Source organism: Syngnathus typhle, linkage group LG3 (genome assembly GCF_033458585.1).
Source record: "Syngnathus typhle isolate RoL2023-S1 ecotype Sweden linkage group LG3, RoL_Styp_1.0, whole genome shotgun sequence".
In the NCBI taxonomy this organism is placed as follows: Eukaryota; Metazoa; Chordata; class Actinopteri; order Syngnathiformes; family Syngnathidae; genus Syngnathus; species Syngnathus typhle.
The window spans coordinates 20,837,453-20,981,631 of record NC_083740.1 but is presented as its reverse complement, the minus strand read 5'-3'; the positions used below and the strand labels follow the sequence as shown (position 1 = coordinate 20,981,631).

The following is a 144,179-nucleotide window of genomic DNA, read 5'->3' as shown; positions in this document are numbered from 1 at the left end:
TGCATTATTTTAGTGCAATGTTTTTCCTTATTCAGATTTGTTTCGAGACAACAGTTAGACTTCCCTTTGATGGCTAATGCAGTTATTGCAATTTTGTTGTTTTATCACAGTAGATTGGTTTATTTACATTTAGAAAACCACAAGCCATTAATTTACAAATGTGATTGCACTTTAGTTTACATATTTAAATGTTCGGATATTAACCTTGGTAGCTTGTTAGCTTTCTGCTGCCATCTGTTGTGTTAGCGGTTCATTTTGGACCCGTGTATTAAATCAGCCATAAAATACCCTAAAAACGATCTTTTATCATCCAATGTTTTTCTTAACTCTTGTTTAGCTGGTTGGACTCCCTTATCCATGAAAAGATTGGTTTTAATATTTTTTGTGGCTCCCTGGGCCTTTGTTTTAACAGCATACCCCTCATTTTCAATGTCTAAAAAGTGGTCAAATGAACCTGAAGAGAAGAAGGCAACAAAATAATCAGTTGTTCTGTTACCTGAGTGTAACTGAGAGATATTAAAACATATTTCTTAAATGTTCAACAAAAAAAAGATTTTATTTTAATATTATCAAATATAGTAAGATCTATGGTGTTTCGGGTCATTTTGGATCTGTATATATTTACTTCAAGAAAAGGGCAAAAACAAGTATTTTTTTCCACACAATAGAACTTTAATACAATATTAAACAATATGAAAAACAGAACAGTCATAAATAATAAAAAAATACAATAAAACAAAGATTTGCAATGTCAAATAAACAACAACAAACGAGAAAATCACCAAAAGAAATCAAGTACTTGTTCTACAAATACTATGGGCAAAGAACATGCCTGTGTGTGTGTGTGTGTCGGTGTGTGTGTCGGTGTGTGTGTGTGTGCGCACACGTGTTTGTGTGAGTTTAGATGCATGTGTTGCAAAAAGTGACACTTTTAGTGTGTTCTTTCCAGATGTTCTTCTTGCAGGTGATGCACACTATGTAGGGTTTTCTGTCCATACTGCTAGGGCAGACCTGACACCTCTTTCTTTTTGAGCGAGGTGGTCGCACTGGCTTTGTGGCTGTGGATGTGGATGGAGTGCTTGAGGCAGGACTGGGTGCTGAGGGGGAAGGTGATGCTGATGTTCTTCTGGTTGCTGTGGATGTGGATGGCGTGCTTGGTGAACCTTGAAGCTCTCTCACCAAGTCTGCAGCAGCTCGGTCTCGGGGTACCCGTTCCTGTTGCTTGATGTGCGGCTGGATAAGGGAATTCCCGAGCTTCTCAATTTAAATTCTCTGCTTGGTGTTTTTGGTTGAATTCGCCCCAGGAAGAACTGTGCTCCAACGTATGTTGCCACGTTTGGATTGGAATGATTCAGCAGGAGCAGCTTCAGCACCAGTGACCTCCTCTTCAGACTCATCAGTTGTGTCTGTTTCTTCCAATTGGTACTCCACATCATCTTCGTCCTCAGAGGCCTGCTCATTTCCATCGCTAAGATCCTGTGTGTCCTCTCCCTCATTTGCAGCAAATCAAAGCATGGCTGAATAACATAAATAACATGGAGAATTCTTAACACAAACTGTAAATATGTTTTTAGAAAAACTTTTATTATAATTTTTTTTATAACAAGGTAGAAGTGTACATACTGTAAATATGTTCTTAGAACTCTTTTATTATTATAACAATTTTCTATAACAAGGTACAACACTGTAAATATGTTTTTAGAACTCTTATTATAATAACCTTTTTTAAAAAAAAAAAAAAAAAAAAAGGTACAAGTGTACGCACTGCAATTGTGTGGGCACTCCTTGCCTTCTGCTGCATTTTTTATTGTTCTATAATCGAAAATTTTAACCGGTAAAAAATGACCCGAATACAGCAAAACTAACTTTCTTCACCAGAGCACTTTATAATTTAGTAAAATAATAATAATAATAATAATAAAAATTTTGTTTAATGGAAGTCCCTGACAAAGTCAAAAAGTTTCAACGCAAAAAACAAATGTATGAAGTACTTTATGCGAGCTAGAACTCAAAAAAAAGAATGACTCTAACAGGCCAGTAAGGTTAAGATGTGATAGACCGTTTTTGCATGATTTGAATGAGGCAAAATAACATGCTTTTTCTCTCGAATATATTGTTATAATCATTTGTTTCAGATGTAATTATTTTCTGTACAAAAATTTGATTCGGTGTTCGAAAAGTCTTTTTTCAAACTTGAGTCTTGAAAAAGAGGGCGTCGTCTTATAATAGGGGTCATCTTATATTCGGGCCAATACGGTACATTTCTTAACGTACAGTTGACAGTTTGGACAACTAGGTTGTTCAGCTTTGAGAATATACAATCACCAACAAACAACCGAGTTACTAAATGATGCCCAGGTTTTCATAGATTACATCATCAAGAGGGTTGTCCGAGATTTTGGCAGCAGCGATGCTGCTAACTAAAGATGATGAAGAGGGGGGAGGTGGTGTTGAAGAGGGACTCGATGATGGAGGTGTTTTGTTCACTTGAGCATAGAGATGGGCAAAAGGGTCTGGTTTGGTTTCATCTTTATCAGACACTTCATCTTCCTTGCTCACGGGCACAGCATAAATTGGTTCATCCTCTGTCAAATGCTTAAAATGTTGCTCACTTGAACTGGCATTTTGTTCATTCTTGCCCACATTGACTTTATCATACACTTCTGAATAAACAGAATCTGGGTGACTGGTGATGGAGCAAGGGTGTGGTATGAATGACTTGGAGCTTAGATTTATAGTTTCTTTTGAAGTTGGAGGATGAAGGGGAAGAACACTTGCGGGGTCCACATACACATGAGACATGGTAGCTCTAGGTTTTGGTAAATTTTTGATGCAGTCAGCTGGGTTGGCATATTCCGCTTCAGGTTGACAACCATGAAGATCTCGACAGGGTTTGTCAAATATTGGAACCATTGGGAGAGGCATGAGAGTGATTGGAGGTGGCTGTAATTGATTTTCGGATAAGTGAGCAGAACAATCTTGACATACCATATTGTCTTCTGTGCCGGGAGATGTGTCTATCTGTATATTTGCGTTTTCCACAATGGAGGCCGCACTGGCCATCTCTGGTATTTCAGGCAGAGGGGAATGAACTTGTTTCTTGGCAACTAAACCTTTATCTTCTTCCTGATGAAGGTTACTTGATGTAACAGCTAAAGTCTTTTGCTTGATTGTGCTCTGAATCAGGTTGAATATTTTCTCAGAGTGTTGTGTTTCAAAGGTGAATGTTCCAGGACCACTGTCACATCTTCTTCCTGCTTCAATCGTTAAGGCCAACTAGAAAACACACACACACAAACATGTTACTCTTTAATTTCATACGTATTAAAAGCCATGATGAAAAAGTATTTTTGGAGATATAAAACTATTAATATTAGACTTTATTTATTTAGCATTTTTCAAACAATAATATAAAGATCTTTACACAAATAAAACACAGAAGACTAAAGAAACCCAATCCCACTGATACTTAAAAACACACATAGAGCAAACTATTCCTGCATGCACATTTACTCTCACAAATAGAGCACTGAACAAAAGACAAGGGGAAACGCTAGAGGATGGATAAAAAAACAATAATAATAATAAATATCAATGGTATAATAATAATAATATAATAATAAATAATAATGCTCTTCATCACTAAAAAAATAGATGACACTAAAACAGTTTTGTTAAGATAATGACTAAATTACAGGTCTCTCAGTGGAGCGACAGCAGGTGCTGGTCTTGGACTTTTGCATTTACTGTTGTATTTACTGTTTGCCATTCACCCAATAAAATGACTATTTTACTCTGACTGACTTTAAAAATAAAATTACAACTTTATTCCTATATTGTATATCTACACTTTTATTCCATGGTATTTCCGGGACCAGATGGAAATCTAGAGTCAGTACCGTCATTGAGAAGACTCTAACGACATGGTTTATTGCAGAAGCGGTTCTGAATTTGAAGGCTTTTTAATTTTTGTGAGGAGCAGTTCAACAGATGTATGAACGTAAAATGCAAAGCAGGAATATTGTTGTACATGTTCCTGTAACCAATTCAAATGTCAATTAAATGTGCAATTTGCTTTGAATGTTTTTAATTATTAATACATTTGAAAACCCTTACCTTATCTTTACCATATCGTCTTAGCAGTTCATACGGCCATTGTCTTACAATGTTGACTTTCTGGGTATCTTTCAAAAGCAGGGTCTTTTGTCCAACCTGTAGCCAGTATGATCCTTGCAGTCCACAACGTATTGCTGCATCTGTCCTTTGCACCACCACACTGAACTCTGAGGGGACAAAAGATGAGTATACGGAAATGTATTACCACGCTAGTTGTATTAATATTTGATGAATGACACTTTAAACTTCATGAGCATCATTTATCCAAAGACTGTTCTGTTTTGTCCCCCATTGAAACCAGAATAAAAACATACCGTTTTTTTCCATGTATAATGCGCCCCCATGTATAATACGCACCCTAAAAAATGGCATGTTGATGCTGGAAAAAACCCTGTACCCATGTATAATACGCACCCAAATTTTGACTCCTACTTAAGTCCGTAAACGTAAAATTATTTCAGAAAAAAGATCTTTGGGAACAACCGGATGTTATTCTGCCGGTCAGTATCACTGCGCATGCGCTAGCAAACTCGATAGCGAAGTATTGTTTCGGATTTGTGTAGGGTACATTGTGACAGCAAACGAGCAGGTGATCGAGCAAGCGTCTGATACGAGAGCATTGTGTTCGTATGGAGCGTGTTTGAAGTGAACAGCAGAGAAGAAAGCGCATCTGTAATGGCGGCCTCCGTATCATATCCGGATAAAAAAAAAAAAAAAAACTTTTTTTTTTGTACCCATGTATAATGCGCACCCCAGATTTTAGGACAATAAATTAGTTATATTTTGCGCATTATACATGGAAAAAAACGATATTTATTGAAAAGGGTAGGGGGGTCATGTGGTGGAGAAATATTAAAGCACTACAGTAGACATTACCATCATTTGTCGTTGCATATATCTGATTTTCCTCCATACGAAGCTCATTAGTGTCTGAGCCAGTGCTCCTCTGAGGAGAGAGAAACGTCACCAATTAACTTAACCGAAGACATCTTGGTTTAGAGAGACAACTGTGTGTGCAAAAGAAAAGCATTGACAGTTATCAAACACAATATAATTTGTGGTCTAACCTGAAAGGTTCCTTGACAAAGTTTCTCTACCCAGTCCACACAATCATCTTTTTGTGTAGCAAAAACCAATGTTCTGTCTTGCGACTCCACACAAAAAGCGGACATGTTTTCCTAAAAACAGACATAATTTTTAATCAACTATTGCTATTTATGTACAGTATGTAGAAATCCTACATAATAATTACAGGCACCATGGGACAGGCTTCAGCATTTGGTGGGAGTTTTTGGACACTTATAAGCTCAGAGAGTCGGACCACTTTGACCTTGCTTTCTTGCAACTGGTGGTGTCTCTTCAGCCCTCCAATATGTTCCCTTGCTCCACTGCCACCTGCAACATATGAGCAACAGAAAATTTTCACAATAGTGTCCATTATCATATAGTGGCGTCTGTATACACTATGCCTCATTTCTTAGAAGGGAGTGTTTTCTTTTAAAAAATAAACGCAGAACCCCCAGACAGATGCCTGTGCAAATAAAATAGGTGTCACTACGGTCATTACAACAAATTGCAGTAAATATTTTTAAAACATATTATGGAACATTTATAATAATTGTACAACATGATGGTCGATTGGTTGGGTTCATATTGCAGAGGTTGCGGGTTCAATTCCGGCTCCGTCGTGTGTTTTCTCTGGGTACTCATGGTAGGCCGATTGAGCACTCTAAATTAGCTGGCTACCAGTTCATGGTGTCCCCTGCCTTCTGCCCAGAGTCAGCTGGGATACGCTCCAGCAGGCTCACAATTCTCGTGAGAAGTGTTTCAGAAAATGTATGGATATAAAACTGGTAAATAAACTGTAATTTAATTGCATTACACTATGATGTAAGTAAGCACCATGATGCCTTCACATTTCCAGACATTATTCATCACTCATTATTTGAGTCCTATACTTCAATTTTGGTTGCAACACTCTTCAGCTACGCATTTGTGAGATCTGACTCACTTGATTTTGGAACTTAAAGTCTCAGTTTAGGTCCAAACGGAATAGTCCATGTGTGCCGATGTACATCCCTGGACCTGAGATATGCTCACATCAAGGGTGGTCTTCCAACCATCGATCCAATTCCTGAACTGGTCATTGTATTGGTCCAATTATAAATCCATTCGCTTGTGTCGTTCTATTTACTAGTTAGCGCAAATCTAACCAGAGCTTGTGTCCTTGGCAGGCTGCAGCAGCATCCAACAAGTTAACGTTAAAGTCCCAGTGATCATTGTCACACACACATTTGGATGTGTTGAAATTTGTCCTCTGCATTTAACCCAGTGCTTCTCAAATAGTGGGGCGGGCCCCCCTGGGGGGGCGTAGTGCGATACCAAGGGGGGCGCGGGAACATGTTTTTCTTTTGGCTGTATTAGATTAAAGGGTAATTACACATCCACTGCAGTAGGTGGGGGTGGCGGTATCACTGGAAGAGTATTTGCTCTACAGCAGCACTTTGAATCTGTTCTGTTACAGACTAAAAAACACTGTTATTAATAAAGTTATTCTTTATTGTAAGTTGATCTTTCTTTTTTATTTATTTTTCCTTTAATGTTAATAACATGGGGGGGGGCGCAAAATGTTTTCTTCTTCCTAGGGGGGGGCGTCACAGGAAATAATAGAGAAGCACTGATTTAACCCATCCCCATGTGATTTTGATCCATCCCCTGGGGAAGAGGGGAGGAGTGAGCAGCAGCGGTGCCACGCCCGGGAATCATTTGGTGATCTAACCCCCCAATTCCAACCCTTAATCCTGACTTCCAAGCAGGGAGGCAATGGGTCCCATTTTTATAGTCTTTGCAGAGGCGAGCCGGGGCTGCACCCCGGTTGAAAAAAAATCGAGCTTTTTCGATTCTTCATTTTCATGCCGTTTTTTTCTTTCAGTCTTGCGCGAATGTGCTTGCGCTATTCTATGTGCGCGATGTTATCCATTCACCGTTTGCCTCCCGGACCCGGATGTTGTTTTAGCGATCAGCGAGCGGCGTGGGTGACGCTCGATTTTTTTTCCTGTGGGCGCGCGCCCCTACTGGAAAAATTCCTGGCTACGCCACTGAGTCTTTGGTATGACCCGGCCGGGGTTTAAACCCACAACCTTCCAGTCTCAGGGCAGACACTCTACCACTAGGCCACTGAGCTGGTCAACAAGTCAATTCCCTGTGAATTATGACTCATTCGTGGACAGCACTACAAGCTAGTATATAGAGATTGAGATACTTGGAAAAAGTAATGAATAATGCAAAAATACAAATAGCCCCCTCTTGGAGAAGTAGGCTAGAAGACAAGATCAAGATGGCACATAAGCAAATCAGTCAGCTAACAATAGTGCAGAATCGAGATATGAGAGCCAGGTCAAGGATTGGAAGAAAGACAGAAATGGGTCAAAGGATATTTAACACAGTGTATTATATGTTTCTTTGAGCATGTGTACAGTTTTGACATATTTGGTTGATTCATGGATTAAAATTTCATTTTGATAATCCATTTGTACTGACAGCAAATGCCAAACTTAAATTAAGACCCAACACACATTATCCTGAAAAAAAATAATAATAAGGTTAATCTTATGGTAAAGTCAACCACCGCTATTCACTATTCATTTGTATAGTTGATTGACGGAGTAATGTAGGCTATATGTAACTTGGCTAACGCATAGGTCTGGAGATATTTAACAAAGATTTGTTTCCATTCATTTTATATTGTATTTGGTTACATTTAGTTATATTTATACCATCTTAAACACCATTACGCTGAAAAAGATTGCAGCGACACAAAAATACGTACCCATTTCTACACCCAGGCGCACTTGCATTGTATACTAAAACAGATTCAAATCGTTAAACAGTATTTATATGATAAACAATCCTTCCGAACACTTTTAACAGGTGAAATAATTTGCATCACTACTGAATATAAAACATTTCTTATCATGGCACCCATTTTGACTTTTTTGGGTCAACTCAGTGTGGAGTGTTTCAAAATGACTCGACTAATGAATATACCAGCCTCAGAGCTACTTCTATTTTTGCAGCTTGAGCATTCTTTATTCTTTTGGCAAATGTCAAAGGAGCATTTTAATTCTTATGTGGTTATTTGCAGGAATATTGGATTCATCATATGTAATGTGTAAACCATCGAGGCATGCATGCAAGTGTAAACAGATAACAAGAGAAAATGTGCATCCGGTGAGCTTACATAACTTCATCTCCACAATCCTGGGGTCTATTTAAGCTGTCAAATTTACTTTTCATCTTCTGCTGCTCACCCTGCTGTTGGATGCATGTTTTTTGTTGCTCACACACACAGGCACAGCACACACACACACACACACGCACACGCACGCACGCACACACACGCACACACACACACGCACGCACGCACGCATGCATGCGCACACAACACATACACACATATACATGCATGCACACACAACACACACACGCACACACTTAAACACGCAAACACACACACAAACCTAATCACCAGCCAGTAGCTACCTATGTCTGAGTCTGTATATGTACTGAGCCTAAAAGCATGTATACAAATCCATAAAGAATATCCATCTGTCTGGCCGGCCGTCCATCCATCCATCATCCATCATCCAATAATGCATCCATAACTGACTTGTGGTTCAGGGAAGTCTCACTTCCCAATAAAACCCAACTATTCCTGTTTATCACTACAATTATGCTGACTGACCCTGACTCGACTCAACATTTAGCCCAGTCTCATTTACAAATCTACTTGGCTCGACTCGACTACTTTTTTCTGGTACCTACTAGCTCGGTTTTAAAACGTGACAACGTGATGGAAATACTCTGGAGGCCAATGATTGGTCCAAGACAACTGTCATCAATGTGCGGCTACGCAAACCACCACCCAGGTAAAACAGACGCCGTTAACAGATGAAGAGAGGAAAAATAATTACTGAAATAAATAGTAAATAAATACTTGGATTTTTTAACATTATTAGTTTACGAAGATGGGAAGAGGCAGCTGGATAGATCCATGAGAGACCAAAAAGTGTTCATCCACACAAACCATTGTTTTTGTCAGTGTGCGCAGTGCACGTGAGTTATAGTCCCTGTAACATGACGTAACTAGCAAAATGAGTAGGGGCTGCCGGGTAGTGACAGTGGCAGTAGAAATGAACTGTTTTTTGGTGTAGAGCCAAGTAGAGTAGAGCAGCGTGGACCAATCCATGACTCGGATTAATTTCACCCTACTGACAAATAATCTGTGTTCTCTGTACTCTACTCTGTAGAGACGTGAACATTTTTAACAAAGACGAATCTACAAAAATAATGTGTCAAAACACTCGTCATCAATTTAAGAGCAATCAAAATACCTTTTAAAACACACAATTTAGAAGATTGGCAAAAACTGGGGTCGCGGGCGTGTTGGAGCCTATCCCAGATGTCATCAAGCAGGAGGCGGGGTACACCCTGAACTGGGACACACAGAGACGAACAGCCATTCACACTCGCACTCACACCTAGGGGCAATTTGGAGAGCTCAATCGGCCTACCGAGCATGTTTTTGGGATGTGGGAAGAGCCCGGAGTGCCCAGAAAAAAAACATGCAGGCAGGGGGAGAACATGCAAGCTCCCCACAGGGAGGGCCGGAGGTGGAATAAAACCCGCACCCTCCGAACTGTGAGGCAGACATGTGCCATGTATCACTTTCATACGGAATGGGAGTTCGACTTTTTTTTACCTCATTGACTGGGTTGTCATACCCTTTAGCACAGCTTCATCTAGTCACTAGATTCTAGTGGATGCATAACGCAACCCTAGTCAATCCCAGTTTGATGCAGTAGCTTCTGCGCCTTTTTATCCAGGGCACCCTATATATGAAAACATTTCTGAAATAAAAAATTCAATGAAGGTGTGCTTTATAATCCACTGCGTTTTATAGTGCAGATAATACTGGATATAATAATACAGCCATAGATGACAAATACATCTCAAATAAAAAGTATTGGTACTCATCCATTCATTTCCTGACTCATGTAACCTTACTAGGGTAGCAGGTGTGCTGGATGGTACCGATGTTCATTAATGTGTGTTCTCCCGATTTAAATAAATAAATAAATAAATACTGTCATTGAGTGAGAATTAGCCAGACAATTACAGGGTGCTTATTGGTACTCGAATGCAGATAAAAAGTAAGATGAATGTACCTGCTATAAACTGAATCTCCAATCGACCAACCCCATTGTTGCTGGGTGGAACCAGTGACAACAACACAGGCTTCCATTTCTAAAAGGAAAGAGAAAAGTACTACATAGATAATAAATACATTGTGATCACGTTTGTTTAGTTAGTACTTTATTTAGAAGTAGTATCCAATCATAGTTAAGATGAGGTTTTCCCTCACTGTGGTGTGACAGTATCTGCTGTACAGGAATCTGTATCACAAAAACTCGTTGTGTTTCAACATGCCTTGTTTGGACTCCGCTCCTGCTTGCTCACTTGCACAACAGTTGTACAGTCGTGTTTAACCATAAAGAGGAAAGAATGAAAATTCTTCTATTTAAATTCTCTAAATCAAGCAATCATTCCAATGAACAAACTGCATCATGCACTACGGTATAATTACACTGCTTATGAAATGACCTTTCATATTAACTCTAAGGTTCCGATGAAGCACAGCTGGTCCTCCTATTGTATGTGGGATATGAATAGTTTCAATAATCCAATACAAACAGAACTTTAGAGTATTTTCAGGTTAATTTTGTCAAAACGAAAACATAATTTCACTTGAAAATCACAAAACCAACCCCGTCATTTCACACAAATTTCTACTTACTTTGCCAGCTTTGCGAGGTTGTAAGTAAACCTGCCCTGTTTTCGTAGGAGAATCCATCAAGGAAGCAAAAACATTATTACGGATCTTTGAATTCAATAAAGACTTGAGCAGCTTGCTTTCGTCTTTTTTCCCTCCCTCTTAGAGAAGGGCGTGTCTATATCCAGGAATGTTTGTAACATGAGCCTCACCTGGAAGTGTGCTTTTAGGATAAGGAAATAGAACGAGTTCAAGAGTATTTGACAATATACACACATTACACAGACAATAAATGTTTCATACATTCATCACGTTTTCTTTCCTAATTTTCCTCTGCATTTTACATTTATTTTCATCAATTTTCTCTTCCTTATTTTACTTTCTTTCTGACTGGGAAATAACCAAAATTGTTTTCCTGTTTTGCTTAGTTGTTGGGATTGGCTGCTGACCCCTGCAACCCTGAAGTGTATAAACATTTTACACAATGTGAAATATTTATGTAAAACCAAACAAATGAAGAAAATACAATCCAAACCGACATTATAGAATACACATTTACAAGAGTAAAACCATTGAAAAAAATTGTCAAAATATGGGAAATGTCTCAAACCTTTCAGGGAACTGGTCCTTAAGAGCCCCTATCCCGCCTGTTGTAGGTGTGTCCCCATACTCCTACACAGCTGACTCAAAAAGCCTGGGTAAAAGCCAGGAAAGCCTGATAAGGATCACAATGATTTGTAGTATGGGCTCTTCGGACAACAAGGAAATTTCAGTGTCCTACATTACATGAACAAGACAATAACAATTACACTATCGGTCATGAGGTCATTGAACCAGAAAGACTAATTTCTCATAAATTACCCAGGCTCTTGTTGACAGATTGACTTTTTCTGTGTCATGGAATCTTAATTGACAAATTTGATTAGACAGCAGCTTTTCATATTCCAATTGAGGTCATTTTACCATATGACATCCTTGCTTCCATTTTTTTAGTGACCTATTCATCCAGCCTCTGTGTTTGGCCTCAAAGACATCCATCCATCCATCCATTTTCTGAACCGCTTAGTCCCCACGGGGGTCGCGGGAGTGCTGGAGCGCATCCCAGCCGTCATCGGGCAGTAGGCGGGGGACACCCTGAACCGGTTGCCAGCCAATCGCAGGGCACACGGAGACAAACAACCATTCGCACTCGCACTCACACCTAGGGACAATTTGGAGTCTTCAATCGGCCTACCATGCATGTTTTTGGGATGTGGGAGGAAACCGGAGTGCCCGGAGAAAACCCACGCGGGCCCGGGGAGAACATGCAAACTCCACACAGGGAGGGCCGGAGGTGGAATCGAACCCGCACCCTCCTGACTGTGAGGCGGACGTGCTACCCAGACATATCATAGTTAATTCCACAGGAAGCACATCTGTGAAACATAATACCAGGTAGAATCTTGATACTTTCCCGCAAATGATTAACTCAACCGCATGGATGAGGAAGCCCCTATACTGCATCGGAAAGCAGTGAGGGTTAAAAGACACTACATGTAGTAAACCTTTTGAAAGTTCATCACTCAATGTTTTAGTTGCCTCTGTACATGCTTTGTCAGCTCTGAAAGAACAAGACCAAATATATCCTTGGAAAAACATTCTAAGTGATAAAGCATGTCTTTACTAAATAAATTAAGCTACAAGTACAACTGTTTCTGCTGTATGATTTCGAGAAAATTCACATTGGATGCTTTCATTATGATTTCACCTTGACCAAAGGAAGTTCTTGGGAGTTCCCCTGATTTGGCAAGCAACAAATAACTAGCAATCACTTTATCTTTGACAAAGTAAAGTTTTTATTGATTGTTTTGACACAGCGGTCAAGTCAAAATTGACATTTTCAAAACAGTTAACGCGGAGGGCTAAAAGCATGCCACAGTGGTCAAAATTACACATTTAGATAGATAGATAGATAGATAGATAGATAGATAGATAGATAGATAGATAGATAGATAGATAGATAGATAGATAGATAGATAGATAGATAGATAGATAGATAGATAGATAGATAGATAGATAGATAGATAGATAGATAGATAGATAGATAGATAGATAGATAGATAGATAGATAGATAGATAGATAGATAGATAGATAGATAGATAGATAGATAGATAGATAGATAGATAGATAGATAGATAGATAGATAGATAGATAGATAGATAGATAGATAGATAGATAGATAGATAGATAGATCTTTATTTGTCATTGTAACATGTACAACGAAATTTAAAAAGTGCCAACCGATCCGCGCATGAGATAAAAAAATAAACAGAATAAATAGAATAAAAGATTTAAAAAATACAAGCTAAAACCCACAGAAGAAGAACATACACAGGCATAATCATTTACATTTAGCTGCATTCAATGCGACTACCGCTGTAGGGTAAAAACTGTTGGCAAATCTGCTAGTCCTTGACCTAATTGCTCTGTAGCGTCTGCCTGATGGCAACAGTTCGAAAAGGGAGTGGCCAGGGTGGGAAGTGTCCTTCAGAATGTTCTGTGTTTTTTTGAGAGAGCGGGTTCTGTGTAGCTCTTCCAGTGTGGGGAGAGGGCAGCCAATGATCTTCTGTGCTGTGTTTATGACCCCTTGGAGTTTTTTCCTCTGAGCAGCAGTGCAGCTGGAGTACCAAACACATATGCAGTATGTTAAAGTGCTTTCTATGGAGCAGCGATAGAAGGACACCAGCAGTCTTTGTGTAATGCTGTGTCTCCTCAGCACCCTTAAGAAGTAAAGTCTCTGCTGGGCCTTTTTAAGCAGCTCAGAGGTGTTCACGCCCCAGGTGAAGTCCTCCTCGATGTGGACACCCAGGTAGCGGAAGGAGGACACGCTCTCCACACAGACCCCGTTTAGAATAGAATAGAATAGAATAGAATAGAATAGAATAGAATAGAATAGAATAGATCTTTATTTGTCATTGTCACACATGTACAACGAAATTTAAAAAGTGCCAACCGATCAGCGCATGAGATAAAAAATAAATAGAATAAAAACATAAAAAAATACAAGCTAAAAACCCACAGAAGAACATACACAGACATAATCATTTACGTTTAGCGGCGCTGTAGGGTAAAAACTGTTGGCGAATCTGCTAGTCCTTGACCTAATTGATCTATAGCGTCTGCCTGATGGCAACAGTTCGAAAAGTGAGTGGCCAGGGTGGGAAGTGTCCTTCAGAATGTTCTGTGTTTTTGTCCTCCTCGATGTGGACTCCCAGGTAGCGGAAGAGTTTTGTTTGCAAAAGGCAATACCTGTCCCAAAACATTTAAAATACTGAAATTGAAATGTTGCCTTTAAACAACTAAATTTTGACACAAGTGTATGAGCACCAATCAATCATTATACAATGTGCAACAAAATACAAAACACAGCACTCGTGCCAATCAGTGCACCATTCCAACCTAGCTTACATGCCAGTGCCGTTTGTAATCAGATTTGCCCTCTTGCAAAAAAATGCATCAAGAATCAAATGAGCTTTGATGCAAATTATTTTTTATTCTTTTAATATTTTTATTATTATTTTTTCAGACTGTGGCTGACAAATGAAATATTCACACATAGAATACATGGAAATAAAAATAAAATCCATTACTGTGTGAGAAATGAGGAACATTTTAAAAGAGTCTTTTACTAAAGAGAACAAAAATCTACAGTAGGCCTATACCAGGGGTGGCCAACCAGTCAGAGACTAAGAGCCACATTTTTTACTGTGTACCGCAAAGAGCCACATCACTCCACCTCCAGGGGGATGGGTTTGCCCCTCCTCCTTTGCAGGATTTCACCTCATGTGCATGCGCGTTTGACAAAAATACCATATTGAACTCAAGCGAAGCGAACACGCAGCGTTTGACGAAAATACCATATTGAACTCAAGCGAAGCGAACACGCACAAAAACAAACAAACAAACAAATAAACCCACAAATGTTGATATGAACGTAAAGGAGCCGCATGAAACCCGGCAAGGAGCCGCATGCGGCTCGCGAGACGAACGTAAAGGAGCCGCATGAAACCCGGCAAAGAGCCGCATGCGGCTCGCGCGCTGCGGGTTGGCCACCCCTGGCCTATACTATAAGAGTATAAGAGAAAGCCACAAGTGATACTCCTCCATTTCTTCTTCTGAGCCCTTTCAGCTATACCTCCACTTCGCACACAGGCTCCACTTCCTATGACCCCTTTACAATAGAATAGAGTAGAATGCCCTTTATTGTCATTTTACAACTTAGTTGTACAACGAAATTCGGATAGCTGCTCCCTTCATAGTGCAAACTTTACAAAATTTAAAAAAGTATAAAAGGTAATATGAGAATAAAAGTGAAAGATCTTATTTACAGTATAACTATTAGTCTAAGAATGAAAGTTAAAAAAAATCTTATTTACAATATGTTCAATGTGGGTATATGTATTAACATGAATGAGGTTTGTACAGAAAGTAGAAAATAAATAGTTATTGCACGTAGTTTTTAAAAGAGTATCGATGTTGTATTATAGCTAGGGGTGTAAATCGCGGGTTTTGTCACGATACGATATAATATCGATATAAAGAACTACGATACAATATTTGCCGATATCTTAAAGCCTGCTGCGATTCATTCACGATATATCGCGATATAGTGCTCTACGATCGATATTTTTTTTTTTTTAGTAAAAAATATAGAACAATATCCTGATTTAAAACAACAATTCATACGCAAAATCAACAAGGTACTGCAAACTCTTTATTTAGGAAATTACAAGAGTATTGTAGTATACAAATTGCTTACTTTAACACTGAACTTTGATGTCGTGTTTTTTCTTTAAATGTGCGGCGAGATTTGTGCCCCCTGAATATTTGATCACCGCATGGCAGGATTTACAAACTGCACGTGTCTTGTCCGTTGAGCCATCTTTTCTTTGGAATCCAAAGTGCTTCCAAACGAATGACTTGAAGCCTAAAGGGGAGCAAATTTCCTCGTCTTTTTGGACACTAGCCATAGCAGCAGCCCAGGAGCCGCGTACTAGTTGTCGCCTCCCCTTTCACGTGCGTGCTCTGCTCACAACACAACAACGCCGGGCGCACTGCTCCCGGAAAGAGGAAGCAAGCAACAATGAACTGGATTTCCAAATAAAGTCGCGTTTAATGTCCGAGGTCAAACATGGCGATATAAATCGATGTTTACCTTTAGCATCGATGCCAATAAATCGTAGAGCATTATATCGATTAATCGATGTGTATCGATGTATCGTTACACCCTTAATTATAGCTCTTGTATATGTTGTACCGTTTTCTCCATGTATAATGCGCCCCCATGTATAATACGCACCCTAAAAATGGCATGTCGATGCTGGAAAAAAGCCTGTACCCATGTACATATAATACGCACCCAAATTTTGACTCCTACTTAAGTCCGTAAACGTAAAATTATTTCAGAAAAAAGATCATCTTTGGGAACAACCGGATCTTATTCTGCCGGTCAGTATCACTGCGCATGCGCTAGCAAACTCGATAGCGAAGAAATGTTTCGGATTTGTGCAGGGTACATTGTGACAGCAAACGAGCAGGTGATCGAGCAAGCATCTGATAAGAGAGCATTGTGTTCTTATGGAGCGTGTTTGAAGTGAACAGCAGAGAAGAAAGCGCATCTGTAATGGCGGCCTCCGTATCATATCCGGATTAAAAAAATAAAATAAACTTTTTTTTTTTTTGTACCCATGTATAATGCGCACCCCAGATTTTAGGACAATAAATTAGTTAAATTTTGCGCATTGTACATGGAAAAAAACGGTATTTTACCTCTTGCTCTCACTCTACCTCTCATCTGTTTTAGACCTCCTCGATCCATGCTTGCAAAGAAATGAAACATTTTGTAAAGAAGTGTCAGACAGGTGCTTTTAATGAATGCATAGTGATCAGGGAGTTTCAAAATGCTCGGAGCATATGGTCTCTGTTCGGTAACTACAGCTAAAACAATGGAGTTTGGACTTCTTGAATGACATCTGTGTTAATTGTTTTGCCAAACGGTGGGAAAACTGTGTCAATCCAAGGAGAACGTGTTAACACATTTGCATGAGGTTTTTCCTGCTCATCTGAGATGGTGATAATGAAGACGAAGAGGTTCCCAGTTTCTTCAGATAGGTCAAAGCAATCAATAAAAACTGATCGCTTTCGGTGGAAGTAAGTCACTCATGATAAAGTACATTGTGGCTACTGGCTCCTTTGGAAAAAAAAAAAACTTTAATAAATCTGCCAGACAGTTGAAGCACCCAGTTTTTTATGTGTGGCGTACTCGTATAATAAGGTAATTATTGAAAAAAAAATGCTGTTTTGTGTGTGTGTGTCTGTGTGTGTGCCTGCATGCATGTGTGTGTGTGCGCGTGTGTGTGCGTATGATTGAGTGTGTGCGTGCGTGTGTGCATGTGAATGTGTGTGTTTGTAAGTGTGTGCGTTTGTGCGTGCGAGCATGCGTGCATGCTTGTGTCTTTGCATGTCTGTAAGTACATGCGTGTGAGCAACATATATTTATATCATGTTCTGCATTTCACTGTCAGTTGCAGAATGGCTTGAATGAGGATCATCTGCCCTCAGAGGAAGGTCACCTTTAGAGATACACTTATATTAACTACACTGTGTGCATGAAGGATTTACTGTTTGGGGTAAATGTCTGTCATATCATTTGTCTCTGCTGACATTTCTTTTACAGAGATGACTTGTTATTCGATAGATTAAACAAATGCAGATGATAACATAATTCATGTCCGGTCTCATTGTATGCGTCTTTGCACTGATGCTGATTGTTGTTGATACAACCAAAGGATATTTGCTTGATGCTTCTTCTAACTTTCCAATAAATAGGCCTCATTGAGCCTTTTACTTCATTTGAAATAGCAGGGTTTTGCCATTCTTTGTAAATAGGTTAGTTCAGTGAACAGGAAGGAATAGGATTTATTTGCCACAAATGCAAAATTAAATACAAGATACCAAATAAATCAATTAATATGGTACAAAATAACTCCCACTGTTCAGTGTTGTCTTTATGCCTTGTATTCTGGTGTTTAACCGTGAGCTGTAATGAGCTAAGTTAATAATGCATTTTCCCTCTGTTTCTCTCTCCTTCGTCTTTCATGCTATTTATGTCCACGAGTTAAGCAGGCTGTCACACAAGTTGGCACGACTGTCTCTTCTCTTTATTCATGGTGCTGCATTCTACAAAATTGCATGGGGGCAAATTGAGATTCTGGAGTATGTATATCACAGTGGTGACTACCAAAAATCAGTTATGAACACATCCATATAAAAAGCCTGCCTAAATTTCATTAGTTGCATTTATGAAATTGCCCATCACAAAAACCAAAACATGCTGTCTCGCTTCAGTTTGGCTACATTTTGGCACAGTTCCATGCACAGTCAGATGAAAAAATATAATCTGACTGTTTAGTGCTTTAAAATGACTTAGTAAGAGTCAACAGTCATGCTAGAGGCTGTGTGAGACTGACTGAGCACAGCATTGCTTTGAGGTAAATGCTAATGTCAGCATGCAAATATGCAAAGAAGTTTGGTCCTCATAATATCCATATATTTTAAGAGGAAAAAAGCTCATCAGAAACTTCTCCCTTGGTGGGGTTGGCAGAGGGAGAGTGACACTAGATTGCAATGACATGGGTGATATTCTGTGTCCTTCAGGATGCGAGCTGAGGGAAAAGGAAGTTTGTTGACCAGAGGCTCTGGCCTATTTGTTAAGACAAATGTGACTTCTATCACATTTCTTTTTTTTTTTTTTTTGTATGGCGCCGTGAGTGGCTGCCTCCCAGCAGTGTTCTCGCTTTTCCTCTTTATTTCCTTCTTTTCTCCTTTTTCTTTCTGTCTTTTTGTCCATTCAGCGATGCTGGCGCCTTCTACCGCACCTCGGTATCTCTTCGGATCGGATATTTTATTATTGTTTTTTTTTCTTCCTGGGACCGGGATCATCGGTCGGCGTAACTCTACGACGGCTTCCTGCTTATCCGGCCAGTGATGACCGGGTCCCTCGCCTTGGCCTTGCAGCCGCAACCCCTGTGGGGAGTCCGCTCCCTCGTGCTCGTCGGAACCAAGGGCTTTCGCCATGCTAGCCCCGTGGTGACCATCTGCACGTGCCCCGACTGGGTGCCCGGGACGCAGCTCACACGTTTGCCTGCTTTGTGATGTTTTCACCAATTCACGACCACGGTCCATTGGGCGCCGTTGAACTGGACTGCCCTTACACCTGTCGATGGACCCCGTGGAGGCTATTTTGTGTGTTTTGGGGTGTTCTCTTGTATTGAGGGGTGCTGGTTGGCCGCTGTTACTTTTTTTCCTTTGTCTTTTAGCTTTGATTTGCTTTGATGGCTTTTATCTTGAGCACTTTCTGACTTTCTTTGTGGCGCCGTTGTGTGGCAGCCTTTTGAGAGCCTATTGAGTTGCGCTCATGCCATCTGTGTGTCTTTTGTATACCCACTCTGTGGTATGGATACTGCTGGGGCCTGAATTTCCCCACCCCTGGGGATCAATAAATATTCAATCAATCAATCAATCAATCAATCAAACAGCATTCCGAAAACTCAGATTGTCTAACAAGTTAAGTAACAGTGAGGGAGTGGGGAAAACTGTCATTTGGGTTGACATCAAAATTGTTCTTGATAAACAAATCTCGCATACATACATTGTATAAACAAGAGTAAATTAATATTCAGTCCCAAAGAGTGCCATAGTCCCATAGTAACATGATGCTGTATTACAGTGCACTTGTATACGGACCAGGAACCATTTGAAGTGTGCATATGAAAATAATGTTATTAGATTAAAAATATTTTAGTTATCTATTTTGAGGCATATGAAAAGTGTTTCCTGTCCGGAAATCGACGGTGCTGTGGTGGAGAGAGTGAGCAGCGGCAAGTTCCTGGGGGTGCACATCAGTGAGGATCTTTCCTGGTCCACCAACACCGCATCACTGGCAAAGAAAGCCCAGCGCCGCCTGTACTTCCTGCGGAAACTCAGGCGAGCGAGCGCTCCTCCGGCCGTCATGACTGCATTTTACCGCGGCACCATTGAGAGCGTCCTCTCCAGCTGTATTGCTGTTTGGGGTGGCGGCTGCACTGACTACAACTTGAAGGCCCTGCAGCGCATAGTGAACACTGCTGGTAAGATTGCTGGTGCTTCGCTCCCCTCCTTGAAGGACATTTACACCTCCCATCTCACCCGCAAGGCGACCACGATTGTGAGTGATGCGAGTCACCCCGCTCACTCTTTGTTCGAGCTTCTGCCCTCTGGGAAGAGGTACAGAAGCCTGCGCTCCCGCACCACCAGACTCTCAAACAGCTTCATACTCCAGGCTGTTAGGATCCTGAACTCGCTCCCCCGTTCTGCGTAGCGTCCTGTACTTTTACTGTCTGTACTGTCTGTATGCACACTGGCTCTTATTTGTTGTGTTATCTGTTTACTTATTATTTATTATTACTCTTATTATTTATTGTTTGTGCCTTTTTGTTTATGATGTTTTTTACTTTTGCGCTATGCTTGCTGGCTCCGTTTTGCTCCTCTTATTTATTGTGTTATCTGCTTATTTATTATTTATTCATCACTCTTTCTATTGATTGTTTGAATTTTTGCCTTCTTGTTTTTATATCGTGTCGCGTACTTGTATGTCTATCGTGTTATGTGTCTCGTCACCGTGGGATAGAGAAAAACGTAATTTCGGTCTCTTTGTGTGTTGTGACATGTGGAGAGATTGACAATAAAGCTGACTTTGACTTGAACAAGGCAAAAGCAAACACAACATTGTTTTGTATTGTTCAACCATAGAGAATATAATGCACTGGATACATTTCTTTTGATGGCATTGTGACCACACCACTCGCAGTACACACACACACACACACACACACACACACTCAACACACTTTTTGACTCGGGTATGTGACGTGTGCGTTGTGCGTGGGTGCGTGTGTGTCTATATACATATACTATACTGTATACGTACACTGTATTCACACAAAGTATAGAGAGAAATTGTGCAGGAGAGACAGAGAGTGCATGCTTTAAGAAATCTCACAGAATAGTTGATTAAAATGTCACGTCTAAAAATGTTCTAATATATAATTTATTTATTCATTTTATTGGTGTGCATGCTGCAAGTGACCTTGCAAAATTTGTGTAGCTGGATCAGAGCAGGTGCATAGAGTGGTAGGCAGCTGACAGCAAATGTTGTTTCACCATGCTTCTCTGTAATACCCAGAACCTAATGTCTAATTCATATTTTTCACATTAGGATGGTGAGGATGGCTAGATGAACAGAAAGGGTGCAAAGTACAGCCGTCTCCAATGTTCCTTGTCGTCTTTGACATGGCAATCTGTCACTCTGCCTTGCCTCAATTCCTGCAACACTTCCCTCACTTCTTTCTCTATGGCCCTTCGTGACATGATCACTATAATTGTCACTGATACTCACAATCACTGATCAGCCATTATTTTCGTAAGAATACTTTCCCCAAAAGAGTGTTTTTGCATTCAATGTTTTTAAAATTCATAATAGCCGTAAATAATAGGGGTGTAAATCGCGGGTTTTGTCACGATACGATATATCGATACAAAGAACTACGATACGATATGTGCCGATATCTTAAAGCCTGCTGCGATTCATTCACGATATATCACGATATAGTGCTCTACGATCGATATATTTTTTTTTAAATAAAAAATATAGACCCCTCCATGAGTGGTCACCTTATCGTGGTGGAGGGGTTTGCGTGCCCCTATGATCCTAGGAGCCATGTTGTCTGGGGCTTCATGCCCCTGGTAGGGTCACCCATGGCAAACGGGTCCTAGGTGAGGGGCCAGACAAAGCACGGCTCAAAAAGCCCCTTATGATGAATACTATATATGGACACAGATTTCCCTCGCCCGGACGCGGGTCACCGGGGCCCCCCTCTGGAGCCAGGCCTGGAGGCGGGGCTCGAAGGCGAGCGTCTGGTGGCCGGGCCTTCGCCCATGGGGCCCGGCCGGGCACAGCCCGAAAAGGAAACGTGGGTCCCCCTTCCCATGGGCTCACCACCTGTGGGAGGGGCCAAAGGGGTCGGGTGCAGTCCAAGCTGGGCGGCGGCCAAAGGCAGGGACCTTGGCGGTCTGATCCCCGGCTGCAGAAGCTGGCTCTTGGGACATGGAATGTCACCTCTCTGGCTGGAAAGGAACCCGAGCTGGTGTGTGAGGCGGAAAAGTTCCGACTAGATATAGTCGGACTTGCCTCCACGCACAGTTTGGGTTCCGGTACAAGCCCTCTCGAGAGGGGCTGGACTCTCTTCCACTCTGGAGTTGCCCACGGTGAGAGCCGTCGAACAGGTGTGGGTATACTTATTGCCCCCCGGCTGGGCGCCTGCACATTGGGGTTCACCCCGGTGAACGAGAGGGTAGCCTCCCTCCGCCTTCGGGTGGGGGGACGGGTCCTGACTGTTGTTTGTGTCTATGCACCAAACGGCAGTTCAGAGTACCCACCCTTTTTGGGGTCCCTGGAGGAGGTGCTGGAGAGCGCTCCTTCTGGGGACTCCATCGTTCTACTGGGTGACTTCAATGCTCACGTGGGCAATGACAGTGAGACCTGGAAGGGCGTGATTGGGAGGAACGGCCCCCCCGATCTGAACCCGAGCGGTGTTCTATTATTGGACTTCTGTGCTCGACACGGATTGTCTATAATGAACACCATGTTCAAACATAAGGGTGTCCATGTGTGCACTTGGCACCAGGACACCCTAGGCCGCAGTTCGATGATCGACTTTGTAGTCGTGTCATCGGATTTGCGGCCGCATGTTTTGGACACTCGGGCGAAGAGAGGGGCGGAGCTGTCAACTGATCACCACCTGGTGGTGGGTTGGCTCCGATGGTGGGGGAAGATGCCGGTCCGACCTGGCAGACCCAAACGTTCTGTGAGGGTCTGCTGGGAACGTCTGGCGGAATCCCCTGTCAGGAAGAGCTTCAACTCCCACCTCCGGCAAAACTTTTCCCAGGTCCCGGGGGAGGCGGGGGACATCGAGTCCGAGTGGACCTTGTTCCGCGCCTCCATTGTCGAGGCGGCCGACCGGAGCTGCGGCCGTAAGGTCATTGGTGCCTGTCGTGGCGGCAGTCCCCGAACCCGCTGGTGGACACCGGCGGTAAGGGATGCCGTCAAGCTGAAGAAGGAGTCCTATCGGGCCGTTTTGGACTGCGGGACTCCCGAGGCAGCTGACAGGTACCGGATGGCCAAGCGGAACGCGGAACGCGGCTTCGGCGGTTGCTGAGGCAAAAACTCGGGCGTGGGAGGAGTTTGGCGAGGCCATGGAGAATGACTTCCGGACGGCTTCGAGGAAATTCTGGTCCACCATCCGGCGTCTCAGGAGGGGGAAGCAGTGCAACGTCAACACTGTTTACAGTGGAGATGGCGTGCTGCTGACCTCGACTCGGGACGTCGTGTGTCGGTGCGGAGAATACTTCGAAGACCTCCTTTGTGGAGGCAGGGCCTGGGGACTCTGAGGCGGACTCTCCAATCTCTGGGGTTGAAGTCACTGAGGTAGTGAAAAAACTCCTCGGTGGCAAGGCCCCGGGGGTGGAAGAGATCCGCCCGGATTTCTTAAAGGCTCTGGATGTTGTGGGGCTGTCATGGCTGACACGTCTCTACAGCATCGCGTGGACATCGGGGACAGTGCCTCTGGATTGGCAGACTGGGGTGGTGGTTCCCCTCTTTAAGAAGGGGGACCGGAGGGTGTGTTCCAATTACAGGGGAATTACACTCCTCAGCCTCCCTGGTAAGGTCTATTCAGGGATGCTGGAGAGGAGGGTCCGTCGGGAGGTCGAACCTCGGATTCAGGAGGAACAGTGTGGCTTTCGTCCTGGCCGTGGAACAGTGGACCAGCTCTTCACCCTCAGCAGGATCCTCGAGGGTGCATGGGAGTTCGCCCAACCAGTCCACATGTGTTTTGTGGACTTGGAGAAGGCGTTCGACCGTGTCCCTCGGGAGGTCCTGTGGGGGGTGCTTCGGGAGTACGGGGTACCGAGCCAACTGATAAGGGCGGTTCGGTCCCTGTATCACCGATGCCAGAGTTTGGTCCGCATTTCTGGCAGTAAGTCGGATTCGTTTCCAGTGAGGGTTGGACTCCGCCAAGGCTGCCCTTTGTCACCAATTCTGTTTATAATTTTTATGGACCGAATTTCTAGGCGCAGCCGAGGCGTTGAGGGTGTCCGGTTTGGGGACCTCAGCATCGCGTCTCTGCTTTTTGCAGACGACGTGGTGCTGTTGGCTTCTTCAGGCCGTGATCTCCAGCTCTCACTGGAGCGGTTCGCAGCCGAGTGTGAAGCGGTTGGGATGAGGGTCAGCACCTCCAAATCCGAGTCCATGGTCCTCGATCGGAAAAGGGTGGAATGCCCTCTCCAGATCGGGGATGAGGTCCTGCCCCAAGTGGAGGAGTTTAAGTATCTTGGGGTCTTGTTCACGAGTGAGGGGAGGATGGAGCGCCAGATCGACAGGCGGATCGGTGCAGCGTCGGCAGTAATGCGGACTCTGTACCGGTCCGTCGTGGTGAAGAGAGAGCTGAGCCAAAAAGCAAAGCTCTCAATTTACCGGTCGATTTACGCTCCTACCCTCACCTATGGTCACGAGCTATGGGTCGTGACCGAAAGAACGAGATCCCGGATACAAGCGGCCGAAATGAGTTTTCTCCGCAGGATGTCCGGGCTCTCCCTTAGAGATAGGGTGAGAAGTTCGGTCATCCGGGAGAGACTCGAAGTAGAGTCGCTACTCCTCCACGTTGAGAGGAGCCAGATGAGGTGGCTCGGGCATCTCATCAGGATGCCTCCTGGACGCCTCCCTAGGGAGGTGTTCCGGGCATGTCCCACCGGTAGGAGACCCCGGGGACGACCCAGGACGTGCTGGAGAGACTATGTCTCTCAGCTGGCCTGGGAACGCCTTGGGATCTCCCGGGATGAGCTAGATGAAGTGGCTGGGGAGAGGGAAGTCTGGGAGTCCCTCCTGAAGCTGCTGCCCCCGCGACCCGACCCCGGATAAGCGGAAGAAGATGGATGGATGGATGAAAAAATATAGAACAATATCTTGATTTATAACAATTCATACGCAAAATCAACAAGGTACTGCAAACTCTTTATTTAGGAAATTACAAGAGTATTGTAGTATACAAAGTGCTTATTTTAACACTGAACGTTGATGTCGTATTTTTTCTTTTAATGTGCGGCGAGATTTGTGGTCCCTGAATATTTGATCACCGCATGGCAGGATTTACAAACTGCACGTGTCTTGTCCGTTGAGCCATCTTTTCTTTGGAATCCAAAGTGCTTCCAAACGAATGACTTGAAGCCTAAAGGTGAGCAAATTTCCTCGTCACTTTGGACACTAGCCATAGCACCAGCCCAGGAGCCGCGTACTAGTTGTCGACTCCCCTATTGCGTGCCTGCTCTGCTCACAACGCAACACGCCACGCACTGCGCCCGGAAAGAGGAAGCAAGCAACAATGAACTGGATTTCAAAATAAAGTCGCGTCTAATGTCCGAGGTCAAACACGGCGATATAAATCGATGTTTACGTTTAGCCTCGATGCCATTACCCCACCGTCTGTTGTCTTCCGGGTTAGAGCACGCTGGCGTCAGATTTGTTGACTGCCGCTTCTGTCCCGGACCGTGTCCGTTACTTGTTGTTCGTTTTCCCGTTTTCAGTCCACCCGTCTCTTCTTTTATTTTCTCGTGTTGTCTTCCGTCCACCTCGCTTCCCGGCAGCTCCGCTCTCACCTATCTGTCTCCTCTACCAACTACGTTAGCCAGCTAGCCAATAGCCAACTGGACAAAACCACCACCAGACGCTCCTGCCTCCCGACTCGGAGCCTGTGGCCGCCTGCTGCGGACTCGACGGCAGCTCTGGCCCGGTTCTCTGGCCTTCCGTCCGGCGTCCGCGGGGGGGGGGGGACGGGCTCCACTCCCTGCGGGCTCGCCAACCGTGGCTCTGCTGTGTGCCGCCGTGGTGCGTTGGGGCCTGCCGTTCGAGCGGGTGCAGTCAAGGTCGACTGGCATCACCACCTGGTCCACTGCTCCTTCCACACGAGGCTGGGATCCTTCGCCGTCGCCGCTACATCTGTCCGGCATTTCTCTGATGGCTCACCCATCTTCTCTTTTTGGACTACCAACCCCCCGTCACCCCCACCTCCCGTACTGGCAACCTCAACAACCTCCGCTCCCGCCCCTCCTGCTCCTCCATCCATCCCCTTTGCACAGCTGACCGATGTCCTGTTAACTATAACCTACTGTCTCTCTCCCCCCCCCTCCACTCTTTTTTTTTTTTTTCTTATTCCATGTAAAGCGTCTTTGGGTTATTGAAAAGCGCTATATAAATTGAATGTATTATTATTATTATTAAATCGTAGAGCATTATATCGATTAATCGATGTGTATCGATGAATCGTTACACCCCTAGTAAATAAGTATAGAGTAAATTATAATAAGTTAAATAAAATTAAAACAAATTGTAATTTAACATTAATTTTTTTGTCCCTCAGTTCACAATGTTAACAAAGCTAGGAGAACACATTTTGATAGAAGTCTTACTCAAAACCAGCAGGCTCTGCTATACGGTGCAAAAGTGAAAGCAAATTGTTATCAGAAACAACTCTGAGTATTCCCTCAAGTGACCAAGCAAGTGTACAGTATTGCATTAGTTACACATGCTGTAGACATTGCGCAACAAGGTGTGGTGAATGGTCTTTGTTGTTTCGCTGGTCTCCAAAAAACACTCGATGGACAATGGCTGTCCCGGCCAAGCACTCCAGTGACACACGGCTGATTGGGAAAAGATTTTATTCAACCGATGTCAAAGTGATGTCTCTCCAAAAGTTTGAGTGGCCCCAAAAGCAAAGATGGTTCAGCTCTCGACGGCACAGATGTTCGCCCCAAAAAAGCTCCCCCCTCTGACAGACAAGCCTATCTTATACCTGCCCGAACCGTTGATGTCATGACTTGGGGTGCAGCTGCTGTTCGTATTTTAGTCTACTCGTTGCTCCCAAATGTCCTAAGAAGGACATGTAGAAGACGCTTTCCCCTGCATAACAACAGCTGCTCCCTTCTATATTCTAAGTTGCTATACCTTGCAGAAACTGAGGCATCTCTGGCCAGCCAAAATAGCTTATGGTCTCCTCACTGCAGCTAAGTCACCATTTAAGGTGACATACGGCGACGCCTAGAATCTAAAATTTACCTCATTCCCCCCTCCGGGACGTAATAAATGTCCCGAAAACGGTCCGAAAAAGAAAGATGACATCGGTAAACATCCAAAAATCTTCACCCAACCAAAATTTACAGTCACGTCTACAATACGGCCTAGAAATTCGCAGCCTAAATCACGCTCAAGACATGCTACGCAAGGTTACATTGTCCAGGAAAGCTCAAACTCTTTAGGTATCCAACTGCTCCTTGACAGCAACCTGAGGCCTCACAGGAACCACAAATAAAGATAATTGAAGTCCACCTTCTCCAAATGACGATAACCACCCCCCTTAGGTAATACCGTAACACCATCGATAATTTGGGAAGTAATGAATTTGGCGTGGTCCGTTAGAAACCCCAAAAAGCTGTCGGCCCTCCCTCGAGAGAAAAAACCTGCCTGTCTAATGACAAGGAAAAAGAGGGAGGCCCTTTCTAACAACCCCAGTGATTCCCACCACCTGGCGTCAGCCAGGTAACAAGGAGTCCTGGCACACATCACAAAACAGTATGAGCTCACAGAACAGTAAGAAAAAGAAATGACACGTTCAACGACTGCCAAACGGTCAAGTCGCATCGTCACCTAATCAACATGCCATGATTTAACAAAATGAGGTATAAAAAACGGAATAAAACAACGAGGTATACAACAAAGAGGTATCAAAACATGCTTATTGACTCAAAACCCCGAAATGTAGCCCCCCCTTCTCATGTGTGAGTGCGTGCTGAGGCAGAGTCCAGTCCACCGAATCTTCCCATGGCGGGTCGTGTCAGGTACCCCTGCCCAGGGCCTGCTGTCCACACAAAGTCCTTATGTCCAGTTCACTGTCCATAGAGTCCCTTGCACGGCCCCGGTCCACATCCAGGGGTTCTGCAACGAATGAGAACTTCTGCCAGTATCGAGTGATGGCAATGGCACGAAACACAAAGCACACATGCAACTTAGACATAACGAAGGTGGTAAAGTCTGTCAAGGGCCGGGCAACACTGTACGGTGGACCACATCACACTGGAATCATGCAACACAGCAAAAGAAAATAGAAAATCGGAATACCAAGACATTGGTGCTGTGTTCTTGTTCCCTACACCTGGTTTTCCGCTCTCATCACCGTCCTATCCCCGGTTCTTTATTTATTTTTAGTGTTTTCTATCGCTACTCTCAGTCCTCCCTACCTTTGTACTCACGTCGCCAATCTGTTAAATTTAATCCGAGTACCTATCATTTATTAGCATCCCATCCGCGCATTTCAGATCTGCATCGCGGTCGAACGGGAGTAACGGCATCTGGGTCTGGTCCCTCGGCATTACCACACCTATCCACCGTAATATCATGGCCTTTGCGCAAGTCAATATCACAGTGCAAAAACAAAACATTACACACAGCGATATCCCGAGTGCCCCCAGCACCTGCGCCACTATCGTTCCCACAGGTCCCAGTCTATCCTGTATCCACCCCGTCGCTGACCAACCAGCGCCCTCAGACGGCCCAAAAGAATCCCGAATGACTCTAAGCGCGTCGATGATACTGGTGATGTTGTCAGTGTTATCTGGGATCAAAGTGTAGCAAGCGTCGTCCGTCAAATTTAGGGCTACGCACAACCCCCCTTGCCTTGCCAAGATATAATCCAAAGCCATGTCGTGTTTAAGCAGAGTCAGCCGATGGCTCCTTTGGGTAAGCGACAACTGTCTGAAGCCCTTGATCGTCTCATTCGCGAACCCCTGAAGGGTATACGTGATGTTATCAATGTGATCTGCCAAAAATGTGACCCCATACCAGGGAAAAATCCCAAGGCCCCATTTTTCTCCCAAGCTAATTCTCCAATGATACGCGTCTGTAGTATGAAACGCCGCCATCTCCCTCTTAGCCCTACTAGGGACCTCCCTAAACGCCTTCTCCTCAGGCTTGTGGCCCTTCCTAATCGCCAACACCTCGAACGGAAGCTTCAGGGTGGCAGAATAGCAGCAACCCAACCATCCATACGGCAAAAACAAATAAGCTCTAGTTCCACAAACCCACCAGATGTCTCTAAGATTCCCTACAGTCGTGTTCCCAGGCACCGTGCGATTCGCCACCATCACAGTAATCGCCTGATAGGAGTCTGGTAGAGCAAAGGTCACCGGATGGACGGCTCCCCTCTGCCCCCATGCTTCTCCTGGGAATTGCATGGAGTAATAGTCGCAGTCTGCCACCCCCATAGGCACCCCCGGCCCTCCATGTGTCACATTAGAGCAAAAACAGGTGGGCACCTTTACAGATGGCACATCTATGGATTCTGGCACCGCGACTTGGATGTCCTCATGCACGGCGAGCAAATCCAAGTAGGGAAGTTCGCTTATCCAGGCGCACTCCCCTGTGGGCTTGAAAATCTTCCTGACCTGCGCGTCGGTTTCAGGTGCCTTCCACGACTGTTCGTATACCAACCAAAGCAATAATCTAAGCTGGCAATTGTCGGATACCGGCACCGGTATGGTCTGGAACACGGCCTTAAGCGTACTTGGTGATTTCACTCTTACTAAACACGGCCCACTCACCGCCTTAGACGATTTAATCGAATGCACCATCAGTTGATACCACATGTTCCTTCCTGCCCATTCATCGACCCCAGGTAATGCCAAGGCATCGAACCCATAAGCCTTCCATGCAATCTCCCGTCTCGCCATGGCATGCAAATTGGCTTGCACCTCTGCCGGGGACCAGTTCGATTCCGCAAGCGCTTCGTTAACATTTTCTGGAACGTCAGGCGTCGGCTCTACAGCCTCTACCTCCGACATGAGCGTCCCTGAAGCGGCAGACTGTGTTTCAAAGCTGTCACCAATTGTTGTCAAGGGTAAGGCGACATTTTTTATGGTGACTGCTTCTTCCTTTTTGACCCCTTCCACGACGGGGCTGTATGGATGCTGTTTCGCAATTTCTTTTCTCTCCACCAACGTCACGAAATTAACCATGTCCACCGTCTTATGGCCGCCCGTGCGGTCTGCCTTTCTCGCCCCCCGTTTGAGACAAGTACACGTATAGTACCCGAAATCATCTATGCCAATTTTTGTCAGAAGTAGAGCACAATCTCCTAGCACCTCAAACCGTCTATATGTATTTAATAACAGCACATTGTCCGCATGTGTTCGCCCGGCCAGGGCAAGTATGTTACCGGTGTTGTCTTCCCATTCGGCGGTGCGTCTGCACAGGGACCCTTCTTCCTTTCTGCAATTGCATGGCAGTATTGCAGCCCCCCCCAACACTCCCTCAACATTGCTCAATGTACCGCTCCGGCCGGACTCTGTGGCGGACTGGGCGTCCGCCGCTGGGTCCTGCTGGGTGGCGTTGTTCTCTGGGGGCACTACCTCTGGCGGTAGTTGGCTCAGTGTTGTTGTGCTGAGGGTCGTCATCTGCGCCTGGGGAGGGTGCGTCGTCACGATTGATATCGTTGAACTGTTGGTTTCCTCTGTCGTCGGCTGTGCTGCCCGCGATGTCCTCAGGGACAGGTTCAGCAGACACATTATCCACCACAGCTTGATCATGCCCATCTTTGTCCCGATCCGGGCCCTCTGGCGATTCTTGTTCTGGCAGTGGTTCTGCAGTTTCGCAGTCGCGCCTCCCTCTTTGGGGATCTTCATCTTTGGGCACCTTGACGCAGTGTGTCAAATGGTACCAAGTTGGTGACCCTTGTACTTGCACTGCAGTTCCGGTACAGCGGACAACTTCGAATGGCCCCTGCCGCCTTTCGTTGAACCACTTGCGTCGGAACACTTTCACATACACCTTGTCTCCTGGCTGAACAGTGTCTTTAGTATTTGCCTCGAGTCTCTCTTGTGCCTCCTCTTGTTTCTGCCTGTCAACAACATAGGTGGAAATATTCCTATGTATCGTGGTTAAGTGTTTGACATAGGCTTTCATTTCGTCCTCCAAAATTGACAGGCTTGGGCCTTTCCCACTGGTTCGCAAACATGGTGAAGGCATGCGTCTACCGGTTGCCAATTCGTGTGGGGTCAAATGCAAATCGCGTAGTTGACTCGACCTGCAGACCATCAGTGCCAGTGGTAAGGCAGCTATCCAATTCAAGCCTGTATGTTGACAAATTTTGGAAATTCTATTTTTTAAAACGCCGTTCATTTTTTCACAAATGCCTTGGCTTTGTGGATGATATACTGCGCCAAGCCGCTGTTTAATTCCCAATTTTTGAAATATGATTTTGACCGTTTTATCCACAAACTCTCTCCCGTTATCTGAAGAAATCCTATCCGGCAGACCCCATCTGCTGATGACTTCACGGCACAGGAACTTGGCCACAGACTGAGCATCTTTTCGTTTAGTTGGACAGGCCTCCGGCCATCTTGAGAATCGGTCTACGACCACCAACATGTATCTTTTCCCTTCAACAGGTTGTATCATGTCGACGAAATCTATCACTAGTTCTCTCATGGGGCCATTAGGAGTCGGGATGTAACCCGTGGGGGTGGCTACCCCTCTCCTCACATTGTTTTTCAAACAAATTACACATCTTCCAATGACCTGGTCGATTTGTTCGAGTAGATATGGCGCCCAAAACCCATATTCTGCGGTTATTTTTCGCTTCACCTCCCCCCTTGACACATGGGCTAACCCATGTGCCTCCTGGATTAACAGTCCCAACAAATCTGGCGGCGCCACTATCAGACCCTCGTGATTTCTCCAAACGCCGGTAGAGTCCTGACTCGCCCCCCTCTGCGCCCAAAGATGTTTGTCCATCGGATTAACGGCCGTTTGCATCAACAGTACATCTCTGAGCGTGACCCTGTCCTCGAGGTCAACCTCATGCGTTACTAACAAAACTCTTCCCTTCTGGCTTCCCTTCGTGACAGCCCTGGCTGCCTCGTCTGCCATCTTGTTTCCCTGCGTAACCCTGGACGCATCGGACTTGTGGGCCGCGCACTTCGCGATGGCTATTTCACTGGGCTTCATCATAGCCATCAGCAGTCTCATTATCTGCGCATGATGCTGGATGGGGGAACCGTCAGTTTTCTTGAAGCCCCGATTCCTCCACACAGCACCAAACAGGTGGCACACACTATGCGCGTATGCGGAATCTGTATAGATCGTCACTCTTTTCCCTTCCGCGAGCAAGCACGCTTCCGTTAACCCCACTAGTTCAGCAAGCTGGGCCGAGGCTGGTTGTGGCACCACTTCGGCTTTGATTGTCACAAACTCAGGACCTTGCGCTTGTACCACTGCATAGCCAGCGCACAAATTTTCCCCGACTCGATAACAAGAACCGTCCGTCCAGAGTTCGAGATCCGCCTCGCCCAAGGGGATGGCTTGCAAATCAGACCGTAATCTCGAGTATTTTTCTGACTCATGTAAGCAATCGTGAGGGTCTCCGTCCTCTGAAGTTGGCAAAAATTCAGCTGGGTTTACAGTAGTACACCTTGCTAGAGTGACATCCTCTTGCTCCAAAAGTCTGTAATAGTCCCGGAGCCGGGGCTCTGTCAAGGTGTACTTGCCATGGTTCAACAGAGTCCGAAGACTATGGTGAGTCAGAATGGTCACAGGATAGCCCATGGTTATGGCAGAGGCTTTGTCGTACATCAAATAGACTCCCACCATAGCTCTATAGCAAGGCGGCAGTCCCATCTCCACCTCGGAATAGGATGTTGAATAATAGGCCACAGGTTGGGGTCCAGACCCGGTGCCTGTAGGCTGACAAAGAATCGCACATGCAAACTTTCCCCCTGCTGAGATTGACGTGAATAACACGAAATTTTTGGAATAGTCTGGTAAAGCCAATGCCGGGGCCTCTTGCAACCTTGCCTTGGTTGTTTCAAACGCCACAAGGCCATCCTGTGTCCAATCCAGTGTTGCGTGGAGGTCATTATTGCCTGTGTCTTTGACCATAGCCCTTAGCGGCCCTACCAATTTGGCGTATTCTTCGACCCAGGAGGCCGAATAGCCCGCTATTCCCAGAAATGTTAACATTTGCCTGACGGTTCTGGGTTTCGGAGCCGTCCGTATCGCCTCCAAATGGCCATCTGAGATACGTCTCTGTCCATATGATATTTTCTGACCCAAATAGTCAACTTGTTTTTTACAGTATTGCAATTTCTTTTGGGACACTTTATGACCATTTTCTGCCAAGATTTGCAACAGTTTGATTGAGTCTTTGTGACACGTTTCAACATCTACGGCACAGACAATAATATCGTCCACATATTGAATAACAGTGCTCTGCACCTGCCGTTCCAGCCCTTCGAGGTCATCTTTTAACACTTTGTTAAACACATGAGGGCTATGTTTATAGCCCATAGGAAGTCTCTGATATTGATAAAACTGCCCCTTGAACGTAAACCCGAACAGTCCTTGTGATTCACAGCTGAGTGGGACACTGAAAAAGGCGCCACAAAGGTCCACCACTGAGAAGCACTCAGCATCCGGCGGTATCTGTGCCAGCAGGGTGTGCGGATCCGGCACATCGGCTACATTGTCAATTACCACCTCGTTCACTGCTCGAAGATCATGTACCAGCCGATGGGTGTTGTCAGGTTTTTTCAAGGGCAATATCGGCGTATTACTAAGAGGGGTCTGCGTTATTCTTAACACATTTGCCACGAGCAGCCCTTCAATCTGTGTCTCGATCCCTTGAACTGCTTCCTCTCTCAGTGGATACTGTGTTTTCCACGGCGGCCTGCAGCCTGGCCGAAGATCCACTTTTACCGGTTGCGCTGATTTTACAAGTCCAATATCTGTACTATGGCGCGACCACAGGTAGTCAGGGACCTGCCGCAACATGTCCTCTTTGAGTTGATCAGTCGCCATACTGAGGATGGAGTCGTGCGACAGCTGCACCGTTTGTGGTTGTCCGTGTCCGTGCGCTGAGATCATGATCTTCATATACTGCTTATCAGCGCTCACCCACAGCGCAACGTTTCCTTCCAGCGGGGAAAACTTGAGCCTCTCCGCCTCCACCATCATCTCCCCCACATGTTGCTGCTCACAGTCCTCTGCTACCAACAAGGTCACATGTGGGATGCTATTTTTGACCTTGAATTCCTTGTTGATGTATATGTCTCTCTGTACCTTCATGGCCACTCCCTGTGGTCCCAGGACGATACAAGTCCCATTCAATTGCACTCCATGGGGTTGCCGACGTAACCACTCTTCTGCCTGGGCCTGCGTTAGGTCTTTGTGGTATTGTAATGTACAGTGAAACGGGTACTCGGGGTTCCTTGCCCCTGGTTTATTGGAGTGGATAAACTTTTCCCATTTCTTGTATGGTTCCAACAGGTCGTCGCTGATCTTACCCACCCAAAATACAGTGGGCGTTGACTTCCTGGACTCTGACAGCATCATCACCTGATGGCACGCTTGGTATGGGATTTCAATCTCACATCCATCGGGGGAACACTTTATGGTGCAGTTTAATCCACACAAAGCATCTCTGCCAAGGAGGGCAATAGGTGTACGGTCTGACACCAGGACTGGTATTCTTATCGTGTGGTCTTGCCAGCAGAGCTTTACTGGTCTTGTGGAAGGGATCAGCTGTTTAATACCCTCGAACCCTATTGTCCGCACGAAATGACCGGACATGGGGAGATGTGTAGCGTCTTCGGGCCGGATACAAGTGAAAGCAGCTCCGCTGTCAACCATAGCTGTTAATGGTTGATCATTTACTTTCACTGTTATTATTGGCTCCTGTTCCGGACCTGACACTACCAGCTGACATCCCCCCTTAGGGCACTCTGGGCACCCCTAAAATCCGGGCTCCGGGCCCCCAAAGGGGTGTACCGGGCCTTGGGGCATTTGGGCTCGTTGTTTGACGCCCCCTCTGAAGCCACCTCCAGGGGAGCTGTTGTTGGGTCTGTCGCAGTGGCGAGCCATGTGGCCTGGTTTCCCACAATTGTAACACACCGTAGGTCTTTGTTGTAGGCCCCCCGGGAGATTCGGGCTTCCTGCCCATCCTTTGTCTCCACGGGCTTTGGCTCCCCAGAGATGGGTCTGTCTATTTCCCCATTGAGGGGCTGGACTGAAGGGCGCTGCCATAGCTGACTGCGGCGGTTGCCCAGGCGGGGGCGTGGGCTGTAATATGATTTGTTGCGGTGGAGCTTGCACCACGACCGTCTGCTTCTTCTCCTTCTTATTGTCCGCGAGTTGCACCTGGTTCAGCCTCCTCACCACTTCTTGGTCTTGTTCCTTTTGGGCCATCTCCTTCTTGCGGAACCAATCAACTTGATGAGCTATGTGATCGGTGTAGACATTAGTCGTCATGTTTACCAGTCCCACTACTTCAGCCAGTTTACTCCTCACTTGCAGGGGCAGGCCCTTCTGGATCTTATCCCGCAAGATAGATTTTTCCATTTGGGTTGTGTCCGGGTCGTTTCCAGTAATGTGTCTCCAAGTTTGATGCGCTCTTGCCACGTATGAGCGTGCATTCTCCATCGGTCCCAGGGGTTCGATCACAATGTTATCGGGGTTTGCATTGGTCGGATAAGCTGCCTTCAGTGCTCCCCACATCTGGCCTCGGACTGCTGCAAACAGGTCGGAGTCATTCGCTGATGTTGTGGTAAATTGATGTAGCCCTGCTTTTCCCAAAAGGTCTTTCATGGTATGGACTCCTACCACATTAGCCAGGAGCCTCTTTATGTCGCCTACCGCAAACTGCGTCCCCACCATGCACTCCTCCAACTTGGATATCCAAGGGTGTGCTCCATCCTGAATGGTGGGCAGCTTCTCAAGGATGGCTGACATGTCGGAATTCTGCCATGGCTTGTATTCCAGCTGTTGTCCTCTTACCAACACTGGCAGAATTGTATGTGCTCTCCTCGATCTTTGCCCATGACCCAAAGGATTCGCCGGCAGCTTGGATGCTTCTTTCTTCAGCTCGCGTTCAGCAACTTCTAATCTTTGCAATTCTTCTTCCAGCTCCTCTTGCTCCCTGGGCTCCCCACACCAGTCCAATTCCTCCAGGCATTGCTTTTTCTTGGTCTTAATGCTTATTAAAGCCGTTCGTCTCCAATCCTCTATAGCCATGGGGGTGGAGCATGAGGTGGGCGTTGGGACCTTGCCGCCCCACTCGTCATCACTACTGTCGCTCCCACTGTCGGTACTGCTAAAATATGTTTTTGTCCTAATCTTTTTCCCTGGAGTGCGTCCTTTTTCCTCCGCTCGTTTTAAGATGCTTTTAATTATGGGGGCGTAACCCCCAGCTGCTCCTTCAGCGTCACTTTGGCTGTCATACCGCGCCTCCTTTCTGGTGTAGTCAGAGGTGCCTTGCTTCGCAAATCGTGTTTTATTTCTTTTGTGGGTAGGGCTGGGGTGCATGATGATGGTTGTCTTCGCTCTTCCTGTTTCAACAATGTCTTTATCCTCCGTCTCCAGCTGGTAACTTCCTTCTTGGTTGATTATCGGGAGTTGTGGATAGACATTACCGTTGTTTTCACTCGCATCATACGGTGGGGGATTCTTAACAGGGGACACATGTGAAAAAGGCGTGTTTGCTTTTTCCATTAATTTCCTAGCTTCCTCCACATTTTTCAGCATTTCAGCTGTCATTTTCTCTTTTTTCTGTTTGAACTCTCGGTTCAATTTGAGTCCTTCTTCGTCAAATATTTTCAACAATCCCAATTCCCATTCTCTTTTTCCCTTCCTTTTTTCTCCTATTTTTCCTTTTTTATTTCCTGCCTTGTATGCTGATACAAGTATTCGTATAGTCTCGATTACTTCCCTGTTAAAAGTCCCTTCCACCGGCCAAGGCCTTTCGATATCCGGCCATCTCTTATTCCATCTCTTAGATATTTCTTTGACCCCCTTGATAAGCGGGTTGTTTCTCAACACCACCTCTATGGGGGTAGTCATCATTGGGCTTGCAAAGCTCCTTTCTCCCATCTTTTTTTTTTTTTTTTTTTTTTTTTCTTTTTTTTTGATTCAATGTCAATTAAACAATTGAGATAAGATTTTGCCAACTTCAGATGCGACCCTTAGGACCGTATTGTCATGCGCTTTCTTGATATTTAATTCGGTGTACTCGCACGCACTATTCCTGTACCAGCACTCGACTTATGTTTGAGATGATGATTTGTCTGAAAAACAGTTATTCACAATCTTTATGATGATCAGTCTGTTGTCAGTCTGCTATGCAATCCTTTGATTGCGGGTGAGAGTGAGCTGCAAGAGTTTGTGGATAAATCACACTGGCCTTAAGAATTTTGGATGCGGCGCTCCACGAAGCTCTTCTCCAGACGACCGGTAAGTTCAGTCTGTGTCTCTTTGTCCTCCTGGAGAAAACGGATGTATCTGCCGTCTCAGGTTTTTTATGCAAACAGAAAATCAGAAGTATTGAGGAGAGTTCCAAAGAAACAGAGCAATATCACTAATTTGTTTTAAATTTGTCCTCCTTCACAATTTAAATTAACAAGTTGGGCTCTTCTTCAGTTCTACCTTGCCATTCCTTTCAGAATGCTAAAGGTGGCGCCAGCTGGCCTTAATGGGGTCCCCCATTATTTACGAGGGGGCTACCCTCTTCAGCCACAACTTGTTGTCTCAACTTGCATGCACATCTATATTAGTGTCGTATTGGGTAACACACGCATGCTCCTATTTCTCCAGTTGGTCATGCATTCTTTTGCTCCTTCAGCATTCCGTCTTCCACCATTCTATCATAGTTTCTCTCGTTGCTGGCAGGGCAGGCCCCCTTAATTGGGCATAACTTCGGCCCTGCGCCACGCCTCGGCATCACCGCGCGGGGAGGGGCCAGCCTTAAACACAGTGGGCAGATACAGGTTGGCCACTCCCTGCCCTACCCACCGCCAGATCTCCCCCCCCGCGCGGGCACCGCAGGCGTGCACGCGCCCCAGAGCAACGAGAGCGCACTCTACTATCCGTTATTTTTGGTGGTTTTCCAAACACTCAAACTCACCCCCATGCGCGCTCATGAGCACATTCACACACACACACACACACACACACCTACTTACGGACACGCGCGCACCCACACAAACACGCACGCACACACCCCTACACACACACTTACTGGGCCCAACAAGTACACACATCAAGCGTCCATTCATTCGGAAGCTCAAACAGACAACATTAAGCTGACAGAGTTCACAAAGATTACACACGGACACAAAAGACATACAACGGGATTCGAATCCATTCCACATTTTGCTTCTTTCCAACTGCTGTTGAGCAGTTTGGTCATTTTAACTGTCATCAGAGCAGATGCACTGACAAATACGCACGTCTTACTTAACTTTTTATTTCGTTTCGTTTCGTTCCTAATAGCGCTGTATATTTCCCCTTTATTCTGCAGAATTTAACTTAAGTGTGCACACAAATTACTTTTTATATCACTACTAAACCCCCCAGAGGCCTCTTTTCCACGTTTTCCTTTTTCACACAGCAGCCGCACAAAACCTTCGTCCAATAGCGGTTTTGTCGCCGGCTCAAATTTATCAAACTTTGACAGACGTGCATGCTATTACAGTGCGCCTCGACAAATCGGGATCGGACCGTTGCCGCGATAACGCACCAGCTACCTCGGTATTCGAAAATGACAGCCCACCGGGTTTACCTATTCATTTCCTTGCACCAGCGTTTAAATCGAGGAGCCTTGTAACCCCCACACACTTCTAATTCGATCAGTGTCCAAACGACGTGGCTTACGCGCGCTTTATTTTCCTTGGTACCCTTAAAATCTGACCGGATCTCGGCACCCATAACTGGGTCTGACCGGACCACTTCGGCACCCTTAAAAAAGGGTCTGACCGGGCCACTTCCACATTCATGCTCACAGTTACGGATGCCAAGGCTGCGCACTTTTCCTATTTGCCAAACGCGGTCAGCGCAAGCCTCCCTTTTTTGTCGGACTTTTGACGGAGACTAACCCGGCCACCGAAACTCTCCACAGGTGCGCACTTGGCCCGTACGGCCACTGAGTGCGACTGCAGTGTCTCGGCTTTTCCAGGAACTGCATCTGGGGCGGGTCGTTTCCTGTCGCAACAGTGTTCAATCGTATCTGTGTTTTCGCCTCATTCACACAGCTAAAATTTCTATCCTCCATCGGATCTGTCGCCAAACTAAAGTCCACGTTTTATGGGACTTTCTACCATTCTTTTATTGTGACGGTCAACAGCGATGTCCCTGACAACCTGTCCCGTCACGAGCCACACTACTTCGGGCTTTTTTCTTTTTCATCATTCATCATTCTCACCAGACATGTCACTCACTCCACTGTGCACATTCCCCATTAAGTTACTGTTCACTTTTTATTTCTTAATTTTTATTTATTTTCTATTTTTTTATTTTATTTTTCCTTTGCTGCTTCTATTTGGGGCCACTCCCCCTTCGAAAGTCGACTTATGACGACTTTTTGACTGGGAGAGACAACTTACTCCCGAGACAGCTCATGGCCACATCAGATTCGGTTGTAACTGCCCCCCTCAAGGGGCCGACCCCCCACCTGTCCAAGAACCGAGCATATCGCGGCAACTGCGGGCGAAGCATCTCACCTTAATGACAGCCGCTGGTCGACCGCTGGATTCTCGCTCAGGAAGCGGGCGCGAATTCCCCGGGGGAACACGAATCCTGTTCGTGACGCCAAAAATGTGGTGAATGGTCTTTGTTGTTTCGCTGGTCTCCAAAAAACACTCGATGGACAATGGCTGTCCCGGCCAAGCACTCCAGTGACACACGGCTGATTGGGAAAAGATTTTATTCAACCGATGTCAAAGTGATGTCTCTCCAAAAGTTTGAGTGGCCCCAAAAGCAAAGATGGTTCAGCTCTCGACGGCACAGATGTTCGCCCCAAAAAAGCTCCCCCCTCTGACAGACAAGCCTATCTTATACCTGCCCGAACCGTTGATGTCATGACTTGGGGTGCAGCTGCTGTTCGTATTTTAGTCTACTCGTTGCTCCCAAATGTCCTAAGAAGGACATGTAGAAGACGCTTTCCCCTGCATAACAACAGCTGCTCCCTTCTATATTCTAAGTTGCTATACCTTGCAGAAACTGAGGCATCTCTGGCCAGCCAAAATAGCTTATGGTCTCCTCACTGCAGCTAAGTCACCATTTAAGGCAGTGCTTCTCAAATAGTGGGGCGCGCCCCCCTTGGGGGGCGCGGTGCTATTCCTGGGGGGGCGCGTGTGACCCTGGGGAACAGGCTTTTTATTTGGCAGTACTAGAATAAAGTGTAATTGCGCGTTTACTACAGCAGGGGGCAGTGGCGCTCTCATTGTTACTTCTGTCACGTTTGCGACAGTGCAACATTTTACGACTTACAAGACAAGTTAGGATAGTCACGGTGGGGAGGGGGGGCGCGAATAGTTTTCTTCTTGCTAGGGGGGGGCGTAACAGAAAATAATTGAGAAGCACTGATTTAAGGTGACATACGGCGACGCCTAGAATCTAAAATTTACCTCAAAGGAACTACGTACATTAGCTAAGTTTGGCTCTGACAAAGAAGTGTCGCGTAAACTGCAACTGACGAACGACCTGACGCTGGCGCTGACTATTGAGACAGACAGGCGGTGTGAGGGGGTTGCGTCTCAAATCAGCATGCAGGGGGAAACTGCCGGGATGGTTTGTGAGGTCACATATGAGTTCAACTGTCGTACCAAACAACGCGCTGAGCAAAGAGAGGGGAATGGAGGACAGTGTGGTAAATGTGGGAAAGCAAAGCATATAATGATACTTGCCCTGCACCCCGTTGAAGTCAATCAACCAGCTGCCAGAGAGGACGGGCTTAGTGGTGCCCATCAACAATCCCAGCCCAGATGTAGTCGCAGAGTAATCAAAACGTCTAGTCCAAGAGCAACCTGCGTGCGATGTAACAACAGCACCTAGCCTGTACCCACCTACATCAAAGAGAGTACGAGAGCATTTGAGATGGCTGCGGACAGTGGTCCTGCTGCAGCACAGACCCACCTCCATCCTCAAACGCTCAACCCAGACGCAATCATTCCTCAGATAGTAGACAATCGACGACCATCCAAAGAGAGTGACCCAGTAGTCCAGACCCAGCAAGCAGGTGTCGAAGTTGATGAGGACCAAACCAGCCAATACGAAGAAGACCCAATTGTGGCAGACTAAGCGAACAGAGCAGAAGCAACCATGCTCTCTCTTAAAGCAAATCAAGTACAAGGACCCGATGAGCCACTGACCCAGATGAACGAAGAATAGATGAATAACAATGCAATAGTAGATGAGACCAACCAGGCCATGAGTACACACCAACCGCTGCTAAGCGGAGCAAAGTGCGCAGCGTGAACCACTCGGATCTGAAAGGGGGCCCCAGAGATTGGTATGCTGCTTTTGCAGAACCCTATATCACTTCCGATGTATGATGAGGACCCGATTTCAAGCTGAGAAGACGAAGGAGCTGAAGAAATGGCGCTGCAAACACTGTACCAAAAAGCCAAAGACAGATGATGACGGGCAACAAGCGAGGCCTGAATCAAACAACAAAAGCCGCGAGGTACGCCAACCCCAGATCCGTATCCTCCAGTGGAACGCCAATGGCATCCACAGGGAGATGCCCCTGTTACTAGAAGATTCAAGAATTTCAAGAATTTTATTGGCCATGTTTGAGCATGCCAAACAAGGAATTTGACTTCGGTACTTCTCAGCCTTCGACATTTAGGTGACTAACAACACTCAGGACGTGCAAAAATTGACAAATATTCTCAAACGTGCCCTGATAATAAACTCTCAGGAGGGCAAGGAAATACTCAAAACTCCTACTAGGGGAAATGAGAAACCTTGAGAAGAGACCACAGATGGGAGGTTTCCTCTTTTAGGATAACCAGGCTGCAATGGATGCAGAGTAGACACATAGTACACATAATACAGATAATTCAAAATAAAGCGTCGGGAGCAGGATGTTATTGCACAGCAATGTCTCTGAGACTCTAAGAGTGGTGTGAGTTCATCAGAGCGACAGCCTGGGGGAAGAAGCTGTCTCTGTGTCTGCTGGTTTTGGCGTACAGAGCTCTGTAACGCTGTCCGGAGGGGAGTAGTTCGAACAGACTGCAAACTGGGTGAGAAGGGTCTGTAGAGATGTTACTTGCACGTTTCCTGGTCCTGGACAGGTACAAGACCTCCTTGAAGCAACAGATGTGGACCTAGTGTGTATCCAAGAAACAAAACTGATGCCGAAAGACAACACCACTGAGCTCTGTAACTTCACGGCCGTTCGACGAGACCGACCAGTGCAAGGGGAGGCAAGAGGGGGTGGTCTATTGACGTATGTGCGAAATCAACTTCCATTCAACGAATGCAAAGATCAGATTGGTGAAACGAGTGCCCTGGAGAAACTGACTATTGAGATACCAACTCCCCAATTGCAGACCGTTAACATTTCAAACTGGTACCTCCCCCCAGAGTTATCCAGCTACTTGCAAAGAACTGGCTTCTTCCAGACTGCTGTGGGCTTACAGCAGTCATCACTCTCTATGGCCGCTTCAACTTCAAACAGCTGCCGTTTGGAATTACAAGTACACCAGAGATCTTCCAGAGGAAAATGATGGAGACTCTTCAGGGCCTGAAAGGGGTTGTGGTCCTCATGGATGACAGCCGTAGAAGAAGGTGTTTTAGACTTTGTGGCATACATGCGACAGAGGAGGAGCATGATGATCACGGAGAAAGTAATGCAACGCATGGAGACTGCTGGCTTGAAGTTTAACAAGGAGAAGTGGAAAATCAAACAGAGCCAGCTGTGATTCCTTGGTCACCTCATTGACTGGTCTGGCATCCGACCTGATCCTGCCAAGCTGGAGGCTATACGATAGCTATCGTCACCAGCGGATATAAAAGAGCTACAGAGCACTGGGAATGGTGAATCACCTGGGAAGGTATATTCCAAACCTTTTGACAGTGAGTCAGCCAATGCTCAAGTTCCTGAGGAATGATGCTGTGTGGACATGGAGTCGCGTTCACCAGAAAACCTTTGGGAACGTTAAACACTTGCTAACAACTGCATCGATAATTGTTTACTCCGATGTGAACAAGCCACTTGCAGTGTCGGCTAATGCAAGTAGTTATGGACTGGGTGGTGTCCTACTCCAACTCCATGGGAGTCACTGGAAGCCAGTAGCATATTGTTCTCGAAGGCTTAGTGATGCAGAATCTCGCTACGCACAGATAGAGAAGGAAGTGTTGGCCGGTATCTGGGCATGCAAGAAGTTTGACAGATACTAATTGACAGATGGACTTATGACCTTAATGGACTGGAACAGTTTAAGCTGCTAACTGATCACAAGCCACTTGCGCCTCTCATCAATAATCGTAGCCGGAACAACGTAACCTAACGTTGCCAGCGTCTTCTCATGAGGCTCATGAGATTCAACCCAATAGCTGAACATGCTCCCGGGAAAACCCTGATTGTTGCGGACACGTTGTCACACAACCCACTGTCCAACACAAGCTCAGTAGAGAAAACGCACAGCAATATGGCCTGCTATGTGTCCAGTGTGGTGGAAGGGATCCCAGCATCCACAAGCTAGTTAGATGAAATTAGGATAGCAACATCTGCTGACCCTGAACTCCTATGTGTTACGAGACTCAGAGAGAGGATGGCCAGTTGATACTCAAGCACATGCTCAAGTAAAAACAATGCTCTCTGTACGCAATGGCCTTGTTCTAAGAGGGTGCAGGATTGTCAGACCAAGATTGTCATACCAAGATCAATGAGAGGTAAAGAACTTCAGAAAATCCACAAGGGACATCAGTGCCTTACCAAATGTAGACAGAGAGCGGGTTCATCAATATGCTGGCCTAGACTTTAATCAGAAATTAGCAGGCTTGTGTCATCATGGCACGTTTTTCTACAAGATGAAAAGAACACAATAAAAGGAGCCACTCCTGTCCACACCACTTCCGGAGCAACCTTGGAAGAGAGTAGCTATGGACCTTTGCGAATTCAAATAACAAGTCTACCTTGTCATTTCAGATTACTCCTCGAGATTCATCGAGATATTGCACCTGCCATCTACAACAAGTACACAAATGATCCAAAAGCTGTAAACAGTTTTTCCAGAAGTTTGCTATCTCATCACCCACAAGGCAACGGACATGTAGAAAGAGCAGTACAGGCAGGTAAAAGAATCCTAAAACACAAGGATCCTGTCATGGCACTCATGTGTTGCGTTCCAAAACAAGCTATAGCCCAGCGGAGCTGCTGATGGGGAGGAAAATCAGAACTAGTACACTACCGACTCTGGAGGTAAATCTCAAACCAAAGTGGCCCAGCAGGACAGCTGTGGAGGAAACAGACAAGATAGAAAAGACTCAACAGGCACACTATTTCAACCGTTGTCATGAGGCCAGGACCTTGCCTACTCTGCAACCGGGTGATCGAGTGTTTTCCAAACTAGATCACGAGATGTTATGGTGTTTGCCAGCGGTGGTCACATGCAACACCTAGAACCTTTATTATCCGGACGCCACAGGGGACAGAGCTGAGGCGGAACCGCTGTCACCTACAGCCGGGACCAGCATGCCTGAGGAGTGCACGATGACAGACGACGACGCTATCAACACCGACGGGTGTGCAAAACGGTCGACAGGCTGGACCTGTAACGACGGAACGACATATGGCCTTTGGGGGGTGGGAAAAAAGAAAAACAGGGAGAAATTTGAGGATCATATGGAAGTTTAACTGCAGAAATATTATATGCGCAATGGCATTGTTTCCATATGCTGTCGGAATTTATGTTGATGTTAAGAGTCAACTCAATTTCTTTTATCTAGCACATTTGTAAGAAGAGGGTGACGCGATGGTTCTGAGTGAAACAGCCTTTGAAAATAACACAAAAGAGGGGGAGATGTCATATAATTAAACCAAATTTGCGCTTGCGCATACGTTAGAGCATTTATGGGCAAACTACGACCCGCGGGCCACTTCCGGCCCACGGGGCCGTTTAATCCAGCCCGCCAAACCTGAATAAATTGTATCATTAAACATTTTTTGGGTCATTTTCCCCGCAATTACTATGTTTCCCCAATAGACGGGGAAGCGTCCGACCACACATTTACTCCCGGAAGCCTTCCAGAAAGCTCAGTGCACACTCACAAGTGCGTGTACGTACTAAGTAGTACGGACCTGGCGCACTACGCGCTCTATTTCCATCAATGCCGAATTTCGAGCGTGGGCTGTGACGTCAGCATTCTCGTAATTCGCGCGCTAAACTTTCAGATCCAGTTTTACGCTCATGCCACCCACAAACCTTCCCCTGGAATCCTTCCAACAAAATGAGTGGCCCAAGGAAAAGAAAGGTGGACACTGAGTGCCGAGTGTTTAAAAAAAAAAAGTGGACAATTTGGCTTGACCTACGTGTGGGAGCAGACATTCAGCCACATGAACGTCAACAAATCCCATCACAGATCTAGGACCGAGGCCTCGTTTTGTCACGGATTGGAATGTAGGGGGGCGACCAAATGCATCTTGGACTAGGGTTTACTGAAGGGAAAAGGTAGTTGGAAGGGAGGATAAGGGGAACAAGCCAACAGAACCGGCAAACTCACATAATTTAGGCTAACTGAGGCAGAGTGACAGGGGTAACCGACAAGACGAGAAAAAACACGACAGACGAGACTACAGACGAGAGACGAGAAATAATCCGACAAGGGTGTGGCACGCAGACAGGATTTAAATAGACGACAGATAACGAGAAGCAGGTGACTGTGATTAGTTCATAGATTGTGAGACACAGGAAGGGAGGGGCGAGTACACAGACACGGACAGAAATAATGACAACCTAGACATAATAAAACAACCGGGGACGAGTCGTGACACGGCTCTATCCTAAGAATTACCACAACAAATTTTACTCCAGACCATGGTGCACTAGTAAAAAAGGGAGACCAACAATACTATTGATTTCTTTATTACTTTATTTAGATGTATACTTTCACTGATTCTTAAAGAGGATGTATTTGGTCAGAATGTTTGCCGTTGGATGTGATTTTGCCTCATTAGATAAACATATTTCATAAATCTGACCTGCAGGCGCTGAAATGATGGAAACTATTATTCATAACAACAGTGTCGTATTTGATGAGAATCACTGATCGTAGTTTTTTGGTGAAATATTTTTTTAATGCTGTTTGTTAGAGTGGTGCTCACTCTAACTTATTTCTGCAAGAACCACACGGGAGACAGTATGCCCTTTTTAAGCACTTGCAAGTGGAGAGTCATTCGTCGCTGTGCGTACAGCGATGATCGAATGAGGTCTGACTCAGGCCTCTTGCAAGAGCATTTTTATTGAGAGAAACAGGGTGGGGGTGAGAGTGGGGGTGAGAGTGGAGGTGAGAGTGGACAGGATGGGGTTGAAGCCCCTGGCCTCTGATCAAATCATAGCAGGGGGTATTTTACGATGTTGTGTAAACAGAACAACTTTGATTGCTTCCTCTGCAGTTGGTCAATCAGTTCAAAAGATCTTAGCACTTTGTTCTACTACTTTTGTTAAGACAGGACAAGCTAGGTTAATTATTACAGGTTACATTCTAACATAATCATAGGATCAAACTAATCTATCAACCCTAACACTGTTAATAAATGCATTTGTTTTCAAAAAGCTTTTTTTGAATATCCATACTTTACTACCTAATAAAGTAAAAACCTTATATGCAATGACCTTTACATGTCATTTCTATTACTTCACACAAACACTACATCCATCTGCTGTCACGACTCGCCCCTCCTGTGTGCTCTTGTCCGTGGTTTCTGTCTGTGTGCTCGCCCCTCCCCTCCTCTGTGCTCATGATTAGTGTGATCATTCTCACCAGCCTCTTGTTACCTGTCTTGTATTTAAGTCCTGTCTGTGTGTCACTCCCTGTTGGATCATTGCTTGTCTGTTGCGTGTCTATTGTTGTGTTTGTGTGTGTGTGTGTGTTTGTGTGTGTGTGTGCGTGCGTGTGTGTGTGTGTGTGTGTGTGTGTGTGTGTGTGTGTGTGTGTGTGTGTGTGCGTGCGTGCGTGTGCGTGTGTGTGTTAGTGTCACGATGTCTTTTTGGTTCCTGTTGCTGTCGTCATGTCCTGCTGTCTTCTTGTTTCACGTCCCGGTCAGTCACTCAAGGGATTGTTTTGTTAAGTCGTGTCAGTTTGCCTTTTGAGTTCGCCAATAAACCCTGGTCCAAGCTGGTCGCCCTGCTCCATTTCCACACTCCGAATTGTGACATCTGCTCCTGGTTCGGCCCCCGGGTCAAAATTTAGAACCCAATTTGGCCCGCCAGTCAAAAAGTTTGCCCACCCCTGCGTTAGAGCAGTACGATAATTTGATGCAGTGAAGGTCTCGCAAAGTCTCGCGGGGATCATGCGCACTAAGTAGGTGGGGGTGGGGGAGTCCACACCTTTGGAAAAAGTTGTTTCTACCCATCAAAGAGAGACGCAAAAGACAAGAGGCTCCTTTGCCACTTACAGATCGTCTCCAAATATACGCATGTTCTTCAATTACACATATGTTGTGTTTCCCGCGTTTCTTCATAGATTACATAAGCATATATAGCTTTGCTGACTTATTTTTGATATATTACATATTGTAATATGTGATAATTGTAGTCAGTTTCTTAACCTTAATCGTAGTAGGCTGAACAGAATTGTGGCTTCAAATGTCATTTCGAGCAACGTCTCCTCTCTACGTACCCCCACTTTGGCCACATATGGCAAACTTGAATAAACTTAGGTTACTTTACGACAGGGAATATCAACCACATGCGTCTCAATGTAATTCTGCCCAACAGAGCAGAATGAGTAAGTGTGTTTAAGCCAGATGGAGGAAGAACAAATGGAAAGAACAGGAGGAAGATGTCAGGGCAGCAGGATGGAAAGCTACGGGGACGCATACTGGTTCATTGGCGTGTTATATTAGTTCCACTTCGCTGGTCTTCTAATTTCAGATGCTATTCTGTTTAGGGAAACGCGACAAAATCATTGGGCCGGCGTTCTGTCAATCATCCAATGAGGTAGGCGGTTCTCTCTGCCCCGTGCTGACTGCTTACGACTCTGCACTTGCTCGAGCGCATTCAGCCCAGAGCTGAGCTTGAACAGCTGTCGCGCGCGCACCTCATTGGTCCTTGTTGATTTTGTATTTTTCCAGTCACCTGTTTTTGTTAGCGGATTCCATGCCCAACCTTTGTGTTATGTCATTAAGCGATGTGAAATAACACAACCATGTGAATTTGGGAGTCCTCGTTTTGGTCTTTAAATTACAGCGGAAGGACGAGCTGTGTTTGCTGTGCTGAAAGCTCCAAAATCGCGAGGAGACAGGACGGCTCCGTCCGAACGTCGCTGAAGCGATGAAGAGGAAGAACCACTCTATTGGAGTTTTCTTACTCTTCTGGAGACTGTCGCTGTTTCTCGGGTAAGAGGTCACTCAAATAAATCATTTTAATAAAGTCATTTTAATAAAGTTACGGTTGTTCCACCCCACCGCTCGAGACAAGCTACGAAGTGCATAATACTTTATTTTCCCCGCGTAACAGTAGACCAAATTGTTTCAAAATACGTCTCCTCAAATTTACCCAGTTCCTTGACAAGATTAGTGAGATATGTAACCATTATTTAAAGAGCAGATGAGTGATTAGACCAGTGCTTCTCAAATAGTGGGGCGCGCCCCCCTTGGGGGGCGCCGTGCTATACCTGGGGGGGGCGCGTGTGACCCTGGGGAACAGGCTTTTTTTTTTGCCGTACTAGAATAAAGTAATTGCGCATCTTCCCAGCAGGGGGCAGTGGCGCTCTCATTGTTACTTCTGTGACGTTTGCGACAGTGCAACATTTTACGACTTACAAGGCAAGTTAGGATAGTCACGGTGGGGAGAGGGGGGGGGGGGGGCGCGAATAGTTTTCTTCTTGCTAAGGGGGGGCGTAACAGAAAATAATTGAGAAGCACTGGATTAGACAAAACATTCCTTCTAAATGAGATTTAATTCAATATTAAAACTTTTCAGAATAGCAGTCATTGAACAAAACATGGCATTACTGCAAATAATGAGATCCCCGAATGCGATTCAGCCGTGTTTTCCAAAGATATTTACTATATTTTACGCATTCTGTAAAGGTATTTCAAACGGTCTTAATTTGTATTTTGTAAAATCGGGATATTTGACTCTGTCTTGAATTGTCTTGGTGAAAACCTGCACAATTCTTACTTGCGCTGGAGATATTTTTATTCAGGAAGTCCTTAAAGCCATCAAAACATTAGTTGTAAAAAGAACCTTCTGGTTGCAACTTGATAGATGCATGATTTTGCATGAAATTGGCAGCAAACAGTAGCAAAGTCTTTTACAATTCTTTTTAACCTCACTGTAGAAAAAATGGATATCCTGTCTCTATGGAAATCGACTTTTGCCCTCCCATTAATAAAAGGGGATGACCCTGCAATCTTGACAAATTATTGACCAATACAATTTTTTTTAGTGAGAAAGCAAAATCATTTTTGTCACAAAAAAATTGTGCTAATTAAAATGGCAAATGACATTACTGTTGTGGTTGACAGAAAACAACAACAATTTGCATCTCTTTTTATTGATTTGTCAAAAGTGTTTGACATAAACAACAAAAACAATTTCAAAAATAATTATTTAATAATTATTAGATAAGGAGGAGATTGGTCACTCGGGAACAGCAAACTGTGAGGCGGTTACAAAACAGCGCCATTGTCTTACAGGTTGCAGGTTGTTTCATGGTTGTTTCTTTTTTGAGATGTTGTGGCTAATGTCAGATCATGATTGTTCGTAATTCTGCTCTTGGCTGACATGACTGAAAGATCATTTGATGATCGCGGTCAGGTTAACCAATCAGATAGCTATTTTGATCATGTTAGAATAGGCCTCTGAAAATCTTTATTTCAAGGTTCTTTTCAGAACCAGCTTTATTGATCAAGTTTGTGCATGCCAAACAGGGAATTTGACTGGTTGATCTTTGCCTCTGTACAACATTTAAGTGACTAGCAACATTCAGTTAACTAACAACATTTAAGTGGTGAGAGCAGGAGGTTATGTCTCTGAGTCTCTATGAGTGGTATGAGTTCATCAGAGCGACAGCCTGGGGAGGATTTGAAGGAGGATGTTAATCTTCAGGAATAAAAATAGTTGGACTCAGTCGATTCAATGAAAATATTTTGGCGAGTCCTATGCCTGAGTCAGAGGCTTTCTGTGAGTGTTCAATCTAACACAATTTCATACTGAGTTAATAAGTTGAGTAAACTGACACAACATTATTATTATGCTACTGTATTTCAGTATTCTTACTTTGTGTGACATATTGGTTTAGTGATGTGCTGATTTTTCTAACGTAAAATGAGTGCCTTGGCTCAACAAAGTTTGTGAAACGCTGATTTCATAAATGTGTCGTGAGTTTATAATAATTGTTGAACAGTGGTCCACGGGCCGCGGACCGGTCCGTGGATCAGTTGCTACCGAGCCACACAAGAAAGAATAAATAACTTATTTCACTTGTATTTATCTGAGACTGGACAATCTATTATTAAAAAAAAATGGACCAGATTCTCTCCTACACCTCGGTGACATGAATATAACATCACGTTACTCATGTTTTATGTTGTGGGTGTGACGTTATGAGGATGCTGCTAACAAAGTTGCATAGAAGTATACAGGGGATTTACGTTTATTACTATATTATACTGTGATGTTCGCATACATAATTCACCCATGGAACTAAGAGCTGAAGGATGTGTTGGGAATGTGGTAACACACTTGCGTTGTTGTTCTTTCTATTCCCCGTTTTACGAGTATGTTTAGTAGAGTCTTTTGCAACACACCTCCTACGTTTCCTTTCCTTCGGCACAACAATACCATTTTTATGCCGGTCGTATCACTTCATTTTGTTGTATTGATCTGCTACACCTTAAAAGCCAGTCCATGAAAATATTATTTGACAATAATCTGGTCCATAATGCTAAAACGGTTGGAGATTGCTGCTGTAAAAGACACAATTTTTTTTGGTCCACATATTGCTGACTAACTCACCTTGGTTCTTGGGTCTGTTCTTTGGTATGATGATGACAAATGAAAAGGTCTGGTCTCTTTGCAAAGATAGGCACATTTCATGAGGCCCCTTCTCAGTTCGAGATGGCGGCTAAGTCTGCACGTCCACAACAGCTGGGTTTGATGTACTTTGAGTTGCTTTTCTGATGGTGAGAGTGAAGTAATATGTCACAGACATTTATCAAATATTTTAAACAGAGTGTTAGAACTTCAGCATGTGCAATATATACGTATGTGGTAAATCTAGGGCTTTCACAAACTAATCTTTTTATAATTGATTATCCTGTTGATGATTCCATTGATTAATCAAGTATTCAGTGACCACAAACCCAAGGAAACCTCATCTCCGGGCTGCAGTAGGGTCAGAAGTGCCTCACTTGCGTACATTGACTGCACATTGGGTTTTGTATACGTGCCTGCAGCTCATACATCAGAGGCTCTGACACCTGAAGAAGGTTGGATTTTCGTTTAGTGTTATTTTTTTGTTGATTTACAGAGCCAACAATGTACAATACCAACTCCGCTTCCTTTGACATGGCTTTTGTATCTTCTGAGCAATCCTCACCTAGGCAAGCTCCCAGATGATGGACTGTGTGGAGGTGTAATTGTCTAAATGAGCTCTCACTGTTATTAGTATGGTAAACCATGTATGGTAGTTTGAACAGCTTGCTCACAGGCATTTTCAGAAATGCGCACGGATGTATTTGGTTGTGTATTTTCACAAATGATTGCACTATATGTATAAGGGGTGCAGCAATCTATTATTTTTGTATTCGAGTAATTTAGTGACTATTTACATCGATTAATCGAGTAACTGGATAAATCATGCTTTTTTTTTTTTTTTTTTTTTTTTTTTTTTTTAAGAAAATAAAAACATTACTCAAGATGTTGTACGCTTGTATGTATCCTTTACTGCAAAACCAACATTGGAATATTGTAAAGGCTGTTTACATGACCATTAAAAGTGCAAACATAAAATACCTGCGTAAATTAAAGGTTATACTGAAACATACGCGGAAACATACTCTACGTGTACATAGTTCCGGGCACGCGGTTTTTCAGCTTAGTTGGAGTAAACAAATCCTCGAGGCAGAGTAAATGTAATCGATGCAACTTTCTAATCGAATTATTCGAATTACTCGAATCGTTTCAGCTCTAATATATATACAATAGTAGACATAATTTACAGTCACCTCGGAAGATCGATTGGAGGAGGCCAACGGACATAAGAGGGCCAAATATGCTGAATTGGTGTCCGGAGCAAAGGCTGGAAAGTGGTGTATTCCAGAACTATAGGCATACAAATCACTGGAACAGAACATAGGTTCCGCTGGACTTGTACTGTATGTGTTCACTAAGACCCTGCCAGAAAATCTTCTTAGAAGGTCATGCATGGATACGGAGGCACAGTTTCACAAGCTTATTGTCATTCAATAGAATCAAGACTGACTCTTCCTCGTGTTTGTCTTTCTTGTATAACACTCTATCCATTTTATGTGACAAGTTTGTGCAAAATCTTGACACTATTTGGCTGTAATATTGAAAATGATTAGACTGATTGTTCTCTTGAGTTACTCTGCACTTTTTATTCATTTGTGAAATCGATGCTGGTAAACTTTGTTACACAACCAAACATAGTATAGTATGTATCAAATTGTCTCAAACTTCATCGAGAGATTTATGGAGATGATGTTGATGTTGGTTTCATAAGTGGCACAAAAACATTCAACAGGTGGTGGATGACCTCAAACTAAGATGGCCGATATGAAAAAAGCAGCTGAGAGCAGTGGCAGGGGGAACCATCTTGTGCAAGAGGGAGTAGATGCTGTCTATTTTTGTGCAGGTGGTGCTGATGCAGAAGGTTTTTGGCAAGATTGTCCTTTCGCTTTAGTCAGGCGACCAAAAAGAACACCAGGTCAGCAAGACTAGCTGGAGAAGAATGGGGAAGATTCAGACTGGTTGTCATGGTTTTATTCATTGTCGTACAAATACATTGTTTTCCCAAATATGGCGAATAGCTTCTGCATGTCTACAATCATTTTTTGGAAGCCAACCCTATTTGATTTAACTTGTCCTGAGCATGAGTAGGATGTAACGTATCTTCCCATCCTGTGTGTTTAACAGTTGGGACAACACACCTGGAAACTGCTGCAGGAGATGCCAGCACCAGTGGTCACATTGCGTTAAAATCAAATGACCCATATGCAAGGAAATGCAGACCTGAAGAGTAACATGGTATCCCGCTTATCACTGGTTCCATGTTAGCTTTTAGATTCTTTCGAACCTCTAAGATTGTATTCCTCAATAGATAATGTGTTGCGATAATGTTTTTTTTTTGACATTTCAAAAATGTTTCCACAAGTAGAAAGTTCTCCCTTCTGCCTCTATTTTTGCCTGCAGTATGTGTGCACGACTGTGCATACTGTGCCTTGTAGTGCTTTCTTCAAGGACGACATAATTCATTTTATCATATGTGTGTTCTGTTATATGTTATGACGCGCTGATTAAATTTATAGTTGCGGTCCCTTTAAGTGTTCTGGTGACGTTTACCGTTGCCGGCATTTTCTGTCATGCGCATTGAATGTTACAGTCAGTTAATAAACACGGCTCACAGAGTCTGAACGTGAGAAGTTTTTGGCTCGTTTTCTACGCCTTTAAAGCAACTTCCTTACCGGTGAGCCCGACGTTTTTTTACTGGACGTATCCAGATCGACATGACCGCCAAAGCTGTGTCTCTTAACTTCCCCGAGTTCTGGGAATCTTCTGCTTCAGCCTGGTTCGCTCAAACTGAGGCACAGTTTGCCTTACGTCAGATTGCCGCCGACGAAACGAAATACTACTACGTGGTGTCTGCCCTCGGAAGTTCTACAGATTCAAGGGTTGGTGAGCCTTCTTACTAAATGTCCTCTGACAAGAAAGTAGGATTCTCTGAAGGAATACTTACTAAAGACGTTTGAACTGTCTGACACAGAGAGGGCCAGTAGGCTTTTCTCTCTTCAGGGGCTCGGTGACAGTAAGCCCTCAGAACGGACCGGATACTCGATCTGCTGGGTGACAACAACCCGGATTTCCTTTTCCTCCACCTTTTCCCGCGCCAACTGCCTGCTCATGTGAGAGCTGCTTTGACCAACACTGCCAGCACGGATTGCAGAGTACTGGCAGCTGAGGCTGACAAGTGTTTCCTGGCTAGTCAGCAACCCTGCGCAGCTGCCCTCCTCCCTACTGGTCTTGGATCTGAGGTACTGGATGGTCCCACGCTCGACGCAGAAGCAGAACCGCGTCGTCAACAGTCTTCGAGTGTGTGATTCTACCATGCCAAGTTTGGCTCCAAGGCCAAACGATGCCGCTCTCCATGCAGCTTCGGTGGTGTGGGAAACGCCAAGAGCAGCCTGCCGGCCACTCGTGAGCGCCAGGCTGCTCTTCATCCACGACCCCATCTCCGGCCGACGTTTCCTCTGCAACACAGGGGCTCAGCGGAGTCTACTGCCTGCTTCACAGGTGGACGTGGTGGCGGACACCCACGGCCCCCCCATGGAAGCTGCCAATGGAAGCCCTATCCATACATACGGCACAAGGCGTGTCAAACTATGTTTTGGGGGACAACGCTTTGGCTGGCACTTTGTGATGGCCAAGGTCGCTGTTCCGCACTTGGGTTCGGATTTTTTGTGTGCATATGGACTGTTAGTGGACGTTAAAAATCAGTGCTTGATCGACGCCGTCTCTTTCTGTTCTTATGCCTGCGCGCTCAGCAACTCTGGTGCAGTACACCTCTCCAGCCTGCTCTCCTTCACAGACGGTTTCCAACACCTGCTCGCCGAGTTCCCAGCACTGTCCTGGCCCACCTTCCCCTCTTCCACAGCCAAGCACAGTGTCCAGCACCACATTGACACCACTGGCCCGCTCGTATACGCCCGCGCTCGTCGCCTCAAGCCGAACAAGCTTGCCGTAGCCAAGATGGAGTTAGAGTCCATGGAGCGCCTGGGGATTGTTCGACGCTCCAACAGTCCTTGGGCCTCCCCCCTGCACCTTGTCCCCAAACCAAGAGGGGGCTGGTGCCCTTGCGGGGACTACCGGTGGCTCAACAACGCGACAACGCCTGAACGCTACCCGGTGCCCCAAAATCCAGGATTTTTCCGTGCACCTGGCTGGCAAGGTCATTTTCTCGAAGGTGGACCTGATCAGGGGATACCATCAGGTGCCCGTACACCCTCTTAAAATCCCCAAAACAGCTGTGATCACACCATTTGGTTTAAGTTCTTGCCCACACCATTTGGGCTCAAAAATGCTGCTCAAACTTTCCAGCGGCTCATGGACTACGTGTTACGTGATCTGCCTTTCGTGTTTGTATACCTTTACAACATCCTGGTGGCCAGTTCATCGCCTTCAGAGCACCTTTCGCACCTTCGCACTCTGTTTGAGCGCCTTACAGGGCAGAGGCTCATCATCAATCCTGCCAAGTGCAAGTTTGGCCTTTCCACCATGGACTTTCTGGGGCACAGAGTCACGAAGAACGGGATCGTTCCTCTCCCGTCAAAAGTGGAGGCCATCACTACTTTTCCCCGCCCATGGTTAACTTCTACCACTGTTTTCTCCCCAGGGCTGCCCAAACCATGCAACCCTTGTACAAAGCTCTGAAAGGTGGCAAGCCTAAACACGCTGTGGACTGAAACCCAGAAAGGGACAAGGCTTTTGCGGACGGTAAGACTGCCCTGGCTAAGGCTGCCATGTCGGCCCATCCCGCCTTGTCTGTCCCAATCGCACTTACCACGGACGCCTCAGACTATACGGTCGGTGCGGTTTACGAGCAGTGTGTGGGTAATGCTCGGCAGCCTCTTGCCTTTTTCAGCAGGCAATTACGTGAATGGAAGAATAGCACCTTCGAGCTACTTGGTGTGTACGCCATCCGACACTTTCGTTCACTGCTGGAGGGAGGCCGGTTCACCGTTTTTGTGGACCACAAGCCTCTGACTTTCGCAAATGTCGCTCAACCATGATCTGGCAGGCAACAGCGGCAGCTGACTTACATCTCGGAGTTCACGACGGGCATTGCACACCTTTCTGGAAAACACAACCAGGTTTCAGACTACCTCTCCCGTGCTGTTGCGGGAGCGGTCCACCTCGGCTTGCACTACAACAGCATGGCAGCAGAGCAGGCCACTGCCTCGGATGTGCATGCCTGCTGCTCATCCACTACTGGACTGCGGCTGCAGGAGGTGGCATTCGAAGACGCTGGCACCACTCTGCTTTGTGACATCACTATGGGCTGTCCGAGGCCTGTTGTGCCTGTGAAGTGGAGGCGGCCTGTTTTTGACGCCATGGCCTCTCACACCCCGGTACCAAGTCCTCACAATGGCTGGTGGCAGCCAAGTTTGGCACGGACTAAAAAAGGACATGAGGGACTTGGCGAACACCTGTGTCGAATGCCAACGTGCCAAAGTACCACTGGAACGATTTCAAGTGCCAGAACGCCGTTTTGACCAGTTCGCCCACTTCCACCCTCGCAGGGTTACACTCACGTGCTCACTGAGCTGAGGTGGTTCCTCTGTCATCTATAACATCAGCTATGTTGCGGAGTTGCCGCAACCCCCGAAACGGAGACGGCCTCCGACTAGGCCTCCTCTTCCCGTTCCTCCTCACCCTCCGCCATGCCGCAGGGGAGGCCTGCAGACAGACATGGAGGGGGTGGTTCCACCTTCTCTCGTGCAGTGTGGCCGCACTGGACGTTTGATTCGCCCCCCACGCCGTTTTTTCTTTTCTCAGGTTTTCTGTTGATGTGAATTCTGGGGGGGGGGGGGGGTCATGTGTAGTGCTTTCTCCAAGGACAACATAATTCACTTTATCATATGTGTGTTCTGTTAAATGTTATGACGCTCTGATTAAATTTATAGTTGCGGTCCCTTGAAGAGTTCCCGTGACCTTTTTCTGTCATGCACATTGGATGTTACGGAGTCAGTTAATAAACACGGCTCACAGAGTCTGAATGTGAGAAGTTTTTGGCTCATTTTCTACGCCTTTAAAGCAACTTACATAGCCTTTCAGATTCAGTATTTAAAGATTCAAAATCAGCTATCGCAATTTTCCTCATGGTCTGATAAATCACACCACGCATACGAAATTAATCTATTTTCATAAACTCCTCTCGGAATTCACAAAGGCCTTATTGCTCGTTTGGCAAGTTCGCACACCTTAAGAATATTAGGTCGTTAGTGTACCAAATACACAAATGCTCGCTAATCAGGCATATAGAGGGTCCGGCAAAATGATCTGATACATTTGTAGGTTTAATAAATGCAAATAAATCAAAGAAACAAAAAAACTTTTTTTTTTTCGAAAAGTACATATATTGCTATATTGTTTTGTTTCGTTTCGTTCCATTTTTGTTTTGTTTTCGAATAATGTCATTTTGTTTTGTTTCAGTTGCTAACATAAATTGGACCGGTGAGCATCACGCTTTCATAGTGGAAACGTTTATCAACAACTAATCTGTGACTGCAACACAACGAGCGTTCCGTTTGCGCTTCAGACTTGGTAGACATGATCCCGTACCTGCTCGAAACACAATCTTTTTATGGGTTACTAACTTCAGAGTCAGTGGATCAGTATTAAAACGAAAATCAACGGGCTGACCTCACACCGCCGGCACTCCAGAAAATGTGGCAGTGGTAAGACCCAAATAACATTATTCAAAAACGAAACGGAAATGAAAGGAAACTAAACAAAACAAAACAAAACAAAATGCCATTATATGTTATTTTTGAAAATTAAAAAATAAGTTTTTGTTTCTCTAATTTATTTGCATTTTATTAAACCTACAAATGTGTCAGATCATTATGCTGGACCCTGTATAACACTAGGGATGCGCCAAGCAATCGGTGAGCAATCATGATTGGTCGATTTAAAGAGCATGATTGGAATTTTTGATCAAAGCCCTCATGGCCCATCATCATGGTCAATTATTGCCCTCAGGGTTCTCATCAGACGCATACAAAAGATGCAGAATGCCAATGCTTTATCAGTGAGCCACTGTGTACATCGTTAATGACTTTCAGGAGCAAGGTCCCATGAACTTTGATTAAATCAGAGTGCCATTATGAATGTAAATGTACGTATTGAAGTGGGTGAAACAACAATGTGTACATATTTTGTTAGGTTAGACAAACTCATATACGTTTTCATGTTCATATGTGTGCAAATCTTCTCATTATTTGATATAAACATATCTGCTCCATCAGAACACGAATACAGCACCCAGAACTTTGTGGCCACATGGGCAAGGACGGCGGACACAACACACACACACACGCACGGACGCACACGTGCAGACACACGCACGCGCACACACACACTCACACACTCTTCACACACTTCACACACTCTTCACACGCTTCATACAATAATCACACACACAAGAATCACATTCACACACCCAAAGACTCACCCATGTACACTACACACACCTGCTCTCACATCCTTACGACCAAACGTGTGCCGTTACCTTTTTGCCAGTTTGCCTGTATGACCCTAACCCCTATGAGCCACAGTGCCTGTTAATTTTTGCCAATAATTCAGTAATGCAATCAAAACTGAACCACGTCTTCCCTCCTGTGTTCTGACCGACACCCAGGGGCGAAAATATCATAACCATCCGAGCCAACCCCCTATAGTATAGGTCCACGCCGCCACACGCCTGGAAGTCGACGCCGGTGCTTGGGTCCGTGTGGCGGTTAACTATTATTGTTATAGTTCAGGGGTCACCAACAGGGGCCCGCGGGCACCAGGTCGCCCGTGAGGACCGCATGAGTCGCCCGCAGGACTGTTCTAAAATTAGCTCAAATAGCGGCCCTTGTCAGTGAGCTGCTTCTATTTATTTTACAGTCAAACATCGGCTTTCGAACGTCCTGGTTCTCGAACAAATCGGAATTTGAACAAAAATTCTAGATTTTTTTGCTTCGGTTGTCGAACAAAATTCGGAGGTCGAACCTCGTGCGATGAGCAGGGAGGACCCGAGAAAACACGACCGCGCGGCACCAGGACACCCTAGGCCGCAGTTCGATGATCGACTTCGTAGTCGTGTTATCGGATTTGCGGCCCCATGTTTTGGACACTCGGGTGAAAAGAGGGGCGGAGCTGTCAACTGATCACTACCTGGTGGTGGGTTGGCTCCGATGGTGGGGGAAGATGCCGGTCCAACCTGGCAGGCTGTGAGGGTCTGCTGGGAATGTCAGGCAGAATCCCTTCTCAGGAAGAGCTTCAATTCCCACCTCCGGCAGACCTTTTCCCACGTCCTGGAGGAGGCGGGGGACATTGAGTCCGAGTGGAACATCTTCCGTGCCTCCATAGTTGAGGCAGCCGACCGGAGCTGTGGCCGTAAGGTGTTTGGTGCCTGTTGTGGCTGCAATCCCCAAACCCGCTGGTGGACACCGGCGGTAAGGAATGCCGTCAAGCTGAAGAAGGAGCCCTAACGGGCCGTTTTGGCCTGCGGGACTCCGGAGTCAGCCGACAGGTACCGGATGGCCAAGCGGAACACGGCTTCGGTGGTTGCTGAGGCAAAAACCCGGGCGTGGGAGGAGTTTGGCAAGGCCATGGAGAATGACTTCCGGACGGCTTCGAGGAAATTCTAGTCCACCATCCAGCGTCTCAGGAAGGGGAAGCAGTGCACCGTCAACACTGTTTACAGTGGAGATGGCGTGCTGCTGAACTCTGGACGTCGTGAGTCGGTGGGGAGAATATTTGGAAGACCTTCAAAATTTTCCAGGATTTAGTTTTTTGCTTGCCGCCGCCCACTCCAGCACTGTCACCAACAGCCCCCGCCCCCCTGCCGTTGCGCTACTCCAGCTGCACCCGGCTCAAATGCAAAATATTTCCTTACAAGACTCTTTGAGCGACCTGGCTTCTCAAAAAGCTGCCGTGTTGGACTTCCACTCCCTCTTGCTGAACCCATTGTTATGAAAGACATTTTTTTTGCATGTTGGTACTGAAATTATCAGTTATTTTGCCAACACTACTCATGACTGTTCCGCTGTTAAGTAGTCTTGCAGAGTCTTTGGTCCACCTTCAATATCTCATGGCAACAAAATAGAGGAAAAAAGTTGTTTTGAGCCATGATTTTTCTGTTTGCTTCTTCACTATTGTGGCGTACAAAGGTTTATCATGGGCAAAGACAGCAGACACCATTACTAAAACATTCAAGAGAGACACAAGTCTTTGTGAGCACGCATGCAATGCATTATGTAGGGTTTTCCCTGCCAAACATTGCTCAACCATCTTTCTTTCACTTAACACTAACATTTGTTGAAATGGAGAAATATTTATAACGTTCAATTTAACTAGAAAGCAAGTCAGTAGAACACAACTCTCCTGAAGAAACGATGATCTCTCTGATCAGCCAGTGGCTATTCTCCACTGAATTATTCCCTGGGCAGGACTACTTCTGAGTGACCCCCCCCCCCCCACCCCCTCCTAAAAACAAACCCCACACATTTTATCTTGGCTATACAGTTTTTTTTTAATTACAACAGTATATGCTCCAAGATATTTTAAAAGAGACCCTGTAATTGCAATTGCAATTGAGCTTGATATACACAATATAACTCTTATACAAAAATTAAAGGAACACTTTGAAAATACATCAGATTTCAATGGTGACAACAAAAATGTTGGATATCTGTACTGATATGGACAGTTTAATGTCTCAGGAACAAAATGTTTTGATGGAAATAAAAGTTTTCAGCCTATAGAAAGCTCAATATATAGACACCCCAAAAATCAAAGTGAAAAAATGATGTGTCAGGCTCGTCCATTTTGCCTAAATTCAATTTCTGCAACTCAAAATGATTTTCAATAGCTTGTGTGGCCCCCACGTGCTTGTATGCATGCTTGACGACGCGGCATGCTCCTAATGACACGACAGACGGTGTCTTGTGGGATGTCCTCCCAGATCTGTCTAAGGGCATCAGTGAGCTCCTGTAAAGTCTGAGGAGCAACCTGGCGCTGTCTGATGGACTGAAACATTATGTCCTAGAGGTGTTCTATCGGGTTTAGATCAGGTGATCGTGAGGGCCATTCAATTGTGTCAATTCCTTCATCCTCCAGATACTGTCTGCATACTCCTGTCACATGAGGCCGGGCATTGTCGTGGATCAGGTGGAACCCAGGACCTACTGCACCAGCGTAGGGTCTGACCATGGGTGCAAGGATTTCATCCCGATACCTAATGGCAGTCAGACTGCCGTTCTCTAGCCTGTTCGTCCCTCCATGGAAATGCCTCCCCAGACCATCACTGACCCACCACCGAACCGGTCATGCTGAATGATGTTGCAGGCAGTATAGCGCTCTCCTTGGCTTCTCCAGACCCTTTCACGTCTATCACAGGTGCTCAGGGTAAACCCGCTCTCATCTATGAAAAGCACAGGGCGCCAGCGGCGGACTTGCCAATTCCGGTGTTCTATGGCAAATGCCAATCGAGCTCCACGGTGCTGACCAGTGAGCACAGGGTACACTACAGGATGTCGTGCTTTGAGGCCACCCTCGTGAAGTCTGTTTCTGACTGTTTGGACAGAGACATTCACACCAGTAGCCTGCTGGAGGTCATTCTGTAGGGCTCGGCAGTGCTCAACCTGTTTCTCCTTGCACAAAGCAGCAGATATCGGTCCTGCTGATGGGATGAGGACCGTCGACGGCCCTGTCCAGCTCTCCTAGAGTAACTGCCTGCCTCCTGGAATCTCCTCCATGCTCTGGAGATGGTACTGGGAGACATCAAATCTTCTTGCAACAGCACGCATGGATGTGCAATCCTGGAGGAGTTGGACAATCTGCTCAACTTCAACATCAAAAAGGCACAGAAAGAAAATCATTTATCCACTTAATTAGATTATATTACATCCAAGATTAGATATTAATCAATATGCTGAATTTTATTTTGTGTGCAGCATAGAGTTTCTTCTGCACAGAGACTACTTTTCATTTTGCAAAGCTGGGGTAAATACTAGGGGTGTAACGAGATGTTTTTTGACCGATACAATATGCATTGATATAAGGCCTGACAATTTGACATATCCGTACAGATATATCGCTCTCTTAGAATCTGATAAAGGCAATTTCAACAAAATATAGTGTTGTAATAATCATTCAATATAGTAGCAATGGCTTTGGTATGGCAAAGGTAAATAAACTCCAAAAAAACAACATACCGTTTTTTTCCGTGTATAGTGCGCAAAATTTAACTAATTTATTGTCCTAAAATCTGGGGTGCGTATTATACATGGGTACAAAGAAAAAAAAAATTTTTTTTTTTTTTTAAATTTTTTTTTTTTTTTTTTTTTAAAAGAAAGTCATGGTACAACAAAACCAACAACAGGACTGACCGACAAAGTCGTGGAACAAAAAGACAGGGTGACATTACCAAAGACAGGAACAGAATGACGGTGAGCGAGGGGCAGACAGGACTTAAATACAAAACACGTTACATCGATTGAGGTGACACAGGAAGAGAGGAGCGACGCGAACAGAAACTATGGCAACCTAGACACATAGCAAAACTGGGGACGAGACATGACAAATCTCCCCCGAAATAAAACTCGCCTTTCTTCTTGTTTGTTGTCAATCGCGCATCGCATTCAGCCATCCTGCCCAACACACTTAGTAAAATTCATAACTGACGACACATCGTTTGATGCGATGGTGCAATCCTTGATGGTGTGTTATTGTCAAATATTGTTTGTTTTTTAATCTCCATCGCGGACCGGACGTCATACGGAGGCCGCCATTACAGATGCGCAGAACGGTTGCGCAAGACACGTCAGCTATATAAAGAGCGAGAGTTCAGTTCTCCACCTATTAGTTTCAATTCACAGTTTAATTAGCAGTTTCAATCAGCAAATAACAAAATGCGTATTACAGGTAATATTATATTTCACAACACTTTGCCTTGTTCCTTTCGTCTCTGCTGTTCACTTCAAACACGCTCCATACGACCGCAATGCTCTTGTACCAGACGCTCGCTCGATCACCTGCTAGTTTGCTGTCTGTCACAATGTACCCTACACAAATCCGAAACATTTGTTGCGGCTCCGAGTCACGACGAGGGGCAAGTTTTGGTTTCCAAGGGTGTTTTTATTCCTCTTCAACGTCTCTCCCATACAGAGCCGCCTCTTTCCCGTGCGCGGTGGTGCGTTTATGGGCAGTCGGAGAAATCAACGCCAACCAAAAAAATTACATCCAGCCTAGTTAAGACCATACCAAAGACTATAAAAATGGGACCCATTGCCTCCCTGCGTGTGTGACGATCATTGGGACTTAAAAAAAAAATAAATAAATAAATAAATTTAAAAAAATTCATAAAAATTGGGTGCGTATTATACATGGGTACAAGCTTTTTTCCAGCATCAGCATGCCATTTTTAGGGGTGCGTACTATACATGGGGGCGCACTATACACGGAAAAAAACGGTACGTTATTTCATTGAATTTTATTTTTAAACCAATTCAGCTTTGCTGATGCCTAATGTAAAAAAAACCTAAAGTTTAGAGGTAGATGTTCATTAGTAGAGATACCATTGTATTATCTCAGTTGCATACTTGCCGCAAATCTGCGGTGTCAACCAGAGATGATGTGTATTAGCGAAAAACAAATGAAAGTTTATAAAAGATAACATTCAAACTTGAATTTAAAAAAGGGCATGAGGAATTTTGAGTCTAAACTTATATCAATGAAATCAGTAGTGTCAAGCTTATTTTTGGCACGGGCGACATCGTAGTCAGTTTCCTTCGGTGGGCCATTATGATGTCGACGCCTTATACACAGTATAGGCGACACAAGAAACGAATGAATAACTAGTTTTGAAATCAGAAACTCGTAAAACCTGTTCAAATATCTTAAAAAGATGAACGTAATCAGCAATAGCAATATCTTTTGTTTTTTAAAAGTTTAGATAATTTGTCATTTTAGTACTGAAACATTAAGTTGATGCACAATTTGTCTTCACGGGCCACATATAATGACATGGCGAGCCTTGAGTTTGACACCTATGAATTTAATCAATCATCCATCCATCTATCCATCCATCTTCTTCCGCTTATCCGGGGTAGGGTCGCGGGGGCAGCAGCTTTAGGAGGGACTCCCAGACTTCCCTCTCCCCAGCCACTTCGTCCAGCTCATCCCGGGGGAGCTCATGGCATTCCTAGGCCAGCTGAGCGACATGGATCCTCCCGTCTTTGGCCACCGCCCAGCTCTCTTTGCACCTTTGGCCTCTCACACCGGTGTTGAGCCCATGGGAAGGGGAACCCACGTTCCCTTTTCGGGCTGTGCCTGGCCCCGGCCCATGGGTGAAGGCCCGGCCACCAGACGCTCGCCTTCGACCCCCAACTCTAGGCCTGGCTCCAGATTATGTCGCGTCAATGTGTGGCCAGAATTGACGTAAACAAGTCCAGCTGTCAATTATTTTTAATCATAGAGCTTACGACTGGGTACGTCCGGTGATGTGCCAAAGTAGGTACCCCCGTGATCATCCCCTGCTGCAGGAGCGTACATGCAATGAGTGAAAGGCGAAAGCCGTTGCTGTGCGGTAGACAGCGTGTTTTCAATAAAAACATGAAGAATACACTTTTGTGTTTGTCAACTTCCATCTTTAGAAGCTAGGTTCCTGTCAGGTTTAATTCGGTGACTGAATAACTGTTAAGAGAAGAGCAACCGCAAACAAACCACAAGTGAGACAGAATATTAATTATTTTTTCGCGAGGAGTGCAGTACAGATCGCTTACAACAATCTCACTACACTAAATATCTGGATGCACTCCCGCTCTTTTTATTTGGATTTGCCCTACCCACAATCGTGAGACAAAAGCCCCTAAAGGGGAGGGGGAAAGCATGTGGGCTTTGCCTCGTAAGCAAAAATCACAAGGTGTTACATACTGATAACAACATGTGGGAAGAGGAATTTGAGTGGACTGGATAGAGAAGAGAAAACCTTTGACCTCTAGTCAAAACATAGCAGGGGATGTTTTACGACATTGTGTAGGATGGGACAAACTAGGTTATTTATTACTGGATACGCACATTCCAACATAATCCTACGATCAAGATAGTTACATAGAAAACCCTGACAATGATGGTTACTTGTAGGTTCACTGGGGGTGCAAGACAACGATGAGGCATGTTGTTTCTCAAAATGGTCTTTGTTAAAAAGGAACTGTCTCGGTAGATGTCTTCTTTTGCTGAGTTGTCCGCTGCGTCCTGTCTGACCCAGCTGTAACATCTCTCCTGACCCAGCCATAACCTTTCTCTTCTGTGGTACATCATAAAAAGAGCAAGGCCAAACAGCAAGCATATAGTGCAGTAATAATGCGGTAAAGCATTGATTAGAGAACGCATGATAACATATATATACATTTTTCTAACAGTTCCTTTTATTTTATTTTAGTTTTTTAAGTTCTCACTTGCATTATGCGCAAAGTGCATCTATGCGTTTTGGGTTGACTGAACAACAAAGCACGGCCCTTCTCTGGTTAGGCAGGTGGCCTCAGCTTTGGTACTCAGATGGACGTAACCTGAGACTATGTACAGTGTCCAATATTGTAAAAATATTTAGATTAATTTATTTCTTTTTAAATGCAGCACATCTCTCATTGTAAGATTAACATTCCTTCTACACTCTGCTTCTAATGTATTCAGTGTATGAGAGACCGTAGTTCTACCTCAAAAACATAATTTATACGAGGTATAAAATATTTACGAGGTTTGAATGTTATGCTGTGTTTGTTCTCTCATGTTTAAGAACGAAGACAAGGGAACATGGAAAATGGATGTGAAAAGGGAAACAGAGGAAAGGACAAACGAAGAATTGGGTGAGGTGCCTCCTTAGATGGCTAAGTAGTTTAGCAGCTGACTTAAGAGCCTCAAAAAATGACCAATCATCCCTCAACAATCCAGTGGATTAGAAACAAAGATTGTCCCAAGATGTAGGTTAAGATATATTATAATGAAATGAGTTAACGAGAGTCTGAAAAAAATGTTTTAATGGACATATTAATACAGCAGATGTAACTTGAAAAGCAACATGCACCTGTCAAAATGCGGCAAGAACAAAAAATTACAACCACAAAATTCAGTATTATTTAGGGTGATCTGAATTTAGAGTGTTTTAAAGGGGCTGATCTTCTTTAATCAATTGAGCAACACAATCCTTTTCACTCCATCACTCAATCCCCCTCAACAGTAGAACTATGTTAAAAGACAGAGTGATGTAAGAGAGAGAGAGAGAGAGAGAGAGAGAGAGAGAGAGATAGAGAGAGAGATAGAGAGAGAGAGATATAGAGAGAGAGAGATAGAGATAGAGATATATATTCGGGTTCCCGAAGCGGACAGTAGAGCGTGTAGCCCAGATGAAAAAGGGAGAGAGAGGGGGAGAGAATACAATCCCCACTATTTGGACCAAATCAATTGAATTTATGTACACATAAATAGCTGCTATTAAATTAAAAAACAGCTGTCCAGTAGTGTCATCCTCAAATTAAGACAGTAACAGTGCTAAGTGAATCACTGTGCTGCTCAGGATGTCTTATATAATACCAAAGTATTTCAACACTAAAATCGTTAAAATACAAATCCGTATAGCTGTTTTCATTTGGACCAAATAAATTGAATTTATGTACATATAAAGCACTAAGATAAGATATTCTTTCATATGTATTCCATAATGTGTCACGTCCCACTACTCAAAAATCGGAATCTGGTCTTCTTTCCTCTAACTGTTCGTGCATGAACTTGTTAAGGAGAGGTTAAATGAGGCAAACCAAAACATCAAGGTCACACTCCATTAGAGTAAATGCTAGTACCTCCAAAATGCCAAAGTAAAAGCTGATTCTAAAAAGACATGTCGTGTGTGTGCGTTGGTGTGTGTGCGTGCGTGTGCGCTTGCGCGTGCGCTTTTGTTTATCAGGGCTGTCCTTGCTGAAAGCAGGGATATTTTTGGAAATGTTCTATCTTATCACATCCTGTGAATACACAAACACACAAATATAGCATGTAGTAGGCACGTGCAGAGATTGACCCCTAGTGGTGCCCAAGCATATACCCTTATTTTGCTCAAGATGAGAAAATTTGAAAACCTGAGCCCATTTTTTTTCCATTCATTAACAACATAAAAATGTAACCCACCGAACTGTTTTGACATTTGAGTTCTTGTGGGAATAGTGCTCCGCTCAGAATCGCAACGCGCGCAGTCCCGCCACTTAACCCCTCCTCCTCTTCCACCACTTTGGTTATGGGTAATTTTCAGACTAAGGTTCCTTGTACTGGTAGTACCTGGTTATAAGAATGTTCTTGCCACCAGTCTTGTATTTACACACAGCAGCTATGTCTACGCTCATAGGGCAAGGTAGTTCATCCAAATTAAACTGATGGTGTATGTCACAGGGGTGTCCAAATTTTTTGCAAGGAGGGCCAGATTTGATAAAGTGCCCGGGTTCCAATATTTTTTTTTGGACATTTTTTAACTACAAAAATTTCATGCAAATACACACTATTATAAAACAAATTTCATTGCCACAATTGTCTTTATTTTTCAAATGACAAAATAACCAAATATGAGCCACTCAGGCAGATGTAAAAAACTCTAAGAACGCAAATTCTGCCTTTCATTCATGTCTGAAAAGTCAGATCTGAACAAACTGTATGAAATACACTGCTCAAAAAATTAAAGGAACACTTTGAAAACACATCAGATTTCAATGGTGAAAAAAAAAGTTGGATATCTATACTGATATGAACAGTTTAATGTCTTAGGAACAAATGATTTCAGCCTACAAAGGGCTCACCCCATATAGACACCCCAAAAATCTAAGTGAAAAAATTATATGACAGGCTCGTACATTTTGCCTAAATTCAATTTCTGAAACTCAAAATTCTTTTCAATATCTAGTATGCATGCTTGACAACGTCGCGGCATGCTCCTAATGAGACGACGGATGTGTCTTGTGAGATGTCTAAGGGCATCAGTGAGCTGTAAAGTCTGAGGAGCAACCTGGTGGCGTCATATGGACCGAAACATTATGTCCCAGAGGTGTTCTATCGGGTTTAGATCAGGTGATCGTGAGGGCCATTCAATTGTGTCATACCTTCATCTTCCAGATGCTATCTGCATACTCTTGCCACATAAGGCCGAGCATTGTTGTGGATCAGGAGGAACCCAGGACCTACTGCACCAGCGTAGGGTCTGACCATGGGTGCAAGGATTTCATCCCGATACCTAATGGCAGTCAGACTGCCGTTCTCTAGCCTGTAGAGGTCTGTTCGTCCCTCCATGGAAATGCCTCCCCAGACCATCACTGACCCACCACCGAACCGGTCATGCTGAATGATGTTGCAGGCAGCACAGTGCTCTCCTTGGCTTCTCCAGATCATTTCACGTCTATCACAGGCGCTCAGGGTAAACCTGCTCCCACCTGTGAAAAGCACAGGGCGCCAGGGGCTTGACTTGCCAATTCTGGTGTTCTATGGCAAATGCCAATCGAGCTCCACGGTGCTGAGAAATGAGCACAGGGCACACTACAGGACGTTGTGCCCTGAGGCCACCCTCGTGAAGTCTTTCTGACTGTTTGGGCAGAGACATTCACACCAGTAGCCTGCTGGAGGTCATTCTGTAGGGCTCGGGCAGTGCTCAACCCGTTCCTCCTTACACAAAACAGCAGATACCGGTCCTGCTGATGGAATCAGGACTGTCTACGGCCCTGTCCAGCTCTCCTAGAGTAACTGCCTGTGTCCTGGAATCTCCATCCATCCATCCATCCATCCATCCATCCATCCATCCATCCATCCATCCATCCATCCATCCATCCATCCATCCATTCTCTATACCGCTTGTCCCCACGGGGGTCGAGGGCGTGCTGGAGCCTATCCCAGCAGTCATCGGGCAGTAGGCGGGGGATATCCTAAACCGGTGTCCAGCCGATCGCAGGGCACACAGAGACGAACAACCACGTCAGTGCCTCCCCAGTCATGAACCTCACCGCACGTCCATGGGCCTCGCCATAGCTTACCTCTCTGAGCTTCTCCCACAACCTTTTTAGTAACAAGCGTATAAGTGTATTAGATATCACAAAAATCATGAAAAATCCATAGATACGCTGCACCGCACTACAACATTACAATTATGAAGAGGGTTTGCTGGAGGTCAAAATGTGTTGTAATAAAAGTGAACAACAATCTATCGGAATCACCCAGATCTGTTGTTGACATTCGCCTTGAATGTTTCGAGGTGGGAACTGAGAAAAGCCGAGTGGTATGATTCCGTCTTCCAACCTTCTTCGAGTGCAGCATCCGTACTCCACTCAGTCGTTCATGTTGCTCGCTCACTTACTCGCTCGTCCGTATTGCTCACGCGCTCACTTGTCTGCATTGCTCACTCATCCGTATTGCTTACTCGCTCGTCTGTAATAAATTAAAAATGTGTTGTGCAGCTAAATTGAGTATTCTTTTGTGTATTTTGCCACTATAACAGTGTTGGCCAGTGTAAGGAGGTTGACCATGCTCCAAGAACTCGACAAGTGCCAATGTCTCCCTCTGACTTTCTGGACAAACTGATGGGAAGGACATCTGGATATGATGCCAGAATAAGACCAAACTTTAAAGGTATCACTTAACCAAGCTGATGGTTCTGTTTTTTTTATAGGGTTTTTTTTTTCAAAAGACGTTTGTGTACAAAGGAGGAAAATAATTTGAAGAATATATCGTTCTACTTTCAAATATTTCAGGCCGTAGTATATTTTTGAAATTGTTGTCTAGTTCCAAAACGCCACAAAAATGTCACAAATGCGACACAATAAGCAGTAATGTATGGATTTTTTCATATATTGCTGACAACAGCTATGATTTTAAATTACGGCATACCCATATCTGTCTGAACTATTGGGGTTTGTTTTCCTTTATTTAACCTTAAAGGGACACAAACCCAAAGATGGTCCATTTTTCATTAACTAGCAGTTTGTATATTTTTTGATCAAGAAAATTTAAACAGTTAGAATGTTCTATTTAATCAAATCATTGTAGAGAAATAATAAAATAACTACCGTTTTTTTCCGTGTATAGTGCGCCCCCATGTATAGTACGCACCCCTAAAAATGGCATGCTGATGCTGGAAAAAAGCTTGTACCCATGTATAATACGCACCCAATTTTTATAAAAAAAATTTTTAAAAAAAATTTAATTTTTTTTTTTTTTTTTAAGTCCCAATGATCGTCACACATGGAGGGAGGCAATGGGTCCCATTTTTATAGTCTTTGGTATGGTCTTAACTAGGCTGGATGTAATTTTTTTTGTTGGCGTTGATTTCTCCGACTGCCCGTAAACGCACCACCGCGCTATGTGCGCGCACGGGACAGCAAACGAGCAGGTGATCGAGCAAGCGTCTGATACGAGAGCATTGCGGTCGCATGGAGCGTGTTTGAAGTGAACAGCAGAGAAGAAAGGAACAAGGCAAAGTGTTGTGAAATAAAATATTACCTGTAATACGGATTTAGGTAGAGAACTGAACTCTCGCTCTTTATATAGCTGACGTGTCTTGCGCATGCGTTCTGCGCATCTGTAATGGCGGCCTCCGTATGATATCCGGTTTGCGTGTGTGCGAGAGCGAGCGAGAGAGAACGCTCAACCGTAGCGCGCCGCCGACCGCCCAACTGCACCGCGCTGGTTGATTATTGTGACAGAGCCGTCGCTGAAATTTAGAAGATATTTTTAAAGTCCTGATGTACTTTCTAAAATTTAAGTGGACCTCAGTGCGCACTGCGCAGGGAGCTTAATTTGGTGCGGTCGCGCAACCGCAGCGCGCCGGGCGCTCACTGTCGCATTGCTTAAAGAGCGCCTTTGTGTTTTAGGATGAACAGCAGAGACCAAAGGAACAAGGCAAAGTGTTGTGAAATAAAATATTACCTGTAATACGCATTTTGTTATTTGCTGATTGAAACTGCTAATTAAACTGTGAATTGAAACTAATAGGAAGAAAACAACTCTCGCTCTTTATATAGCTGACGTGTCTTGCGCATCCGTTCTGTGCATTTTATTTCACAACACTTTGCCTTTCTTCTTTGCTGTTCACTTCAAACACGCTCCATGCGACCGCAATGCTCTCGTATCAGACGCTTGCTTGATCACCTGCTCGTTTGCTGTCCCGTGCGCGCACGGAGCGCGGTGGTGCGTTTACGGGCAGTCGGAGAAATCAACGCCAATAAAAAAAATTACATCCAGCCTAGTTAAGACCATACCAAAGACTATAAAAATGGGACCCATTGCCTCCCTACGTGTGTGACGATCATTGGGACTTAAAAAAAAAAAAAAAGAAAAAAAAAATTTAAAAAAAGAAAAATTAAAAAAAAATTTGTACCCATGTATAATGCGCACCCCAGATTTTAGGACAATAAATTAGTTAAATTTTGCGCACTATACACGGAAAAAAACGGTAATGCCTTTAGAATGGCCAACTTTTAATGAGGAATATGGCCACACCCTTCCATGTCTTGGTTGATCACATCACAGAAGGAAGCGATCACAATTTCCCCATTGGAAATCATTGTACAGACATTTCTTGTGGACACCTCTACTGAGGGCCATTTCAACCTCTGAAAACCACATGAAACGATTCACCTTTTCATGGCTAAATTAAGAGGATGAAATGAGAATTTCTGCAGCTAAAATGCCACATTACGTCTATTTCCTTTCATCAGTCACCAACATCTGCAAACACGACACGTCCTGAAAGACTTTATAAAACCTGAATTGTTCATAGGCTGACATATTTGCAATTGAAATTTGTGAGGATTCATTTAACTTACATTTTCCCCTGAAGCCCACGTATGGGGTATCCCCTCCGCAGCCTATCCGAAAAGGAGGTGCTGTAAACGGCCACACTCAGCTTAACAGTCAGCCTCCTTGCAGGATGTCTAGTGCTCCCAATCTTTCCAACAAGCCGACCTCCGGGGGGTTGTCTTGCATTTATTTATTCCAAATTGAATTGCAACGCAGCTGACGCAGTCCACGGCAAGCCTTCTCGCTGAGTGGCAAGCCTAATTTTTTCATCCTTCGGGAATAGATGTACATTGATTTTTTTTCTGTTGGCGTATTGCAACACCCAGCCACAGTAAATCTATTAGGCATCTTAGCTGTCTTAAATGTTCAAAAAATACTATATTCCAAAACGGTAGGATGTTGACTAAGCATATTAAGCAAGCCAGAAAACAAGAGTAACATGCCTTCGCTTCCTTGTCTAACGTAGCCAGGCTGATGTGTCAATCAAGCAGACACCACCCAAAAAGTGGGTGTAAGTAAATGCACCGCCACTCTGTCCCCAAATACCGTTAAATCTTTTCAGATTTTTTTTTCAGGGAGGAATTGTAGTACATTACCGTAAATTCCGGACTATAAGCCGCACCGGACTATAAACCGCACCAGCTAAAATTGGGGGATATTTTAGGTTTTTTCTTATATAAGCCGCACCGGACTATAAACCGCACGTGCACACGCGTTTTTTACAAAGAAATACCGTTCACAGGAAGCCTTTTTAAAGTTTTAATAACATACTTTAATATGTCTTTCTAAACATTGCCTGTGACGCAGCAGTAGTACCACAGCAACACGGAAGTGTGCACGCGAGTTATTAACAAAGAAAGACTGGACACAGAAAGCTTTTTTAAAGTTTTAATAATATAACTTAACATTTCTTTCCAAACACTGCCCGTGACGCGGCAGTAATACCGCAGCAACACGGAAGTAACACAAGACTAATAGGGCTAGATTAAAAAAAACATACCTGGTAAAAGTCACTGAGACGCGGCGGTAACACAGCAGCAACACGGTAGTACAGCACCGGCAGGGCTCGTTAAAAAACATACCAGTAAAAGTAAAAAAAGAGCTTCATCGTCTTCATCTTCCTCCTGTGCACTGAAACCATCGAAGTCTTCCTCCTCAGCGTCCGATTGGAAAAGCGTTAGATATCCTTCGCCTCATAATTTCTCAGGCTCTCTTTCGTCGTCGCTTTTATGCATTTCTTCGAGTGTGATGAGGGTCTGTTCATGCTAATTTTATTCATGCACGAAGCGCTAAATTACATTAAACTAGCGAGCGACACGTATAGCTCCAGAGTAGACGGGACCACGAAATAAAGAAAAAGGGTGACGCAACACAATGTCATCAACATCGACTGCCTTTAGCTTAAAAGCGGCATCATATGCATTTCTTTTGTCCCCCATAATGACGGTTTGTGTATAAAAGCTCCCTTTCAGTAATGTCCGTCTTGATCTCGTTCTGTCTCTTCTTTGTGTGAATTATACGCCTATCAAAACACAAACTAGCAAGTCTTCTTCGGCGCATTATCTCTTCTTCGTCTGTCTCGCTATTGATTCCTGCTAGAGCGCACCGAAGGCCGTAGAAATACATAAATACGACTCGCCGCGCCGCCATTTAAGCTCTATTTCCCTCTTTGACAGCCAAATCGATTGCTTTTAACTTAAAAGCTGAGTCAAATGCATTTCTTCGTGTGTTTTCCATGATGAGGGTGTGTGCATGATGCACGAAGTGTTCAAAACACAAACTAGCACGTCTTCTTTGGCGCATTATCTCTTCTTCGTCTGTCTCGCTCTTGCTTCCTTCTAGAGCGCCCCCTGGAGGCCGTAAAAATCCATAAATACGCGGCGCCGCCATTTAAGCCTCAAAGTTCAAAGTAACCTTCTGAATAAAATGCATTAAAAGTTCACGTTCATTACAACTTGTTTTTGGTGAGCAAAATGTCAGAAGAATTGAATTTAAATGCTGATTGATTGGGTTTTAATACAATGCAGATGGTCCAAACCGCGCCACTGCTTTGTGTAATCTCTCAGTCACATAGAGTAAGAGAAAGGGTTTAGAGCCATTCGATGCAGGTCACCTAGCGTGCATTCTTACTAAAGCTCATGATAGTCACAAGCAATACAGCCAGAATAAGCAGCAGCCATAGTAGTGTTTCAAAATAGTATTTTTGTTGTTGTTTTTTTCTTCAAGATACCGCAGTGTACGAAAAAATCCTTATATAAGCCGCACCTGACTATAAGCCGCAGGGTTCCAAATTTTGGAAAAAAGTCGCGGCTTATAGTCCGGAATTTACGGTATTTAATACAGTCCTAGCATATAAGTGCCAATGTTGGGTTCACTTTATTGTCCCTTTAATTTAACCAGGTGCTCACCATTGAGATTTGAAACCTCTTGAAATATACTCTGCCTAAGCAGTTGAATGAAAGTATACAAAGTTAAATGCTCTTGATCTGATCTAAATTTATTGAACTAGTGTGTATTTCAATAGGCATCAGTCTCTTTTTACTTTATGCTGTAGATTACAAATGTCATGACCTAAAAACAACTAACCTGCAAACCCACACAATAACTGACTGGAAATAGTGAAATAAAGACAAAACTCTTTCATCTGTGAAGTAACATAAAATGCATCTTGATAAGAAGAACACTCAGTGGGCATAATACCACACCAACATCTAAAGCCATTTTCAACCAATCTACATTGGTAGGACCAACCAATGAAAATTGCTCATTTTGACCAAGAATGTCTGGCAAATCTATGGGTTAATCTAACCAATATTGTCTTTAACCAACTAGATTGGTAGTTTTCATTGGTGCCACCTTGGCCTGTTCAAAGCCTGCACCTGATTGACATAGTCACAGATTGTTTTCCTGTTCATCAGCTTAGCCACACTGGCACTAACATTTTTGACTGAATCTCTTGCAGGTAATTTCTTGTTTAATGATAGAATAGTCAGAGTACACATTGCTACTATGTATCCAACAGTGGGAAGTTTGGAAAAAACAACAACAAAATGTATAATAGTTCAAATTCTCCCTTTACAGGTCCTCCAGTCAATGTCTCCTGTAACATTTTCATCAACAGCTTTGGTTCCATTGCTGAAACCACCATGGTATGTACATAATAATGAAAATGAATGAATCTCAAGTCATTCACAATGTGTAGACATTAGTGGGCTTATAGGTCCGCTATTTCACACTACTAAATGGCAATTTCAATGCATTTTTATTACAATCGTGTGTCAAGTATATTCATGCAAGACATCAACTAATTAATGAGTTGAGTGATCCGGACATATCTTTGAATGCTAAGAGACATTTTCAAGTGAACTTTATGCGAGTTAAATCCGATGACAGGATTACAAAGTCGATCATCAAATTGGCCTAAGGTGCACATATGGACACCATTATGCTTGAACTTGATGTTCATTATGGACAATCCATGACTAGCATAGAAGTCCACCAATAGCACACCACTCAGGTTCTGATCGAGCGTGGGTGTTCTTGCCAATCACGCCCTTCCATGTCTCACTATCATTGCCCATGTGAGAATTGAAGTCAGCCAGCAGAGCAATGGAATCCCCAGAAGGAACAATCTTCAGGACTCCTTCCAAGGACTCCAAAAATGATGGGTACTCTGAACTGCTGTTTGGTGCATAGACACAAACAACAGTTCCAAAGGTGGTGGGAGGCTTCTCGTTCCCTGGGGTAAACCCCTATGTACAGGCGCATGTGTGGAGGCAAGTCCGACGATATCCGACGGAACCTTTCTACCTTGCACATCAGCTTGGGCTACTTTCCTGCTAGAGAGGTGACATTCCATGTCCCTAGAGCCAGATTCTGTAGCCGGTGATCGAACCGCGAAGGTCCAGGCCTTTGGCCACCACCCACCTCACGGCACACCCAATCCCTTTGGCCCCTCTCACAGATGGTGAGCCCATGGCATGTCGGACCCACGTTCCCTTTTCAGGATGTGCCTGGCCGGGCTTCATGGGTGCAAGCCCGGCCACCAGACGCTCGCCTTCGAGACCCACCTTTAAACGTTGTTACAGAGTTGGCACCCGTGACCCACGTCCGGACAAGGGAAAGCTGAATCCAATGTTCTCAATTAATCATCATCTCAATTACAGTGCCTTGGGAAAGTATTCGGCCCCCTTGAACCTTTCAACATTTCAGGCTTCAAACATAAAGTTATAAAAGTTTAATTTTTTGTCAAGAATCAACAACAAGTAGGACACAATCGTGAAGTGGAACAAAATTTATTGGATAATTTAAACTTTTTTAACAAATAAAAAACTGAAAAGTGGGGCGTGCAATATTATTCGGCCCCTTTACTTTCAGTGCAGCAAACTCACTCCAGAAGTTCAGTGAAGATCTTTGAATGATCCAATGTTGTCCTAAATGACTGATGAGGATAAATAGAATGCACCTGTGTGTAATCAAGTCTCCGTATAAATGCACCTACTCTTTGATAATCTCAGGGTTCTGTTTAAAGCGCAGAGAGAACCATGAAGACAAAGGAACACACCAGGCAGGTCCGAGATACTGTTGTGGAGAAGTCTAAAGCCGGATTTGGATACAAAAAGATTTCCCAAGCTTTAAACATCTCAAGGAGCACTGTGCAAGCAATTATATTGAAATGGAAGGAGTATCAGACCACTGCAAATCTACCAAGACCCGTCCGTCCCTCCAAACTTTCATCTCAAACAAGGAGAAGACTGATCAGAGATGCAACCAAGAGGCCCATGATCACTCTGGATGAACTGCACATAACCAGCTGAGGTGGGAGAGTCTGTCCATAGGACAACAACCAGTCGTGCACTGCACAAATCTGGCCTTTATGGAAGAGTGGCAAGAAGAAAGCCATTTCTCAAAGACGCGCAACCGTAGCACGTCGCCCACCTTGCAACTGCACCGCGCTGGTCGCATTATTGTGACAGAGCCGTCGCTGAAATTTAGAAAATATTTTTAAAGTCCCGCTGTACTTTCCAAAATTTAAGTGGACCTAAGTGCGCAGGGAGCTTAATTTTATCCGATTGCGCAACTGCAGCGCGCTGGTCGCATTATTGTGACAGAGCCGTCGCTGAAATTTAGAAAATATTTTTAAAGTCCTGATGTACTTTCCAAAATTTAAGTGGACCTAAGTGCGCAGGGAGCTTAATTTTGTCCGATCGCGCAACTGCAGCGCGCTGGTCGCGTTATTGTGACAGAGCTGTCGCTAAAATTGAGAAAATATTTTTAAAGTCCGGATGTACGTTCCAAAATTTAAGTGGACCTCAGTGCGCAAGGAGCTTAATTTGGTCCGATCGCGCAACCGCAACGTGCCGGGCTCTCACTGTCGCATTGCTTTAAGAGCGTCTTTGTGTTTTAGGATGGCTTTACTGCTCCCACTTGCTTTCTTTGGAGGCATGATTGGGGGTTATGTAATCCTCAAAGTAACGAAAATACAATAACAACGGAGTCAGTCGGCATCCGGGCCGTGCGGTCGTATTTTGTCGGGTCCTCCCGGCTCATCTCGCGAGGTTCGACCGCCAAATTTTGTTCGACAACCGAAGCAAAAAAATCTCTAATTTTTTGTTCGAATTCCGATTTGTTCGAGAACCGGGATGTTCGAAAACCGAGGTTTGCCTGTAAAATAAATAGATGCAGCTCACTGACAAGTGCAGATATTTGAGCTAATTTTAGAACAGTCCTGCGGGCGACTCATGTGGTCCTCACGGGCGACCTGGTGCCCGCGGGCACCGTGTTGGTGACCCCTGGCATATAGCAATCAGTATTCATATTTTATGGCCAAATCGTTACTCAATTCGACTTACCACAAATTCGTCCACAATAAATACTACATTTAAACTTATTTTAACACATCTAAACTTAGTAGAATTTAGTAGAATCTGTAGATATGTAGTGATGTAATGATCAGCTCATCAGCAAGCTCTATTAAGGCTGATAGCGATCCTGATTATTTGAATCAGGTGTGTTGTTGTAGGGCTGCACCTAAAACGGGCTGGATTGGCGCCCTTGAGGACCGGAGTTGGTGACCCCTGCCTTAGAGTATGTCACCAACGTTTTTGAAACCGAGAAGTACTAATTACTGTTACTCATTACAGTTTATTCTAAATGGTTAAACTCTACAATGATTCCTGAACCTCAATTTCTAAAACTATTAATATCAATCACAAAACCACTCAAAATGGTTGCAAAACTGCAACCATTTTGAAAGCACAAACACTAATAGGTCTTATAATTGATAAATAAGATAATCTGGATAATTATGGTCAAGCACAATTATTTACATCTGAAGTTTACCGTATTTTTTGGACTAAAAGTCGCTCCGGAATATCCGTCGCATCAGCCATAAAATGCCCAAAAAAGTGAAAGAAAACATATATAAGTTGCTCCAGAGTATAAGTCGCATTTTTCAAAATTTATTCGACAAAATCCAACACCAAGAACAGACATGAACGAGCAACAGCAAGCTAAACGATACGGTATGATAACGTGACATAAACATAAACGAGAAGCTGAGAACGGGCCTGATGTAACAATAAGTTATTCAAATAACTATAACATAAATAACACCTTTATCAAACCATCTGTGTCACTCCAAATCATTAAAGCCATCGATCAAGTTGGTCCTCCTTTATGTAAACAAGTCCGACGTCAGCGGCGCGTTGCAGTTCAAATTTTTCTACAGGCCCATATAACAATATATAAACCATGTATGAAATAATAATATAAACAACAATTTTATCGAACCATCCGTGTCACTCCAAATCAACAAATCCATGAGAGTCTTCGTCTTCCGTGTCACTTGAAAAAAAAAAATGAAAAAAACAACACAGCTGTTGACGCCGGAAAGACTACGCGCGCCGTGGACGTCAGACTAGATATATCAAATAAATGTAATATAAACAACAATTTTAACGAACCATCCATGTCCCTCCAAATCATTAAATCCTCCGGAATATTCATTCTCTGTGTCAAAAAAAACAAAACAAAAAAAACAGCTGTTGATTCCGGACCTCCGTGCGCCGCTGACGTCAGCCTCGTTGTCAGTTGGTGGCTCCAATTATTCCACAGATCTACGTATACAACTATATTGTAGCGTTACCAAAGTACCAGGCAAGACGTGGGTTTGGTAACCGGCTCTTTATTTCACAAATCAAGAGCTCAACATGTAAGCCAACACATGCAAGCGCCCTGGATGGCTCTTTCACTTTATCGAATACCCTCACACACATAGTATTCAGAGTCTGCCCTCAAGTACTGTATCACAATTTAATAGACATTGTTAAATTAGAATATGGATAAATTAGAAAACATCAGTGTTAAAATACTCTTAATAGTCTTTATTCTTAAAATCACGCTGTCATTGGTTGTGTGGTAATTACTGCAAAACTTTTAACCAAAGCAGTGTTTGGGTTCAATTGCTCCAACAAGCTTAAACCAGAAGGTTATCATTATCAACCTGGATTTACTACCTAGTTAGGTATTCTTTAAATTTATAGGAATCTTCCCCTGAATTTTGGTTACAATCTTTACATTGACTAAGTTCATAATAAATGAGGCACGAATTAGTTAAACAAAAGGCTCATCTATTTTTAGATTTTCTTTGTTCTCCCTAAGTCACACTGCATGCAAAACAGATGCATTGCATACGAACGGCGCAAGGGAAAGAAAGCATTGGAGTCAATGAGTCGAAACACACTGGCTGTCAGGGTTCGGTAATCCAAAATGTTCAAAGAGCCATATTGGCCCAAAAAAAACAAAAAACATAACTGTCTGGAGCCCCAAAAATCTAAAAGCCTTTTATAAGGCAACATAGACTGTCAATACATAAGTTGTATGCCTACTATTAAAATAATTTAACATTTTATAATTTAGTTTATAATTTTAATTGTTGAGCTAATCCTGGAGTAGTATCCACATTTGACCATTTCATTACAGTAGTCATGGTAGCCCGTATCAATATTTTTGTTCATCTTGGATGGTCATTTATTTCCAAGTTTATGTTGTCATAACGTGCAGTCAGTACACGTAATCTGAAAGGGAAATGTGGCTATCATTTACAAATGAGTCTCTATATGGGTCTATGGTGGTTATTGGGTGAACTCAACTCTTCAGCATGAACCTCTGTGATCTTGTGGTCCAAGGAGGTGCAGACTTTCCAGACACGCAAAACATTTGTTCCGCATGCAGCGTGAATTGCAGTGCGTGTGTCTTCAGTATGTGTACTGTACAGAGACCGCAACGCACCCATTCCGCAGGTGGTGTGAAGGCGTTAGCACTTTGCACCACCCCCCACACACATTCACACCCACACACACTCCGTAATCCAAAATCATTATTTGGAGCTAATTAAATAAGTCATTCTAAACTAGCTGGCTGTCTTTCACTATGCGGCAATACTATGATTCACCGGTGACCAGTGTTCCCTCGAAGCTGCGCAATTGCGCACTGGTCGCGCAGTCTCTGCACACAAGAAACTCCATGCTGCGCACAAAATAGAATTCACCATAAACTGATTGATTAATATCTAATGTTAGACGTAATCTAATTTAATTAAATCTAATCTAATTAAGTGGACGAATGATTTTCTTTCTGTGCCTTTTTGTAGCGGAAATCAGTAATTTACAAGTGTGCAGCCAATGATATGATATGGTTCACTTACACTACACAGCCAATCATAGGATTGGCAGTGCCTGAACATTTGTCCTGCCCATCCGTGCCGCGCAGGTTACCTAACTAACGACAGTGCGTGGCGTCAAGCCATGCAAATGCTAAATTAGCTAATCATGGCGAAACGAATGAGCAACGACAAATCCATTTGCCAAGTCAAAATAAACAAGAGATGCCGCAGTTCTTTTAAGATTGAATGGCTGTCGGAGTGTGTGCAAGTACAAGAGGAAACGGTGAAACTCTGAGATTTTCTATTTTCCGAATGAGAAAGGTCTCCTGCAAAACATGCAGTAAAGCCAAAGTGGCGAGCAAGTTTACGGAGGGAAAAATATGGAAGGAATGGAAGTAAGACTACCTCAAGCATCCCATTCATCAGAAATGTCATTTGAAACCTGTTGGAATTCCACAGTGTGCGCAGGGAGCTTAAGATTGTGTGTTTGCTCAGACACTTGAAAAATTAGAGGGAACACTGCCGGTGACCTATACAGCAGTGGTCCCCAACCACCGGGCCGCGGACCGGTACCGGTCTGTGGGTCACTTAATACCGCGCCGCCAAGCTGCACAGAAAAAAAAAGTGTTTTTATCGACGATCAATTAATTCAGGTCAAGACGCTCGTCCCGGTCACGTGACATGTTTCCCCAGTCGAGCCCGCAAAGCTAGCAAAAATGAGCAAGAAACAGAGATGTTTGGAAAGCTTCTTTGGAACGGAAAAAAAGCCAGAGGAGACGGAAGAAGAAGAGGCTACCACTTCTAAGAAAAGGAAAGCTGCATTTAAAACACTATGACGCGCCAAGCCCACTCTGCATAATATGTGGCGACAGGCTAGCTAGCGAGGCAATGAAGCCCTCAAAACTGCTTCGGCACATGGAGACCAAGCCTCCTGCATTAAAAGACAAACCTTAACCACTTCGGATGTCATTGTCTCCGATTACGCCTAGATGGGACCGGCTCGTTTCTGAGAAACAAGCTCAGTGCTCCCACTAATTCAATGTAATGGTGAGTTTTATTTTAATGTCGTTTATACTTGTTTTTATGCCAGTCGTATCATTTTATTTCATCGTATTCATATATTTATTATAAATGTATTATCTATTTATATAAATGTATTACCGTTTTTGTCCGTGTATTTAACTGATTTATTGTCCTAAAATCTGGGGTGCGCATTATACATGGGTACAAAAAATTAAAAAAAATTTTTTTTTTAATTTTATTTTTTATTTTTTTAAGTCCCAATGATCGTCACACACGCAGGGAGGCAATGGGTCCCATTTTTATAGTCTTTGGTATGGTCTTAACTAGGCTGGATGTAATTTTTTTTGTTGGCCTTGATTTCTCCGACTGCCCGTAAACGCACCACCGCGCTCCGTGCGCGCACGGGAAAGAGGCGGCTCTGTATGGGAGAGACGTTGAAGAGGAATAAAAACACCCTTGGAAACCAAAACTTGCCCCTCGTCGTGACTCGGAGCCGCAACAAATGTTTCGGATTTGTGTAGGGTACATTGTGACAGACAGCAAACGAGCAGGTGATCGAGCAAGCCTTGTCTGATACGAGAGCATTGCGGTCGCATGGAGCGTGTTTGAAGTGAACAGCAGAGAAGAAAGGAACAAGGCAAAGTGTTGTGAAATAAAATATTACCTGTAATACGGATTTAGGTTGAGAACTGAACTCTCGCTCTTTATATAGCTGACGTGTCTTGCGCATCCGTTCTGCACATCTGTAATGGCGGCCTCCGTATGATATCCGGTTTGCGTGTGTGCGAGAGCGAGAGAGAGCGAGAGAGAGAGCGCGAGAGAGAACGCTCAACCGTAGCGCGCCGCCGACCGCCCAACTGCACCGCTCTGGTCGCATTAATGTTACAGAGCCGTCGCTGAAATTTAGAAGATATTTTTAAAGTCCTGATGTAGCTCGACGTGCAGTTTTACTGCAGGTAACACTGCTTTTTTGTGGTAGCTCTTTTTCTATAATTGTAAAATCTGTCATGCAAATCGCGTCTCATGTTTTATTTTAGATGACAACGAGAGACACCGTCTGACTGGTCAGATGCCAACAGTACTGTACCTCTAGCTTATCCGTTCACGGAGGCAAGGAAGTGCAAAATGTCCAAGCACAGAAATGTCATCATCCAGAGACAAAATTTGTAGTTAAAGGCATGCTCCCGTTTGCCACTGTAGAACCCCCTGATTTTCGGTAGGTGAAGATTTCTATTGTAAAAACATTTTTTGCGTTCTTCACTCTTAGGTTTGTAATGTCATATTTACACAAAGTTGCAATATATAAAAAAAAAAGATTTTTCTTTTTTTCTGAATAAGAATCGATAAGAGAACCAACCGATAAGGTCTTGAATCGTTAAACGAAATCAAAAATGGAATCGGAAACGTAAAAATCTTATCAATTCCCATCCCTAATCATCACGGCCATTACATTTTCCTTGCGTGGAGGGGGAGTCTCACCAGATCTAGTGTAGCATGAGATAATTCACTTTCTAGCTGTCTACTCAATAAAAAGTAAACATTTGGAGAACTGGGAAATTTATAATTATATTATAATAATTATAATATTAATATAATAATTATTTTTTAGTAGAAAGTTTGCAAAAATCTTACCTCATTCTCGTGGACTCATTCTCGTGAGACATCTTGTCTCATGGGATTTGTGTCTCATACCATCCTTAATAGCAAGTAACTGTTGCGTCCATGAGTGAGGAACATGTCAGAGAAAGATTGGTCAATTTTCCAGTTCTAATTAGATCCTCTTCACTTTATTCTCCAATTAGATCCTCCTCACTTTACACTGACTTCGCTCTTCCGGGCCTCATGTTGACGTTTGAACATGATACTAATTTAAAATATAATTTAATTTCAATCTTGATTTTCAAGGGTCTGGTCTTCACATCCACAAGTGCTTCTCTTTCCCATTCAAATCAGCTCACATTGCGTGATTCAAAACAGTCTTCGAACAGAAGGAGCAAAATGGACTTTGATCCTTCCTTTCCTTCCCACCGTGGCAGAGTCTGGGAGAGACTGATTAGACTAGTCATAAAGATCTTTGCATTGTAGAAATTGCAGAGTGAAAACATAAGGCAAGTTCTACTTTTTAACTAGGCAGCAACGTGTTGTTTATTTTTGTACTTCCGTGTTCCCCAGTCACATAACCCAGGAAGAAAACTCCCGTCAATCCGTTATGCGTCCCTCTCAAAGGGACTTCAGCAATACACAATGGAACAAACAAATCGGCAGTAAACAAAGACAGGGTAACAACACACAATAATTAAATTATGACGATGAATCAATGTCCGCTACACCTGTTATAAAACAACAACCAGGTAGAAGGTAGAAGACATCCTCAAAGACTAACCAATAACTACAATGTCATTTGACTCCAACGATTAAGCTAAATTTGCTTCAGGTCAAGGAGAAAGCAATCATGCCATCAAGTGTTTTTGACAAAAATGATCATTATTAAAGGAGACGATGGAGAGAAGCACAGTATTTTGCAGCTCTGTTTTGGAAATGGCAGACAAAATAATATCTTACCTTCTTACAAAAAGGAGCAACTGAAACACACAAGAGGAACTTTCATCCTGGGAGATAACAATAACCAGTGTGGTTAATAAAAGAGCAACAATAAACTCTTGTTTGTGACAGGCAGACTGTGAGAAGTGTTTGTGAGAAGTTTTTTTTTTTTTTTCTTTTCAAATCAAAACCAATATAACTCAATGACCAATAGACGAACTTCTAATGGTGGCAGCAGGATGTGTATGCATACTGTTGCTCTAATCCAGACATAGGCAAAATACAGCCCGCGGGCCACATCCAGCCCACGGGCCCGTTTAATCTGGCCCGCCAAACCGGAATAAATTGTATTATTAAACATTTTTTTGGGTCATTTTCCCTGCAATGACTGTGTTTCCCCAGTAGATGGGGAACACCCGAAAGCCGTGTCAGAGAGCTCAGTGCACACTCACAAGTGCTTGTGCGTACGCAATAGTATGGACTCGGCGCACTCCGCCATCGATTTCTATCAGTGCCGAATTTTGAGCGTGGGCTCTGCTCTGATTTTCAGATATCCGTCACCGTTTTGATTTCTTTCTTACTTTATTTAGATGTATACTTTCACTGATCCTTAAAGAGGATGTATTTGGTCAGAATGTTTGCCGTTTTATGTGATTTCGGCTCATAAGATAAACATATTTCATAAATCTCACCTGCAGGCGCTGAAGTGATGGAAACTGTTATTCATAATAACAGTGTCATATTTAATGAAAATCACTGTTAGTAGTTTTTGGGTGAAATTTTCTTTTTTCATGCTGTTAATAAAGGCATTTGTTTTCAAAAAGCTTTTTTTGAATATCTATGCTTTACTACCTACTAAAGGCCAAAACCTTTTATGCAATTACCTTTACGTGTCGTTTATATTACTTCACACAAACACTACATCCATCTGCTCCTGGTTCGGCCCCCCAGTCAAAATTTAGAACCCAATTCGGCCCGCAATTCAAAATGTTTGCCCACCCCTGCTCTAAGCTGTTGAGTGATTTGAAAACTTGTGAGTGGCATATGGCCAATAAGGGCCTATTCAGTTATGAGGGAAAGTGAAAGGGTCAAGACAAACAGTGAGGTTTTGATCGAAAGTTCATACTTCAAACCGGTCCAGAAAGAGGAACATACGTATACAGGGACCATATGTTACTTTAGGATTGAGACCTTTCTCTCCTCTTTACCATCTGTCTTATGAGCCACCCACAACTCGTTTCCTCTTGATAAATGGGAGTTCCCAGTGACATAACCTCGTATCATTACCACGTTTAAATATGGTTTACTGGCATGAATGGAAGTGACATTAATAGACAAAAAATGGTGGTTATTTTAGTTTTATTAGAGATTAAATAGTCAGTATTGCCAATAATATAATTTTAAGTAAATATTAAAAAAAAGAGGAACTTTTTCAGAGATATCTTTTCTGAAACACTTTTTTTTACCTTGAAAGTGGAAACAAATACAGGAAGGTCAAGAGATTTAAGGTTAATATTAAATATCTAATGTAAGTCACACACACATGCACACACAGAAGGAAGGCTTAAAGCCCGGTTTGGTCGCTGTAGTCTGCACACGCTATCTACTATGTTAAACAGATTTACTGCTGTTCGACTCTCTTTTTTTCAATTGCTCACGCAATCCCTCTTAATCTATTCTCTCTGTGTGTGAGCAGAGCACAAAGGGAGAAATTACATTGTCAAAGGTTTGGCTTTAGAGCAGAACACTTCAAGTAAAAACATGTACATGTTCGTTCAAGTGTTGCTCCTGATAACTACAGTCCACCAATTCAGTGCTGATGTAAGGGTACATTCATATTTCTTCATTTTGTGTACATGTCAATGCTACAACTAATAACTGGGATTAGTATGAGGAAATATGCAGGACAGAAAACCAAAACACTTTGACACATTTCCAAATGTTTTGCTCCTAACAATACTATAAATGTCATCTCTGGGACCCACTTGCAATATAAGAACACAAACTCTAGATAGAGCAACACATTTAAAATGACATCTAGCCACAAATTACATTAGGATAAAAGTAATTGAAGTTTATATAACCAGTGTTACCCTCCTTCCCCATAAAAAGGCTTCTCCACATAATTGTGGATATTTTTTAAATATTTATAATTCTATAATTCTATCTCCCTCGCTCTGTCTCTCTCTGTCTCTCTCTGTCTCTCTCTGTCTCTCTCTGTCGCTCTCTGTCGCTCTCTGTCGCTCTCTGTCGCTCTCTGTCGCTCTCTCTCTCTCTCTCTCTCTCTCTCTTTTACAATGTGAAGGAATTACATTCACATCAAATGCCTTAGGAAGAATCTACAAAATGATATTACAGGAAGTAAAAAAATTTAATGACGTGGATCAAAGAGGTACAGCTCAGTGAATGATAATGGGTCATTAAGATTAAATTGTTTGAATTACTGAATAGTATAGTACATCCTTGTGAAACAGACATGTTTAATTGTGTAGTGTTTAATTTCATCATGTCTTAATTGAACTGTGAACTTGAGTTGTGTAGTGTTTCATTTCATCATCTCAATTGAACAGCGTCTTCAAAAATAATTGTATGGAAGAGGACCCTGCAACACCAAATTACAGAGTGAAGCAAATTTCTAAAGATCGAATTGTTGGAATTATTTGTAGTATTGTATATTTACACAATCTGTTGGATTGTGTTTAAATGTTTGATTTCCTCATATCTAAATTGAACAGTATCTTCAAAAATACTTTTATAGAATTGCTGCCATTTAGAGTCTGAGTTCCAAAGGTTTTGCATGTGCAAAAAGGGGAGCAAACTTGATTGCACACGCAAACAGCTGATTTACTAACCGAGCACAGCCAGGATTGTGGCTGCCAAATTCACTAAATTTCCACACTACTTTGTGCATTCTGAGAGCAGTGCATGCAAACAGATTCATTTAGCACTCACATGATTTGTCAAACCTGAGACAGGAGTGGATTTTGTATCTCTAAATACTGCAACAGAAAGTGAGGCGCAAACAACACCTCTGTGCCTAAGTATGATGAAGCGCAGGCAAGATGAGAGGCAACAAGGAGAATACACCGTCCTTGCGCAGCATAAGATCTAGTTTCTTGTGGCTTTTGTCATTTCGGACTGTACAATCGCCCACTTTGAAACCCACCCTGTGGTGAATGTAGCCGATGTCCTTAAGAGAACTTTCACCTATTTGGAACTTTCTCGTCCAAATCATACAGTCTGTTGTGACAAAGATTGCAACATGGCTGCGACGATACGAGAGGCTGCATGGTTTGGGAGCCACACATAACGTGATCCGTGCGCAGCACACAATCTCGCTGGTCAGTTTGATCTTAAAGTTGGCCGCATATCACGTGTGCTGGTACGTATCAGTCGCATAGTGGTAGGTATTTTTGTCACTGAAGCTCAACAGAAACAGTACTTTTGAGGTCTTAACACACGAACACGCACAAACTAATTGTGGACTTATTGTGCCATTAAATGGTATAACTCGAGAGGCCATAGATGATATGGTGCCAAGTAGTAATAAGGTCACTATTGTAATTATTTCCATTAATGCTTACTTTATTTGTTTTATGTTTGGCACTTTGATAACAATATATTTTTTCTTAAACTATTCAGTAACCGAAAAGCTCTCAGCTGCAGGTGTTACTGGAAGCAGTATTTAAAAAAAAACAAGCCTGTAACAAAAGTGACTCCCCTGTTTATGTTCAGATTTGCACTTTAGAGCTACCGTAATTTCTGGACCATAAACCTCACCTGATTATAAACCACACGAGCAAAAATAAGAAACCAATTTTGTTTTATTTTCATAAATAAGCCGCACCGTACTAAAAGCCGCATGTGCACGCAAGTTATTTACAAAGAAAGACAGTAAACAGAAAGCCTTTTTAAAGTTTTAATAACATACCTTAACATTTCTTTCCAAACACTGCCTGTGACGCGGCAGTAATACCGCAGCAACACGGAAGTAACACGGCACTGATAGGGCTGGATAAAAATAACATACCAGTAGAAGTCACTGAGACGCGGCGGTAACAAAGCAGCAACCTACCGTGTTGCACAGCACTAACAGGGCTGGTTACAAATATAGCAGTAAAAGTCACTGAGAGCCCTCTTCATCTTCCTCCTGTGCACTGAAACCATCGAAGTCTTCCTCCTCAATGTCGAATTGGAATAGCGTCAGATATACTTCGCCACACACTTTCTCACTCTCTCTTTCGTTGTCGCTTTTATGCATTTCTTCTAGCATTTTACACGATGAGGGTCTGTTCATGCTAATTCTATTCACGCACAAAGCACCAAGTTACATTAAACTAGCGAGCTACACGTGACCAGGAAATAAATAAAGGGTGACGCAACAAGATGTCATCAACAATAGCCCAGTGCCCCCTAGTGACTGGCAGAAACCTCTACAGTGCTTGTTAAGAGCCAAATCGACTGCCTTTAACTTAAAAGCGGCATCATATGCATTTCTCTTGTCCCCCAAAATGAGGGTTTGTGTATAAAAGCTTCCGTTCTTCAGTAATATCTGTCTTGAACTCGTTCTGTCTCTTCTTTGTGTCATTTATACGGCACTATTTGCCTGGCAGATGGACATGCGATCAACACACCACTCTTCTCATCAGTGACCATGTCACATGTCCCTCCACCCAGTGAAGCGCTGCCGCACAACAGCAGTCTACAGCCTTTTTACAAGTGTATAAGTGATCAAGTCATCACAATAATCACGAAAAATCCACCGGACGACAAGCTGCAGGGTTCAAAACTTGAACAAAAGTAGTATAATCCAGAAATTACGGTAGAACATTCATTTTCTTTTCATCTACACACTTTAAAAACTGGAAAATTATCAGATTAGTCATTATTTGATCGTTTTGCAAAAATCATTCTCATGAAATCGATCTCGTGAGATACGTATCTTGTCTCACTGTTTGTGTCTCGTCCCATCTCTGACAATGAATCCGGGCACCTATTACAAAACTAGTTTCCACTCTGCATGTCCTTGTGTCAAAATCATTTCAGCGCACTGTGACAATTGTCTGGTGGTATCGCAGAGCAGCTATTCCAACTTTGAAATGCAATTATGCAGGATGGCCGAGTACTAGAATGAGATAAATTGTTGGCTTCACAAAAATTATTGGAGCGATATATGTCTGTAACTCAATCATGTGCTTGGTTGTGCTCGCAGTTCTCATCCAAATGTTGCATGGTGAAAAGAAACCATTAGAGCTACCTAAAAATCCTCTTTTAGATAAAGTGTCCTTCATCACCATTACACTTGATGTGAACTTGATCTTAGTAAATCAGGCCCTTAGACTCACAGGTAGCGCGGTAGTCACAGTTTTTTCTTTACTCCATGTTGGGAAGTTGCGTAACTGATAGTTGAATTCAACAAGCAGCACAAGTCAGTGATGTGCAGGTCAATACTGAGATATCAGTACGTCCGATACCATATCTGTATCCGCTGAAATTGATTCTCAAATGGAAATATTGATACGTCAGTCATTCGAGGGGTAACATACGTACTTTATATCCTTAGTATACAGGGGAAGGTAACTAAGCTATAGTGATCTTGATTTAATGATCTGCATGGTGGGAACTACTTCCACTTAGCTAAGTTTGTTACGTATCTCAGTCTGTCTATTAAGTAATGTTTTACATTGTAACAGAGATGGTCAGAGAAGGCAGAAAAATCATGAAATCATGAAGTCCAAAAAAAACAATGATTGAATAAAAATATTTAAAATGTCACTTCTCTGCTTCATGCTTTATCTTATTGTATTAAAATCAATCATAGCCTATCTAGTGTCATTATCATAAAGGGTTCTAATTCTAATGGTTTACTGTATGATTTGAATACACACTACATACAGTACAAATACTACTTTTTTACACAGGTAAACTTAAAATTCTAGCTTTTGCACAGTCCACACAAAAAAAACTCCCTCTTGAAATAACATGCGTAATCTAATTCAATACTTTCTATCACCAAATGCAATTTGTGTGTTGATGCGTTTTCAGATGCCACGTGGTATTGCTTAATCTTCATATTGTTATTTCTTGTGCATTTAGGACTATCGCGTGAACATTTTCCTTCGTCAGCAGTGGAATGATCCCAGGCTTGCCTATGCAGAATATCCAGATGACTCTTTGGATTTGGACCCCTCTATGTTAGACTCCATTTGGAAGCCAGATCTGTTCTTCGCCAATGAAAAGGGTGCACACTTCCATGAGGTTACAACAGACAACAAGTTGCTGCGGATTTTTAAGAATGGAAATGTTTTATACTCTATAAGGTGAGTTCCACGTTACTCTTACATCAAGTAGAAAAGGAGCAGAGAAACAGTCCAGCAGACCCTCAGCAACATTTTGGTTCCGCAGTGACATTGTACAATGTATAGTCAAATACAAGGCTAAAACCAATAAATAACATTTAAAAAGGTTGAAAAACCAAACCAATTCAGTAATCATTTAGACACATTGTTTAACTAAAGATGATCCAAATCTGTTGATTATTATTTCAGGCTCTCAAAAGTAATAATTAACAGTACCACACAGTATTTTTCACCACAGAAGCATTGCTTGATTGCATCCAAGACACATAGCTCATTTTCCCCCATTTTGGGTAGGTACGTGCCGACATGGCAGCCATGTAAGCAATGTTGACGTAATAATTAAATACAATGCATATTGTAACTTAATTATGGGAAGAAAAGCAGCAGATAAAGTAAAACTAGTCGTCTTTCTGCTCCATTTCATTCTAGGTTAGAGAACATTTGTATTTGTTTTTTTTCTTTATGATGAATTAAATAAATGATCGAAATGAAAAATGACAAAAAATGAAAGATCAGATTGGTCGTTGTAGATCAAATGAAGCGTTGTCATAGGCACGCAGCTCAAAAGGGACATGCATCTAGGTACCAGTGTTCATATCTTGAGTTGACGAGTGAAAGCAGAAACTGTTAGAAAGCTAAGACAACTTATCTTACACTTACACTTCCATTCTCTCAAATTACTATGCCGATAATAATCAAATTTTTGAGAATGCTTACCAGCAAAATGGTGAAGTTCATAATACACAAGTGCAGGTGGAAAAAAACTGCTTTTGAAGTCCATAATGTATTATACTCTAGAAATTACGGTACTCAAATGCAACTTTGTAGTTGTTAAGCTAATACATTCCATTGTTTTTTCATTGAAACACAATAACACGGGATTAATTCACAGTGAACTATTATATTCTACTATTATAAACACCCATTTGTAATTATTTATTTTATACAATTTATACTGTTCACAAGCACTTTACTTGCACATAAAATGCTTAAACTTGTCGTGTTTGTTTTGTGATTTTCACCCAAGCTACTTCTAGAGCCATGCATTGTTTTCAGTTCACAGTTCAACACTGTCAATGTATTTCACTTACTTCTCACTTATACATTTTTCTGTACACTTTCAGATTAACGTTAACGCTCTCATGTCCCATGGATCTAAAAAACTTCCCCATGGATGTTCAGACCTGCATTATGCAGTTGGAAAGCTGTAAGTACTGGACACAAATTCACCACTTTAATATAGCTGCCTTAATTTGTGCAATGAGGCTTGGGTATCTGGCATTACATACCATGCTGTCTTGAATCATTTATTTGAAATGAGAGATTGATGTGCTGGGACTCACCATACTCCTCAATGGTAGCCGTGAATGGTGTGAGAAATTTTACAAAATACTCAGGATTTGTGATTTCAGAAGTCACGTGCATTGTGTCTAAGATCATCACTTAAAAGAGCTGTAGCAACAGCTTGTGGTTGTTCCAAGCATCTCTCAATCATGTCAAGCAAGCTGTTCCATCTAGTCCAGGGGTGGGCAAACTTTTTGACTCGCGGGCCGAACTGGGTTCTAAATTTGGACCGGAGGGCCGAACCAGGAGCAGATGGACGTAGGCTTTGTGTGAAGTCATATAAGCGACCTGTAAAGGTCATTGCATAAAAGATTTTGGCCTTTAGTAGGTAGTAAAGCATGGATATTCCAAACAAGTTTTTTGAGAACAAATGCATTTATTAACAGCATTAAAAAAATAATAATAATAATAATTCACTTAAAAACTGCTATCAGTGATTCTCATAAAATACGACACTGTTATTATGAATAACAGTCTCCATCACTTCAGTGCCTGCAGGTCAGATTAATGAAAGATGTTTAGCTTATGAGATCACATCAAACGGCAAACATTCTGACCAAATATATCATCTTGAAGAATCGGCATACATCCAAATAAAGTAATCAAAACAGCAACACGGTGAGGGGTATCTGAAAATCAGAGCAGAGTTTTAACTCCCAAACACCTGGTAACAGAGGTGAGGAAACGGGAAACACTTCCTTAAAGTAAGCCTTTACACCAGGGGTGGGCAAACTTTTTGACTCGCGGGCCGAACTGGGTTCTAAATTTGGACCGGAGGGCCGGACCAGGAGCAGATGGACGTAGGCGTTGTGTGAAGTCATATAAGCGACCTGTAAAGGTCATTGCATAAAAGATCTTGGCCTTTAGTAGGTAGTAAAGCATGGATATTCCAAACTATTTTTTTGAAAACAAATGCATTTATTAACAGCATTAAAAAAATAATTCACTAAAAAACTGCTATCAGTGATTCTCATAAAATACGACACTGTTATTATGAATAACAATCTCCATCACTTCAGTGCCTGCAGGTCAGATTAATGAAAGATGTTTATCTTATGAGATCACATCAAACGGCAAACATTCTGACCAAATATATCATCTTGAAGAATCGGTGAAAGCATACATCCAAATAAAGTAATCAAAACAGCAACACGGTGAGGACTATCTGAAAATCAGAGCAGAGTTTTAACTCGCAAACACCTGGTAACAGAGGTGAGGAAACGGGAAACACCTCCTTAAAGTAAGCCTTAAGAACTTTACAGGTTAAGATTTGTCGCAAATAGGTGGTGCATCAATGTCCTTGAGCATCCTGCATTGTTTGAAAATGAGAATGGTCGCTAGTTTCAATTCCTGCTATGTGTACAAATCATATTCAAAATGCATTTTTTTACAATAAACTTGAGAGCCTCCCGTTCATTTTCAGTGGGAACAGTGTTGTTGGTCTCCCTTTTTTGCTAGTGCGTCATAGTCTGGAGTAAAATTTGTTGTGGCAATTCTTAGGAGAGATCCGAGGTGTTGGTCCGTTTACCTTGATCTGTGACGGGTTGATGTTGATGTGGCTGAACGTCACGTCGCGTACGTCGAGCCAAATTGGCCACTCTTTTTTTTAACATTCGGCACTCACTTCTTTTTTTCGGGCCACTCATTTTAATGGAAGGATTCCAGGGGAAGGTTTGTGGGTGGCTTTAGCGCATAACTGCATCTGAAAGCTCAGCGCGCGAATTATAAGAATGCTGTCGTCAAAGCCCACGCTCTAAATTCGGGACTGATACGAATAGAGCGAGAGTGCGCCAAGTCCGTACTACTGAGTACGTACACGCACTTGTGAGTGTGCACCGAGCTTTCTGACACGGCTTCCGGTAGTAAATGCGCAGGCGAGCGCTTCGCCATCTACTGGGAAAACGCAGTCATTGCAGGCAAAATGACCAAAAAAAAAAAAGTTTAATAATACAATTTGTTCAGGGTTGGCGGGCCGGATTAAACGGTCCCGTGGGCCGGATGTGGCCCGCGGGCCGTAGTTTGCCCACCCCTGCTTTACACACTCGAACTTTACAGGTTAAGATTAGTCGCAAATAGGTGGTGCATCACTGTCCTTGAGCATCCTTCATTGTTTGAAAATGAGAATGGTCGCTAGTTTCAATCCCTGCTATGTGTACGAATCATATTCAAAATGCATTTTTTTACAATAAACTTGAGAGCCTCCCGTTCATTTTCAGTGGTAACAGTGTTGTTGGTCTCCCTTTTTTGCTAGTGCGTCATAGTCTGGAGTAAAACTTGTTGTGGCAATTCTTAGGAGAGATCCGAGGTGTTGGTCCGTTTACCTCGATCTGTCACGGGTTGATGTTGAAGTGGCTGAACGTCACGTCGCGTACGTCGAGCCAAATTGGCCACTCTCTTTTAAACGCTCGGCACTGTGTCCACCTTGCTTTTCCTTGGGCGACTCATTTTAATGGAAGGATTCCAGGGGAAGGTTTGTGGGTGGCTTTAGCGCAAAACTGCATCTGAAAACTCACCGCGCGAATTACAAGAATGCTGTCGTCAAAGCCCACGCTCTAAATTCGGGACTGATACGAATAGAGCGAGAGTGCGTCATGTCTGTACTACTGAGTACGTACACACACTTGTGAGTGTGCACCGAGCTTTCTGACACGGCTTCCGGTAGTAAATGCGCAGGCGAGCGCTTCGCCATCTACTGGGGAAACGCAGTCATTGCAGGTAAAATGACCAAAAAAAAAAAGTTTAATAATACAATTTGTTCAGGGTTGGCGGGCCGGATTAAACGGTCCCGTGGGCCGGATGTGGCCCGCGGGCCGTAGTTTGCCCATCCCTGATCTAGTCACTACAACCATTGTAAGTTTATGCACGGTAAAATTTTTGATTAATGGTTAGCACAGCTGTGGCAGATGTACCACAGTGAAAAAAAAACGTCACAGTATACTCACACTGCCTACGTTTACCGAGCTTGTGGTGCCAGGTTTGAAGTGTGAGCAAAACACTTCGTGTGGAGACTGTCCAGCCTCGTTTACTGCTAGTTTGATGTTTCCTGCATTGCCCATTACAACAACAATATTTATTATTGTTGATGTTAAATGTTGTCAAGGTCCCACTCACTAAGTGCAGACTTTATCACATCTTCTACAGCATGGTTAGGCATCTCGGGCCTCGAGGATCGGTATCCTGCATGTTTTCTATGTCTCCCTGTTGAAACACAGCTGATTCAAATGGTCAGGCAAGGTCTGCAGAAGCTGGATAACAATCCTGAGCATTTGAATCACGTTTGCTGCAACAGGGAGACATAGAAAACATGCAGGACACCGGCCCTCGAGGACCGGAGTTGCCTACCCATGATCTACAGCAGGGGTGTCCAAACTTTTTGCAAGGAGGGCCAGATTTAATAAAGTGAAGGGGCCTGGGGGCCAATCGTTTTTCTGACATTTTAACTACAAACATTTCATGCAAATACACACTGTTATAAAACAAATTTCATTGTCGCAATTGTCTTTATTTTTCAAATGACAAAATAACCAAATATAAGCCACTCAGGCAGATGTGAACAAGTCTAAAAACACAAATTCTGCCTTTCATTCATATCTGAAGAGTCAGATAAGATTGAACAAACTGTATGAAATACCTTAAATTTACATGAGTTTAAAATTATGTTTGCCTCATGAACATTTTAAACAGGAGTTATAAGTAATGCAAATTTGTCTGTTATTGTTATTAACTAAGAACAAGTGAATTTTGCTCTTGTCATTTACAATATCTTTCAGAAAGTAATAGTTTGTGTCACGTCTACAGGTTCATAACATCAACAGTATTAACATGGCCACTTCGTAGCTTGCTTTAGTTATACCGTCATTTTCGGAATAAAAGTCGCTCCGGAATATACTAGGTCGCATTAGCCATAAAATGCACAATAACGTGAAAAAAAACATATATAAGTCGCTCCGAAGTATAAGTCGCATTTTGGGGGGAAATTTATTCGACAAAATTCAACACCAAGAACAGACATGAACGAGCAACAACAGGCTAAACCAGGGGTCTCAAACTCCAGTCCTCGGGGCCGCATTCCTACATGTTTTCCAAGTTTCCCTCGTTAAACACACCTGATTCAGTTATCAGGCTCCTGCAGAACGTGAGGATGAACTGATCGTTTGAATCAGTGTGTTTAACGAGGGAAACTTGGAAAACATGTTGGATTGCGGCCTCCCGAGGACTGGCGTTTGAGACCCCTGGGCTAAACGATAGGTATGCTAACGTGACATAAACACAAATGAAGAGCTGAGAACGGGCCTGACGTAACATTCAGAGTTATTAAAGAAAACTATTACATAAATAACATGTTTATAAAACCATCTGTGTCACTCCAATTCATTAAATCCATCGATCGTCCTTTGTCAACAATGGGTGCGCACCGCTGACGGCGCTTGCACTTCAAAATATTCCACAGGCCCATATAACAATATATAAATTATATATCAAATAACTATTATATAACTTATTATATTAACTTTTCAAGATGGCGGCGCGTGCATACGCAGCGACCTCTCTCTGTCCCGCCCAAACGGTGTTTTGTCCGTCTAATGAGTGTTTGTCCGGCAGTTTTTTTTGTTCGTCTCGTCGTACTGAGTCGTGCTACAAGTACGACAGGCAGGTTCTGCTTGACATCGGCCAAAGCGAGTTTTGTCGCGTTCTGGACTTTGATGCGGGAACATCAAAGGAGCTCGGACTGCTACGTCCTGAAGCGTCGCCGGGCTCGTCTGCTATTCCTCCCCCGGTTGGGAAGCGTCGAAAGCGGTGTGCGAGGAGGCTGAAGAGGGGCAAACGCGGGGGCGTCCGGGCCAGGCTGGCGGCCAAACCTGCTCGCCCGGCCGTGCCTTCCATTCTTCTGGCGAATGTTCGATCGCTGGACAACAAAATGGATTACATTCGCCTGCTGCGATCTACAAACCGGACAGTGCGGGACTGCTGTGTGCTCGTGTTCATTGAGACTCGGTTGACTGTCAACATTCCGGACTCTGCCGTACATCTGGAGCGGCTAGCGTGCTATCGGGCGGACCGGGCCATTGTACAAGGGGGGAAATCTCGTGGAGGTGGAATATGCGTCTACATCCGTGACGAATGGTGCCGGGACTCTGTAGTGGTATGCAAGCACTGCTCGCCACTGGCGGAGTTCGTGATCGTTAAGTGCCGTCCTTTTTACCTGCCAAGGGAATTTACCGCGATTCTGCTAGTCGCGGTTTACATCCCCCCTTCCAACATCGAAGGCGACAGGATCGCGGCTCTTAGTGAACTGTACCAGGCTGTCAGTGAACAAGAGACAGCGCACCCTGACGGTTTCACCATCTTCGCTGGGGATTTTAATCATGCTAACCTGAAGTCTGTTTTTCCGAGGCTTCACCAGCATGTTAATTTTCCTACGCGTGGCGACAGCTTCCTGGACCGGGTCTACTCTTCGCATAAAGGAGCTTTCAAAGCCGCCCCCTCCCCCATCTTGGACTTTCTGATCATATCACTGTTATGCTTTTGCCAGCGTACAGACAAATGGTGAGAGCGTCCAGGCCGGTTCGCAAGCAGGTACGGGTGTGGCCTGAGGGTGCCTCTGATGCACTGCGTGACTGCTTTGGCTCTACTGACTGGGACATGTTTAGGAGGGCTGCCACTTGCGACGATCGGACAGACATTGAGGAGTATACTGACTCTGTTTCCTCCTACATCAGGAAGTGCATTGATGATGTGACTCTCTCAAAATCCATCGTCACTCGGGCTAACCGGAAGCCATGGCTGACAGGGGCTGTCTTCAGGCTGCTGAGGGCCAGGGACAAAGCCTTTAGAGCAGGGGATGAGGCTGGCTTGAGGACTGCGAGGGCCGACCTGTCCCGGGGCATCAAAGAAGCAAAGAGGGCGTTCTCGTGCAAAATTACCGCCCACTTCATGGACAGCAGGTACGCACGGAGCCTTTGGCAGGGCATTCAGACCATCACGGATTACAAGCCCGCGCCGCAGAGCTGTGAAGGCAACGTCCGTCTGCTCAATGACCTCAACCGCTTCTTTGCTCACTTCGACGCTCAGAACAGCACTTGCCCGCTGAAGGCCACTCCCCCTTCACACGAGCTGCCCCTGTGCCTCTCCGCCGACAGCGTGAGGAGGGCGCTTGCCGCTATCAACATCCGTAAGGCGGCGGGCCCTGACAACATCCCGGGTCGGGCGCTGAAGGACTGCGCTGGTGAGCTGACGGATGTCTTCACGGACATCTTTAACACTTCCCTGCAGCAGGCCGTCGTCCCGTCGTGTTTCAAAGCTGCCACCATCGTACCTGTGCCGAAGAAACCCGCTCCGTCCTGCTTCAATGACTACCGCCCCGTGGCACTTACGCCCATCATCATGAAGTGCTCTGAGCGGCTTGTCATGGAGCACATCCGATCCGTTCTCCCCCCCACCATTGACCCCTTCCAGTTTGCGTACCGAGCCAAACGGTCTTCTGAGGATGCCATCTGCTCTGCCCTCCACTCGGCCCTCACCCACCTGGAGAGGAGGGATTCGTATGTGAGATTGCTGTTTGTGGACTTCAGTTCTGCCTTCAACACCATTGTGCCACAACGCCTCATCAGCAAACTTGACGCGCTGGGCCTCAGTACCTACCTCTGCAACTGGCTACTGGACTTCCTCTGTCAGAGGCCACAGGTAGTACGTGTTGGCGACAAAATCTCCGCCAGCATCACGCTGAGCACGGGGGCCCCCCAAGGCTGCGTGCTCAGTCCGCTGCTCTTCACCCTCCTGACGCATGACTGCACTGCTACCTACAGCGACAACCGTATAGTGAAGTTTGCTGACGACACGACTCTGGTGGGTCTCATCACCAAGGGAGACGAGACTCAATACAGGCTGGAGGTTGACCTTCTGACCACGTGGTGCAGGGACAACAACCTCCTGCTGAACGTCGACAAGACCAAGGAGATTGTTGTGGACTTCCGGAAGGGTCACACCCAACACCTGCCGCTGACCATCGACGGTGCTGTGGTGGAGAGAGTGAGCAGCGCCAAGTTCCTGGGGGTGCACATCAGTGAGGATCTCTCCTGGTCCACCAACACCGCATCACTGGCAAAGAAAGCCCAGCGCCGCCTGTACTTCCTGCGGAAACTCAGGCGAGCGAGCGCTCCTCCGGCCGTCATGACTGCATTTTACCGCGGCGCCATTGAGAGCGTCCTCTCCAGCTGTATTGCTGTTTGGGGTGGCGGCTGCACTGACTACAACTTGAAGGCCCTGCAGCGCATAGTGAACACGGCTGGTAAGATTGCTGGTGCTTCGCTCCCCTCCTTGAAGGACATTTACACCTCCCATCTCACCCGCAAGGCGACCACGATTGTGAGTGATGTGAGTCACCCAGCTCACTCTTTGTTCGAGCTTCTGCCCTCTGGAAAGAGGTACAGAAGCCTGCGCTCCCGCACCACCAGACTCTCTAACAGCTTCATACTCCAGGCTGTTAGGATCCTGAACTCGCTCCCCCGTTCTGCGTAGCGTCCTGTACTTTTACTGTCTGTACTGTCTGTATGCACACTGGCTCTTATTTGTTGTGTTATCTGTTTATTTATTATTTATTATTACTCTTATTATTTATTGTTTGTGCCTTTTTGTTTATGATGTTTTTTACTTTTGCGCTATGCTTGCTGGCTCCGTTTTGCTCCTCTTATTTATTGTGTTATCTGTTTATTTATTATTTATTCATCACTCTTACTATTGATTGTTTGAATTTTTGCCTTCTTGTTTTTATATTGTGTCGCGTACGTGTATGTCTATCGTGTTATGTGTCTCGTCACCGTGGGATAGAGAAAAACGTAATTTCGGTCTCTGTGTGTTGTGACATGTGGAGAGATTGACAATAAAGCTGACTTTGACTTTGATATAAGCAATAATATTATCAAACCATCTGTGCACTCTAAATCATTAAATCCATCTATCAAATCCCTCGTCCTTTGTCAACAACGCCACGCGTGCTCCCTGACGTCAACCTCGTCGTTATTCCACAGATCTAGTATATAACTTTATTGTAGCGTTAACAAAGTACAAGGAAAGACGTGGGTTTGGTAAACGGCTCTTTATTTAACAAAACAAACTTCCAGGGGTGTGGTGGCGTGGACTTCCAGCCACGGAGGAGGAAAAGAGATCCATAGAATAGGACCGGGCGTGCGTAAAAGCCATTACCGAGCCCCATCCACCGTACCCGGACAGCTGAGGGCCGACCCCCGACTTCTATCCACGGAGGTGAAAGAGAGCTCTGTAGAGTAGGACCGGGCATGTGTAAAAACCATAATAGTTTTTCAAACCTTCTGTGTCACTCCAAATCCTTAAATCCTTCAAACTCTTCGTCCTCCGTGTCACTTAGAAACAAAGTCGCTAATGATGCCGGTAGTACGTGGGGCCCTTCGTCATCTTCGTCATCCCGTGATCAATCTTTGTCCTTTTTGTAAACAACCGCCGTGCCGCGCTGCTGACATCACTTGAAATTCAAATTACAGTAATCCCTTGCTACATCGCGGTTCGTTTATCGCGGTTTCATTTTTTTTATTTTTTTTTGAAAATTTTTGAAAAAATTCACACGTAAGTCGCTTCTCATTATAAGTCGCCCCCCCCACCCAAACTATGAAAAAAAAACACGATTTATAGTCCGAAAATTACGGTATTTACTCTCGCTGTTGTGATGCCAGTTCAGCTTGGAGCTGCTTCACTTTATCAGCGCGGCCACTCTCTGTTAGCTTGTCGTATGTGTTAGCATGTTTAGTCTGATAGTGTCTCTTTAGGTTGAAATCCTTAAACAAGACAACCGTCTCTTTACAAATTAGACAAACAGAATTGCCTTGATTTTCAGTGAAGAAGCATTGTAATTCTCATTTCTCTTGAAAGCGACAGCCCTCAATGTCAACTTTCCTCGTCTTCTTTGCAGTCGCCATGGCAGAAATGAGCGGAGAGAGGTGGTGCTGCCACCCTTTGGTAATAGAAGGAATTACAGTTTCAAGTTTCATGATTTTTTCATTCAGTTTGACAGTGCAGGCGGGCCATAAATCATACATTATATGACCAAAGCTGCGGGCCGTATGAAATCTGACCGGGGGGCGGATTTGGCCCGCCTGCCGGACTTTGGACATGCCTGATCTACAGCAATTAGGTTCCAGTGTGAATTTACCCAAGTGCTAAATTTTGTAGGACATAGTACAGGTGGCAAAAGTAATCAATTTTAATAATTGAGTGATTGTTTAGAGTCATTATTAAATACAGATTTCAGACTCTCAAAAGTATGAATTATTTGATAGCTCTAGTCCTTCTGTAAAGCAGACTGATTTAGCTTTGTTTATCAAAATAAGAGCATATGCGTTTACTTTGGGAAACAATGACCATTAATGCTTTTTGTGATATTGCTTTAGCTGGTGTTCAGTTGTTTCTTTAACTTTTAAATAATGCCAAACTAACAAAAACAATTGGTTTTCGATTTGGTAATCGACATATTTTTTTAATATAACTTAATGCAAATAAAATTGTAATGATTGTTTGATTAAAAGGCGGAATAATTGATAGAATAATCAATTCCCCAAATATTCGACAGCCCTAGGACATATCTTTTAAACTCCCATTCACTCATTATATATATATATATATATATAGTCCTGTATTGGTAATATAACTCAGGGTTGTATATGAAGTCCAGCCATTTGTGGTGATTGCAATACACTCTGACTGCATAAAGTTCTGTTGGATGAGAGCTTGTGCATCGGTGCAAAGACAATCTAATACAGATTGACTAAAATGTGCTCATGAAGGAAACCCGCATTTAAGCTTCAGGTTCGCTACTACCCTTTTAAAACCCTTGTTGTCCACAACAAAATGGCAGCAAATCCTCTGCAATGTGGCACGCCATGTATCTCGTTATTTCTTGTGCCCTTGCGAAAAATCAAACAACTTACCAACAAAACCTTTTTATTCATCATAAACTATATACAATTTGTGCTGCTTATCTAAGAATAGATATACATATGATTAAAAAAATATGTATTACTGTAATTCCATCCATCCATCCATCCATTTTCTGTACGGCTTGTCCACACGGGGGTCGCTGGCGTGCTGGAGCCTATCCCAGCAGTCATCGGGCAGTAGGCAGCCAATCGCAGGGCACACAGAGACAAACAACCATCCGCAATCACATTAACACCTATGGACAATTTGGAGGGCTTAATCAGCCTGCCATGCATGTTTTTGGGATGTGGGAGGAAAACGGAGTGCCCGGAGAAAACCCACGCAGGCACTCAGGCAGGAGAACATGCAAACTCCACACAGGGAAGGCCGGAGGTGGAATCGAACTCGCACCCTCTGAACTGTGAGGCGGATGTGCTAACCAGTGCGCCACCCACTGTGCATCCTCCTGTAATTCCTTTTATTTTATTTTATTCTTTATGTTTTTCCTACTCAAAATAGTTCAGCGGTAGGGCAGCACCCTGGGACAATCCACCTGCTTTTTTTTATATGAAAGGTGTGTTATCTATTTGTGATTGGTGGTGGTGATAGGGTCAAGAAACCAGATTAGAAGCAATATCTCTGATTGAAACACCAGCCCGTACCCCAATTTTGTACCAAGCTGCAGCACGATTTGATGTCATGACTGATGTTATTTGTAAAAAGTGCCATGTAGCTACAGACCTTTAAGGACTCAAAGTCATCAAACGGTAGGCTAATTCAGGGAACGCAGCCTAACAGGATCAGGCCTGACAGGATCAGATGATATTTTTTTAGTAAAATTTCTGCTTTACCCCACTAACCACACCATACATAGCTCAATTTATGTGATGTGTTTATTTGAGATTATTTTTTTCTGAGATAATGCAGCTTACTGTGATGTAATGATGCTGAGAGCACAGGAAATCCAACACGCGTACATGTACAGAGAATTTTTGGGAGAAATTTTCCTTTATCCAATTCCGCTACCATTTAATTATAATATGATATCAAGTCAAGTCAAAGTCAGCTTTATTGTCAATCCCTTCATATGTCAAGACTAGAGATGCACCGATCCGATATCTGGATCGGATATCGGCCCCGATATCAACAAAATAGATGGATCGGGTCTCGGAAAATACAGCCGATCTGTGAGCCGATACTTTCCTTAATCTATTGGGACGCGGGCTACGTCATACGTCAGCAGCACGTGTGCCGCATGCCACGAGAGTTTTCTAAACAAGCGCAAACACGGAGGCTAATCGGATGTCAAACGCTGCGTGTTCGCTTCTCTTCCGGGGGGGTGTTAATGGGACGTCAAACGCTTTGTGTGGCGGGCTCCATCTAGTGTGGAAACCGAGAAGCTGAGCTCAAGCTTCTTGTGCGGGCCATATTCAATTATGTTTTCAGAGTTTGCTGCAGGCCAATAAAAACTGGACCGTTAGTTTGGACACCCCTAATTTAGAGCAAAGAACTGTGTAGTCTGCCTGATGCCATTGCCTTTGGTCTTTTCTGTTCCACATGTAGAGTTATGTAGCTTGTTAAGTCAACCATAATATCGGATCGGTATCGGGTATCGACCGATACGCAAAGCCACGGCATCGGTATCGGTATCGGAACTGAAAAAGTCGGATCGGTGCATCTCTAGTCAAGACACACAAAGAAACCGAAATTCTGTTTCCTCCATCCCACGGTGACGAGACACAGTACACGATAAACATACAAGTAGACGACACAAAATAAAAACAAGGCACAAACAATAAATAATAAATAAAATGAGCGATGAATAAATAATAAACAAATAACCCAATAAATAAGAGGAGCAAAACTGAGCCAGTGTGCGTACAGCAGACAGTAAGCATAGCGCAAAGTACAGGACGTTACGCAGAAAGGGGGTGCGAGTTCAGGATCCTAACAGCCTGGAGTATGAAGCTGTTCGAGAGTCTGGTGGTGCGGGAGCGCAGGCACCTGTACCTCTTCCCAGAGGGCAGAAGATCAAACAAAGAGTGAGCGGGGTGACAGGAAACTGACTTCCCTGGCAAAATGCGCTTGCCTGCCATGACGGGAAACCAATGTAAACAAACCACAATAATCGCCCAATAACTGATCAAAATCGGGTACAGAAACTGCTTATCACAGATACATACCTGTCTCAGACCGGCAATATTTTGTCTTTGTCTCTATGACGCTGGTGCCTTTTCACATTAGTTTTCCTCTGTTTATGGTCAAAAATTGTTGGCACTGCACCAACGCTGGGGACGAGATTGGAGCCAGCCAAGATGCTATCAACTTACTGACGTCACGCAGCTGCCTGATCCGGGCCACAAACTAACCAACATGGATGCTCCCAGTATTTCCATGTCACACTTACTAAAAGCCATTTATTTCCTACATGAATTGCTTTTTTTAATAAACTTCAGAGATTTGATTAAGCCATATTTGTAGAATAGAAAAATGTTAATATGGCTAATGACCAAAGTGACCCTTTAATGTTGCCATGGTTTCTGTTCGCGTCGCCCCTCCCCTCCTGTGTCTGCTCACAATCTATGTAATTGCCATTACCTGCCTCTCGTTACCTGTCATGTTTAAGTCCTGTCTGCGTGTCACTCCCTGTCGGATTGTTTGCGTCTCATGTCTTCTTGTTTCTTGTTTTTCTAGTCACTTGTCTGTTCTCGTCTTGTTTCATCTTTCTGTTCAGTTATTCATGTCCTTGGTCGAGTATCTATAGTCTGTCTTTTGAGTTCCTTCAATAAACCCTGGTCCAAGCTGCATTTGGTCGCCCAGCTCCATTCAATTCATGACAGGAAGGGGGATCCTCCCATCTGTGGTCTTTTCTCAAGGTTTTTCATTTAGCCTAGTAGGAGTTCTGAGTTTTTCTTGCCCTCCTGGGAGTTTAAGATCAGGGGATGTTTGAAAATAATTGTCAATTTTTGCACCTGTCGTCCTGAATGTTGTTAGCTATCTAAATGTTGTACAGAGGCTGAGCTCTACTGGAGTCAAATTCCTTGTTTGGCATGCTCAAACTTGGCAATGGATGGATGGATGGATCGATGGATGGATGGATGGATGGATGGATGGATGGATGGATGGATGGATGGATGGATGGATGGATGGATGGATTGATGGATTGATGGATTGATTGAGCTACCCCTGCTCAGGTACTAATTGAGGTCAAATTGAGAATGTCCATCCATCCATCCATCCATTATCTGAACCAAGACACATCATTCTCACTAGAGTCGCATCATGATTTCATATTTGCTTGCTTGACCCTATTTCCTTGTTCCGAAAATCAACAACAATATTATCAAACTTTATGACACCTGAATTAAATTACCTCCCAAGCCAGGTACAGAAATAGTTGTAACCAAGGACATTTTAAGATTCTAAGTCAAAGTCAGCTTTATTGTCAATCTCTTCACATGTCAAGACACCCCCAAAGAAACCGAAATTACGTTTTCTCTATCCCACGGTGACGAGACATTACACGATAGACATACAAGTAAATGACACAATATAAAAACAAGAAGGCACAAACAATAAATAATAAGAATGATGAATAAATAATAAATAAACAGATAACACAATAAATAAGAGGAGCAAAACGGAGCCAGTGTGCATACAGCAGACAGTAAGCGTAGCGCAAAAGTACAGGACGCTACGCAGAAAGGGGAAGCGAGTTCAGGATCCTAACAGCCTGGAGTATGAAGCTGTTGTTGAGTCTGGTGGTGCGCGAGCGCAGGCTCCTATACCTCTTCCCAGAGGGCAGAAGATTAGGGGGTGCCTGAGAATATTTGTCATTTTTCACACGTCCTGAGTGTTGTTCGTCACGTAAATGTTGAACAGAGGCAGTGATGTACCAAAGTCAAATTCCTTGTTTGGCACCCCCAAACATGGCAAATAAAAAATCTTGAATCTGTCTTTTATATTTTGTTTGGAAGGGGTTTTTTTAGGTTTTGGGAGTGGGGTCAGCATACATACTCTTTTAATGTACTTATTTGCATGCACATGCGCACACATCACACACATACACACACACATGCGCGCACACACAAATTCATTCATTCACTATAGCGCTAAACTAAACGTCGAATGCTAACATGTATGTTGAAACCATATGGAACTGTCGGGCTTACTGGGATGAGGAAAGTAATTATTTTCAAGCCGCATCTGTATTCAGGTGATGAAGATTGGACAAACTGGTGTCATACTGAGATAATCATTTAAATGACCATGCTCTGACTAGGATGACCCATCTTGAGAAAGATTAAAAATGGTAAAATGGAGAAACAGAAACCACTGAACTATGCAAGAGGAGGAAGATAAAAGATAAAAACCTGCATTAAGATGGTGCTCTATGGACCATTTTGTAAAAAGCGGAACAGCTGGTAAAAGCTGGTACATGCCTAAAGCCATACACAAAAGATGAAGTTGGTCTTCTTTCTTAAGGTTCTATTGTGTGCATGCCCGTGTGTGTGTGTGTGCGTGTGCGTGTGCGTGCGCGCGCGCGTGCGCGTGCGTGCGTGCGTGGTGGGGTGCCTGCATGTGTCATGCATGCAACTGAAAGCCCAGCCTGCATGGGCATGAGATAACAAAAATCAAATGATGCAGTATTTGGACCAGTATATGAAATCAGTTCAAAACAGCCTTATTTTCCTTGCTTGACAGGTTCTGTAAAATCTGTAATTAAAAACCATCAAATTGTTACAATAGCCACACAAGACTTTCATGAACCTTTATAATCATTTTTTGTATTTCCAAACAATTTTGTAGAAATTTTAACCCTTTCAGAAATGTTCTTATTTAGTATATGAAAAAATAAGAGTTTATTAAATTAGAGTAAATACATTGTTACAATATATATAATATTCTATGAACCTTTTATGAAGTGTAAGCATGTCTGGCTCCTCTCTGCTCTTGCGTGCTGGCCGGCTGGCGCGTCCCCTGTGTTTATTTTTAAACACTCTATTGTATTTTAAACACTTTTTTTTAACATTGTCCTTTAAATTTTGTATGAGCCCGTGTTGCATTTGGTTGTCCTGCCTCATTCGTGACAAAATGAAGTGCAAATCAGAGATGCTGCCAATTCTGCTGACGTGAACAAAATGGAAGATTGGATACATAGCACTGTGGGAGGCTGAGATAAAGCTAGCACTAGCGTTAGCGAGAAGCTAACGAATGCATTTAACACATTATTGTGTACCCCAAGAATAATACAGCACCTTCGATGGAATTTATCTGATACAACTACTCAAAATACACCCAGAAGAAGTGAAAACAGCTACAAAATCAGCAGAAAGACTGACGCTAATGATATGAAAACGAGTGCACAGACAAAGTGAAATACAGTTTATTATTTTCGTGTCATCTCAAGCTTTAATGTGTCCATCGTTTCCTTACATTGAAGTTAAGTTAAAGTTAAAGGAACTGAAACATTAACAAAATAAAGTCTTTCAGCGAATCCTTCTCTATACTGACAAAAGATTTCTGAAACACTCCTTGAACTAGCAGGACTTCGACCACAGGCGTGGGAACGCTGCTTGAAATATGAAATTTTACCAGGCACTTCTTTGAGGTTCTGATGTTAGGGGATGGTGCAATGATTTGTGTGGATTGATGCATCCAACAACGGAACGTTTTGATCTCTCCACTTCAACATCCTTGAGTTGTTTGGGCTACAAGTAATAAACGTGTCCAAATCGTAATAAACATGGCGGATTTGCGAATCCACCATGTTTGTTACTCGGATTTCGGTTTGGCAACACCCATTACCTTGTTTGGTTTGTCACGCCCCAACGGATGTGATGTTATAGATAAAAATACGTACCATATTTTCACGACCAAAGGGCGCACCGTACTGAAAGGCGCAGTATCAGTTATGTGTGCCGTTCTTGTACCGTTTTTATCCGTGTATAATGCGCCCCCATGTATAATACGCAACCTAAAAATGGCATGCTGATGCTGGAAAAAAGCCTGTACCCATGTATAATACGCACCCAATTTTTATGAATTTTTTTTAAATTTTTTTTTTTTTAAGTCCCAATGATCGTCACACACGCAGGGAGGCAACGGGTCCCATTTTTATAGTCTTTGGTATGGTCTTAACTAGGCTGGATGTAATTTTTTTTTGTTGGCGTTGATTTCTCCGACTGCCCGTAAACGCACCACCGCGCTCCGTGCGCGCATGTGAAAAAGGCGTGCGGACGTGAAAAAGGCGGCTCTGTATGGGAGAGACGTTGAAGAGGAATAAAAACACCCTTGGAAACCAAAACTTGCCCCTCGTCGTGACTCGGAGCCGCAACAAATTTCGGATTTGTGTAGGGTACATTGTGACAGACAGCAAACGAGCAAGCCTTGTCTGATACCAGAGCATTGTGTTCGTATGGAGCGTGTTTGAAGTGAGCAGCAGAGACGAAAGGAACAAGGCAAAGTGTTGTGAAATAAAATATTACCTGTAATACGCATTTTGTTATTTGCTGATTGCTACTGCTAATTAAACTGTGAATTGAAACTATAGGAAGAAAACAACTCTCGCTCTTTATATAGCTGACGTGTCTTGCGCATCCGTTCTGCGCATGGGATCAATAGTGCGCATGCGCAGTTATACTGCCTCCGTATGACGTCCGGTCCGCGATGAAGATTTAAAAACAAACAATATTTGACAATAACACACCATCAAGGATTGATTGATTGATTGATTGATTGATTGAATATTTATTGATCCCCAGGGGTGGGGAAATTCAGGCCCCAGCAGTATCCATACCACAGAGTGGGTATACAAAAAACACACAGATGGCATGAGCGCAACTCAATAGGCTCTCACAAGGCTGCCACACAACGGCGCCACAAAGAAAGTCAGAAAGTGCACAAGATAAAAGCCATCAAAGCAAATCAAAGCTAAAAGACAAAGGAAAAAAAAGCAACAGCGGCCACCTAGCACCCCTCAATACAAGAGAACACCCCAAAACACACAAAATAGCCTCCACGGGGTCCATCGACAGGTGTAAGGGCAGTCCAGTTCAACGGCGCCCAATGGACCGTGGTGGTGAATCGGTGAAAACATCACAAAGCAGGCAAACGTGTGAGCAGCGTCCCGGGCACCCTGTCGGGGGACGTGCAGATGGCCACCACGGGGCTAGCATGGCGAAAGTCGTCGGTTCCGACGAGCACGAGGGAGCGGACTCCCCACAGGTGTTGCGGCTGCAAGGCCAATGCGAGGGACCCGGTCATCACTGGTCGGATAAGCAGGAAGCCGTCGTAGAGTTACGCCGGTCTCGACCGATGATCCCGGTCCGGTCCCAGGAAGAAAAAATAAATAAAACAAAATATCCGATCCGAAGAGGTACCGAGGTGCGGTAGAAGGCACCAGCATCGCCGAATGGACAAAAAGACAGAAAGAAAAAGGAGAAAATAAGGAAATAAAGAGGAAAAGAGAGAACACTGCTGGGAGGCAGCCACTCACGGCGCCATACCAAGAGAAAAAAAAAAAAAAAAAAAAAAAAAACCATCGCATCAAACGATGTGTCGTCAATTATGAATTTTACTGAGTAAGTGTGTTGGGCAGGATGGCTGAATGCGATGCGCGATTGACAACAAACAAGAAGAAAGGTGATTTCAAGTTTTATTTCGGGGGAGATTTGTCATGTCTCGTCCCCAGTTTTGCTATGTGTCTAGGTTGCCATAGTTTCTGTTCGCGTCGCCCCTCTCTTCCTAACCGGGGAGGTGGTTAGGTGGCACCCATGCTGACAGCGGCTATCTGGATTCTCGTGGGCCAATTCAGGATGGGGGAACTGCAGCTCAACCTCCTCGAAGACACTGCCAGGACAATTGAGGGCTCCTTCAGCAGCCCTCTGCTTTGACATGGACATCCACTTTTTATTTAATTGATTTTCATGTTGTATCATTTGTGCCCTCTCTGCATCCATTTCAACCTGGTGATCCTGAAAGGGGGATCCTTCCATCTGTGGTCCCTTCTCAAGGTTTCTCATTTTCCCCTGGTAGGGGTTTTTAAGTTTTTCCTTGCCCTTTTGGGAGCTTAAGATCAGGGGATGCTTTGAGAATAATTGTCAATTTCTGTCCATGTGAAGCCCTTTGAGACTGCTTGTGATTTAGGGCTATACAAATAAACTTGACTTGACTTGACTTGACTGTGTCACCTCAATCGATGTAACGCGTTTTGTATTTGTATTTGTCCTGTCTGCCCCTCGCTCACCGTCGGATCATTGCATGTGTTACTGTCATGATGTGGTTTCTGTTCCTGTCTTTGGTAATGTCACCGTCTTTTTGTTCCACGACTTTGTCGGTCAGTCCTGTTGTTGGTTTTGTTGTACCATGACTTTCTTTAAAAGAAAAATAAAATAAAAAAAAATTAAAAAAAAATTGTACCCATGTATAATGCGCACCCCAGATTTTAGGACAATAAATTAGTTAAATTTTGCGCACTATACACGGAAAAAAACGGTATATGTTTTTAGCGTTAAAGTTCAGTAGTTGTTGGCTCGTTGAACTCTTGTTTTGTTAAAAAACGTTTACCAAACCTACGTCATTCCTGGTACGTTGTCGCATTTTGGGGGGAATTCATTCGACAAAATCCAACACATAGAACAGACATAAACGAGCAACAACAGGCTAAACGATACGGTATGCTAACGTGACAAACACAAACGAGGAGCTGAGAACGGGCCTGACGTAACATTCAGTTATTTAAAAAAAAACTATTACATAAATAACACGTTTATAAACGATCGATCGTCTTTTGTCAACAATGCCGTGTGCCGCGCCGCAGTTCAAATTATTCCACAGGCCCATACAACGATATATAAACTATATTTTAAATAACTATCACATAAACAACAATGTTATCAAACCATTTGTGTCACTCCAAATCATTAAATCCATCGATCAAATTTCTCGTCTTTTATCGATCGTCCTTTGTCAACAATGCCGTGTGCCGCGCCGCAGTTCAAATTATTCCACAGGCCCATACAACAATATATAAACCATATTTTAAATAACGATCACATAAACAACAATATTATCAAACCATTTGTGTGACTCCAAATCATTAAATCCATCGATCAAATTTCTCGTCCTTTATGTCATCGTGGTGACAGAGAGCATGTCCAGAGGATATGGTTAATTTATTACCATATTAAGTGTTAATTTATTTGATTTTTTTCTCTGTATTTTTCATGTTTTGAATATGTTCAAGATAAAGCTATCAAAGCATGTGAAGTGATCAACTATACTAAAAATACCATGTGAAGTGGTCAACTATACTTGTAAGTGATGTGTTGACGATCAAGTAAAAATCCGTGAAAAAAATATATATATATGTCGCTCCTGAGTATAAGTCGCCCCCCCCACCCAAACAATGAAAAAAAACGCGACATAGTCCGAAAATTACGGTATATACTAATCTGTGGAAGAACGACGAGGCTGACGTCAGCGGCGCACGCGCGGCATTGTTGACAAAGGACGAGGAATTTGATCGATGGATTTAATGATGTGGAGTGACACAGATGGTTTGATAATATTGTTGTTTATATGATAGTTATTTGATATATACTTTATATATCGTTACATGGGTCTGTGGAATATTTAGAATATTTAGACGTCAGCAGCGCGGTGCATACGTGGCATCGTTTCCATAAAGGACGATTCGTGGATTTATTGAATTAACAGATAGTTTGATAAACGTGTTACCGTTTTTTTCCGTGTATAGTGCGCAAAATTTAACTAATTTATTGTCCTAAAATCTGGGGTGCGCATTATACATGGGTACAAAAAAAAAAAAAATTTTTTTTTTTTTAATTTCTTTTTTTTTTTTTAAAAGAAAGTCATGGTACAACAAAACCAACAACAGGACTGACCGACAAAGTCGTGGAACAAAAAGACAGGGTGACATTACCAAAGACAGGAACAGAAAGCAAACAGACATCATGACAGTAACACATGCAATGATCCGACGGTGAGCGAGGGGCAGACAGGACTTAAATACAAAACACGTTACATCGATTGAGGTGACACAGGAAGAGAGGGGCGACGCGAACAGAAACTATGGCAACCTAGACACATAGCAAAACTGGGGACGAGACATGACAAATCTCCCCCGAAATAAAATATGCGATAACAAAATGCGTATTACAGGTCGGTCATATTTTATTTCACAACACTTTGCCTTGTTCCTTTCGTCTCTGCTGTTCACTTCAAACACGCTCCATACGAGCGCAATGCTCTCGTATCAGACAAGGCTTGCTCGATCACCTGCTACCTGCTCGTTTGCTGTCTGTCACAATGTACCCTACACAAATCCGAAACATTTGTTGCGGCTCCGAGTCACGACGAGGGGCAAGTTTTGGTTTCCAAGGGTGTTTTTATTCCTCTTCAACGTCTCTCCCATACAGAGCCGCCTTTTTCACGTCCGCACGCCTCTTTCCCGTGCGCGCACGGAGCGCGGTGGTGCGTTTAGGGGCAGTCGGAGAAATCAACGCCAACAAAAAAAATGACATCCAGCCTAGTTAAGACCACACCAAAGACTATAAAAATGGGACCCATTGCCTCCCTGCGTGTGTGACGATCATTGGGACTTAAACAATAATAATAATAATAATAATTTTAAAAAATTCATAAAAATTGGGTGCGTAATATACATGGGTACAAGCTTTTTTCCAGCATCAGCATGCCATTTTTAGGGTGCGTATTATACATGGGGGCGCACTATACACGGAAAAAAACGGTATTTATGTAAGTTTATTATGGAAGTTCATTCGACAAAATCCAACACGAAGAACAGCCATGAACGAGCAACAACATGCTAAACGAGGGGTGGGCAATTCCGGTCCTCAAGGGCCGGTGTCCTGCATGTTTTATAGGTCTCCTTACTGCAACACACCTGATTCAAATGATCAGGATTGTTATCCAGCTTCTGCAGACCTTGCTAATTATCTGACTATTTGAATCAGGTGTGTTGCAACAGGGTGACATAGAAAACATGCAGGACACCGGCCCTCGAGGACCGGAATTGCCCACCCGGTATGCTAACGTGACATAAACACAAACAAAGAGCTGAGAACGGGCCTGACGTAACATTTAGAGTTATTCAAATAACTGTTACATAAATAACACATTCTTAGACTAATAGCTATAATGTAAAGAAGATCTTTTACTTTTATTCTCAGATTTCCTTTTGTACTTTTTTAAATTTTGTAATGTTTGCACTAAGACGGGAGCAGCTATCCGAATTTCGTTGTACACCTAAGTTGTAAAATGACAATAAAAGGCATTCTATTCTATTCTATTCTATTCTATTCTATTCTAATTAGCGTGTGCCCGTGGCCCTGGCTCTCTACCATTTTCTTCTTCAGTCCGTTTTCATGCAAACATATCTGTGAACTTTGCACACTTGGCAGGATCATCATCTAAAGCAGGGGTGTTGTTGGATTTGGTCCACAATTTGGGAAGCGCGCTACCCGCACTTCATGGCAAAAGCCATCGCTAATCACCTGTTATCCAATTTACTCACTGCGTGCTTGTTTTATTTCTTCAGTTTTAGGAACAGGCTAAGACACCGAAACAAAATTTAGAATTACACAGGTTGGTTGAGTTCAATCACAACTCTTGTTAAGAAAGCTCTGTTTTCAGGAAAGTACAATACAGTGCTGGGCCAGTTTGTTTTTTGGAATTAAGTGAGCTTTTGGTTGTGACATCATCAATTTATTAATGATCCCTGACTATGCAAAATTAGTAATCACCACTTACCATGTTTTTATTTGTTTGTTCTTTTGATACACCATGTACTTTCTTACGTGATCATATTCTTAGTTTAATCATGCTTCCAACCATATCTTTTCTTTGTTAGGCAAAATATTTCCCTCTGTCCAGAACGTTCAGTAGTAATCGAAAACTGGCGTCTAGCATTAGTCAAAACTTAAGATATAATCAAGTACTGAGCATTTTTAGACGACTTTGGCAGTGTCCGTGATTTAGAAAATTATCAGGCATGCATTAAACAGTTCCTTAAGGGTCATTGAGCTATTCAGGCAATATATCAGAAAACATTTGTTATTTTAAAGTGCACAAAAATATATATCAGATCATAAAGTTATAAAAACCTTTGTCAAAAATGTCTAGTTATGTCTCCTTTATTGATTTGGTGTGTAGGTATAATTATATGCTTAAAATGTTTCTTTTATTGATTTAATATGTGAATATACTTGTCTGCTTATGTACTTTATTCAATGAGGTTTGAACATATTTGTTTTTGTAGCTAGGCAGGACTTTTTGTATTTTGACCCCATTCCTTCACTGTCAAACTTTTTTTCGCGGGCCGCATATTAGTCATAGTTTCTTTCGGAGGGCCATTATGACTGTCAACCCAAATAATTGTATGAGCACCTCATATTATATAACCGGGGGTCACCAACCTTTCTTAAACCGAGAGCTACTTCCTGGGTACTGATTAAGGCAAAGGGCTACCACCAGGGCTGTGGACTCGGTCGGATTTTTGCAACGAGTCCGAGTCCGGCCTCTTGACCAGGAGTCCGAGTCCGGCTGTCCATTTTTTCTGTTAATTCATGTGACTGCTTAGTCTTTATTCAAGGCTAATTTAGATCAAAATCTAAATAATTACAACAGTTTTGTGATGGCTTTGTCTTTATTAAACATATAAACGAATACAATAAACAGATACTTTCAAGATTTAATCATTAATTAAACCATTATAGCTCAGACATTTATCTAAACACAAATAATTAGTGACGACCCCATAACTATCGAAACACATCAATGATATAAGCTGGGTGACATAATCGTCCTTGACATTGGTACATAATGTAAACATTAGCAGCCCAAGTGCAACTCAACGTGGCCGCATTGATCGTAACTTACGCTCCGTTTCCCCCCCAAATCTAGAGGCAAAACATTGTCCTCTCGCTGCTCCCGGTGTTGTGCTTGATTTGGTTCCCCTGTGAGATCTGGTTCCCCCTGCCGCACGCCTTATTTGGAAAGCGAAAAACCGATGTTGGACGGCGTCAGCACTATGTTGTTTGCAATAAAAACATGAAGAACTCACGTTTGCGTCAGTCAATTTTAATTTTTATGAAGGATTATTCTCATTTGATGTCTTTAAATTCATCCGCGTTCTGCCATTGAAGCGGGGTGCATTCAAAGACCAGTCGTACAGACGGAACACTCATTCACTTCACCAAAACGCAACAATATAATTACGTGAGCTCTTTGCATAAACCTCGATGCAAAGAAATTCCTCTTTTTGGGTACAGGCTACAAGGAGTATATATTACCCAGGAGACTTTATACTTAATTGTGATCATCATTCATCCATCCATCCATTTTATTTTATTACTCAGGTATTTTCAAAGCAAATTAATATTGTTGCATTTATTAATTTGCTTTAACATGACAGCGCAATATAATTAAAAGCTGACACTATAGCAATGTCAAACGTCTTCATTTAAGAAAAAGCCACACACGTTTTGTGATCAAATTTTTCATAACGAGAATGATTTGAGTGAATTGATTTTACAATTTTTATCCCCCCTCCCCACCATCTGTCACTTTTGTTGGGACAAAAGGAGCCTTCAGAACTGAAATTTCTTCTCAATTATTCATTCAAATCAATTCACTCAAATCATTCTCGTTATGAAAGATTTGATCACAAAACGTTTCCGTCTGTACGACTGGTCTTTGAATGCACCCCGCTTCAATGGCAGAGCGCGGATGAATTTAAAGACATCAAATGAGAATAATCCTTTTATGAAAATTAAAATTGACTGACGCAAACGTGAGTTCTTCATGTTTTTATTGAAAACAACATAGTGCTGACGCCGTACGACATCGGTTTTTCGCTTTCCAAATAAGGCGTGCGCTGTGCGCGCTCCCGCGGCAGGGGAGAACCGCGGCTGGTTCTTCCAGCTTGGCTGCGCGCGGGGCATTGTGGGTCTTGTACGTGCACGCACGCAGGCAGGCAGGCGCGGGCGCGCACGCAACAACTAAATTTGTCTTCATAACAAGCAAGCAGGGCTGTGGACAGTATTCCTACGCGCATTCTCAGCAGCATGATGAAAATAAAATGGAACGTATTTTTTTTTATTGTCGGACTCGGTGGACTCGGTCAAAATTAGCACCGAGTCCGAGTCCGGCAAAAATGACAGAGTCCCCGAGTCCGAGTCCACAGCCCTGGCTACCACACACTTCTGAAATAGCCAATTTGCTCAATTTGGCTTTTACTGTGTTATTATTGTCATTTCCAGTTCACATGTACGTAAGTGTGATTTTAACAAGAATAGCAGAAATATAGTCAAACCTTGGTTTTTGACCACAATCCGTTACAGAAGGCGGTTCGAGAAGCGAATCGGTCGAATTCCGAATCAGTTTTTCCCATTACAAATAATGGAAACATTTTTAATCTATTTCAAGACAAAAAAAACGCCTTTTTTAAGCATTTTTTCATTTGCACATATTTGTCCGATCGCGCAACTGCAGCGCACCGCCGAACGCGCAACCGTAGCGCTTCGCCCACCGCGCAACTGCACCGCGCTGGTCGCATTATTGTGACAGAGCTGTTGCTGACATTTAGAAGATAAGTCCTGATGTACTTTCCAAAATTTAAGTGGACCTCAGTGCGCAGGGAGCTTAATTTGGTCCGATCGCGCAACCGCAGCACACCGCCGAACGGGGAACAGTAGCGCGTCGCCGAGCGCGCAACTGCACCGCCCTGGTCGCATTTTTCTTTTTATATATTGTATTCTATTTTTTATGCCGGAGGACTACGGTCCAGAAGTCTCTTTTTGCACCTTTATCCCCCTACTTGTACCTTCCTGTAAATCGGGGTGTTGTTACATGCAGTTTCTCACACGTGAGATTAATAAAGTTCCTCTTATCTTATCTTATCTTATCTTATTGTGACAGAGCCGTCGCTAAAATTTAGAAAATATTTTTAAGTCCTGATGTACTTTCCAAAATTTAAATGGACCTAAGTGCGCAGGGAGGGAGCTTAATTTGGTCCGATCGCGCAACCGCAGCGCGCCGGGCGCTCACTGTCGCATTGCTTTAAGAGCGTCTTTGTGTTTTAGGATGGCTTTACTGCTCCCACTTGCTTTCTTTGGAGGCATAATTAGGGGTTAATACAACCCTCAAAATAACGAAAATACAATAACAACGGAGTCAGTCGGTTTCCGGGCCGCGCGGTCGGGTTTTCTCGGGTCCTCCCGGCTCATCTCGCGAGGTTCGACCTCCGAATTTTGTTCGACAACTGAAGCAAAAAAATCTCAAATTTTTTGTTCGAATTCCGATTACCATTTTTTTTCCATGTATAATGCGCCCCCATGTATAATACGCACCCTAAAAATGGCATGATGCTGGAAAAAAGCCTGTACCCATGTATAATATGCACCCAAATTTTGACTCCTACTTAAGTCCGTAAACGTAAAATTATTTCAGAAAAAAGATCATCTTTGGGAACAACCGGATGTTATTCTGCCGGTCAGTATCACTGCACATGCGCTAGCAAACTCGATAGCGAAGAAATGTTTCGGATTTGTGTAGGGTACATTGTGACAGCAAACGAGCAGGTGATCGAGCAAGCGTCTGATACGAGAGCATTGTGTTCGTATGGAGCGTGTTTGAAGTGAACAGCAGAGAAGAAAGCGCATCTGTAATGGCGGCCTCCGTATCATATCCGGATTTAAAAAAAAAAAAGTCAACCCGTGAAGTTGACCCATGTATAATGTGCACCCCAGATTTTAGGACAATAAATTAGTTAAATTTTGCGCATTATACATGGGGAAAAAACGGTATTTCGAGAACCGGGATGTTCGAAAACCGAGGTTTGACTTTAAATAAATAGATGCAGCTCACTGACAAGTGCCGCTATTTGAGCTAATTTTAGAACAGTCCTGCGGGCGACTCATGCGGTCCTCACGGACGACCTGGTGCCCGCGAGCACTGTGTTGGTGACCCCTGTTATATACAGTATAAGCTAAAAACCAAACTGAAAAATAACTCGTTTTCAAATCAGACAAGTAAAAACTGGTCAAATATAAAAAAAAAGATATTTTTAAAAGTGAAGACAATTTGCAATTCTAGTAATGACACAAATTTGATGCACAATTTGTCTTCGCAGGCTTGAGTTTGACACCTGTGATCTAAAGCGTTCTTTTTCTTATCCTAGCTTTTTCAACCCCACCTGGCTTTTTCTTTTTACTCACAGTTCACTCCTCTTCCCTACAACTTGCGTCATTCAGGCACAAAGATAAATTAGACTCTACCAACTTCAATGAGTGCGGGGGGGTGGAACATGTAATGGTATCTCCCAACTGAAAACACTTGAAAGAAAACTGCGATGGAAAAGGGGTGTTTTAAGACATGTTGTTTTTTCTTGGATTAGAAACATTTATACGACTTAATTAAGTAGTAGCCTATATGAAAATGATGGTCCACCCCCACACACACCCCCACACACACCCCCACACACACACACCCCCACACACACACACTCACACACACATTGGAGTGGCCCTCCGAGAAAAATCCCGGCTCTCCCGATTACCCAGCACGCCATTGCCCACGACCCTCGTGAGGATAAGCGGTTCAGATAATGGATGGCTGGATACTTTTTTGTTAAACTATTCAGTAGGAGGAAAGACCTCAGCCGCATTTGGAAAATTAGCCTCTAACTAACTGACTCTCGTGTTTGTATTCACATTTGCACTTTAGGGCTAAATCATACAATTTCTTGCAGTCTGCTCAATAAAAAGAAAACGTTTTGTAAATTGACAAAGGCATTATTTTATATAAAAAAAATTGCAAAAATCTCATTTGGTCCCTGAGGACTCCATCTTGTGAGACATCTCGTTTTGTTGGATTTGTCTCGTCCTATCCCTAGACATAAAGCAGTGTAAATGTCCCAGATGAGCACCTACTGCCTCACAAGTTGAATGAAAATAAATTATCCTGTTTTTTATGAATTACCTTTTACAGTCGGTTACACCATGAATGACCTGATCTTCGAGTGGCAGGAGAATGGACCGGTCCAAGTGGCCGAAGGACTAACGCTCCCACAGTTCATCCTTAAAGATGAATCCGACCTCAGATACTGTACCAAGCACTACAACACAGGTAACATCCACACTCATACACTTCTGAATGTACAAAAATATTCCACTCCCTAAAAAAGTACAATAAATTCCTCTTTATTGCAGGGCATAGTACATTCCAGACGCATCCGCTAAATAGAGAGTACACATTATTTTGAAAGTTATACTTATTCGATAATAAAACACAGTTGCACTTCCTAAAATACACTTTTAGTGTTCTTAAGTGCCTGTTCTCACTATATCAGTCAGGAAATGGGAGACTTTCACTAAAGTATTTATTAGTCATTCAGAGTCAAACTCTACTGTGAAACTGACACATACAGATGAATACAGATGAGAATTAAACATTCTGTATTGAAACAAAAACAATGCACACCCGCATAAGTTTGTAACGGAATGTAGCATGGATGTTACAGTTAACTTTCACACAATTGCTACTTTAACACTGGTTTCAATAACACATCCAACCAGAGCATACACCCAGGCAAATGTTCTCTTCTCTTTGTGACTGACTCTCACTGTTGGGTACTTCAGTATAATTCGTGGACCCTCACTGCTTTTTCTTCTTGATGTTATTACACTGCATCTTTACTAACAGACTACAATGCCACAAGGCAAGTCATGGCACAACATGGTACTATACTAAAACTGGAAAGGTCATCGACCAGCCTTCACTGTATAGTTTGTGAAACATAGACAGCAGTACCTACCTTGTGTATGTGCCCTGTTACAGGTAAATTTACTTGTATTGAAGTGCGGTTCCACCTGGAGCGTCAGATGGGCTACTACCTGATCCAAATGTACATCCCGTCTCTGCTGATTGTTATTCTCTCCTGGGTCTCCTTTTGGATTAACATGGATGCGGCCCCGGCCAGAGTGGCGCTTGGCATCACTACTGTCCTCACAATGACAACACAGAGCTCAGGCTCCAGGACTTCATTGCCAAAGGTCAGTTGTGGGGTATTTTCTTGTTTAGCTTTTGTCTGGTTGGCTTTACTTTCTATGCGTTACGCTCCTCTTAACATCCAACAGCAATTTGACAGTTAGAGCACTGCCTAACTTGGAGCGTGCACTGCCAGTCAGCTTTAAAAGAACTGATGTGCAGTGATCAATTATTAAAGACAAATACTCAAATTACTCTGCATGAGTTGGTGAACACGATTACATGATAGTATTGTTGACTTATTCAGTTATGTTTTTAGCAATGTGCATCTCTTTGTAAACCAGTCTGACAAAATTACAAAACACTGAATGTGTAATAGAATTAGGTACACCTAATTAATGTAGTTTTCAGTGTGTTTCATGAGTTTAAGCTATTTTACACTTTGACCATGAGATTTAAAATATACAATGAAATGCATTGCTCTACAATAACTTTTCACCTGGTAGCGCTAATGCTGCCATCTTTTAAGTTGGTTGAACAAGCACTTGATTTGGTTGCAACCTTTTTCTACATAACAAGACATTCATTAATTCATTCATTATTCGGAACGTTTATCCTCACAAGGATTGCAGGTGTGCTGGAGCTTATCCCGATGGATGCTAGTTGATGGCTGTCTTGATTGGTATATTCTGATTTTTTATTAAGTACAGATTGACAATGACTGAACTTATATTATTTGCAAAATATTTTGCTGTGATTACAAAGTTTGTCTTGTAATTTTTTATTTACTTATTGCCAGTGTAAATGCTAAAATGAAAACAACAGATATGTCTATGTATTTAGCAATTATTTATCAATTCCTGATTGATTTGCTAAATGTACAATAGGTACATAAAATTCCAAATGTGAGACTACTTTTGCATTTCTTTTTAGAGCATTCTATGTGGAGATGCTATGTCTCTGTCAATCCTAAATGATTTGTTAGGAGCAACAGTGATTTTATTAACGGTCTTCAGACTGAATGGACTTCACCCATTCTGCTCACATATGATGAAATGACGTGTCACGTTGGTAACAGCCAATCAATGGCAAGAACGTAATTACTATATCGCATGTGTGTGAACAAGCAGACAGTAAGACAAATGGAGGGTTTTTAACACACGCATACACACAGTGCAGTTGATGAAATAAAAACAATGTCACAATGTTCCAGTCCTTTACCGGCCAGGACATGAAAAGAGGAGCAGGCTTGGAGAATACGGAGCAAAGAAGTTTGAGTATCTTGTCGACGAAATTGTCTGCAATAGGGCTAGGAGGAAAAAGTTGAGCAAGTCAACTTCAAAAAGTGGTCGCTGCAACCCCCCCAGAGACATTTCCGAGCTTTGTATGCTCACCATACGACATTTACAGGCCAGATTCTAGTCTCCAGTCCACTGTACGCTCGCTAAACCAATCATCAATTTGTCACAATATTAGCACCCTCTTGTGGTAGAAGGTTGACACTGCAGTCAATGAAATTTTTTGTTTCCATAGGAGCAAGTCGTGTTGCAACAGAAATTTTTATTTGGCGTAGTTTTAATGCCAGATGCCCTTCAGACTTATGCTTCATACTTATTTTAATTTATGTGGTTTGAAATTAGGGTCTGTCATACCCATTTGGAGGCTACTGTTGTGACTGGGATTTGAACAGTGGTTGCTATCTATTAGGGGTGTAAATCGCGGGTTTTGTCACGATACGATATAATATCGATATAAAGAACTGCGATACGATATTTGCCGATATCTTAAAGCCTGCTGCGATTTTTTTTTTTTTTTTTTCTTTCGGTATGGCGCCGTAAGTGGCTGCCTCCCAGCAGTGTTCTCTCTTTTCCTCTTTATTTCTTTCTTTTCTCCTTTTTCTTTCTGTCTTTTTGTCCATTCGGCGATGCTGGTGCCTTCTACCGCACCTCGGTATCTCTTCGGATCGGATATTTTGTATTATTTTTTTTTCTTCCTGGGACCGGGATCATCGGTCGAGACCGGCGTAATTCTACGGCGGCTTCCTGCTTATCCGGGCAGTGATGACCGGGTCCCTCGCCTTGGCCTTGCAGCCGCAACCCCTGTGGAGAGTCCGCTCCCTCGTGCTCGTCGGAACCAACGACTTTCGCCATGCTAGCCCCGTGGTGACCATCTGCACGTGCACCCGACTGGGTGCCCAGGACGCTGCTCACACGTTTGCCTGCTTTGTGATGTTTTTCACCGATTCACGACCACGGTCCATTGGGCGCCGTTGAACTGGACTGCCCCTACACCTGTCTATGGACCCCGTGGAGGCTATTTAGTGTGTTTTGGGGTGTTCTCTTGTATTGAGGGGTGCTGGTTGGCCACAGTTACTTTTTTCCTTTGTCTTTTATCTTTGTTTTGCTTTGATGACTTTTATCTTGAGCACTTTCTGGCTTTCTTTGTGGCGCCGTTGTGTGGCAGCCTTATGAGAGCCTGTTGAGTTGCGCTCATGCCATTTGTGCGTCTTTTGTATACCCACTCTGTGGTATGAATACTGCTGGGGCCTGAATTTCCCCACCCCTGGGGATCAATAAATATTCAATCAATCAATCAATCAATTCATTCACGATATATTGCGATATATTGCTTTACGATCGATTATTTTTTTTTTAATAAAAAATATAGAACAATATCCTGATTTATAACAATTCATACGCAAAATCAACAAGGTACTGCAAACTCTTTATTTAGGAAATACAAGAGTATTGTAGTATACAAATTGCTTACTTTAACACTGAACTTTGATGTCGTGTTTTTTCTTTAAATGTGCGGCGAGATTTGTGCTCCCTGAATATTTGATCACCGCATGGCAGGATTTACAAACTGCACGTGTCTTGTCCGTTGAGCCATCTTTTCTTTGGAATCCAAAGTGCTTCCAAACGAAAGACTTGAAGTCTAAAGGGGAGCAAATTTCCTCGTCTTTTTGGACACTAGCCATAGCACCAGCCCAGGAGCCGCGTACTAGTTGTCGCCTCCCCTTTCACGTGCGTGCTCTGCTCACAACACAACAACGCCGGGCGCACTGCTCCCGGAAAGAGGAAGCAAGCAACAATGAACTGGATTTCAAAATAAAGTCGCGTCTAATGTCCGAGGTCAAACACGGCGATATAAATCGATGTTTACCTTTAGCATCGATGCCAATAAATCGTAGAGCATTATATCGATTAATCGATGTGTATCGATGAATCGTTACACCCCTAGTCACGAGCTATGGGTCGTGACCGAAAGAACAAGTTCCCGGATACAAGCGGCGGAAATGGGTTTCCTCCGCAGGGTGTCCGGGCTCTCCCTTAGAGATAGGGTGAGAAGCTCCTACTATCTATCCATCCAGCGTCCATCCATTTTCTGTGCTGCTTATCCTCACAAGGGTCGTGGGTGTGCTGGAGCCTATCCCAGTGGACTTTGGGGGATACCCTGAACTGATTGCCAGCCAATCACAGGGCAGACGCAGACGAACAACCATTCACACTCTCAACCGACGGACAATAGGTGTGCTCAGTCGGCCTACCATGCATGTCTTTGGATTGTGGGAGGAAGTACCTGGAGGAAACCTATGGAGGCATGGGGAGAACATGCAAACTCCACTCTGGAAGGCCGGAGCCGGAAACAAACCCACAATTTTGCACTGTGAGGCGGACGTGGCTAACCAGTGCCCCACCGTGCGCTGTGGTTGCTAGTTAGAAGTATTTACCCCAGCATCAGTATATGCAAAGCACTGCATGGTGTTTGTAAATGTCGTATTAAGATGTACAACAGATGGAAATGGCAACTAATTTTTGTTAAACAATAATGCTCAACCTAGCATATTGATGTCTGTTATCAAAACATCTCTAGCAGAGATCCACTGTGACGTGACGTGGATTCTTGGAAACATCCATCCATCCATCCGTTCATCCATCCATCCATACCTCCATCCACCCATCCATCTTTTTCCGCTTATCCGGGGTCGGGTCACGGGGGCAGCAGCTTTAGGAGGGACTCCCAGACTTCCCTCTCTCCAGCCACTTCGTCCAGCTCATCCTGGGGGATCCCAAGGCATTCCCAGGCCAGCTAAGAGACATAGTCTCTCCAGCGCGTCCTGGGTCGTCCACGGGGTCTCCTGCCGGTAAGAGATGCCCGGAACACCTCCCCAAGGAGGCGTCTAGGAAGCATCATGGTGATCTACCTCATCTGGTTCCTCTCAACGTGGAGGAGCAGCGGCTCTACTCTGAGTCTCTCCCGGATGACCGAGCTTCTCACCCTATCTCTAAGGGAGAGCCCGGACACCCTGCGGAGGAAACCCATTTCCGCCGCTTGTATCCGGGAACTTGTTCTTTCGGTCACGACCCATAGCTCGTGACTAGGGGTGTAACGATTCATCGATACACATCGATTAATCGATATAATGCTCTACGATTTATTGGCATCGATGCTAAACGTAAACATCGATTTATATCGCCGTGTTTGACCTCGGACATTAGAAGCGACTTTATTTTGAAATCCAGTTCATTGTTGCTTGCTTCCTCTTTCCGGGAGCAGGGAGAAGTGCGCGCCGTTGCTGCACGTGAAAGGGGAGTCGACAACTAGTACGCGGCTCCTGGGCTGGTGCTATGGCTAGTGTCCAAAAAGACGAGGAAATTTGCTCCCCTTTAGGCTTCAAGTCATTCGTTTGGAAGCACTTTGGATTCCAAAGAAATGATGGCTCAACGGACAAGACACGTGCAGTTTGTAAATCCTGCCATGCGGTGATCAAATATTCCGGGAGCACAAATCTCGCCGCACATTTAAAGAAAAAACACGACATCAAAGTTCAGTTTTAAAATAAGCACTTTGTATACTACAATACTTAATTAATACGTAATTTCCTAAATAAAGAGTTTGCAGTACCTTGTCGATTTTGCGTATGAATTGTTATAAATCAGGATATTGTTCTATATTTTTTATTTAAAAAATCGATCGGAGAGCACTATATCGCGATATATCGTGAATGAATCGCAGCAGGCTTTAAGATATCGGCAAATATCGTATCGTAGTTCTTTGTATCAATGTGAAATCGTATCGTCACAAAACCCGCGATTTACACCCCTACTCGTGACCATAGGTGAGGGTAGGAGCGTAGATCGACCGGTAAATTGAGAGCTTTGCCTTTTGGCTCAGGTGTCTCTTCACCACGACGGACCGGTACATAGTCCACTTTACAGCTGACGCCACACTGCCTGTCGATCTCACGCTCCATCCTGCCCTTGCTCGTGAACAAGACCCCAAGATACTTAAACTCCTCCACTTGGGGCAGGATCTCATCCCCGATCCGGAGAGGGCATTCCATCCTTTTCCGACCAAGGACCATGGACTCGGATTTGGAGGTACTGACCCTTCTCCCGACCGCATCACACTCTGCTGCGGACCGCTCCAGTGAGAGCTGGAGATCACGGCTTGAAGAAGCCAACAGCACCACATCGTCTGCAAAAAGCAGAGATGCAATGCTGAGTTCCCAAAACTGGACACCCTCAATACCTCGGCTGCGCCTAGAAATTCTGTCCATAAAAGTTGGTGACAAAGGACAGCCTTGGCGGAGTCCAACCCTCGCTGGGAAAGAATCCAACTTACTGCCAGAAATGCGAACTTCCCTTATCAGTTGGCTCAGCACCCCGTACTCCCGAAGCACCCTCCACAGAACTTCCCGAGGGACACGGTCGAACGCATTCACCAAGTCCACAAAACACATGTGGACTGGTTGAGCGAACTCCCATGCACCCTCGAGGATCCTGCCGAGGGTATAGAGCTGGTCCACTGTTCCACGGCCAGGACGAAAACCACACTGCTCCTCCTGAATCCGAGATTCGACCTCCCGACGGACCCTCCTCTCAGGCACCCCTGAAGAGACCTTACCAGGGATGCTGAGTGTGATTCCTCTGTAGTTGGAACACACCCTCCGGTACCCCTTCTTAAAGAGGGGAACCACCACCCCAGTCTGCCAATCCAGAGGCACCGTCCACGATGTCCACGCTATGCTGTAGAGGCGTGTCAGCCATGACAGCCCCACAACATCCAGAGCCTTTAAAAAGTCTGGGCAGATCTCATCCACCCCTGGGGCCTTGCCCCCAAGAAGTTTTTTAACTTCCTCAGTGATTTCGACCCCAGAGATTGAAGAATCCACCACAGTCTCCAGGCCTTGCTTCCACAATGGAAGGCGTGTCGATGGAATTGAGGTCTTTGAAGTATTCTCCCCACCGACTCATGACGTCCCGAGTCGAGATCGGCAGCACGCCATCTTCACTATAAACAGTGTTGACGGTGCACTGCTTCCCCCTCCTGAGACGCCGGGTGGTGGACCAGAATTTCCTCGAAGCCATCCGGAAGTCGTTCTCCATGGCCTCGTCGAACTCCTCCCACGCCCCGTTTTTTGCCTCAGCAACCGCCGAAGCCGCGTTCCGCTTGGCCGTCCGGTACCCCTCAGCTGCCTCCAGAGTCCCGCAGGCCAAAACGACCCGATAGGACTCCTTCTTCAACTTAACGGCATCCCTTACCGCCGGTGTCTACCAGCGGGTTCTGGGATTGCCGCCACGACAGGCACCAACCACCTTACGGCCACAGCTCCGGTCGGCTGCCTCAACTATGGAGGCACGGAACATGGTCCACTCTGACTCAATGTCCCCCGCCTCCTCCGGGACGTGGGAAAAGCTCTGCCAGATGTTCCCAGCAGACCCTCAGAGTACATTTGGGTTAGTGTCCAAAACACGTGGCCATAAATCCGATGACACGACTACAAAGTCGATCATCGAACTGCGGCCTAGGGTGTCCTGTTGCCAAGTGCACACATGAACACCCTTATGCTTGAACATGGTGTTCATTATGGAAAATCCGTGTCGAGCACAGAAGTCCAACAATAGAACACCGCCCGGGTTCAGATCGGGGGGTCGTTCCTCCTAATCATGCCTTTCCAGGTCTCACTGTCATTGCCCACGTGAGCATTGAAGTCACCCAGTAGAACGATGGAGTCCCCAGAAGGAGCGCTCTCCAGCACTTCCTCCAGGGACTCCAAAAAGGGTGGGTACTCTGAGCTGCCGTTTGGTGCATAGACACAAACAACAGTCAGGACCCGTCCCCTCACCCGAAGGCGGAGGGAGGCTACCCTCTCGTTCACCGGGGTGAACCCCAATGTGCAGGCGCCCAGCCGGGGGGCAATAAGTATACCCACACCTGCTCAACGCCTCTTACCATGGGCAACTCCAGAGTGGAAGAGAGTCCAGCCCCTCTCGAGAGGGCTTGTACCAGAACCAAAACTGTGTGTGGAGGCAAGTCCGACTCCTTCTAGTCAGAACTTTTCTGCCTCGCACACCAGCTCGGGCTCCTTTCCAGCCAGAGAGGTGACATTCCATGTACCAAGAGTCAGCTTCTGCAGCCGGGGATCGTACCGCCAAGATCCCCGCCTTTTGCTGCCGCCCAGCTCACTCTGCGCCCGACCCCTTTGGCCCCTCCTACAGGTGGTGAGCCCATGGGAAGGGGGACCCACGTTTTCTTTTCGGGCTGTGCCCGGCCGGGACCCATGGGCAAAGGCCCGGCCACCAGACGCTCGCCTTCGAGCCCCACCTCCAGGCCTGGCTCCAGAGGGGGGCCCCGGTGACCCGCGGCCGGTCGAGGGAAAACGAGGTCCATTTAATGTACTCATCATAAGGTTTTTTTGTGAGCCATGCTTTGTCTGGCCCCTCACCTTGGGCCCTTTTGCCATGGGTGACCCTACCAGGGGCATGAAGCCCCCGACAACATGGGTCCTAGGATTATTGGGACATGCAAACCCCTCCACCACGATAAAGTGACGATTCACGGAGGGGTCTTGGAAACATGTACACGTCTTGGAAACGTGTACAAAAAAAATAAATAGCCAACCAATGTAATGCACGTTCGTTGTTCTAGCGGCTTGTGGGCTCACTCATATTGTAAACATGTGAGAATACTGTTAATATACACCCACCTTGGCAAACACAATTATTTTCAGATACATGCTTATCACTGTCAAGCATTTAAAAAAATAGGCAGCTACGTCATAGTTTGAAGAGGCAATTAGCAGATTAATTGATGGAATAATTGATAGGGTAATTCGATTCTAAAACGTTTTGGTTGTGACAGCCCTATTCTCCAACTAACCAAGATAGCATTTAACTAAATTTGAAACTGTGTTTTTCTTTTGCAATTTTGTCCTGGAATCTGGCCGCCGGAAGCATAGCATTTTGTGTAAATTGGTGTCAGTGAGAAGGTCCTATATTGTAGATCAGCGGCGCACGTAGCATGCGCACAGAGCCAGATTTGACAGGGAACACCCACAGTGTAGGTTTGCTCCACCCATAGTGCGTACCTGGTGCGAGGGAGCATAATTGACAGATTTGAGTGGACAGGAGAATGCGTGCAGCCTGAAAAGCGACCAGCTGGACGCCTTTCCTTACTCATGCACACAATAATATGGCCTATTGTCACTACACGTAGCTTTTTTAGGGGCGGCGTGGTTCAGAGTACTCATCTCCCAACCCTAAAACTGTGGGTTTGATCCTCAACCCTGCGACTGTGTTCAAGTGTCCTTGAGCAAGACACTGAACCCTAATTTGATCCCAGTGGAAACCATGCAGCACCTTGCATGGCAGCAGCCTCACATTTGGTGTATGAATGGGTGAATGTGATGCATTTAAAGCGCTTTGGGCACCATATGCTGTAGATTAAGTGCTATGTCATCATCATCAGTTTAAAATCTGCTTTCCAGGCACCACTGGGTTGGACTGGATTCACAATATGGCCATCTTGTGGTTGAGAGTGCCTATACTGGGAATATTTTTGGAGCAAAACTTTTTACAGTCTGATGCCCTTCCTGACACTAACCCAAGGGGAAATTGATTTTCTGTAGGGGTTGACTCCCTTATCCCATTCCTCTCCCGAGGAGCCCACTGGGCAGTGGTACTATTTAACCCATAGTTGGGGGCTGGTTCGTGGGCACCAGGGCGTGTCCACACACCGGTAGGCCTGCGTGCCGCACGACTAGGGGCCAAACCTCCTCCGAGTCCCGTGTAGTTTAGCCTGGGTCCGTGTTGTACCCAGTTACCATGTGTCGCCGCGTGGAGGCACTACATAGGGCTTGCTGTTAGAGAGGCTATGTACTGGCAGGGAGAGACTCTCCCGTTCGCATACTGCTAGCCAGTGGTGAGGGTTGACAGTGAGAAGTGACATGCACTGGGCACTCCACCAACACTCTACCAACACACTAGACACATCATAACAACCCGACTTGGTCTTATGAAGTCCAAGCTATGTGCAGCCCATGAATCATTTACCATATTTTCCGGACTATAAGTCGCTCCGGAGTACAAGTCGCACCAGCCATAGAATGCATAATAAAGAAGATCAGGGGATGTTTGAGAATAATTGTCAATTTTTGCACATGTCCTGAATGTTGTTAGTCACCTAAATGTTGAACAGAGGCTGAGATCTACCGGAGTCAAATTCCTTGTTTGGCATGCCCAAACATGGCCAATAAACTTCTTGAATCTTGAATTAAGCGCATCTGGTGTGTGCATGCATGTGTGTGCGTGCGTGTGTGCGTGCGTGCGTGCGCGTGTGTGTGTGTGTGTGTGTGTGTGTGTGTGTGTGTGTGTGTGTGTGTGTGTGTGTGTGTGTGTGTGTGTGTGTGTGTGTGTGAGGGAGAGAAAGAGCCCTTGAGTCTTTTTGTGGCATCTTGTATGCATGAGAAAATTTTTTGAAATGAAGCACTTTGTTACGTCACCCTTATTAGCATGCCCATTTCTCTCTCACGTATTGCCAACCTACACCACATTAACGTGTGCGTGTGTGTTTAGGAGCAAGGAGTTTTATCGTGTTCTCAGTGCCAAACAGAGCTTTGCACTCTACTATGTTCCGCATGTCTGAATACAGTATAATTTCATTAAAAAATGAGGTCACATCCTCTGACACAACAGGCATCAGATGTTCAACTAGTAGCTTCTACTTTAAAATAAAATTTAAAAGCGTTTTACGGAAAGTTGCTGTAAAACAATAATTACTACAGACAAAGTTCACAAGTGCTTTCGAGTGAATTAATGAAATCCTCAATTCATATCAAAATCTGGACCTTGACTATGAGTTGTGTCATTGTATCTTACAGGTCTCCTATGTGAAGGCAATAGACATCTGGATGGCAGTGTGTCTTCTCTTTGTCTTCTCTGCACTGTTGGAGTATGCTGCAGTTAATTTTGTTTCTAGGCAACATAAAGAGCTGCTACGATTCAGGCGACATCCCAAGAAGAGCAAGGTACTCAAAGATGTGTACGAGGGAAAAATAAATACTCCAATATTAGTGCATTTTTCTGTAGCTAGACAATGAAATAGTGATTCATGTTATCTTTTAAGCATGTCAATTTAAGGGCACCAGGCTGCCCCCCTGTGGTGAAATACTAGTACTTCATTCGCTTTCTGCAACATGAAATGAGAACTCTGTCACGTGCCGGGCCAGAGACACTCGGCCGGTAAATTCCCTCAGCCACACCCCTTCGTTATCGTAATGTCTGTCACCTGCTCCCTCTTATTATCTGATTTATTTAAACCCTGCCCGTTTGTTTCTCCCTGTCGGTGTCTACTGTTGTCTCCCGTCTATGTCCGTGCCTAGTGCTCCTGTCAGCTCGTCCAGTTTCCCCCCCCCCCCCGGTCTTGTGTGGAGGCTCACGGTCAGATTCTGTTCCGCGTCCGAGTGGACTTCTGTCTGTCTGTTTGCTGGTCGTAAGTCTCTATCCCGTCTGTGTCTTCGTTTTCCCCACCTACCTCCCTTCCAACTCCCTTTCCCTTTAATAAACCCTGGTTGAAGCTGTATTTGGTCGCCCTGCTCCAATCATTCCCGACAAACTGAGGTTTCGACTTCTATTATGACTGAGCATGATTAAGTTTACCCACCTTATTTCAGTTGTAGCGAATATGGGGTAATTAAGGATAAAATTAATTAACTAATTATTAATTAGTTAGTTAAATAATTATCCATTTTGTTAGTGGTGGTAGAAATCTACTGCCAGCGGTGAAATCAACTGCCACTAGGCCACCACGTTGTTTTTTTCTTAATAGTTTCAAAAAAGTTTAAATAAACAGAAACCTGGAATTAGTTTATTAATCCAAAGGAGACTACAGTTAATAAATGAGTTTGGTTAAAAAAAAAGTTAGAGGTCCAGCCAGGCCACGTAGAAAGAAGGTGGTGCAAAGTTGAAAGAAAAAGGCAAAAATAAAAATTGGAAATTGGAAAAGGCTGGTTTCGCACAGCACGTGGTCAGGGGGAGTTCTCTAGTAGTGCCGGCCTGGTGATGCACACCTGGCTTTTGCAGTGTTCAGCCTGTTTTAGGCCTCAGAAAGGTTTTAGCACGCTAAGTCCGCCTATTGTGGAGTCGGTCAGGGGTCGACGTGAGCTCACAGTCACGGCCTTTGTACAAACGCGTGGACCAGTGCTGGCATCCAGCCAACAAAGAAAACAGGTTTCCCAAGTGAGACCACGTGCCAGCAGAGTCCAGCCGCGCCCATGAGGGAAGGTCGTAAAACAGGCCTTAGGGAGATAAGCCAGCAAACAAAGAAAGGAACGAGAGAGTGGAGGAAGTGATTTGGCTTTTAAACTGCAAAAAAAAAAAAAAAAAAAAGGGAATCTGGCCTCCGCTTCACGGATAGGCTGAAGAACTCTGTAATCCTATCCGGTCTTTTGGAGGAGTTAGGATCACCCATTCCTAAAATTGAAATGTGCAATTATTACTTTGTGCAGATACAAATTGAGAAAAATAAAAAACAAACGAAATTCTCTCAAAGTTCTCAAAAGTGCATATGCATGCGGTTTCTCAGTTTGCTTTAGTGATTTTAAATGCATTCAGTATCTTGCATGCCTTCTGCTTATTGAGGGGGGTGAAATGTTTGATATGTGCATGCACAGGATGGGTCTTCAGACAACTCCTGTGGAGTTTAAATGCGGAGGTGATTGTCGCTACACTGTTAGTGCATGGCTCTGCATGGCTTCATCGCAGTATGTAGTTTTGTTTTTTCACAAGCCATCTAAACAAGATGAGCCTGATGCATGATTTGAATCTTGGTTTCCTGGGAGCATCCAGCATTCAGTCAACTTGCAGATTTCACATTTACTGCGGATAACACATTTACTTCTTCTCAATGTAATGGAAAATGATCGAAGTGGTGGACTTTTTTCCATTAGAAGTTTTGCATACAAATTAGAAGGCAATTCCCTTTTAGATTAAACCACTTCTTCCCACTGAACAAAACAAATATATGATAGCAAATGATTGCAAAATTTTAGAAAGTTAGTGTATTTCTCAAGCAATTTTCTCCTTTTGACTTCTGCCTACTAGTTGTGACAATGAAGTTTTTAACTAACACAAGATAATGATGTACCGTATTTTGTGCCCTATTAGGCGCACCTTCAATGAACGGCCCATTTTAAAACTTTGTCCATATATAAGGCGCACCGGACTATAAGGCGCATAAAATAGAAGCTTTACTGCAACAAACTGAGGTTGACTAGGGTTGCGGTATGCACCCACTAGCCAATAACCAACGAGCCCTCTGTAAACAATCGCGTTTCTCAAACGATCTCCTATAAAATGATTGGAACTGACTAAAGTTCGATCTAACGCATTGGTACTACTTACCTATGTTTCCCTTCCATATCGATCCGTAGATTTACTCAAAACATTAACAGAGCAGCCTATTTTGACATGAAATAGCCTTGCGCGTAGAGCAGCTATCGTTATAGCATTAGCCATCCGCAAAAACCCATGACCCTCAGCTCGCAATCTCCCATGAGCCTCAGCAAAGTGTAAACAATCGCGTTTCTCAAACGATCTTCTATAAAATGATCAGAACTAACTAAAGTTCGATCTAACGCATTGGTACTACTTACCTATGTTTCCCTTCCATATCGATCCGTAGATTTACTTGAAACATTAACAGAGCAGCCCATTTTGACATGAAATAGCCTCGCGCGTATAGCAGCTATCGTTATAGCATTAGCCATCCGCAATTTCCTATGAGCCTCAGCTCGCAATCTCCCATGAGCCTCAGCAAAGTGTAAACAATCGCGTTTCTCAAACGATCTCCTATAAAATGATCAGAACTGACTAAAGTTCGATCTAACGCATTGGTACTACTTACCTATGTTTCCCTTCCATATCGATCCGTAGATTTACTCGAAACATTAACGGAGCAGCCTATTTTGAAATGAAATACCCTCGCGGGTACAACAGCTATTCGGTGACGCCCCCTGACTACAGTTACCGTAATGTTGGGAAGCGATGCGACCTTGTAATTTACTAGTCGCACTAAAACATTTTGGCAGAGCACTGTGTACAACCAGTATGGATCAACAAATTCATCACTTGATCCATATATAAGGGGCTCCGGACTATAAGGCGCACTGTTGACTTTTGATAAAAATTTAGGTTTTTAGGTGCGCCTTATAGGGCGGAAAATACGGTAAATGAGCAATTTTGTGTGTTAGTGGAATACTGGACTGGAAGAAAATGATTTTAAAAAAGGAAGACATACATGTGTAAGATCTTGTTTTGAATGTAGCTTTACCATGTATAAATTATTACAAATTACTCATGAAAATTAAGGATGAAAAACATTAGTCTAAAAGATATACATTCCAAATTTAAATATCTGTAGTTAAGTGTTTTGTAAATGTTTCTAAAATATAGCAGGTAGTTTGAAATTCGACCCACGGCAATAAAATGTACCGTAATTTTTGGACTTTAAGTCGCTCGGGAGTATAAGTCGCATTTTGGGGGGCAATTTATTCGACAAAATCAAACACCAAGAACAGACATGAACGAGCAACAACAGGCTAAACGATACAGTATGCTAACGTGACAAACACAAACGAGGAGCTGAGAACGGGCCTGAGGTAACATTCAGCCATCTGTGTCACTCCAATCCATCGATCGTTCTTTGTGAACAATGCCATTTGCCGCGCCGCAGTTCAAATTATTCCACAGGCCCATACAACAATATATAAACTATATTTTAAATAACTATCACATAAACAACAATATTATCAAACCATTTGTGTCACTCCAAATCATTAAATCCATCGATCAAATTTATCGTCTTTTATCGATTGTCCTTTGTCAACAATGCCGTGTGCCGCGCCGCAGTTCAAATTATTCCACAGGCCCATACAACGATATATAAACTATATTTTAAATAACTATCACATAAACAACAATATTATCAAACCATTTGTCACTCCAAATCATTAAATCCATCGATCAAATTTCTCATCCTTTGTCATCCTGGTGACAGAAGACATGTCCAGAGGATATGGCGCTTTAAAGTGTTAATTACTTTATTTGATTTTTTCTCTCTATTTTTCATGTTTTGAATATGTTCAAGATAAAGATATCAAAGCATGTGAAGTGATCAACTATACTAAAAATAACATGTGAAGTGGTCAACTATACTTGTAAGTGATGTGTTAATGATCAAGTAAAAATTTGTGAAAAAAAACATATATAAGTCGCTCCTGAGTATAAGTCGCCCCCCCACCCAAACTATGAAAAAAACCGCGACTTATAGTCCGAAAATTACGGTAACTATAATTGTAATTGTGTAACTATAATTGAATAACTTTACAAATGTAACGAACACGTACAATACCTTGACTGAATGAATGAGCACTGCGTACTTGGTATTTGTGTTGGATGCACCCCCCTTCCCCCTTTTTGGTTTCTCTCTGGTGTGCATGCTGTCGACTGGTAGAACGGTGGAGGTGCAGTTGATGCAGATGCGCTAGCTGAATCCCTCCATCGTGTAAATGTCGACAACGGCCTCAAGGCATCAGACCCTCTCTATGGATCTATCACCAACATCTACAGCAGCAACTACAGGGTAATGAATGGCACAATACATTGAGTGTGTTGGCATGTATTTGCATGTGCATGTGACATAATGCAACCAGTTTATTGTCTTTCTTCACCAGCATTCTGCCAGCAAATAAAGCTGGTTGAGAGGAGATGAGGGCATAACCTTAAGGAGGGTGTTAATCACAGAAAAATGCAAAGACCGTGAAATATCCTACAGTATATTTAAAATTATGCTGCACCAAACATTTTTGTCATGTATTTCTACAAGTATCTGCAAATATTTGGCAAATCTAAACACTGAGGGCCTGATTTACTAAGTTCGCCAATAGTGTGTGCTAAATTGCATGTCACACTAACATTGCATGCACTGATGGTAGGCGTGTTACACATGATCTAATAAGATTGCCATCTTTTATTTAGACCCTGAATAAGGAATTGCGTGTTCACCTACTCCAACTGATTGAGCGTAATGTTGACAGGGATAAAAATGGTCAAGCATTTAAAAGACGATTTTGCACTTTAAGTTAGCGCTCATTGTTTTTGTCCTGAAAAAATGCAAAGTAAAGGTTGTCGTGATGGAGTGGGAAGTGTTGGTTGAAGAGGTAAACAAATATGAGGTGTAGAAAAAAAAGATCCCTCCAGTAAACTTTGGGGGAAGCCAGCAATTCAACAAAAGCCGTGTTGTCCAGAGTGCACAGCAATCGGATGAGCATATCCTGCATATCATAGTGTTGAAAACTAGGACAGCAGACCCATAAATGTGCGCTGCAGATGCCAACTGCAATTGACACTGTGAAATGTAGAGAAAAAAGGTTTGTCACAGATGAGACTATGGCCTAACACAGGGGTGCCCAATACCTCGATCGCGATCAACCGGTCGATCGCCAAGCCACTATTGGTCGATCGCGTGATATTAAGATGTTTTTATTTATTTATTTTTTTTCCGCAGTTGACGCGTGTACAAACAACGGCGCACACAACACAACACAAACACGCTAGCTCGCGAGTTCCCTCCAATTGTCAGAACCCTGTGTTTTCTCTTAAACTTAAGAAACTTTCATAGGGAATGGGAGTAGGACTTTTTTTTTTTACGATGACACACATATATATATATATATATATACATATATATATATACATATATCATCATCGATCATGTATATATATATATATGTATATATATATATGTATATATATGTATATATATGTATATGTATATGTATGTGTGTATGTGTGTATGTGTGTATGTGTGTATGTGTGTATGTATGTATATATGTATGTATGTATATATGTATGTATGTATATATGTATGTATGTATATATGTATGTATGTATATATGTATGTATGTATATATGTGTGTATGTGTATATGTGTATGTGTATATGTGTATATGTGTATATGTGTATATGTGTATATGTGTATATGTGTGTATGTGTGTATGTGTATATATGTATATATGTATATATGTATATATGTATATATGTATATATGTATATATGTATATATGTATATGTATGTATATGTATGTATATATATATATATATATATATATATATATATATATATATATATATATATGTATGTATATATATATATATATATATATATATATATATATGTATATATACGTGCATATATATTTTTTTTTTAGTGAGTAGATCTTTGTGACTTGGTCATTTCAAAAGTAGCTCGCGAGCTAAAAAGGTTTGGGCACCCCTGGCCTAACACCTCGAGACTGGCTCAACATTTAGTTCCAGTATTCCGTTGTCTTGATTTTTTGGGGAGGATTTTTTATTTATTTATTTATTTTTATTATTCTGGCAGTTCAAAAATGTTTACCCAAGGTTTTCCCTCTCATCATGCCTGGACGACAGAGTGGTGCCACACTGTGTGCCAGTTTTGACCTGCATATCAGACATGGTATTTTAGCTCAAAATCAGCTACATAATTTGGTTCGGGATTGACAAATCTCACTTTGCATGCAAAATGAATCTATTTTCTTATAGTCCTCGCGGGAACCTACGAAAAGTTTGTTTCGTTAAATAGAGAGCCGTTTACCAAACCCACGTCTTTCCTTGAACTTTGTTAACGCTACAATATAGTTATATAGTACATAGATCTATGGAATAACGACGAGGCTGACGTCAGGGCGCACGCGCGGCGATGTTGACAAAGGACGAGGAATTTGATCGATGGATTTATAAATTTAGAGTGCACAGATGGTTTGATAACATTATTGCTTATATAATAGTTATTTGATATCTAAATTATATATCGTTATATGGGCCTGTGGAATATTTTGAAGTGCAAGAGCCGTCAGCGGCGCGCACGCATTGTTGACAAAGGACGATTGATGGGTTTAATGAATTGGAGTGACGCAGATGGTTTTATTAACGTGTTATTTATGTAATAGTTTTTTTGAACAACTCTTAGTGTCCTTTATGTAAACAACCGCCGCGCTGCTGTCGCAGCGTCGCAACAACACGTGAGCAACAACAGGCAAAACGATAGGTATGCTAACCTGACATAAACACAAACAAAGAGCTGAGAACTGGCCTGACGTAACAAAAAAAGCTATTTCATGAATAACACGTTAATAAAACCATCTGTGTCACTCCAATTCATTAAATCCATCGATCGTCCTTTGTCAACAATGCCGTGTGCCGCGCCGTAGTTCAAATTATTCCACAGACCCATACAACGACATATAAACTATATTTTAAATAACTATCACATAAACAACAATATTATCAAACCATTTGTCACTCCAAATCATTAAATCCATCGATCAAATTTCTCGTCTTTTATCAATCATCCTTTGTCATCAATGCCGTGTGCCGCGCCACAGTTCAAATTATTCCACAGGCCCATACAGCGATATATAAACTATATTTTAAATATCACATAAACAACAATATTATCAAACCATTTGTGTCACTCCAACTCATTAAATACATCGATCGAATTTCTCGTCCTTTATGTCATCCTGGTGACAGAGGACATGTCCAGAGGATATGGCGCTTTAAAGTGTTAATTACTTTATTTGATTTTTTCTCTCTATTTTTCATGTTTTGAATATGTTCAAGATAAAGATATCAAAGCATGTGAAGTGATCAACTATACTAAAAATAACATGTGAAGTGGTCATCTATACTTGTAAGTGATGTGTGTTAATGATCAAGTAAAAATTTGTGAAAAAAAACACAAGTCGCTCCTGATTATAAGTCGCCCCCCCCCCCCCCACCCAAACTATGAAAAAAAACGTGACTTATAGTCCGAAAGTTACGGTAATAGGAAATATTGAAAATGCCAGGTGTGAACAAAACCCTTAACTATACAAATCATGTTTTAAATGACATGTCACTTGAATGTATATAAAATCTTGCTGTAAATAGGAAGGGAAAATATGGAATGACTTGTGGATCCTTGAAGAAAAAAGCGGGCCAAATGAATGTACTATCATTTGTTTACCAAAGCAAACTGCCTTTGAAATTAGACCAAGTGTAATGTCAACCAGCATCAGACCACAAATTATTTGGCTTCGGAGGTTTCACTGTATTGTCCTTTAAAATTAACAATAAAAATAAGAAGTTTATGGAGCACACAAAAGCAGTGAGATTTCTACTGCTCTCTTCTGTCCAACAGGAAGGGGAAGTGCATGAGACCAGAGTGACCTCTACAGCTGCTGTAACCTCCACTCCCAGCAATAGCAAGGACTCCAAGGCCACCACTAACAATACTGTCACTGCACCAAACACTCAAGGAACCACGGCAAACACTGCTCTGAATCGCCCGGGCGCTGCTTCAGGAGGTGGGAAAAGCATGGAGGAGATGAGGAAATTATTTATTGACCGAGCCAAGAAGATTGACACGGTGTCGAGGGCCGGTTTCCCCCTTGCCTTCCTGTTTTTCAACATATTCTACTGGGTTCTTTATAAAATACTTCGCCATGAAGATTTCCATTATCCATAAACAAAGACACACATGCACTGCATATGTGGGGACATGTTTTCTTCCTTTATTTGGTCACATTTCCTCTATCATGTGACCTGTGACCTCAAATTGCCCCAATGTTGCCACAATCATAGATGTACAAGAAGAAACAAGCATACACAGATGTAAAATAATCATGATTTGGTCATGTTGAAGACCATTCGGCATGACTCAGACAACAGGGTTTTTTTTTAATAAGAAAACAGGGTTTGAGATCTGTGCTTGTAATTTCAATGCCCGATTTCAATTTAGTGCCTACTTCATTTTTGAGGGTCTGTATTGTTTCATCTCCATCACGTTCAAATTATGATCACTTGTGCTTATATTAAATTAACACCAAAAACAACACTCATGCCAGAAAGGCAAGCAGGCAAACACATGGCAGAAGAACAAAAAAAAAATGGAAGTGACTGTAAATCTACTAATCTTAAGAATTGATACTTTGGCCAGTTTTTACATTTGAGAGTTTCCTAGGCCAGCCGAGAGACATAGTCTATTCGATGGAGATTTGCAATGACATCCGGATCACAATGGCTTTGTGCATCTAACCACTTTACTTACATTTCCGTACATGACGCAATTCTTGAGTCATATGATTAAGTTCTGTTTTGGTTTGTATTTGTACTGTTTTTTCCTGATTATACTGCCTCGTTCTATATCCAGACTGAGCCACATTGGAGGAAAAAAACCCCACACCAGAATTGGGTCACTTGAACTGTTTCACCTAAATCCAGCCAGACTGTTGACTGGTTTGAACTCTGCCCACTTTTTGCTAATTACAAAAAAGTGCATTAATTTTGAAAAGAAGTGAAAGATAATAAGAAATGATCTCGTAGGGCGGCGCTCTCGCTCCCTCTTTTGATAAGCCGCCACTGCCGTGAAGCTTCTGGAATTCTGTGAATTTCTGCAAAAGTTGGTCATAAAATGAAGTCTCATCAAAATCACAAGAATAAACACAGAATTTGCATGAACTAATACCACAGAAAGAATTACCGGGTTTTTTCCATGTATAATGCGCAAAATTTAACTAATTTATTGTCCTAAAATCTGGGGTGCGCATTATACATGGGAACATTTTTTTTATTTTTAGAAAATCTCCCTCGAAATAAAACTTGAAATCACCTTTCTTCTTGTTTGTTGTCAATCGCGCATCGCATTCAGCCATCCTGCCCAACACACTTAGTCAGTAAAATTCATAATTGACGACACATCGTTTGATGCGATGGTGCAATCCTTGATGGTGTGTTATTGTCAAATGTTTGTTTTTTTAATCTCCATCGCAAACCGGATATCATACGGCGGCCGCCATTACAGATGCGCAGAACGGATACGCAAGACACGTCAGCTATATAAAGAGCGAGAGTTCAGTTCTCTACCTAAATGCGTATTACAGGTAATATTTTATTTCACAACACTTTGCCTTGTTCCTTTCTTCTCTGCTGTTCACTTCAAACACGCTCCATACGAACACAATGCTCTCGTATCAGACGCTTGCTCGATCACCTGCTCGTTTGCTGTCACAATGTACCCTACACAAATCCGAAACATTTCTTCGCTATCGAGTTTGCTAGCGCATGCGTAGTGATACTGACCGGCAGAATAACATCCGGTTGTTCCCAAAGATGATCTTTTTTCTGAAATAATTTTACATTTATGGATTTAAGTAGGAGTCAAAATATTGGGTGCGTATTATACGTGGGTACAGGCTTTTTTCCAGCATCGACATGCCATTTTTAGGGTGCGTATTATACATGGGGGCGCATTATACATGACAAAAAACCTGTATTTTTGTCTTTTTTGGGGGGTGGGGGACCTGGTGTGAATATCTCTCATGAGGTCTTATGACAGCATCTCGGATGGGTTGAGGTCAGCATTTGTCTTTGTATTTAAACTAAAGTTGTATAACGATGGAATAGGTTACACAAGTGTCGAAGAGTCTTGATGTTCATCAGTCTATGGTCAGACAAATTTGTTGCTTCTCTTCTAATGTATGGCTATCAAGTAAAGGGGTCTGCAAAAGGTAAAAAAGAACCAATTCTCTAAAGACGTTGAAATCACTGGCAAACCCCAATGTCCGTTGACAAATCTACAAGCATCAAACGAGAATGAAGTTCATGGGAGAATACCAAGGAGGGCATTTTGAATTTTGCTAAAGAGCCCTTGGCTGCTTCACAGCACTACTGTAAAAATATTCTGTGGACAGATGAAACCAAATTGAATTGTTTGGGAGGAGCACACAGTACAACACCATGTGTGAAGAGAAGCATGGTGAAGGGAGCTTCATGGTATGGGCGTGCTTTGCTTAATCACAGGCTGGACCGCCTGAATGACCATTGAGTAGCGGAAAGTCGGACTCAAGGATATGCCTGCCCGTACCATGTCTAAAGAATGACGCACGTAGTCTAATGTGATTTTTGACAGATTTGATCGGGGCACAGCCAGACAGAGACAGAGCTCTCCGGACGTGTGTGGATTAATAAAATTGACAACAGCGGACATCATAAATGCCAACTATTTAATTCACTAGTGATTATCACCAAATGTAATGATGTTACCACCTTGTGTTGTCTGTCGCCACACTGGCTAAGAGCAATGAAGATTCTCTGGCATGCCACCCAAACTTTGGGAAAAAAACGCAACTTATAGTCCGAAATTTACGGTATTTGTATTTCAAAATATAGTAGTCCATTTTTACCTCCCCACATAAGCCTTTCTGGTCGCAGTTGGGTATGTTGGGTTCCTGTATTACATTTTTTTTTTAAGGTTTTATATGATATACGAGCATGACAATTTTCTTGTTTCGAACACGTTATATTTGTGTCTTTTTAAATGTGTACAAATAAAGACATCACACCAAAGGGCAGTTTTACAAGTGTTTCGTATTATTGCTAGCTGGAAAAGTCAAGTTTGTTATCACTGGTTCATAGCAGTTTTTCCCACCTCCGCCATACCTACTTGGGAGTGAAGTGTTGTTGGTATTGTCAGGAAATTAGTTGAGCCAGGACGACCAAATGCAGCTTGGATCAGGGTTTATTGAAGGGAAAAGGGAGTTGGAAGGGAAGAAGTTGGGCAATGAAGACAGATGGGACAGAGACTCACGGCCAGCAAACAGACAGACAGACCGACCGAAGTCTACTTGGACAAGGATAAAATTCTGACCGTGAGCCTCCAGACAAGACCGGGGGGAAACCAGACGACTGGAACACCGGGCGCGGACAGGCACGGAAGACAACAGTAGACACCGACAGGGCGAAACACACGGGCAGGGCTTAAATACATAAGGTAACAAGAGGAAGCAGGTGACAGACATTACGGTAATGAAGGGGTGTGGCTGAGGGAAGTTGCCAGCCGAGCGTGCTCTGGCACGGGCGTGACAAGTATGAGATTTTTGGTGAAATAAAATGGAAGCTGTTACATAATCTATAGAAATGTCCCATCATCATAATCGGGGGAGATGGGGAAAAAAGCAGTTTAACATAGTAATCTGAATCACAGTAGCAGAGATCAAGACAAGACAAAGAGAAAGAAGAGTAAACAGTCGCCATCAAAACTGACACTGTAAATTCCTGTTAGCTGTTATATAACTCATCAACAGTCAGTTTAGTTTGATCTCTATCACTGTTTTGTTAAATTGGTGCACAATGGAATTTCAAAATCCTCAAAATTAATATTCTGAATGACCACACAAGTGTCATACAATCGTAGAATATAATTACTATTGATTAGCAATAACAAGAACAAGTTTAATTACTAAAGATTTTAGAGACACTCCATGATGAATGAAGATGGTGTTATATAATTAGGGTTGCAGATGTGTCTTGCAGAACATTCTTGCCCTTGCACATGCACACAGTTTAACACGTTTGAAAAGGCACAAACAACGGGGAGAACATGCAAACTCAACACAGGGAGGGCCGGAGCTGGAATCAAACCCACACCCTCCTAACTCCTAATCAGAATACTAATTCAAATCGATGTGGATGTCTTCATTCTGGACACAAAGTTCTGTCTTTGCAGTTTGACTGTATTAAATGTTATTTTAAGTGATAGTTTTCATTGATGTGCTCTAATTTCAACATCAAAATTAATTCTGTATTTACAGACCGGTAAGAAGAGTGGAACCGCAAATACGGTGGCTCTTTTTCCAGTTTTCTTTTTTAATGAAAAGTAGCACTCAATTTTACTTGTTGAAAGTGAAAATTCTTCAAATTTGTGTCTGATATTTCACACCATAAACTGTTTCAAAATATTAAGCTTTCCTTGTTAGATTTCCATTGTTGTTTCATTCAATTACAATTATATTTATTGCACTCTGTGTACTGTATACATGATAGACTTATTTTGTTTATTGGCATTGTTTCAACAATGAACTGGCGATATTCTGATTTTGTATTATTTCTTCAACTGTGGTCCAAAGGTGGTATAGGTGTTTGGATTTGTGGGGATTTGACTTTATCACTTAAATACGAATCTCTGAGAGGTTGTGATTTTATAAGAGCAAAGATTTTAATAAAATGTCACTTTGCGTGATTGTTACAATGATCATCACTCTTCCGCATTACATCAGCATTGTATTCTTCAAAGAAAGCCACACATTTACTGAGGTAGGTGAAAGACAAATTGTATTTGGGATTATTTGATTGATTGATATATCTTTATTTCAAACATATTTAAAACATAAAAAGAGAAAAACAAAACAAATAACACTTTAAAGTGCCATATTTAAGTCCATGAAACAAACAAACAATAAACCAAAAAACTGGGGGAAAAAAACATAAGAAAGAATGCTCGAAAAGGAGTAGGAGGAAGCATAGCTTTTTAGATTCCTACCCCTTTCTCACTTTATCCATCAAACTAATGATTCAACATATAAATCTACAACAGAACACAAGTAGACACACTTTCACACTTATTTGTCTGTTTCATTTTTGCTTGTGTGTACCCATTTCGCATTTTTAGCCCTTGTACCCGCTAAACAACATACTTTTGTATTTTTTTTTAAACTGGTGGATGTTTGGACTTTGCTTGAGTTCCTCATTTAGATTGTTCCATAGTTTGACCCCGGTTATAGTTATACAGAAACCTTTTAAGATTTTTCTTATCTTTAAAATTTTGAAGTTGTGATTTCCCCCTTAACTCCCTCCCGATTACTAAATAAGTTTTGGATATTTTCTGGTAGTTGTTTTGCTTTTGCCCTATACATGGTGATTGGTGTTTAATAAGATACTATGTCAGTGAATTTCAATAGTTTGGATTGTATGAAAAGTGGATTTGTGTGCTCCAAGTAGTTGACTTTATGAATAGTCCTCATTGCTCTTTTCTGCAGGATGAGTAGAGTAGAGTAGAGTAGAGTAGAGTAGAGTAGAGTAGAGTAGAGTAGAGTAGAGTAGAGTAGAGTAGAGTAGAGTAGAGTAGAGTAGA

General features: G+C 43.4%; 2 protein-coding genes across 9 annotated transcripts; one reads left to right on the top strand and one right to left on the bottom strand.

Annotated features, from left to right (window-relative positions):
• Nucleotides 1-1,563: 1,563 nt before the first annotated feature.
• Nucleotides 1,564-11,133, bottom strand: LOC133151499 (docking protein 1-like). 6 transcript variants are annotated; one of them, XM_061274587.1, is made up of 7 exons: nt 10,973-11,133; nt 10,344-10,422; nt 5,369-5,511; nt 5,184-5,294; nt 4,993-5,062; nt 4,117-4,283; nt 1,564-3,276 (listed from the first exon to the last, which is right to left on the bottom strand). In XM_061274587.1, the coding sequence occupies exons 1-7, from the start codon at nt 11,027-11,029 to the stop codon at nt 2,344-2,346; spliced, it is 1,560 nt and encodes a 519-aa protein (XP_061130571.1). In that variant the 5' UTR covers nt 11,030-11,133; the 3' UTR covers nt 1,564-2,343. The 6 variants fall into 6 exon arrangements, with proteins under 6 accessions (XP_061130571.1, XP_061130572.1, XP_061130573.1 ...); XM_061274588.1 differs by having other exon boundaries at nt 5,375-5,511; XM_061274589.1 differs by having other exon boundaries at nt 5,447-5,511.
• Nucleotides 11,134-48,188: 37,055 nt separating this feature from the next.
• Nucleotides 48,189-138,737, top strand: glra3 (glycine receptor, alpha 3). 3 transcript variants are annotated; one of them, XM_061275161.1, is made up of 11 exons: nt 48,189-48,517; nt 53,286-53,396; nt 69,655-69,785; nt 75,036-75,103; nt 90,280-90,503; nt 91,667-91,749; nt 118,866-119,003; nt 119,715-119,929; nt 130,030-130,176; nt 134,661-134,789; nt 138,411-138,737. In XM_061275161.1, exons 3-11 carry the CDS (start codon nt 69,707-69,709, stop codon nt 138,735-138,737), a joined length of 1,410 nt encoding a protein of 469 aa, XP_061131145.1. In that variant the 5' UTR covers nt 48,189-48,517; nt 53,286-53,396; nt 69,655-69,706. The 3 variants fall into 3 exon arrangements, with proteins under 3 accessions (XP_061131145.1, XP_061131144.1, XP_061131146.1); XM_061275160.1 differs by lacking the exon at nt 53,286-53,396; XM_061275162.1 differs by lacking the exons at nt 53,286-53,396; nt 134,661-134,789.
• Nucleotides 138,738-144,179: the final 5,442 nt, after the last annotated feature.

Coding starts and splice junctions, on each gene's coding strand:
- LOC133151499 (XM_061274587.1), bottom strand. CDS start 11,029: ATGGATTCTCCTACGAAAACAGGGCAGGTTTACTTACAACCTCGCAAA. Junction 10,423..10,972: donor AACCTCGCAAAGCTGGCAAA/GTAAGTAGAAAT, acceptor CTTTCCTTTTAG/AAATGGAAGCCTGTGTTGTT. Junction 4,284..4,992: donor ATATGCAACGACAAATGATG/GTAATGTCTACT, acceptor TTGTCCCCTCAG/AGTTCAGTGTGGTGGTGCAA.
- glra3 (XM_061275160.1), top strand. CDS start 48,453: ATGAAGAGGAAGAACCACTCTATTGGAGTTTTCTTACTCTTCTGGAGA. Junction 48,518..69,654: donor AGACTGTCGCTGTTTCTCGG/GTAAGAGGTCAC, acceptor CCACTATAACAG/TGTTGGCCAGTGTAAGGAGG. Junction 91,750..118,865: donor CATTATGCAGTTGGAAAGCT/GTAAGTACTGGA, acceptor TACCTTTTACAG/TCGGTTACACCATGAATGAC.